The 129,510-nt window shown below is 45.7% G+C and overlaps 27 protein-coding genes, 1 long non-coding RNA gene, 1 other non-coding gene and 1 pseudogene across 39 annotated transcripts in view; 15 read left to right on the plus strand and 15 right to left on the minus strand.

Moving 5' to 3' along the window:
- Positions 1 to 6,574: 6,574 nt before the first annotated feature.
- Positions 6,575 to 10,532, minus strand: LOC9646055 (pentatricopeptide repeat-containing protein At2g13600). 2 transcript variants are annotated; one of them, XM_002969968.2, is made up of 8 exons: positions 10,205 to 10,532; positions 10,063 to 10,147; positions 9,888 to 10,004; positions 9,753 to 9,817; positions 9,613 to 9,701; positions 9,369 to 9,560; positions 9,197 to 9,316; positions 8,843 to 9,138 (listed from the first exon to the last, which is right to left on the minus strand). In XM_002969968.2, the coding sequence occupies exons 1-8, from the start codon at positions 10,503 to 10,505 to the stop codon at positions 8,953 to 8,955; spliced, it is 1,155 nt and encodes a 384-aa protein (XP_002970014.2). In that variant the 5' UTR covers positions 10,506 to 10,532; the 3' UTR covers positions 8,843 to 8,952. The 2 variants fall into 2 exon arrangements, with proteins under 2 accessions (XP_024530683.1, XP_002970014.2); XM_024674915.1 differs by lacking the exons at positions 9,888 to 10,004; positions 10,063 to 10,147; positions 10,205 to 10,532 and having other exon boundaries at positions 6,575 to 9,138; positions 9,753 to 9,811.
- Positions 10,533 to 10,622: 90 nt separating this feature from the next.
- Positions 10,623 to 12,224, minus strand: LOC9646056 (pentatricopeptide repeat-containing protein At2g35030, mitochondrial). Its single transcript, XM_002969969.2, has one exon. It carries the CDS (start codon positions 12,222 to 12,224, stop codon positions 10,623 to 10,625), a length of 1,602 nt encoding a protein of 533 aa, XP_002970015.2.
- A 1,461-nt stretch (positions 12,225 to 13,685) lies between these two features.
- Positions 13,686 to 15,242, plus strand: LOC9646057. The gene has a single exon (XM_024674960.1). The coding sequence runs from the start codon at positions 13,686 to 13,688 to the stop codon at positions 15,240 to 15,242; it is 1,557 nt and encodes a 518-aa protein (XP_024530728.1).
- A 29,048-nt stretch (positions 15,243 to 44,290) lies between these two features.
- Positions 44,291 to 44,835, minus strand: LOC112346318. Its single transcript, XR_002992378.1, has 2 exons — positions 44,590 to 44,835; positions 44,291 to 44,533 (listed from the first exon to the last, which is right to left on the minus strand). It is a non-coding gene; the product is annotated as an uncharacterized LOC112346318 (long non-coding RNA).
- A 1,289-nt stretch (positions 44,836 to 46,124) lies between these two features.
- Positions 46,125 to 51,039, minus strand: LOC112346314 (annotated as a pseudogene).
- On the plus strand, positions 51,036 to 51,863 carry LOC9645515 (60S ribosomal protein L18a-like protein). Its single transcript, XM_002969714.2, has 4 exons — positions 51,036 to 51,274; positions 51,397 to 51,469; positions 51,570 to 51,684; positions 51,734 to 51,863. Exons 1-4 carry the CDS (start codon positions 51,076 to 51,078, stop codon positions 51,782 to 51,784), a joined length of 438 nt encoding a protein of 145 aa, XP_002969760.1. The 5' UTR covers positions 51,036 to 51,075; the 3' UTR covers positions 51,785 to 51,863.
- An 88-nt stretch (positions 51,864 to 51,951) lies between these two features.
- On the minus strand, positions 51,952 to 52,499 carry LOC9645516 (17.4 kDa class I heat shock protein). The gene has a single exon (XM_002969970.2). It carries the CDS (start codon positions 52,474 to 52,476, stop codon positions 52,021 to 52,023), a length of 456 nt encoding a protein of 151 aa, XP_002970016.2. The 5' UTR covers positions 52,477 to 52,499; the 3' UTR covers positions 51,952 to 52,020.
- Positions 52,500 to 52,886: 387 nt separating this feature from the next.
- LOC9646058 lies at positions 52,887 to 53,806 on the minus strand. Its single transcript, XM_002969971.2, has 2 exons — positions 53,170 to 53,806; positions 52,887 to 53,063 (listed from the first exon to the last, which is right to left on the minus strand). The coding sequence occupies exons 1-2, from the start codon at positions 53,749 to 53,751 to the stop codon at positions 53,034 to 53,036; spliced, it is 612 nt and encodes a 203-aa protein (XP_002970017.2). The 5' UTR covers positions 53,752 to 53,806; the 3' UTR covers positions 52,887 to 53,033.
- On the plus strand, positions 53,740 to 57,802 carry LOC9646059. The gene is made up of 13 exons (XM_002969715.2): positions 53,740 to 53,812; positions 53,865 to 54,377; positions 54,897 to 55,279; positions 55,333 to 55,375; positions 55,431 to 55,503; positions 55,554 to 55,908; positions 55,975 to 56,449; positions 56,510 to 56,847; positions 56,913 to 56,946; positions 57,001 to 57,256; positions 57,336 to 57,368; positions 57,459 to 57,492; positions 57,557 to 57,802. Exons 3-10 carry the CDS (start codon positions 55,271 to 55,273, stop codon positions 57,072 to 57,074), a joined length of 1,401 nt encoding a protein of 466 aa, XP_002969761.2. The 5' UTR covers positions 53,740 to 53,812; positions 53,865 to 54,377; positions 54,897 to 55,270; the 3' UTR covers positions 57,075 to 57,256; positions 57,336 to 57,368; positions 57,459 to 57,492; positions 57,557 to 57,802.
- Positions 57,803 to 58,475: 673 nt separating this feature from the next.
- Positions 58,476 to 59,409, plus strand: LOC9645517 (remorin). The gene is made up of 4 exons (XM_002969716.2): positions 58,476 to 58,671; positions 58,907 to 58,994; positions 59,055 to 59,136; positions 59,212 to 59,409. The coding sequence occupies exons 1-4, from the start codon at positions 58,476 to 58,478 to the stop codon at positions 59,407 to 59,409; spliced, it is 564 nt and encodes a 187-aa protein (XP_002969762.2).
- A 45-nt stretch (positions 59,410 to 59,454) lies between these two features.
- Positions 59,455 to 62,416, minus strand: LOC9645518. Its single transcript, XM_024674998.1, has 7 exons — positions 62,271 to 62,416; positions 61,270 to 62,169; positions 60,932 to 61,218; positions 60,581 to 60,875; positions 59,899 to 60,520; positions 59,701 to 59,836; positions 59,455 to 59,650 (listed from the first exon to the last, which is right to left on the minus strand). Exons 2-6 carry the CDS (start codon positions 62,150 to 62,152, stop codon positions 59,824 to 59,826), a joined length of 2,100 nt encoding a protein of 699 aa, XP_024530766.1. The 5' UTR covers positions 62,153 to 62,169; positions 62,271 to 62,416; the 3' UTR covers positions 59,455 to 59,650; positions 59,701 to 59,823.
- Positions 62,417 to 63,533: 1,117 nt separating this feature from the next.
- Positions 63,534 to 64,312, plus strand: LOC112346280. Its single transcript, XM_024674885.1, has 3 exons — positions 63,534 to 63,878; positions 63,997 to 64,050; positions 64,118 to 64,312. The coding sequence occupies exons 1-3, from the start codon at positions 63,702 to 63,704 to the stop codon at positions 64,292 to 64,294; spliced, it is 408 nt and encodes a 135-aa protein (XP_024530653.1). The 5' UTR covers positions 63,534 to 63,701; the 3' UTR covers positions 64,295 to 64,312.
- On the minus strand, positions 63,564 to 63,637 carry TRNAM-CAU. Its single transcript has one exon. It is a non-coding gene; the product is annotated as a tRNA-Met (tRNA).
- A 181-nt stretch (positions 64,313 to 64,493) lies between the features above and the next one.
- On the plus strand, positions 64,494 to 65,916 carry LOC9646061 (autophagy protein 5). Its single transcript, XM_024674680.1, has 8 exons — positions 64,494 to 64,616; positions 64,716 to 64,864; positions 64,938 to 65,004; positions 65,053 to 65,142; positions 65,193 to 65,280; positions 65,333 to 65,401; positions 65,458 to 65,592; positions 65,646 to 65,916. The coding sequence occupies exons 1-8, from the start codon at positions 64,518 to 64,520 to the stop codon at positions 65,894 to 65,896; spliced, it is 948 nt and encodes a 315-aa protein (XP_024530448.1). The 5' UTR covers positions 64,494 to 64,517; the 3' UTR covers positions 65,897 to 65,916.
- Positions 65,917 to 65,948: 32 nt separating this feature from the next.
- Positions 65,949 to 67,838, plus strand: LOC9645519. Its single transcript, XM_024674682.1, has 12 exons — positions 65,949 to 66,028; positions 66,086 to 66,283; positions 66,364 to 66,464; positions 66,518 to 66,560; positions 66,612 to 66,673; positions 66,724 to 66,780; positions 66,831 to 66,866; positions 66,917 to 66,994; positions 67,060 to 67,126; positions 67,172 to 67,225; positions 67,276 to 67,379; positions 67,432 to 67,838. Exons 1-12 carry the CDS (start codon positions 65,980 to 65,982, stop codon positions 67,519 to 67,521), a joined length of 939 nt encoding a protein of 312 aa, XP_024530450.1. The 5' UTR covers positions 65,949 to 65,979; the 3' UTR covers positions 67,522 to 67,838.
- A 167-nt stretch (positions 67,839 to 68,005) lies between these two features.
- Positions 68,006 to 71,358, plus strand: LOC9645520 (5-methyltetrahydropteroyltriglutamate--homocysteine methyltransferase 2). Its single transcript, XM_002969719.2, has 14 exons — positions 68,006 to 68,129; positions 68,231 to 68,590; positions 68,656 to 68,743; positions 68,800 to 68,927; positions 68,974 to 69,165; positions 69,216 to 69,582; positions 69,635 to 69,715; positions 69,774 to 69,940; positions 70,000 to 70,105; positions 70,161 to 70,411; positions 70,478 to 70,550; positions 70,607 to 70,735; positions 70,799 to 71,020; positions 71,085 to 71,358. Exons 2-14 carry the CDS (start codon positions 68,241 to 68,243, stop codon positions 71,229 to 71,231), a joined length of 2,301 nt encoding a protein of 766 aa, XP_002969765.1. The 5' UTR covers positions 68,006 to 68,129; positions 68,231 to 68,240; the 3' UTR covers positions 71,232 to 71,358.
- Positions 71,359 to 71,442: 84 nt separating this feature from the next.
- Positions 71,443 to 73,193, plus strand: LOC9645521 (meiosis-specific protein ASY1). The gene is made up of 11 exons (XM_024674961.1): positions 71,443 to 71,514; positions 71,572 to 71,631; positions 71,684 to 71,780; positions 71,834 to 71,902; positions 71,971 to 72,063; positions 72,124 to 72,232; positions 72,281 to 72,350; positions 72,415 to 72,453; positions 72,495 to 72,620; positions 72,671 to 72,922; positions 73,146 to 73,193. Exons 1-11 carry the CDS (start codon positions 71,512 to 71,514, stop codon positions 73,191 to 73,193), a joined length of 966 nt encoding a protein of 321 aa, XP_024530729.1. The 5' UTR covers positions 71,443 to 71,511.
- On the plus strand, positions 72,800 to 74,976 carry LOC9645522 (protein S-acyltransferase 8). The gene is made up of 8 exons (XM_002969721.2): positions 72,800 to 72,922; positions 72,986 to 73,093; positions 73,146 to 73,339; positions 73,394 to 73,544; positions 73,598 to 73,780; positions 73,846 to 74,136; positions 74,194 to 74,427; positions 74,502 to 74,976. The coding sequence occupies exons 4-8, from the start codon at positions 73,506 to 73,508 to the stop codon at positions 74,883 to 74,885; spliced, it is 1,131 nt and encodes a 376-aa protein (XP_002969767.1). The 5' UTR covers positions 72,800 to 72,922; positions 72,986 to 73,093; positions 73,146 to 73,339; positions 73,394 to 73,505; the 3' UTR covers positions 74,886 to 74,976.
- Positions 74,977 to 75,340: 364 nt separating this feature from the next.
- LOC9645523 lies at positions 75,341 to 77,366 on the plus strand. Of its 2 annotated transcripts, XM_024674794.1 has the most exons (10): positions 75,341 to 75,735; positions 75,840 to 76,081; positions 76,136 to 76,251; positions 76,312 to 76,370; positions 76,426 to 76,463; positions 76,566 to 76,629; positions 76,688 to 76,741; positions 76,793 to 76,891; positions 76,958 to 77,044; positions 77,111 to 77,366. In XM_024674794.1, exons 1-9 carry the CDS (start codon positions 75,373 to 75,375, stop codon positions 77,003 to 77,005), a joined length of 1,083 nt encoding a protein of 360 aa, XP_024530562.1. In that variant the 5' UTR covers positions 75,341 to 75,372; the 3' UTR covers positions 77,006 to 77,044; positions 77,111 to 77,366. The 2 variants fall into 2 exon arrangements, with proteins under 2 accessions (XP_024530562.1, XP_002969768.2); XM_002969722.2 differs by having other exon boundaries at positions 76,958 to 77,152.
- Positions 77,367 to 78,730: 1,364 nt separating this feature from the next.
- LOC9645524 lies at positions 78,731 to 80,213 on the plus strand. 2 transcript variants are annotated; one of them, XM_002969723.2, is made up of 4 exons: positions 78,731 to 79,135; positions 79,226 to 79,313; positions 79,367 to 79,607; positions 79,674 to 80,213. In XM_002969723.2, exons 1-4 carry the CDS (start codon positions 78,737 to 78,739, stop codon positions 80,170 to 80,172), a joined length of 1,227 nt encoding a protein of 408 aa, XP_002969769.1. In that variant the 5' UTR covers positions 78,731 to 78,736; the 3' UTR covers positions 80,173 to 80,213. The 2 variants fall into 2 exon arrangements, with proteins under 2 accessions (XP_002969769.1, XP_024530561.1); XM_024674793.1 differs by having other exon boundaries at positions 79,229 to 79,313.
- A 1,283-nt stretch (positions 80,214 to 81,496) lies between these two features.
- On the plus strand, positions 81,497 to 83,708 carry LOC9645525 (glutamyl-tRNA reductase 2). Its single transcript, XM_002969724.2, has 3 exons — positions 81,497 to 82,003; positions 82,074 to 82,315; positions 82,372 to 83,708. The coding sequence occupies exons 1-3, from the start codon at positions 81,739 to 81,741 to the stop codon at positions 83,509 to 83,511; spliced, it is 1,647 nt and encodes a 548-aa protein (XP_002969770.1). The 5' UTR covers positions 81,497 to 81,738; the 3' UTR covers positions 83,512 to 83,708.
- Positions 83,709 to 85,048: 1,340 nt separating this feature from the next.
- Positions 85,049 to 86,755, minus strand: LOC9645526 (shikimate O-hydroxycinnamoyltransferase). Its single transcript, XM_002969974.2, has 2 exons — positions 86,318 to 86,755; positions 85,049 to 86,264 (listed from the first exon to the last, which is right to left on the minus strand). The coding sequence occupies exons 1-2, from the start codon at positions 86,753 to 86,755 to the stop codon at positions 85,302 to 85,304; spliced, it is 1,401 nt and encodes a 466-aa protein (XP_002970020.1). The 3' UTR covers positions 85,049 to 85,301.
- Positions 86,756 to 90,702: 3,947 nt separating this feature from the next.
- LOC9646062 (shikimate O-hydroxycinnamoyltransferase) lies at positions 90,703 to 92,404 on the minus strand. Its single transcript, XM_002969975.2, has 2 exons — positions 91,856 to 92,404; positions 90,703 to 91,800 (listed from the first exon to the last, which is right to left on the minus strand). The coding sequence occupies exons 1-2, from the start codon at positions 92,378 to 92,380 to the stop codon at positions 90,838 to 90,840; spliced, it is 1,488 nt and encodes a 495-aa protein (XP_002970021.2). The 5' UTR covers positions 92,381 to 92,404; the 3' UTR covers positions 90,703 to 90,837.
- LOC9646063 (protein ACCUMULATION AND REPLICATION OF CHLOROPLASTS 6, chloroplastic) lies at positions 92,387 to 95,068 on the minus strand. 2 transcript variants are annotated; one of them, XM_024674858.1, is made up of 8 exons: positions 94,913 to 95,068; positions 94,624 to 94,863; positions 94,325 to 94,555; positions 94,046 to 94,270; positions 93,733 to 93,990; positions 92,937 to 93,663; positions 92,758 to 92,882; positions 92,387 to 92,697 (listed from the first exon to the last, which is right to left on the minus strand). In XM_024674858.1, exons 1-8 carry the CDS (start codon positions 94,940 to 94,942, stop codon positions 92,407 to 92,409), a joined length of 2,127 nt encoding a protein of 708 aa, XP_024530626.1. In that variant the 5' UTR covers positions 94,943 to 95,068; the 3' UTR covers positions 92,387 to 92,406. The 2 variants fall into 2 exon arrangements, with proteins under 2 accessions (XP_024530626.1, XP_024530627.1); XM_024674859.1 differs by having other exon boundaries at positions 92,588 to 92,697; positions 92,758 to 92,868.
- A 172-nt stretch (positions 95,069 to 95,240) lies between these two features.
- On the plus strand, positions 95,241 to 97,576 carry LOC9646064. 2 transcript variants are annotated; one of them, XM_024674622.1, is made up of 12 exons: positions 95,241 to 95,502; positions 95,569 to 95,712; positions 95,778 to 95,876; positions 95,931 to 96,137; positions 96,200 to 96,211; positions 96,273 to 96,332; positions 96,403 to 96,516; positions 96,577 to 96,744; positions 96,822 to 96,890; positions 96,961 to 97,056; positions 97,110 to 97,226; positions 97,318 to 97,576. In XM_024674622.1, exons 1-12 carry the CDS (start codon positions 95,386 to 95,388, stop codon positions 97,438 to 97,440), a joined length of 1,326 nt encoding a protein of 441 aa, XP_024530390.1. In that variant the 5' UTR covers positions 95,241 to 95,385; the 3' UTR covers positions 97,441 to 97,576. The 2 variants fall into 2 exon arrangements, with proteins under 2 accessions (XP_024530390.1, XP_024530391.1); XM_024674623.1 differs by lacking the exon at positions 96,200 to 96,211.
- LOC9645527 (serine/threonine-protein kinase BLUS1) lies at positions 97,415 to 101,459 on the minus strand. Of its 3 annotated transcripts, XM_002969977.2 has the most exons (23): positions 101,315 to 101,459; positions 100,846 to 101,219; positions 100,507 to 100,761; positions 100,324 to 100,448; positions 100,226 to 100,270; positions 100,087 to 100,168; positions 99,969 to 100,037; positions 99,742 to 99,912; positions 99,621 to 99,689; positions 99,498 to 99,566; positions 99,294 to 99,443; positions 99,195 to 99,241; positions 98,903 to 99,142; positions 98,740 to 98,852; positions 98,591 to 98,685; positions 98,461 to 98,535; positions 98,363 to 98,407; positions 98,169 to 98,309; positions 98,059 to 98,116; positions 97,951 to 98,006; positions 97,833 to 97,897; positions 97,722 to 97,773; positions 97,415 to 97,667 (listed from the first exon to the last, which is right to left on the minus strand). In XM_002969977.2, exons 2-23 carry the CDS (start codon positions 101,014 to 101,016, stop codon positions 97,584 to 97,586), a joined length of 2,277 nt encoding a protein of 758 aa, XP_002970023.2. In that variant the 5' UTR covers positions 101,017 to 101,219; positions 101,315 to 101,459; the 3' UTR covers positions 97,415 to 97,583. The 3 variants fall into 3 exon arrangements, with proteins under 3 accessions (XP_002970023.2, XP_024530389.1, XP_024530388.1); XM_024674621.1 differs by having other exon boundaries at positions 98,169 to 98,300; positions 100,846 to 101,459; XM_024674620.1 differs by having other exon boundaries at positions 100,846 to 101,459.
- A 155-nt stretch (positions 101,460 to 101,614) lies between these two features.
- LOC9646065 (tetraspanin-8) lies at positions 101,615 to 102,741 on the minus strand. Of its 2 annotated transcripts, none has more exons than XM_002969978.2 (2): positions 102,025 to 102,740; positions 101,615 to 101,973 (listed from the first exon to the last, which is right to left on the minus strand). In XM_002969978.2, exons 1-2 carry the CDS (start codon positions 102,637 to 102,639, stop codon positions 101,692 to 101,694), a joined length of 897 nt encoding a protein of 298 aa, XP_002970024.2. In that variant the 5' UTR covers positions 102,640 to 102,740; the 3' UTR covers positions 101,615 to 101,691. The 2 variants fall into 2 exon arrangements, with proteins under 2 accessions (XP_002970024.2, XP_024530392.1); XM_024674624.1 differs by having other exon boundaries at positions 101,697 to 101,984; positions 102,025 to 102,741.
- Positions 102,671 to 112,415, minus strand: LOC9646066 (pentatricopeptide repeat-containing protein At2g33680). Its single transcript, XM_024674962.1, has 4 exons — positions 112,218 to 112,415; positions 110,496 to 110,556; positions 105,166 to 105,301; positions 102,671 to 104,978 (listed from the first exon to the last, which is right to left on the minus strand). The coding sequence occupies exons 1-4, from the start codon at positions 112,413 to 112,415 to the stop codon at positions 102,671 to 102,673; spliced, it is 2,703 nt and encodes a 900-aa protein (XP_024530730.1).
- A 14,253-nt stretch (positions 112,416 to 126,668) lies between these two features.
- Positions 126,669 to 128,125, minus strand: LOC9646067 (tetraspanin-8). The gene is made up of 2 exons (XM_002969980.2): positions 127,428 to 128,125; positions 126,669 to 127,181 (listed from the first exon to the last, which is right to left on the minus strand). The coding sequence occupies exons 1-2, from the start codon at positions 128,025 to 128,027 to the stop codon at positions 126,873 to 126,875; spliced, it is 909 nt and encodes a 302-aa protein (XP_002970026.2). The 5' UTR covers positions 128,028 to 128,125; the 3' UTR covers positions 126,669 to 126,872.
- Positions 128,126 to 128,241: 116 nt separating this feature from the next.
- The window catches only part of LOC9645528 (barley B recombinant-like protein A), a 2,308-nt gene continuing 1,039 nt past the window's right edge, over positions 128,242 to 129,510 (plus strand). For all 3 annotated transcript variants that reach the window (XM_024674626.1, XM_024674625.1, XM_024674627.1), the window contains exon 1: positions 128,242 to 129,510. This exon is cut by the window's right edge. In XM_024674626.1, the coding sequence (XP_024530394.1) occupies positions 128,489 to 129,304 (816 nt within the window). In that variant the 5' untranslated portion in view covers positions 128,242 to 128,488 and the 3' untranslated portion in view covers positions 129,305 to 129,510.

Genomic DNA, 129,510 nt, shown 5'->3' on the forward strand with positions numbered 1-129,510 from the left:
GTACCTTTGGGTGTCGGTCTTGGGATCGGACACGTGGAGCACTTGGACCAGGTGCAAGTGTTGAGTGGCATGGATGTCATTCTTGGGGCTAGCAAGTCCCAAGTCCTGAATTGGACTAATGGAGGTTGTGAATGAGACTCCTCCAAGTGGTCGGAGGTGTGGTTAAGTGACTAAAGTAGAATGGAAAAATTAGTCGCTTACAACTTGGTATCGGAGTTGTTCCTTAGTCCGACTTTTATTGGTGCTCAAGTATATCACCATTGATGTTGGCATCGAAAGGTCCTAGGATTGGGCCTATCTTTGAGGAGTAGCATGTCGAGAGGACATGGCTCTCCACTCAAGTTCATGCGTGAACTTGGGCATGATGTGGTGGATAGAAAAGGGCCAATAATGGAACGACTTTGGGATCTTGGGAACAGTATGTGGTTTTCCTCAGAGAGTTGAGGATGTGATCCAGATGAGCGTTTGACTTAGCAAACTGGCTAATGTAGTTGTGGTAAACAACTATAGTTGGGATCCAAAACAATAAAGGAGTCACAAGATTATCCTCACATAGTTGAGGTTGGTGCTCATGAATGTGAGACTAGAAGTAATGACCGTGGGAGGTCAAATACAGAAGAGGACCCAAGTCCTTGAAATGGTAGCCGGGGCTACCTTTAATAAATGCTGGAACAACCCAAGGAATTGGGGGATGTACTTAGAGATGAGTTGGTATTCTCGTCACATGGACATGTAGTCCTAAGGGGCAAAGGTTGCCCCAAAGAACAAAATCAAGTGTCAGAGTAACACTTGTGAAAATAGTCCTTGTGAGTGAGGACATGAATGCAAGAAGTGTATTCCAGCGAGCTAGCACCTCAAAGGTAGGACCTCATGGGTCGTCGGATGACAAAGTCCAAAAAGCTGGATGACTCCAATAGAGTCAAGGAATAATCCTAAAGGATTGATGGAAGCATTTGGACTGAGGTGTGTGGTACCCCACGAAGGATGGGGGGGATCATAGGATCCAAGGATGAGAACAGAGGGTATCTTATCGATGGCAAAACGTGCCATGCTAAAGTCGTGGGAAGGGTGTTCCCAAAAGAAAACAACTTTGAAACAAAGAAGAAGTGTCATAGAGGTAGGCTCGTGGAGCCAATGGTGTGGAGACACCAAATGTGCCAAGGTGTGATACCTTGAGGCTATGTTAGTGGGTTCATGAGAACCCCTTACCAAAGGAATCCCAATGGAAATGAGAATGGCATAGCTTAAGTTGCAGAGCATGCAGTTGGAGTGTGGTGACCCAGATAATGATGGAGGTGTGGAAGCACCAGCAATGAGTTGTAGGACTTGACAACTATGAGGCAACTAAGCGAGAGGTGCAAAATAATTGGTTAAACGGGTAGAAAGTAGCTACCCAAGCCTTCTTAATGGCATAAGGAAGTTGGATATACCCTTACGGGGGATAAGTTGCTTATGTTGCGATATAGTAAGTCAATGTCATGAAAGGAAATACTCATTGTCAAGGAAGCCGTCATTGGGACACCCGAACACTCTAGAACACCAGGAGGTGGTGTTTGATGTCGCGAGGGCAATAGATAAGGCCCAAGGGACTAAGTCCCTAGCGAATGATGGATAGAAGGTGCTATCCAAATGTCCAAGGTGGCGGAGACAAGAGAAGACTGTCTACTCGAATTGGATAAAGCCAAAAATGAAATTTTGGCAAGGCTAGCGATGGGCATGTAAAGGCCCATAAGCAACAATGTAATCTCGGTGTGTGGGATTATAGGGTGAGCATACCTGGATTGAGGAACCACTCCCTAGGCTATCGAGTAGGTTCATCCCTAAGAATACTTGCTAAGGCATGATAGAAAGTGCAAAGCTATCCTCCTGGTCTGGAGGAGAATGACCAAAGGAAAGGTGTGAAGCCAAAAGCAAGAAGTAAGGGGGTAGAACCGAACCATAGGAATCGAAGGGCATAACCAAGGTTGATTATGCTAGTTGGGAGTGGAGAATCAAGTGAGGGCTCGAGGGTGTTGCCGCTAGCAACCGTGATGCCATGGAGAGTCTAAAATATGGAATTGTCCATGTTAGACTATATGGTAATTGGAAAGCTTGCAAAAAGGGAAGCCTTAGCAAGCTAAAGGACAGAGTTCCTTCAAGGTTCCTAAAGATGATTCTAGGTAGCTTAGTACCTAGAAAGGCCAAGTGTAAATGGTTCAAGGAACGCGTGAAATCAGAGTGGCGCAGCAGAAGTGTGGTCTTGAAGCTTGCCATGAGGCAAGGCTATCAAGGTTAGGGAAGTAATTCCCGAGTGTTCAAAGAGAGGGCTTTCACGCTTGTGCAGGAGCATGTTACAGTGGTCGAAGGGCTTGCCAAAGCGAGATTGGCAAGTCAGGGGAACAAATACCCTAGTTGAAGGTGATTACTTCAAAAAGGGTGGGCTGGAGGAGTCCATGCATGATCACAGACTTGTCAAGTGAGAGGACTTGGCAGTGTGGAGGAACTAGGTTCCTAAGCTGTGATCTGTAGCGCGCTTTAAGTATAAGTTGGTGCACCGGCGTGGGGAGTCACGCCAGGCATCCTGGGTGATGCCGTCCGTAGATGCATATACGGAGGTTGGGTTCGAGTCCCGACCCTCTAGTGCTTGGGTTCGAGTCCCAACTCACTAGGGCGTGGTGATGGTTTGGAATATGAGGACATTCATTTTTCGGTGGTCATGGACTCTTAGTGTGGAGACTGGTTTGGGCACACCGCCAAGCGAGGGATGCCTCAGAGTCGTGATGCACGGTTAGATTGCTTAGAGTGAAAGCTCAGCATATCTAACTTGAACACTTTGGCGCGAAAGGCACCAAGGACGTGGTGAATGAGATGGGGACACCCAGTCTCAGTTGCTATGGATCCTTGGCCGGAAGGGCTAGCTTGGGCGCACCGCCAAGTGTGGGGGATGCCCCTGGGGTCATAGTCAACAACTTAGTAAGGTCTGGAAGACCTAATTCCTATTAGTAGACTTATTAAGGGGTCAAGATGAGATCACTAGATGACCTTATGGCTAAACAAGGACAAGGCCTTTGTTTGGATTAAGGAATGTGATTCCTAGTTCAAAGTGTTGATTTGAACTATTGATAAAGGTGTGGCTTGGTCAAGGTGACTAAGTGGGAAGGACACCTAAGGGAAATGAACTACTACAATACAATGGTATTATGAGTTCAAAAAAATAGTCTCCAGAGACAGGCCCATGGGTGAGTCACAAGGTTGGGCTATGAAGAGAGCCTAGAACAGTGGGGAGACTTACTAGGGGTGAACACCCTAGTCTGGGCAAAGTAGATCCTATCCTAAGGAACCAAAAGAATACCTCAAGGAGGGAGGTAATGATCATATGTTGCATGGTGCAACAATCCAAGGATAGGAGCAAAAGACGAGTGCCCAAGATAGGGCCGTGGAATCCATTGGAAAGAATCCAAGTGGCAAAATTAGCCAAGGAACACTAATGTGTTTGATGCTAATGGATTGTGAAAAAAGAAGTGGACTTCCAAGGATGAATTCCCAAGTGCTCCAATTTGGCAAAAGAAAGGCTCCAAGTGAGGGAGCAACTAAGTAGCCAAAAGATAGGGCCATGGACAGCCCTAGCACAAATAATGATAAATGGAACGTAATGCCAATGGTGGCACAAAAATAGAAAAGAGGATGAGGGTGCCCTCGAGTAGAGAACTTCCTAGGAGGGGAAGTGGAGTTAACTTCTTAGGAGGGGAAGTGGAGTTGCACAAAATGTGCAAGGCAAGGTGTCGGAGACACCTAGGAAATTGACTCCAAAAAGTCAAGAGTAAATGTTCCAAAGTGCAAAGGTAGATCAATGGAATCTGTGACTACTCAAGAATGAGTAGTGGAATTGAGTTAGAGAGGGTGTCTCTAACGGGTTTAGCGAGAACTGAACCAAGAAAAAGGAGCAAACCACCCTAGGTGGTCAAGTGAGTCTCTAAGTTGGAAAGACTATCCTCCTTAGAGGATGGGCAAGGCATGGTGAGCCTTTGGTGTCAAACCATTGACGAATATGGAGAAGGCATGGTGAGCCTTCAATGTCAAACCATTGACAAATATTGGCTAGGTGCCAAGGATGGAAATGGTAACACATGCGGATGTTACTTTATAAAATGGTTTACCGTTCGATGAGGACATCGAACTTCGTCTATGGGTGGTGGAGTTGTGAGACACAAAATCCCTAGGCCCCAAAGTGGAGTTGGAAAAGGTGCCACATGGTAGTGGCCGAAGCGAAAGCCCAAACGAGGGTAACATGTTTGGACTAAAAGCTCCGACTTGGAAGGTCGAGAGCGGGAGTGGAACTCCCAACAAAGTGCTCGAGGAACAAGCACGAAGCGAGCAATAAGCGAGGCTCCAAAAAGGGACCCAAAAAGGACCAACACATGACACGTGGAAGTGTCTGAGATGGAGTCCGAGACGGACCCTAGTTGGAGTCTGAGATGGACCCGAAGTGGAGTCCGATATGGAGTTCGAAGTGGAGTCCGAGACGGACCCTAGTTGGAGTCCGAGATGGACCCGAAGTGGAGTCCGATATGGAGTCCGAGATGGAGTCCGAGGTGGACCGAGATGGAGTCCGAGATGGACCCGAGATGGAGTCCGAGATGGAGTCCGAGATGGACCCGAGATGGAGTCCGAGGTGGACCGAGACGGAGTCCGAGATGGACCCGACATGGAGTCCAAGATGGACCGAGACGGAGTCCGAGATGGAGTCCGAGATGGACCGAGACGGAGCCCGAGATGGAGTCCGAGGTCGAGACCGAGACCGGGACCGAGACCGGGACCGAGACCGAGACCGAGACCGGGACCGAGACTGGGACCGAGACCGAGACCGAGACCGGGACCGAGACTGGGACCGAGACCGAGACCGAGGCCAAGGCTGAGACCGAGCCCGAGCCTGAGTCCGAGTCCGAGTCTGAGTCCAAGTCCGAGTCCGAGTCCGAGTCCGAGTCTGAGTCCGAGTTCAAGTCTGAGAGGGTGAAAGCCCAAAGCGTTCATCTCCCAGACCCTGGGGGGTTTGGTGAGCTCCAAAAGTATAGTAAGGGGGAGGACTGTAGTGGAGCCAGTTTGGCCAGGAAAGGCCAGTTTGGCCCAGGGAGGCCAGACCCAGTGTTGGGTGATGAACTGACCACTGGGAAGTCCAAGACTAGAGTGAATACGGACCGACAAGCGGGGTAGCTTGGTGAAGTGTTCAAGAGCCGGCTCTAGTTCCCCCAGGAGATCGACTGGCCGATGCTCCCAGTCCAAGTGTGGGTGGCACTACCTACTTGGATACCAGGTGTGGCTCAACGGAACCTCGCTCTAAGCCCACAGCTAGAGCACCTAAAGGCGAAAGGCGGGGAGAGTACCCAGGTGGCTCGTGTAAGGCCACAGTGTTCCGAAATGTTGTCCCAAAGGCCTAGATTGTGGAAAGGAAGAGGAGCAGTCCTCTGGGGTAGTGACCAAGGACACAATCGTGTGGTGAGGAAGTCCCAGAGGACCATGGGACTTAGTGGTCGGGCCTGTGGGCCTCGATCTAGTGGCAGTGTTGGCAAACACGGCCAGGGGCAGAAAGGGACTTGGTAGGAACTGACAAAGGGACTTTGGGGAAAGCGATTCCCCAGGTCTGTGGGCATCCTAAGGATGCTAAGGAGTGGATCTAGGATGACCACTCATGGACAGATGGCCCAGTCTTGGAGAGACGGGATGGTGATGCAAGTGGTATTGGACCACTAGTGCAGCAAAGGTGAATGGGCATGGCCTTAGTGTAACGGGCTGCGATGTCAGTGGTACCTTTGGGTGTCGGTCTTGGGACCGGACACGTGAAGCACTTGGACCAAGTGCAAGTGTTGAGTGGCATGGATGTCATTCTTGGGGCTAGCAAGTCCCAAGTCCTGAATTGGACTAATGAAGGTTGTGAATGAGACTCCTCCAAGTGGTCGGAGGTGTGGTTAAGTGACTAAAGTAGAATGGAAAAATTAATCGCTTACAGCATGGTCTTGGCCTTAGGACGCAATTAGGTTCTGGAGATCGAAGGAATGCAACCCTACAAAATGCACTTGCACCAGCATCCCAGCTCTGGGAAAGCTCCTCCATGGTGGAACTCTCACTGGAGGAGCTCAGTTTTCTCAGCACAGTGGAACATAAAGCATAAATTCATGCACCAAAACCAGTGGTAACAGTCACTACCATTTGTTTGCTCTTAACCCTGGCTACAAAGCTCGACCTGGAGCAGGTGATTGCAACTCTCCCATGGTTGAAGTGCAGGCTCTATTCCGTCTATGATACCCCCACAATCCTTAACAAGGAGGATGAGTTGTGTTCCCATGAATTTGTCCCAACCATCAAGCTTAGCTTTGCAGGAGGTGGGGAATGAGGTGGAGGTGGATTAGAGCCAAGCACCCCTCATTGTTGCTCTTTTCAAATATTGTTAAAATCTAGAAGAGATCTAGTAATGAGGTGGTGGTGGAGACTGGTCTTTCCTACTGGCCACATAGGGCACTCATCCCGCCACTTGCGGATCCAGCGCTCTACTTGCAAGCTCTCCTCCTCGTCTGTCAGTGGTCTTCTGGGCTAGTTCGGATTGGCCATTGGATTGTTTTCAACCCAAGAATTTTGCTCAGTTAACTTCATAGCGTGTCGGTTACATCGTTATATAGCTAGCTATGGATGTGGAGGATCGCTGATGTGGTGATCTGGTGTTTTCCCATACTCCACACCAACGTTGTCCTCACCACCGCCATGATCACCACGTACGGCAAAGCTGGCGGGCTATAGCTGACGAGGCAAGCGTTCGAGAGCTCCCCAGTCGCGAGAACCGACGTTGTCTCGTGGACCACCGCCTACGCCCGGAATGGATTCCCGGCAAGAGCCACGGAGCTCCTCTGCGAAATGCTGCTCCACGGCGTCTCTCCATCTCCAGCCACTCAGGGAAGCTCGGCGATGGATAAGACGGATCTGCTGGGACGCTCGGGCCAGATCAAGGAACCCGAGGATCTCATCGCCAACATCCTGTTCAAGCCTCAGTCGGTGCTGTGGATGTCGCTCCTCAGCTTGTGTAGACTCCATAGCGGCACTTCACGCCGGAGGAGAACCGCTAGCGAGCTCGTGAAGCTGTCCAGTCGAGACGACGCTGCTCCATTCGCGCTGGTCAACGCTACCACCTGATGATCGAAAAAGATCTTTCGCCTGTTCGCTCCTCCAAGGATCTTGGAAGGTCACACAGGCTCCTAGCAGCGTCGCCCAGGCCAGATCGTTCGGCTCAAACGGCATGCTCGTCACCAGCTCTTGAGCCTCGAAGAGTCTTCCTCCCCGAGCTAGAACGTCGACCATGCTGGAAAAGAGTTCCACGTTTGGCTGGATGGCATAATCCTCCATCATCGACACGAAGTAGTCCCGGCCTCTACTGACGAGGCCCGAGCGGCTGCAAGCGGCGAGAAGCATGCTGAAAGTGATGTCGTTCTTTGGGATCCCTTCCACGTCCATGAGCTCCGCCACCTCGAAAGCTTCCAGACCTCGGCCGTTTTGAGTGTAGCCGGCCACCATCGCGTTCCACGAGACTGCTGTTCGCTGCTCCATCCAGTCGAAGACTCTCCTGGCGTCGTCCATGCTGCCGCATCTCGCGTACATGGTGACGATGGCGGTCGAGACGATGACGTTGGATCGCTGCAGCTCACTCGGGATTCCCTCGTGGATGATCCTCCCGCTCGCTATGGATGGAATCAAGGAACAGGCGTCGAGGGCGCTGACGAAAGTTATGAAGTTTGGCTGCTCGCCGTGGAGGTCCATTGCTCGGTACAAGGCCACTCCTTCCTTGCCGTGGCCGTTTTGAGCGTAGCCGGCGATCATGGCTGTCCAAGTTATGACGTTCTTCTCGGGCATCTTGTCAAAGACGAGCCTTGCTTCTCTGGGACTCTTGCATTTTCCGTACATGTCGATGATGCAAGTTCCCAGCACCACCTCGGTCTGAGAGACGTCGTTTCTATCTTCGATGCTGCTATGGATCAATCTGCCTGTCTCGAGAGCCGCACCCGATCCACAAGCGTCGAGAGCAGCAACGAAAGTCACCTTGCCCAGCTCGACGCCTTCCAGATCCATCTTGCTGAAGAGAGTGATAGCTTGCGACCAGTGCCCGTTGCTCGAGTAAGCGGAGATCATCGCAGTCCAGGAAACTATGTTGCGCCTAGGCATTTTCCAGAAGATGAATTCCGCGGCCTTCGCTCGACCACACTTTCCATACATGTTGACAAGGGAGCTTCCCACCACTAAGCTTGAAACGTAACCAGTCTCCACAGCGCTCTCGTGGATCATTCGGCCTGTTTCCAGATCTACCAGGCTCGAGCAGGCATCCAGAACACTGATGAAAGTGAACTCGTCAGGAGCAACACCGTCCAAGTCCATCCTTCTGAACAAGCCCAAGGCCTCCTTGAAGTGACCACTTTGAGCATTGGCGGCGATTAGAGTGTTCCACGATACACGGTCCCGGGCTGGCATCTTCTCGAACAGGTAGCAAGCTTCGTCCATATACCCGGCCTGAGCATACGCTGTCACTATGGAGTTCCAGGAAACGCAGTCCCTCTCCGGCATTGTGTCAAACATCCTTCTGGCCTGGAAGAGATACCCATTCTGGGCATAAGCGTTGGTCATGATGTTCCAGGAGTAGACATTGGGGCGGTCGATGCTCTCGAACACTTTGCGTGCTTCGACTACGCTGCCACACTTCCCATACATCTCTACGAGGAGATTAAGTAGGAGCCTGTCCCTGTAGTGCTGGCTGCGAGAGATTTGATCGTGAACAACCCGGCCTTTTACTAAGTCTTTACTGTCCCTGTACGCCTTGAGAAGTCTCACGTAGTTGTGACTGTCCTCTCTTTTGGATTCATGGCGTTTGTCGAGAAGGAGCAATCCTTTTTCTTCAGACTGGCGGCAGTCCATCTAACCCATTGCGAACTTGATCTCAATCTAAGCTCGTCTATACTCATCACCGCAATCTCCAATGACGGCCATCAAGTCCTTTCCCCTGCTTATCACTGATCCAATTCTGTCCACGTCGTCCTCATCTAGCTTGAGTTGGAAGATGGCTTCCGAATCTTTTAGGTGCTCGGAAATGCCGAGTCGCACACCAACCATGGAGCCTGCAACGCAAGGCTAGCAGCACAAAAGTATCGTAAGAAAAAGGTACCGAACTTGCACAACCGTTACTTACTTGGTCGAGTATATAGCGCACAGCAACAGTGGAGATTGAAACTCCATGCTTCATAGCAACTTGTTGGCAAGTTTTTAAGAGTTCTTGGAACAGATCCCAGCCTCCCCAGGCATTCACCATCTAAGCATTAACGAAGTTAAGATACTCGAGAAAGTGATAAACATGTATATACCTGTTTGTACTTTTTTAGAGAAGGTGTATCGAGAGCGGGGCCTGCAAAAGGTATTGAAACGTTTGCGTCGACAAACTTTTCCGAGAGCAGCCCTCCCATGACAGTCCCGTATGTGATAAGCTTTACATCACTTTGCTCGCACACATCCTTCATGTGTTTTTGAGGTCTCATGTCCACCAGAGAATGCTGTACCTGGAAATATATTTGTTTTAGAGCATCAGCCCAAGTACCTGAGGTTGCTTACCTGATTTGAAACGATCGGGATGTCCTTGTTGACAATTATTTCCAATCGCTTCGTGTCAAAGTTCGTGAGAGCCAAAGTTTTGATCTTCCCTACAGCGCTCTATCAATATCTTAAAAAGAGCACCTGTCACAAGAGGGTACCTTCTTCTTTGAGATCCGTCAAGTGCTTGAGCGCATCCAGATAGCCAGGATTCGAGTATTCCCACCTAAGATACAAAACGAGAAGAATTTATAGATCGACAGAAGAGCTGACAAGGTCTACCAGAGAGAGTCTACCAATGAAACTGCAGCATGTCGAGGCATTTGACGTCCATTCGCTTTCGTGAGCGATCGATGCTCGACTCAACAAACTGTCTGGTAATCTTCACGGGAGAAGGCACCCATTTGGTCAAGCTGCATGAAAAGGATTCGTAAGCATGCAAGAAAATAGAGAATTCTACTTCAGAAATACCCTCTAGCTTGAATCGCTGCCTCCTCGCCTCGCTCACGCCTCAATCGGTTGATGAAGACGCCATACAGTTCCTCCGCTGGTCCATCTACAGCGACAAGAAATCGATCAAACCATTAAGAAAAAGAGTAGAAATCAAACTTACAAATATCAGCTAGATCGAAAGTGTTGAGCCCCGCGTCGAAATGTCGAAGCATGGCGTCGACAGCCGCATTGGACTCGATTCTTCCCCAGCCTCCGCTTGTCTGCCACATACCATTCACGACGCGGCAAATCTCCAGCTTGTCCCCTGCTCCACTGCTCACCACAGCTCGCCGTGGATCGGCCGCGACACTCGGCTGGGATGAAGACGCCGCCACGGTCACACACCTGCGGCAGTGGATGCCGTGACGAATCTCGCGCATCGCTCCTCGACAGGGCGACATTGGAAGGAGCGCCATCGCCATGGCCGCCGCGCGGAAGAATGCCCGAGATGGGTATATCCCAATGCCCTGTTTTTAGGGCAATATAGTTTAATCTAATTAAAATTGATAAGCAATCGAATCGAAACTCAAGATCTTCAATCACCTGGTAGCGTTCAGCAGCGCGTATGGAGCAGCGTCGTCCCGACTCGACAGCTTAACGAGCTCGCTAGCGGTTCTCTCTCGCAGCCTCCGGCGTGAAGTATCGCCATGGAGTCTACACGAGCTGAGGAGCGCCATCCACGGCACCGAGTGAGGCTCGAACGGCATGTTGGCGATGAGATCCTCGGCTTCCTTGATCCGGCCCGAGCGTCCCAGCAGATCCACCATACAGACGTAGTGCTCCAGAGCCGGGGTGATGCCGAAGTCGTGGAGCAGCAGCTGGAAGTAGTCGGATCCATCGCCGAGCTTCCCCGAGTGGCTGGAGATGGAGAGAAGGCTGACGAGCGTGATCTCGTTTGGTCTCACGCCGTGGAGCAGCATCTCTCGGAGGAGCTCCGTGGCTGTTGCGGGGAATCCGTTCCGGGCGTAGGCGGTGATCATGGAAGTCCACGAGACAACGTCGGTTCTCGCGACTGGGGAGCTCTCGAACGCTTGCCTCGCCAGCTCTAGCCCGCCAGCTTTGCCGTACATGGTGATCACGGCGGTGGCGAGGACAACGTTGGTGTGGAGCTCCTCCGGCGAGAGCTCCGCGTGGAGGAGCTTTCCCAGAGTGAGATCCGGGACGCTGGAGCAGGCGTCGAAGACGCTGGCGAGCGTGATCTCGTTGGGCTGCATGCCTTCGATCTCCATCACCCGGAAGAACTTGATCGCGTCCTCCCCTCGGTTATTCTGCGCCAAGGCCGAGATCATAGCCGACCACGAGACGACGCTCCTCTGGGCGATCCCAGCAAAGACTTCGAGCGCTCGCTCAACCATGGAGCACCGTCCGTACAAGGTGACCAGCGCCGTGCCCAGCACCACGTCCGAGGCCAGGCCCAGATGGGCCACATCGCCGTGGATTGCCGTACCTTCTCCCAGAGCTCCAATCTTGGCGCAAGCGTCGATCACCGTGACAAACGCCATATGATCCGCGCGGCATCCACTTTGATCCATCCTGGTGAATGTTCGTATCGCCTCTAGCTCCTGGTCAGCGTCGGCATAGCCGGCGATCAAACACGTCCATCCCACCAAATTCACGTCGGGCATTTTATCGAAGAAATCCTGTGCCTCCAGCATTTGCCCCGATCGGGCAAATGCCGCTAGCATCGCTGTCCAGGTCACAAGATCGCGCTCTGGAGCTCTATCAAAAAGATATTTTGCGCAAGCAAAGCTACTGGTACTGGAGTAGGCTGTGATTATCGCGTTCCAGGAGACTATGTCTCGCAGCGGCATCGAATCAAACATTTCCCTTGCTGATCGGAGATCTCCAGTTTCGGCATAGCCCGTGATCATCGCGTTCCAGGACGAAACTGTCTTCACGGGCATTGAATCGAACATAGCCTTGGCGTCGTGGATATGACCGGATTGGACATAGGCTGCCACCATCGCGGTCCAGGAAACATGGTTCTTGTGGGGGTTTTGATCAAATACCTCTCGCGCTTTGAGCAAGTGCCCGTTGGAGGTAAATGCGGCAGTCAAGACGTTCCATGAGTAGACGTTCTTGTGCTCGATTTTTTCAAATGCAGCCATGGCTTCCTTGGGACTGCCACACTTTCCATACATATCGACTAAAAGATTTCCAAGGAAAGTGCTGTGTGCTATGAGATTGTTATTACATATATATGCATGGATTTGTCTGCCCAATGCTAAATTCCTTTTTATCGCACATGTTCGCAGTTCTATTGCAAGATCTTCACTGCAAGAAATATGAAAAGGAAACTTAATATTCTCATCTAAGTACATAACATTTTTCACTTGCACATGCATATATACAAAAAAAATCTAGAAAAGATCAAAATATAAGACAGCAAAATTGCCGGATGAACAGAAGGTTAGAGTCTTTCTCTTCCTCTCTCTCTTGTTATTCCATATTTCTTCCTTGCAAACTCAAGCAATTGCCACCACAGTGAACTCCAGCTGCTGCCCAAGCTCCGCCGATTGGTCCACTCTCAACTCCACCGTAAATGGTCATCTCCTCCAAGTTTTGCCACCGGCAGCGGTTCCACACTAACCCTAGAAATAAAGTTACTATTAAACATATATTAATGACCTTAGAATTACTATTTTAGAAACATTTTTTGTCCTTTACAGTTATAAATAAATTCTAAATGATATATCAATTAAGGTTAAACACTACTCAATATTAAGTCATTGGATAGAGGATTAGGTGAGTCACTGTTTAAGAGTATGTATAGTAATTTGTTTTACTGATGCTAAGCAACAATGCTTGGTTTACTTTTTTTTTTTTTTTGTTTGTACTTGTTTATAATTTTGTTATCTGTTGTTGTTTTCTTATAATTATTTTTCATTTTAATTAATATTAAAGTTATTATAAGCTTTTAGTTTTTAAGATGTTTTATGCACTGTCTAATTAAGTATAGCTTGTATTCTTTCTAAATGAAATACTGGTTTATTTTTAAAGTTTTCTTCAAAGTAATTATTTTATATTTAATTTTTTGTTATTGGAAAAGAGTCCTAATAAGCTGAATTGCATGTTATATTTCTTAGCTGGGAATAATTCTAATGATTCTCTGTTCTCATATATTAGTTTAATTAATCACCTCCATGTCTCACACACTCTCTGTGTTGCAAGACCTCTATAACCCAGCTGCTTTAATCTAGCACTTTCTGATAACTCTGTCTGATATTACAAATGCTATTCTTATTGGTGATTATGGGCTAACATTGAAGCGTTAAAATGTGTAAACACTAATGAGAAATATAAATGCAAGATCCTTCAAAAAATACTAAAAATTATATTGAGCTCACTTCCTAAATATAAGAATACTATAATGGGCTTTTCCAATTTCCTATGCTTGAACAATTTGCAAACACATCTCGGTAAGATATATGGATGATCTAACGAGCCACAAGCGAGAAAACTCATCCTTGGGAATGTGGCCGATAGCTATCTCCAGGATCCCAACACAAGATGAGACTAATGAAGCTCTTTCCATGCATAAGTTGATTTACATTAAACACTAAGTAAATGACAACCGCTAGATTTCGCGCGAGGGTTTTGACATGGAGGTGTCGATGAATACGAAGGGCTTCCGGCGGTATGGCAAGCAGGTTCGTGAGGCAGAGGTGGCGGGGAATGTTCTGAGGCTGCCCAATGGTTTCCTGGGCAAGCAGCTGCTTCCACTGTGGCTCCATCCGAACTACATCCTTCTCGAGGATTTCCTGGTTCGGAACACCAAGGGAGATGCCATGGATGTGGATGAAGAGTTCAAAGTTCGGAAATCGCAGTTTCACTTGGTAGGAACACCCGGGATTGGGAAGAGCTACTTTGGGCACTATTGGTTCTTCAAGCAAGCCAAGGATGGCAAGCGGGTGATCTGGAGGAGCCAGGGCGGTGTTTTCGTCTACTTTGACTTCTCGCTCGAGGACCCCTTTGTGCACGCTTCCAGCGACTACGTTGTCCCCGGCCCTTGGTTGGAGGATATCGAAACAATCTGGCTGGTGGTGGATGGCGGCTGCAAGGGCCTCGACCACGATGGTTTTGTGCTCCAGTGCGTCTCTCCAGGTCGCAGTGGCTACCACGAGTTTGCAAAGGATGTGGGCGTGCCTTTTCACCTGGAAGCATGGACGCTCGAAGAGTTGATGCGGTGCAGGGATGCTCTGAACCTGGGATTCACGGATGAAGAGCTTGCAGAGCGTTTCTACTACTGCGGGGGCCTGCCTAGAGAAGTGTTGGATAAAAGGAAGACTAGCCAGAGCCTGAAAGACTTCATGACAACGGCGGTGTCTTGGGCCCCAAGCTGGGAGGCAGTGATAAGGGATGTAGCATCTGGTGCAGATGCCATATCCAATTACCTTCTCCATTATCGGCTGCAAAGGGAGCTCGGTGTGAATGCAGTTGCTTCGGACTGTGTGCTGCAGTTTACGTTGAAGTTCGCTTCCTTCTTTGTAGAGGATTTGGTAGTTGATAAGTTCCAGAGGCTGGGACATGGGAAAGTCAGGGAGTTTTTCGACTTCTGCCAGAGAGTTCCTGAGGCCCGCGCATTGTCACGGAAGTTTTTCGAGAAAAACGTCCACAGGAAGCTGCAGGATGGCGGAGGTGATTACACAATCAAGGATTTGGTAACACCGGACAAGCCTCACCCGGTTTTTGAGTTAAAGCCATCGAGCACCAAAAGGCTTCGTCGCTGGGAAGTCACTAAAGTGGCTGAGGGAAAACCATCGAAGGACGAGAAAATGCGTGGCTCTGCTGTAATCGGCAAGGGGGAATCCGTAGGATTGGCAAACCTTGATAGAGGCTGTTTCGTCAACTCGTATGCAGCCGTGTTCAAGTCGCTGGACTCGTTCGTCGTCCCAGATATCATGATCCAATGTACGTGCTCTCTGGATCACAAGATTTTCTGGGCTCCGGTCCTGGAGGTGGTGCAGGAATACGATCGTTGGTATTCACTCCAAGGTAGTACGCCGCCACCTTACTACCGCCTCATCTTCATTGTCCCAGAGTGTCGGTTTCGGGACTTCAAGTTTCAAGGGTATAAGAAGGAAGATGGCACTGACTATTTGGAGCTGCAGCCTGAAATGTCCAGAGTGAGGCAGTTGGCTTTATCTTTTCCATGGTAAGAGCTACTTCATGTTTTAAGTACTTCGGACAATCCTCGCATTTGACAGGCATTAAGAGGAATGATTTCTTCAGTCTTCTGCTTGACACTGTAAGTGTGGAGCCAATTATCTATAATATTTATAATCGGTCTTGCCACTTTGTTATGAGGTGACGAGACTTATGGCTTGGTTTGTCACAAAAAGCAGCCGCATTGCTGTTCCGAAAGCACGGCTTGAGAGCAGCGTCTATAGTACCTAAGAGCAATCGCAGGGTACCTTCACGGTAAACCTTCTCCAACTGGCCCCCTCCCGCTTAAACTCAACATCGCCTTAGAAGAGCTTTAGATTCTAGAGATTGGAGGCTTGAAAACGTTGAAATTGCTGAGAGATGTTGAGACGATTGTTCCAGTAGCTATGGATGCCAGTGAACTTCTTTTAAGTCACTTTGTCCCTGAAGAAAAAAGATAGATTTACTTCTCTTTGGAATATTAAAAAATTGATCTAAAAACTTTTACCAGGCTTTCATGCAAGCCTTGAGGAGATTGTTTCACTTGTGCTTTTTGATCTGGGAAAGCTTCCAAATCCCACACGCTGCTCATAACAACGATAGAATGTGAGCTAAACCGAGACTGTAAATAAAGCAGTACTGTAAATAAGACAATGAACCTGCAAACTTTAGGTATCGAGGAAGTATAGAATTTTAGTGCAAACTGGGAATTTGGGGAATTTGACAGTGAAGTGTTTGTTCTTGAGAACCACATGCCTGTTCCAAGCATCCATGTCGTGGACTTTCACCACCGTTTTGAAAGTACTAGTGGAAACTCCCACAAACTGACCGTTCCATCGGAGGAGCAAACTACAAGCTCAAAGGAATCCACCCTGATCATCACTGATCATCAAAGAAAGATGATTCAATTGCTTGGATGAAAGAATAGCTAAAAAAAACGTTCGATCGATCAGTTCAAAGCACGACATGACCTTTCAGTGGTGCGCTGAACTCGAATCCAGAGCAAATCCTTCCACCCCGTGAGAAACAACTTGGAGGGGTGCCTGGTTTGTAACCCGAGAAAAAGCACGGCTGCTTTCTGCGAAGTCCCAAACCCTGTGAAAGTATGAGATCCCTCATGCGCTATCATGCTGACCTAGCCGAAACAAAGACCTCAAGCTTGGGAGCTTTGTCGCTCATTTCTTCGTCATCATGAAGAAATCGACTCCTCAGATTTTCCCTTCGCCTGTGCGCCTGGCTCAATCCTGTGCTGCTGGATTGAAATCCATGGCACTCTTGTGGTCGATCCATCGCCACTGATCACGATTTCCATGCCTTGGATCAGCTCAGCACTTGGAGAGACGGAATTCATTGCTTGCACTGTACTGCAAGAGCTCCACTGTGATTGGCCACTGCTTACTGGTATGAAGAGAATCATTTAATTTTCATAGCCAAGATTTCTTACTGTCGCTCTGTGGTGGCGCTGGAGATTCTTGAGCTATGCTGTAGCTAAGGCGGCGACAAACCTCGACGCCTCGCGATTCCGTGGAAATCCTGATCGCCCAAAAGGGCCAGCATTGGTAAAAGTCTTAACCGTAGAACTTAATCTAACTTTACATTTCTGCCCGTCACCAATATAGAAAACCATTACTGGAAATTTTTTATCGTGAATGAAAAATGAAAATCATTACAGAGGTGTGTGCAATGCGGTGCGATGAGGATGATTACAGGGCATTATGCATTGAGTCTGAGATGGGTGTAACCTGTGAGGACGATGTCAAGATCAAGTCCAAAGGATGCTGGAGGTCCGCATAATATCATGTGTTGTGTACACCTGCCAGTGTTTGTGAATCTTGCAGAGCGTCAAGTTCAAGTAGACTTTGCCATGCGTGTCATGTTGGAATTTCCTGATGTATTCCACTGCCCGTTTCTATGTTAGGAGCTCAGAGTCACAGGGGATATCATTTCGAGGATTTGTGTTGCGTAGGAGATCGAAGGCCGGGCCGGAGGAGCTGACCATTTACGGTGGAGTTGAGAGTGGACCACTCAGTGGAGCTTGGCCAGCAGCTAGAATTCACTGTGGTGTGGCAGCAATGAACGGGGCTGGTTGAGTCTGGGAGGAAGAAATCGCCAAGAAGAACAAGAGAGAGAAGAGGACCATTCTTTCTCTCAAAAAACAAAAAACACTACAAAATTTAAGCAACGTATTTACAGTTAAATATAAATCTAACCATATCAAACTAGATAATTGTATCAATTCTCTCAATACTCTTAAACTCTTTGTGAATGAAGTGCCACCATGCAAGAAAGAGAACAAGTGCCTAGGAGGGGGAGTGAGAGGGATTGGGTTGATAAGGTATATATATTGTAGTTCAAAAGATTCCAGTAGCAATTGTAAACAATATTAAATATTTTTTTTAAAAAAAATAGTTAATCAATGGTTAAAAGAATATTTGATACACTTTTATTCATGGGCCTTATTTTTTATATTTGAACTTTTATGGATTATCTCTCGAATCGTTCCCTTTTATTGTTTATACTTAATCATAAATAATTAAGTTGAACATCACTATCATTAACCAAGGTATAGAGCCATGAAGACCAAATCTCTATTCACAAATCATTCAGCAACAATTAAATTTTAAAATTTACAAAAATTGGAAATGCAAGTGAAATTACTTTTCAACTCCTTTTGCTAAATTAAACCTCTATCTCATCATCTTAAAATCAATCTTGGATCTATAAAGCTCAATATCTTGTAAAATTTAAAATGACAAGTTTAGCATGCAATATCAAAACCAAGACATAAATTGAATACTCAGCTAAACTTATTTACAGTTAAAAAGTAAGTAGAATTGAATTAAGATTAGAAAATTTCATAAATTATAAACATGTTTAAAATTTATTAAAATTAATTAATTTAAATAATTATCAACTGTTAGATAGTAGAATATACCAAAATATCCAATTATATTCTGCAAGAACAAAAACAAAAATAAATTTATAAATTTATAAAAAAAATTGTTGTGCAATGTATGTAGCAATGCTTCATTTGCTTAATAGTAGTGTTATTCCTATTTATAAATTTAATTGTTCAAATAAAATTTTATAATTATAAACATGTTTATAATTTATAAACACAAAATTAAGTTTATTGATTATCAACCATTAGTTGGTACAAAAAAATTAGAATATACTAGGAAGTGTTTAACAAAGTTTATAAATTATAAATATATCTATAAATTATAAATATAAAATTAATCTAAATGAATAACAACAGTTAGATTGTAGAATATTGTAGAATATCCAAGCATATTATAGCTATGGTTAAGCAAACCAAAGTGGGCTATAAAAGGGATATAAATTTGACTCTAAGAAATAGAAAAAAATTTAAAGAAAAAAAATAGAGTGGGTATTAGAAACACTTAAAATTGAAAAAAGACATAAAAAATTAAGATTTTCTTATAGCATTCCATATAATAATTCAACAAGAGAACTACAAGATAACTTCAATCACTTCCCCAATAGAGACCTCCACAAACAAGTTACAATATTTTCACTTTTAAAGGTTTTCTCTAGAGAAACAACTTGGTCTATACTTACTGGATGCAGTGTAGTGTGTTTAACATTTACACCTCTACAAAAGATATTATTGGACATAAACAAACACAAAATTATGTTTATAATAAATTTATCATGCTTAGCATGAACTTAAGTGGGGATAAAACTATATGAGTGAAAGATCATGAATTCAATGTAAAGTGTTTGATTGATAAAAAAGACATGGTAGTACAGAAACTAAAATTTTAATTTCTTTGTGTAAAAAAATTATTACAATATATCTATACTTTAATAAATTAAGCTATAGTAAGTCTGTTTAATGCAAAGAAATTTATGGGTTAGAGGAAGTGATATTTTATGTTTCTTCAAGATATTTGGGCAAAGCACTACAAAATCCCAATTACAACTTTACAAGCTGATCAAACTTTAACTATTCATCTTTATAGTTTGTGAGAGCAATTTTGTGATCTGGGCACTCAAGTTTGCACTATAAGATGCGCCATGTGAAAGTTATGAAGAATTTCTGTGTTGGAGATGGTTGAGAGCATAGGGAAGAGCCAATTGGATCATTTGAATATCTCATATGAATCAAGAATAAGGAGCTCTTTTGCATACGAATGCTTGAAAACTTTGAAAATGGAGGTGCCTTTTGAAAAGTAGAATTGAAAACTTAAAGATATATAATTGAGATATCAAAAGGCTAGATGATCTTTGCCAATCACTACAGTTGAAAGTTGTGTTGAATTCTGGCTGCTCTAGAGAAATTCAGAATTTTATAGAAATACAATTTAAAAGAAAATAGCATAAATGTGAGGTTAGTAGAGTTAAGAACACTAATGTATAGCTTTTGAGCATATAATGTCAAGATTGATAGGCAAAGAGCTTATACCTTGAGCCTGAGTATTGCTCCACTCCAACAACCATTGCTCAATTAAAAGAGACTACTCAGTGCAAAGAAGAATGAAACTCAACACACTTTAGAGTGCGAAGACTAAACCTATGAATTATAATAAGGACCAAGAACCACAAGAATCTATCACAATAAGGCAGAGTTGCCAAACTTTCTGGGCTGCCGGATCCAACCAGTTGCAGCTGTCCGATGGGGGTAACTATAAAGGGGTTATTTATTTGACCATATACTAGCAAATAATTGTGCTGATGTTTGCTCTCAGCCAATGGGATGTAGCCAAATTGCATGGGGTGAGAGAAGAAGGCTTTGCAACATGTGTTGCATGCAAATGTGTTGACCATTGACTGCACCTATCATCTGTCCTGTCCAAACTTAGATCTGCTTTGCTAGTAAGGTTTCCATTTATTTAGTTCCTCCTCCTCAAAGACATCCTGGAGATCAAAGATGAAGAGAAGAAGCTTGTGGTTCACACTGCCTTGCACAAGTCTGAGGAAGTGATCGAGAAACAAGCACACTTTTGTCTTAGCGACACTGCCATCTCCCACAAGAACAATGCATGGGATGCAAACTCTGAGGACAGCCAAGACTACAACAGTGGTAGCGAGAGTGAGGACAACACCAAAAACTCAATAGTGTTCACCATCAACACTAAGGATGCTAGAGCTCAAACTCACGCTAGAGCCACACCTCACGAGCCACATGAAGGATTTAAGCTCCATCACCTTAGCATTTCTGCCGCTGGTGTTGCAGAAGGAAGTGATTGAGAAAAGGCCACCATCGCAGTGGAGAAAGCTATAGCTTCCACCACTACCAAACTCATAACATTGTACAATATGTAAAAATATGGAAGATACCATTTAAATTCTGTCAAAGTGATGTTCATATCTTTTTTCCCAAGGTTTAGGCAGCTTCTAAGTTAAGATAATTTGCTCCAATTGGGAATAGGTATCATGCTTCCATTTTGTGGAAGAAAAAAAAATCTCACCAAAAGTTTTTTCTTTGTTATCTAGCAGGAAAAGAAAAACAAATGCAAACTAAACATCACATAACACAATGATTAGTATGGTGCATTGCATCAGTTTTAGCATTATATTTACCCTTGCTAATCGTGCAGGTTTTGTTGGGCATCTTCTTCTCAAACGTTTCAACTCTTGGCATCTTTTCTTCCTGTTTTTGTTCTTTTCCTGATTTGATTTTTGGGATACTTTATGGTATCTTTACTCCTGAGAATCCCATTGAAAGTTTTCACTTTTTTATGCTTTAAATTTAATAGTTTTCTTTTCTTTTCTGGTTTTTCCTTATGTAATAGAAATACTAGCAACAAAACCATGATGCTCAAATCTCTAAGCTATTCCAATCATCTGGTACTCGCCTCACACACACAGGCAGTTGAGGCAAGATCTTTCTTTCACACTTTCTTCATACTAGAGCTTTCAACTTATCCAAGTCTCTGTGACATAAAACTCTTGGCCAATGTATTTGTCTTTTGGCTCAGATTTAAAGTTTTTTGAAAACTTCACCTTGCCAACCCACCAGCTTTTTGCTGGGCAATTTCTACTGCAATCCAGCCAATCACAGCCGTCCAATGGGTGGGGGGCGGGGGGAGGTTTCTTTAACCACGTCTTAGTGAATAATTGTGTTGATTTTTTCTCTCTTAGCCGTCCAATGGCGGCTAACTGCATAGGGCTGGGGTGGGAGAAAGGCACAGCAATGTGTGTCACATGCATGTGTTCTGTAGCAGATTTCACTGGAGTTCCAGCCCTCCTGCTGGAGCTCATGGAAGAGATCCGGCGCTGATCAATGCAATTTAGGATTGTGGGCAATGCTAGTGATCACTATTGTCCAGGAGACTAGATTTGGATCTGGCATGGTATGGAAGATTGTGATTGCTCTCTAGGATCTTTGCCTTGTGCAAATGCCCATTTGAGGCCAATGCTGTGATCATGGTGTTGTAGCTTGCAGCATTAGGATGGGCGATTTGGGAGAAGATCCGCCACACCTCCGTGACATCCATGATCCAAGCACATGCATCAATGATCACTCTGATTGCGCTGGAGTCCCAATTCTCTGGGCTCAAGCGATCAAACAGCACCCTAGCTTCCTTGATCCTCCCAAACTGGGCATAAGCCTCGCTCAGTCCTTGAGCATGGAGATCGCAAAGTTGTGCAATGTGAATCGATCAAAGAGGAGCTTAGCCTGCTCAATCCTGCCACCAAACACGAGTGCTGTAACCATGGCATTGATTGTCACGGCATTGCAATGGGGAATCCAACCAAAGAGGAGCTGCACCTCATCGAGATTGCCACTCCTTGCGTAGCCAAAGATGATCACGTTCCACGCTGCCATGATGCATCACAACATGAAATTGAACAGCATGCATCTGGCCCTGTGCGGTGTGGGTGGAGATCATCAACGTCCACGACACCATATCTCAATGAGGCATGGAATCAAACACTTTTCTAGCATTGCCCACTGGATTGCTCACGAGGTAGGCTGCCAGGAGTGAGTTCCATGTGACCGTGTTGTGAGACTCCATGGAATCAAACATGATCTTTGCATCCATGGCCAGTCCCTACTGTGCGTAAGCTCCGATCATTGTGCTCCAAAAGACAGTGTTTCTTTGCAGCATCACAAAAAAGAGAGCTTGCACCTCACAGATATGGCCATGAGAACCCATTGCCACAATCATCAGGTTCCATGAAACTGTGTCTCTGAAAGGGATTCTCTGAAACATCATGATTGCATTGTCAATCCTCCCAGACTCTACGATCGTGCCCAGGAGGCTATTCCATGAGCAGCAGTCCCATTTGAGCATCTCAAAGAAAACAATGGCCACCTTTTCAATTTGCCCATTTTCGGCATTTGCCATAATTAAAGAGTTCCAAGTGGCTACAGTTCGTAATGGCATAAAATAAAATAGATCCTTCACATTTTCTAAATCACTTCTTGATGCTAAAAGTGATATCATTATTGTATATAACAAAACACCTTGCTCTAGCGTCTCATTGAAGAGGGCAATGGCTTCCTCCAGATGCTAGTTTTGGCCAACATTATGTTCTAGCAGCTGACATCTCTGTGTGCTAGCGCAAAAAACAAACTTTTTGTTTCATCAACCATTTTGTGATCTGCATACACAATTATCCATGATATGAGTGTAAGCAACCAAAGGGAACGACTCGAGAGACGATCCATGGGGTTCAAATATAGAGGGAAAGGGCCCATGAACAAAAGTGCACCCCCTTTTCTAATCGGTTAAGGGTCTTGGGATATTTGGGGTTAAGTGTCCTTAGGTTTGAATAGTACTGGGCTGGGTGACCTCCCGGGAAGTCCAAATTCTCAGGAGCTTACATTTGGTATCGGAGCTTTTTCCTCAGTTCTAGCGAAGGATAGAGGCGGATTGCTGGGAGATGGCAAAGGCAGGGCGTAAGCGAACCCAGGTGGAGACAGAACCTCCGCCAGAGCTGGAGCCTCCGGTCGAACAAGAGGCTATGGATGAGGAATCCTTGCATGAGGAGGACTCCAGTGAGGAAACTTCCAAATAGGAGTCCGGATAGACGAGGTAAGCTGGCAAATTGGAAAGGAAAAATTTGTGGCTTACAATTTGTAAGGAACCGACTCCCCGAGATGTCGTAGGCTAAAGGATCCCCGAAAGCATGACCGAGTCGAAGATCAAGTCCAAGACCGACTGAGAGACCGAGTTCGAGACAGAGTCCGAGATCCAAATCGGGTCCAAGACCGAGTCCGAGACTAAATCCAAATACTAATACAGCTCAAGGGGTGAAAGCCCAAAGCGTGCGTCTCTCGGGGGGGGGGGGCTGCAGAGGGTTCTAAAAGTATAGTAGGGATAGTGAGGTCCAGGAACCAGTCTTGAAGGAACTCTCCAATGGTGCTTCCAAATTAACTTGAGGTTGAGACTGGGGCCGAGGGGCCTTGGGTGGGAGTGAGCATGGGCTTGGGTGGTGCTGGAGGGGCCACCCAGGGAAGTGCTCAAGAGCAGCTCCCACTCCCGAAAGGGAAACCGACTGTGGTGCTCCTGGCTCATGTGGAGTGGTGCCCCACTTGAGTACCTTGTGGCTCATTGGTCCTCGCCCTTCCTAGGGGCTTGGGCCTTCCCTTCGGGATGGAGGTGGGGGGGTAGAGGTACCCATACCGGGCCGTTAGGCCACGGTGTTTCGCCCATTGATGACTTCCCATGGACTCATCCCGATACTCGAATGTGGTGAGTTATAACACATTTCCGCAAGTCCCAAATGACTTACCCAATCGGTCTGGTCTCCCGAGACATAGTATCGCAAATAATCCTTCAGCTGCCTATTCACCCTTTCCGTTTGTCCGTCTGTCAAGAAGTGTTAGTGCCAACAAACTTGATTTAATACCCCATACCTGTCTGTGGGTGATAGGCTGTGCTGACTTTCAACTTGGTGCGATACTGTTCCAAGAGAGTCCTCCAGAACCTACTGATGAAGATCTTATCTCGATCTGAGATGATCTCTTCCGGTCTTCCCCGCACTCAAACCACCGCCTCAGCACCCTCGACCAGCTCAATCTTATGTTCTATTGGTCGTGCGGGGGGCAACCCTGCCGGTAACTCCTCCGGCATGGTATCCTGGAATTGGTCCAACACCCGTTGGATCACTAAAGGTACTTCTTCCGTTCCTGTCTTTTTGTCACTCTTCACTGAGAGTAAGCACAAAAATGCTGCCTTAGTTCCTTTAGTGAGTTGTCCTCTCGTGGACACCAGGTTTAAGTAGGATTCTTTGGCCTTGCTTTGCCCTACCTTTAGATCCTGGGCCTCCACCCTAGATCTTCTTCCTTGGGCATTCGCTAGTACCACAAGGTTTCTACCTTGTCCATGCAGGGCTACCACAAACTGATTGAACCAGTCCATTCCGAAGATCACGTCAAATCCTGCCATGTCCAACACGGTGAAATCCATGTCCACTTTCCATGTCCCTACTTCGACTCTCGCTTGTCGAAGTACCTCATCGGTGCTTTGGCTACCTTGAACAAACTCTATAGTCCTTGGTTCGCCTATCCGCTGCACCGTTAGTCCGGCTTGCCGGACTATGTCTGCAGCCACAAAATTATCCGAAGCACCCATGTCAATAAGGATCTTAACAAAGCTACCTTCGAGCTTTCCTCGGAGGGCTAGTAGATGTCGCGAACGACTCTCTACCAAAGTTGCTCGTGTAATGAGTAACTTTGAGTTAGGGGCTGGATCACATACCTCAGTTGTAGCATACGTTGTTTCCCACGCTGCTATACGACTTGACCTTCTTATTCATGTGTTTGTCTCTTTTCGCTTGACTCCCCCACGTACTCGCTCGCTGGCCACCGGATTTGCCTTTTCGAAACCCCGAGGACTCATTCTTAGAGAAACTCTTCTTGAATTTCCCTCTGCTAAACGTTCCCCTTGGTTTGGCCCCTTTGCTAAACGTGGATCCTGACCCTGTCGTGTTCCCCTTTTGCAGGTTATCGTTGAAATGCACCTTGATGGCCGCATCCAACGCTTCCTTGTAGTTGGTCGGGTTCCACCGCATCACTTGACCACGAGCCCAAGTTTGCAAACCTGATATAAAGGCATGGAACGCATCCACCTCCGTTGTGGTGGGTATGAAATGTGCCATTTTCGAAAATCAGTCCACCACCACGAATATCGCATCAAACCCCTCGCCTGGGGGAAGTCCCGTGATGAAGTCCATCGTAAGACACTTCCACGGACGATCTGGAATTGGGATGCTTTGCAACAAGCCCCCACTAGCCTTAGTCACGGCTTTAACCTGCTGACATGTTGGACATGTCTTTACATAGTCTTGGACGTCCTTAGCCATATCTGGCCAATGGTACTTCCTCTTGAGTAAGCCCATCGTCTTGGGCACTCCGCCGTGTCCCGCAAGAGGTCCGTCATGACACTCTTCTAAGGCTACCTTCCTTAGTTCCCTTTCTGGAACATACACCCTCGTTTGCTTGTAATAGATGAGTCCGTGGCGTTCCGCATAGCCCGTTTTCTCTTCCTTTGGCAGCTCACCTCTCTGGTGAGCTTCCCGTGCCTCTAGATTCCTCAGGAACACTTCTTGTGCTAGACCATCCTTCTCATATGCTGTCTGCACATCGTCCCAGAAAGTTGCTGTTGCGCTGGATATCGCCAACCTCAAGCTTGCTTTTCGACTTAGCGCATCCACCACGATGTTGCTCTTCCCAGGCTTGTACAGAATCTCGCAATCAAACTCGGCCAAGGCATTGGCCCACTGACCTTATTTCCCTCTCAGGTCGGGCTGTGACAAGAAGTGTTTCGTTGCCACATTGTTCGTATAAACCTTGAATGTCTCCCAAGGTAGTGTCGCCACTCCTTGAGCGCCTTGACCACCGCAAACAATTCTTTCTCGTGGGCAGGCCACTTCCTTTGAGCCTTGTCCAACTTCTTCAAGAAGAACGCTACTGGATGGTTGTCTTGCTTCAAAACTGCGCCTAATGCAAAGTCCGAAGCATCCGTTTCTACCTCAAAGTTCTTACCAAAGTCTGGTAATGCCAATACGGGAGCCTTCCTCAACTTCCCTTTGAGGTGGACAAATGCCGCCTCGCATTCCGTTGTCCATACCATCTTCCCTTTTCTTGTTTGGTCTATTAAGGGTAGGGCTACTCTCGAATAGTGTCTGATAAACTTTCGATAGTAGTTGCATAGCCCCAAAGACGCCCTCAACTCATGTACATTCGATGGTCGCTCCCATTCCTGGATCGCTTGGACCTTCTCCAGGTCCACCTTGAGCCCGTCCTGGCCCACCACATGCCCGAGAAACTTTACCTCTTGTTGAGCAAAGTCACATTTGCTCTCTTTAGCATACAGTTTGTGTTCCCTTAGTTTCTCAAACACCTTCGCCAAGTGTTCGGCATGCTCCTCTAGCGTCTCGCTATAGATCAGGATGTCGTTGATATAGACGACCACGAAGTGATCCAGATAGGGTACAAAGATGTGGTTCATCAGCGCTGAAAATGTTGCTGGTGCATTGCATAGCCCGAAGGGCATCACTAGAAACTCAAAGCCCCCATACCTCGTTCGACAGGTTGTCTTTTCGACATCCTTTTCGGCTACCTTGATCTGGTAGTATCCTAACCTTAGGTCAATCCTCGAGAAGTATTTTGCCTTTCCTAACCTATCAAACAGGTCCTCAATCCTAGGCAAAGGGTATTTGTTCTTCTTTGTATACTTGTTGAGCAACCGGTAGTCTATGCACATGCGCATAGATCCATCTTTCTTTTTCACAAATAACACTAGCACCCCATACAGCAATTTGCTCAACCTAACATACCCTTTGTCCACCAACTCCTCTAGTTGGCGCTTGAGCTCTTCGAGTTCTTTCTCGTTCAAACGATAGGGGGGGCATTAGCGAACCCAGGCGGAGACAGAACCTCCACCAGAGCTGGAGCCTCCGGTCGAACAAGAGGCTATGGATGAGGAATCCTTGCATGAGGAGGACTCCAGTGAGGAAACTTCCAAACAAGAGTCTGGTGGCGAGGTTCGGTCGTCCAAGGCTCGATTGGACATTTTAGAAGGACAATTGGCATAGACGCCTGGGTTTTTGTTCTTCTTTGTATACTCTATGTACTTATGCAAAGTTCAATTAAAAATATCAATTGAACCACTGGAGAGCTCCTTCAAGACTGGTTCCTGGACCTCACTATCCCTACTATACTTTTGGAACCCCCTGCAGCCCCCCCCCTGGGAGACGCACGCTTTGGGCTTTCACCCCTTGAGCTGTATTAGTATTTGGACTTAGTCTCAGAATCGATCTCGGACTCGATCTTGGACTCGACTTCAGACTCGGTCTCGGACTCGATTTCGGACTCGATCTCGGACCCGATCTCGGACTTGACTTCGGACTCGACCTCGGACTCAGTCTCGGACTTGATTTGGATCTCGGACTTTGTCTCGAACTCGGTCTCTGGAGCGGTCTTGGGTCCGACTCTGTTGATTGGCTTAGGGGAATCACACCACATGTTGATTGACATCTAGCTGGTTCAATTTGCTCCCGCTGGGCTCGACCTGAGGGGTAGGGTGTCAAGAGAGCGAGGCTCTCAGGAGAGCTGCGGCTCTTAGCTTCTGTTCACGAGGGTGTGAACTTGCAAGGAAGTGTGGTGGATTATAAGCAACCAAAGGGAACAACTCGAGAAACGATCCATGGGGTTCAAATATAGAGGGGAAGGGCCCATGAACAAAAGTGCACCCCCTTTTCTAATCGGTTAAGGGTCTTGGGATATTTGGGGTTAAACGTCCTTAGGTTTGAATAGTACTGGGCTGCCGGGAAGTCCAAATTCTCAGGAGCTTACAATGAGACTGTAAAAAGGCATCCCATCAAACAATCACCGTGCCTCCTCCAGATCCCCAACCTTTGCAATTGCTGCAATAGCAACATTCCAGCTGACAAGATTCTTCACTAGGTTTTTCTCAAACACCCACCTAGCCTTGAATAACCATGAATAATAATGCTAATGCTTGTTTTTAGCCAATGGGAGGTGGCCAATTGCTTGGAGCAAAAGAAGAAAGCACTATGACACATGTCACATGCAAAGTCTTAATCAACATTGACATTCAACCTTTTGTAGTGGAGATTTGCTATATTATTTACTTATAGCTACTTTTTCAATTCTTCTTTCAAAGTAGAAGATACTATTTCAATTTAATTTTCAATGTAATAGTGTGAGGCACAAAATCCCTAGGCCCCAAAGTGGAGCCGGATGTCAGGAATCCCCCAATTCTTGCCACATTCTTGACTCTCGCCGGATTCCTGACCTGCAAACCACATTCCTGACTCTCGAGACACTTCCTTATTCCTGACTCTCAAGACACTTCCCTATTCCTAACTCTCGAGACACTTCCCGATTCCTAAGTCTCGAGCCACATTCCTGATGATGATGTGGCGCCTCCTCGACCTCAGCTATATTTAGGCCATCCTCGATCCAAGAGTGGTGGAGCTTCATCAACCTATAGTATATATAGGTTAGCCTTGTTCCATTTTTCCACAATCTGAATCAACGCTAGTCTAAGGCCTCTTCTTTGTTTCCACTAGCTTTTCTCTTTGTCTTTTTGCATTTTCCAGTCTTGATCTTGTCAGGGGTCTTGACAGTTTGATTCAGATTGTGTTTTTTCATTTTTTGATTTAGCTCGTTATGATTGTTTGATTACCTTTGCCTTTTTTTTCCCCCTTTTTTTCTTTCTTCTTGCCAATGGAGTCTCCAAGCCATCCTGATTTCTTTGCTGAAGTCCTTGCAAAAATCCAGTTTGAGAATACCGAGCTGAAGGCGACCCTTCTTCGCATGCAGTAGGAGCTTGCTTCACTTTCGGCTCAAGGATCCAGCAAAGTTCCTGAACCGAAGGTGAGTTTCCCGGTGAAATTTTTAGGCAAGCGTTCAGAGCTTCGCGGATTCCTGAACCAGATGGAGTTGATCTTCGCACTTCAACATTGGCAGTACCCTACTCTCGAGTCTCAAATCGGCGCGATTGGGACGTTGCTCGAAGGTGCAGCTTTGTCATGGTTTTCTCCTCTTTTGGAGAAGAGCATGAAAGGGGTTGTGGTTCCAGAACTGATGGATCTTCAATTGTTCAAAGAGAAGCTCGAAGCATATTTTGGCGAGACGGATCGGGTTTGGGCTGCTACCACAAAGATGAGACGTCTCTCTCAAGGGTCTCGTCCTGCCTCGATCTACGCTGCAGAGTTCCAACTCCTGGCTTTGGACACTCAGTGGGATGAGCAGGCACTGATTGACCAATTTCGTTTCGGCCTCAACAACGGTGTCAAGGATTTGTTGCTCACCATGGAGGATCCCAAGGACCTGTCGGATGCCATCAACAAAGTTGTTCGATGTGACAATCGTCTCTTTGAACATCGTCAGGAAAGTCGCCGCGCCGCTGTTTTTCCGTCCCAGTCTTCGGGGCATACTGCTGAACCTACTGCTCCGGTTCCGATGGATATTTCTGGTACTCCCCGACTCATTAGAGGGAAGTTGAGTCCTGCTGAGAAGCAACGTTGAATATCTTATAATCTTTGCCTCTATTGTGCTGATCCTAATCACAAAGCAACTGTATGTCCCAAGAAGCCTCCTCGACTGCTCGAGTTCACTCTGCCTCAAAGTCTACCTCTATTGCAGTCGGGAAACGACCCTGTCCAAACAGAGTAGGAGCTGTCTGTTTGGACTCCCCGAATAAAAATCACTCTTCTTCTTTATCAAGCTCCTCACCACCTTTCATCAAAGCCACCACCAATTCCCGCAACTTCCGCGTCCCATGTCTCCTTTCTTTCACCAGACAATCAGGACTCAAGGCTCTGGCGTTACTGGACTCGGGTGCAACTTCCTGCTTCATGGATACGGACTTTGCTGCCCGACATCACGTTCCTCTTTCTCCTACCATATGGGATTTGAGGGTTGAAGGCATCGGCGGGCATTCTGTGTCTCCATCTTCTGGACTTAGGGAAACGTTGCCCGTTCGAGTACACATCGGGTCCACCGTCACCGATACCGCCTTCAACATCATCAACAGCAAGTCCTCCTCTGTGGTGCTCGGTCTTCCTTGGTTCCAACTACATCAGCCTCAAATCTGTTGGAAGGAATTACAGCTCATCTCTCCCATGGCTTCCCCTACTGTTCATCGAGTCCGAATCAGGAAAAGTTCCCTAAACTCAAATTGGGGTTCTATTCCTGACTCTATAAAGTTTTCACCCTCTTCTTTTTCCTCTCTTCCATCTTACACTGGACCGTATCCTCGTCTCATCATTCCATTTAGTCGTACGCCTCCTCCTATCTCCACAATCACTATGAAAGAACTCCTTCATGAAGAACCTCTTTTTCTTTTTGCTTTGCATGTTTTTCCTGTCAGTCTTTCTGAGAAGTATCATGATTTTGGGGATGTGTTTGACAAGAAAAAAGCTAGTGTACTACCTGTTCATCAGCCTTATGATTGTCCCATTGATTTACAGAAAGGAGCGTCACCTCCGTGGGGGCCTATTTACGGGTTATCCCCGTCCGAGCTTAAGGCCCTCAAAGAGTACGTGGATGAGAACCTTGCCTCGGGCTACATTCAGCATTCGCAGTCCCCGGCTGGAGTGCCTGTCTTCTTTGTCAAGAAGAAGGATGGGAGCTTGCGGCTAGTCATCGACTACCGAGGTTTGAACAAGGTGACTGTTCGGAACCGTTATCCGCTGCCCCTGATCTCGGACCTGTTGGAACGTCTCGGCGGTGCCCGCTTCTTCACCAAGATCGACCTCCGTGGAGCATACAACCTGATCCGGATCCGGCCTGGTGATGAATGGAAGACTGCGTTCCGAACCCGCTATGGCCACTTCGAGTACACTGTCATGCCATTTGGCTTGACAAATGCTCCAGCAGTTTTCCAACACATGGCGAATGACGTCTTTCGGGAGTTTCTTGATCAGATGGTGATCGTCTACCTCGATGACATCCTCATCTACTCAAAAACTCAGGAGGAGCATGACGAACATGTACGCAAGGTGCTAGCGAAGCTGCGAGAACACGGCCTATACGCGAAGCTTGAGAAATGTTCCTTTGATTAGCAGTCTGTGGAGTTCCTTGGGTACATTGTCACTCCTGAGGGTATCACGATGGATCCTGCCAAAGTCAAGACTATTCTCGAATGGGAGCCTCCACAATCAATGTCGGATGTTCAGGTTTTCCTTGGCTTCGCCAACTTCTACCGCAAATTCATTGATCACTACTCTGACATTGTCCTTCCTCTCACACATCTCACTCGCAAGGATGTTCCCTTCTCTTGGTCTGCTGCTGCCCAGCAGGCCTTCGACACACTCAAGGCGGCCTTCAGTTCTGCTCCTGTCTTGATCCATGCTGATTCCTCACAACCTTTCTTCATCGAGGCTGACGCCTCCGACTTTGCCATTGGTGCTGTGCTGTCTCAACTCGGAGCGGATCACGAACTTCATCCGGTCGCTTTCCATTCTCGGAAATTCCAGCCTGCGGAGATCAATTACGAAATCCACAACAAGGAGCTCCTTGCCATCGTGAATTCCTTTGGAGAGTGGTGCCGTTTCTTGGAGGGGGCGAGCCATCAAACAACAGTCTGGACCGATCACAAAAATCTCAAGTACTTTGCCACTTCCCGAGTTTTAAGCCGTCGTCAAGCAAGGTGGGCACAATTCCTAAGTTGGTTTGACTTTGTTATCAAGTACAGACCTGGAAAGTTTCAAGGCCTTTCTGATGCTCTTTCAAGGCGCTCCTATCTCAGTCTCAGGCTTGGTAATCCTGCCTTCGATCAACAGGATCAAGTTATCCTCGGTCCTGATCAGCTTCAAGTTATGGCAATTTCCCTGGCTCCTTAGGACTCCTCCTTGATGGATGCAATCAGAAACGATCTTCAATCCGATGATTTCGCTAGCGACATTTTCCCCCATCTTCAGGCTGGACACCCAGTGACTCCCGACTGCCGGCAATTTGACGAGTTTGAGTTCTTAGATGGTTTATTGTACCGTGGGGAGCAGCTTTACGTTCCTGAAGGTGATGCTCGAAGGTTGGTCCTGATGGCGTGCCACGATAGCCCGACTGCTGGTCACTTCGGCATTGCGAAAACCTATGAGCTAGTTGCACGGGACTTTTGGTGGCCTCACATGGACGACTACATCAAAGCTTTTGTTACCTCCTGTGACACTTGTGCCCAGAATAAGGTACCTCGCCACCTTCCTTCAGGTTTGCTTCGTTCCCTTCCGGTCCCTTCAGGTCCTTGGGAATCCATCTCCATGGATTTCTTGAGTGATCTTCCGAGTTCTGGAGGCTTCAACAGCACTTTAGTCATGGTGGATCGCTTCACAAAGATGGCGCACTTCTTGCCATGTACCAAGGAGTTTTCGGGCGATGACATGGCAAAACTGGTATTCAGGGAAATTTTCCGACTTCATGGGATTCCTACAGATGTGTTTTCGGATCGGGGGCCTCAGTTCATCTCTTATTTCTGGCAACGGTTTTTGCAGCTGCTTGGAGTGAAGGCCAACCTCTCTTCGGCATATCATCCTCAAACTGATGGGCAGTCCGAGCGAACGATTCAGACGTTGGAACAATTCTTGAGGTGCTTCATCAACTATCATCAGGATAACTGGTTCGATATCCTTCCTCTTGCTGAGTTCTCCTATAACAACTCTGTTCACTCCTCTCTTCGAGTTTCCCCCTTCTTTACAAACTCTGGCCGAAATCCCTGATTCAATCTCTCACTTCCTTCTCCATCTGAATCCTCTCGTTCAAATCCCCGCTCTGAGGCATTTATCTCCAACCTCCAGGAAATCCACAACTCCATCTCCTTCCACCTCCATCGTGCTCAGGAATCTCATAAAACATTTGCCAATGTCCATCGTCAGGATTGTCCCCCTTACAATATCGGGGATAAAGTCTGGTTCCTCAGGCGAAATATCTCCACCACCAGGCCCTGTCCAAAACTCGATTTCAAATGCCTTGGTCCTTTCCCTATCACTGCCATCATTAATCCTGTCACTTATCGCCTTGCACTTCCCTCCTCATATCAAATTCACCCCGTTTTTCACTCCTCTCTCCTTGAGCCTTATATTCCCAGTCCTATTCCAAATCGGGTCATTCCTCCGCCTCCACCAGTGCAGCTCGAGGATGGGTCTGAATAGGAGGTTCAGGACATCCTTGATTCCAAGATTTCACGGTCTAAACTCTACTATCTAGTGGACTGGAAGGGTTACGGACCTGAGGAACGCACTTGGGAACCTGCGGACAACCTGATTCATTCTCCTGACCTTGTTCAGGACTTCCACCGCCGCTATCCTTCTCATCCCAGTCCTCATTCTTTTTCTCCATCTCCCATCCCTCGCCGCTCATCTCATCCTCCTCTTCGTTCTCGTTCACATCCTCGTTCCACTCGTTCTTGAGGAGGGGGTGCTGTCAGGAATCCCCCAATTCTTGCCACATTCTTGACTCTCGCCAGATTCCTGACCTGCAAACCACATTCCTGACTCTTGAGACACTTCCCTATTCCTGACTCTCGAGACACTTCCCTATTCCTAACTCTCGAGACACTTCCCGATTCCTGAGTCTCGAGCCACATTCCTGATGATGATGTGGCGCCTCCTCGACCTCAGCTATATTTAGGCCGTCCTCGATCCAAGAGTGGTGGAGCTTCATCAACCTATAGTATATATAGGTTAGCCTTGTTGCATTTCTCCATAATCTGAATTAATGCCAGTCTAAGGCCTCTTCTTTGTTTCCACTAGCTTTTCTCTTTGTCTTTTTGCATTTTCCAGTCTTGATCTTGTCAGGGGTCTTGACACCGGAAAGGGTGCCACATGGTAGTGGCCGAAGCAAAAGCCAAACGAGCGTAACACGTTTGGACTAAAAGCTCTGACTTGAAAGGTCGAGAGTGGGAGTGGAACTCCCAACAAAGTGCTCCAGGAACAAGCACAAAGCGAGCAATAAGCGAGGCTCCAAAAAGGGACCGAGATGGAGTCCGAGATGGACCGAGATGGAGTCCGAGATGGAGTCCGAGATGGAGTCCGAGATGGACCGAGATGGAGTCCGAGATGGAGTCCAAAGTGGAGTCCGAGATGGACCGAGATGGAGTCCGAGATGGAGTCCAAAGTGGAGTCCGAGATGGAGTCCGAGATGGACCGAGACGGAGTCCGAGATGGACCGAGACGGAGTCCGAGATGGACCGAGACGGAGTCTGAGATGGAGTCCGAGATGGACCCGAGATGGAATCCGAGATGGAGTCCGAGAAGGACCCGAGATGGAGTCCGAGGTCAAGACTGAGACCGGGACCGAGACCGGGACCGAGACTGAGGCCGAGCCCGAGTCCGAGTCCGAGTCCGAGTCTGAGTCCGAGTCCGAGTCCGAGTCTGAGTCCGAGTCCGAGTCCGAGTCTAAGTCCGAGTCCGAGTCCGAGTCCAAGTCCAAGTTCGAGTCTGAGAGGGTGAAAGCCCAAAGCGTTCGTCTCTCAGACCCTGGGGGGTTTGGTGAGCTCCAAAAGTATAGTAAGGGGAAGGACTGCAATGGAGCCAGTTTGGCCAGGAAAGGCCAGTTTGGCCCAGGAAGGCCAGACCCAGTGTTGGGTGATGAACTGACCACTGGGAAGTCCAAGACAAGAGTGAACATGGACCGACAAGCGGGGTAGCTTGGTGAAGTGTTCAAGAGCCGGCTCTAGTTCCCCCGGGAGATCGACTGGCCGATGCTCCCAGTCCAAGTGTGGGTGGCACTACCTACTTGGATGCCAGGTGTGGCTCAATGGAACCTCGCTCTAAGCCCATGGCTAGAGCACCTAAAGGCAGAAGGTGGGGAGAGTACCCACGGGGCTCGCGTAGGCCCACGGTATTCCGAAATGTTGTCCTTGAATCCCAAATGGGGGAAAGGAGGAAGAGTAGTCCTCTAGCGTAGTGACTATGGATACAGTCACATGGTGAAGAAGTCCTAGAGGACCATGGGACTTAGTGGTCGGGCTTGTGGGCTTGGATCGAGTGGCAGTGTTGGCAAACATAGCCATGGACAGAAAAGGGACTTGGTAGGAATTGACAAAGGGACTTTGGGGAAGGCTATTCCCCATGTCTGTGGGCATCCTAAGGATGCTAAGGAGTGGATCTAGGATGACCACTCGTGGACGGATGGCCCAGTCTTGGAGAGACGGGATTGTGATGCAAGTGGTATTTGACCACTAGTGTGGCAAAGGTGAATGGGCATGGCCTTAGCGTAACGGGCCGATATGTTAGTGGTACCTTTGGGTGTCAGTCTTGGGACCGGACACGTGGAGCACTTGGACCAGGTGCAAGTGTTGAGTGGCATGGATGCCATTCTTGAGGATAGCAAGTCCCAAGTCCTGAATTGGACTTATGGAGGTTGTAAATGAGACTCCTCCAAGTGGTCAGAGGTGTGGTTAAGTGACTAAAGTAGAATGGAAAAATTAGTCACTTACAACTTGGTATCGGAGCTGTTCCTTGGTCTGACTTTTATTGGTGCTCAAGTATATCACCATTGATATTGGCATCGGAAGGTCTTAGGAGTGGGCCTATCCTTGAGGAGTAGCACGTCGAGAGGACATGGCTCTCCACTCGAGTTCATGCATGAACTTGGGCGCGATGTGGTGGATAGAAAAGGGGCCAGTAAGGGAACGACTTTGGGATCTTGGGAACAGTATATGGTTTTCCTTCGAGAGTTGAGGATGTGATCCAGATGAGCGTTTGACTTAGCGAACTAGCTAATGTAGTTGTGGTAAACAACTATAGTTGGGATCACAGGAAAGATAAAGACTCCAAAACAATAGAGGAGTCACAAGATTATCCTCATATAGTTGAGGTTGGTGCTCATGAATGTGAGACCAGGAGTAATGACCGTGGGAGGTCAAATACGGAAGAGGACTCAAGTCCTTGAAATGGTAGCCGGGGCTACCTTTAATAAATGCTGGAACAACCCAAGGAGTTGGGGGGTGTATTTAGAGATGAATTGGTATTCTCATCACATGGACAAGTCCAGAGAACAAAATCAAGTGTCAGAGTAACACTTTTGAAAATAATCCTTGTGAGTAGGACATGAATGCAAGAAGTGTATTCCAGTGAGCTAGTGCCCCACAAGTAGGACCTTACGGGTCTGTGGATTAACCAAGTCCAAAATTGCTGGATGACTCAAGTAGAGTCAAGGAATGGTTCTAAAGGACTGATGGAAGCATTTGTACTGAGATGTGTGGTACCCCATGAAGGATGGGGGGGATCATAGAATCCAAGGATGAGAACAGAGGGTATCTCATCGATGGCAAAATGTGCCATGCTAAAGTTGTGGGAAAGGTGTTCCCAAAAGAAAACAACTTTGACACAAAGTTGTGTGTGACCTCTATGGTGCAGTGCTAACGGATGGTTGGCATGAGAGAGAGCGGTATTGGTCCTGGCAAAGACTTAGACACAAAGAAGAAGTGTCCTAGAGGTAGGCTCGTGGAGCCGATGGTGTGGAGACACCAAATGTGCCAAAGTGTGATACCTTGAGGTTATGTTGGTGGGTTCATGAGAGCCCCTTGCCAAATGAATCCTAATGGAAATGGGAATGGCATAGCCTAAGCTGTAGAGCATGCAATTGAAGTGTGGTGACCCAGATAATGATGGAGGTGTGGAAGCACCAGCAATGAGTTGTAGGACTTGACAACTATGAGGCAACTAAGCGAGAGGTGCAAAATAATTGGTTAAACGGGTAGAAGGTAGGTACCCAAGCCTTCTTAATGGCATAAGGAAGTTGGATATACCCTTACGGGGGATAAGTTGCTTATGTTGCGATATAGTAAATCAATGTCATAAAAGGAAATACTCATTGTCAAGGGAGCCGTCATTGGGACACCCGAACACTCTAGAACGCTAGGAGGTGGTGTTTGATGTCACAAGGGCAATAGATAAGGCCCAAGGGACTAAATCCCTAGCGAATGATGGATAGAGGGTGCTATCCAAATGTCCAAGGTGGCGGAGACAGGAGAAGACTGTCTACTCGAATTGGACAAAGCCAAAAATGGAATTTTGGCAAGGCTAGTGATGGGCATGTAAAGGCCCATAAGCAACAATGTAATCCTGGTGTGTGGGGTTATAGGGTGAGCACACCTGGATTGAGGAACCACTCCCTAGGCTATCGGGTAAGTTCATCCCTAAGAATACTTGCTAAAGCATGATAGAAAGTGCAAAGCTATCCTCCTGGTCTGGAGGAGAATGACCGAAGGAAAGGTGTGAAGCCAAAAGCAAGAAGTAAGGGGATAGAACCGAACCATAGGAATCAAAGGGCATAACTAAGGTTGGTTATTCCACCTGGGAGTGGAGAATCTAGTGGGGGCTCGAGGGTGTTGTTGCTAGCAACTGTGATGCCATGGAAAGTCTAAAATATGGAATTGTCCATACTAGACTATATGGCAACTAGAAAGCTTGCAAAAAGGGGGGGCCTTAGCAAGCTAAGGGACAGAGTTCCTTCAAGGTTCCCAAAGACGATTCTAGGTAGTTTAGTGCCTAGAAAGGCCAAGTGTAAATGGTTCATGGAACACGAGAAACCAAAGTGGTGCAGCAGAAGCATGGTCTTGAAGCTTGCCATGAGGCAAGGCTATTAAGGTTAGGGAAGTAATTCCCAAGTGTTCAAAGAAAGGGCTTTGAACGAAAGTCAATGGTCAAGGACTTTCACGCTTATGCAGGAACCATGTTACGGTGGTCGGAGGACTTGCCAAGTGAGATTGGCAAGTTGGGGGAACAAATGCCCTAGTTGAAGGTGATAACTTCAAAAGGGTGGGCCATGGGGCCGAGCATGGAGTCCATGCATGATCACAGACTTGTCAAGTGAGAGGACTTGGCAGTGCAGAGGAACTAGGTTCCTAAGCTGTGATCTATAGCGCGCTTTGACTATAAGTTGGTGCACTGGCGTGGGGAGTCACACTAGGCATCATGGATGATGCCTTCCGTAGATGCATATACGGAGGTTGGGTTCGAGTCCCAACCCTCTAGTGCTTGGGTTCGAGTCCCAAATCACTAGGGTGTGGTGATGGTTTGGAATATGAGGACACTCATATTTCGGTGGTCATGGACTCTCAATGAAGAGATTGGCTTGGGTACACCGCCAAGTAGGGGATGCCCCAGAGTCGTGATGCACGGTTAGATTGCTTAGAGTGAAAGCTCGGCATATCTAACTTGAACACTTTGGTGCAAAGGGCACCAAGGACGTGGTGGATGAAATGGGGACATATAGTCTCAGTTGCTATGGATCCTTGGCCGGAAGGGTTGGCTTGGGCGCACCGCCAAGTGAGGGGGATGCCCCCGGGGTCATAGTCAACAACTTAGAAAGGTCTGGAAGACCTAGTTCCTATTAATAGACCTATTAAGGGGTCAAGATGAGATCACTAGGTGATCTTGTGGCTAAATAAGGACAAGGTCTTTATTTGGGTTAAGGAATATGGTTCCTAGTTCAAAGCGTTGATTTGAACTATTGATAATGGTGTGGCTTGGTCAAGGTGACTAAGTGGAAAGGACACATAAGGAAATGAACTACGACCATACAATGGTATTGTGAGTTCAAAGTAGTCTCTAGGAGAGACCTATGGGAGGGTCATAAAGTTGGGCCGTGGAAGGGGCCTATAGCAGAAAATGCTAAAGAGATCTACTAGGGGTGAGCACCCTTTGGACTTGGCAAAGTGGAGCTTTGCCATGGAACCAAAAGAATACCTTAAGGAGGGAGGTAGTGATCCTGTGTTGCTTGATGCAACAATCAATGGATAGGAACAAAAGACTAATGGCCAAGTTTGGGCCATGAAATTTAATGGGAGGAATCCAAATGGCAAAGTTAGCCAAAGAACACAAATGTGTTTGATGCTAACGGATTGCGGGAAAGGAAGTGGACTTCCAAGGATAGATTCCCAAGTGCTCCAATTTGGCGAAGTAAAAGCTCTAAGTGAGGAGCGGCAAAGTAGCCAAAAGATAAAGCCATGGACAGCCCTAGCACAAATGATGATTATTGGAACGTAGTGCCAAGGGTAGCACGAAATAGGAAAGAGGATGATGATGCTCTCAAGTAGAGAACTTCCTAGGATAGGGAAGTGGACTTGCACAATATGTGCAATGCAAGGTGTTGGAGACACCTAGGAAAATTGACTTCAAGAAGTCAAAAACAAACGTTCCAAAGTGCAAAGGTTATATCGATGAAAATTGAGACTACTCAAGATGGAGTAGTGGGATTGAGATAGAGACGGTGTCTCTAACAGGTTTAGCAAGAACTAAACCAATAAACAGAAAGGACCACTACAAGTGGTCCAATCAAGTCTCTAAGTTGGAGAGACTATCCTCCTTAGAGGATGACCAAGGCATGGTGAGCCTTCGGTATCAAACCATTGACGAATGTTGGCGAGGTGCCAAAAATGGAAAGGGTAATACATAGTGGTGTTACTTTATAAAATAATTTATCGTTCGATGAGGACATCAAACTTCGTCTATGGGTGGTGGAGTTGTGAGGCACAAAATCCCTAGGCCCCAAAGTGGAGCCAGAAAGGGTGCCACATGGTAGTGGCCGAAGCGAAAGCCAAACGAGCGTAACACATTTGGACTAAAAGCTCCGACTTGAAAGGTCGAGAGCGGGAGTGGAACTCCCAACAAAGTGCTCGAGGAACAAGCACGAAGCGAGCAATAAGCGAGGCTCCAAAAAGGGACCGAGACGGAGTCCGAGATGGAGTCCGAGATGGACCGAGACGGAGTCCGAGATGGAGTCCGAGATGGACCAAGACGGAGTCCGAGATGGACTGAGACGGAGTCTGAGATGGAGTCCGAGATGGACCGAGATGGAATCCGAGATGGAGTCCGAGAAGGACCCGAGATGGAGTCCGAGGTCAAGACCGAGACCGGGACCGAGACCGGGACCGAGACCGAGACCGAGACCGGGACCGAGACCGAGACTGAGGTGGAGGCCGAGACCAAGCCCGAGTCCGAGTCCGAGTCTGAGTCTGAGTCCGAGTCTGAGTCCGAGTTCGAGTCTGAGAGGGTGAAAGCCCAAAGCGTTCGTCTCTCAGACCTTGGGGGGTTTGGTGAGCTCCAAAAGTATAGTAAGGGGGAGGACTACAGTGGAGCCAGTTTGGCCAGGAAAGGCCAGTTTGGCCAGGAAAGGCCAGTTTGGCCCAGGAAGGCCAGACCCAGTGTTGGGTGATGAACTGACCACTAGGAAGTCCAAGACTAGAGTGAACATGGGCCGACAAGCGGGGTAGCTTGGTGAAGTGTTTAAGAGTCGGCTCTAGTTCCCCCGGGAGATCGACTGGCCGATGCTCCCAGTCCAAGTGTGGGTGGCACTACCTACTTGGATGCCAGGCGTGGCTCATTGGAACCTCACTCTAAGCCCATGGCTAGAGCACCTAAAGGCGGAAGGTGGGGAGAGTACCCACGGGGCTCGCATAGGCCCATGGTGTTCCGAAATGTTGTCCTTGAGTCCCAAATGGGGGAAAGGAGGAAGAGTAGTCCTCTAGCGTAGTGACTATGGATACAATCACATGGTGAAGAAGTCCTGGAGGACCATGGGACTTAGTGGTCGGGCCTGTGGGCCTGGATCGAGTGGCAATGTTGGCAAACATAGCCATGGACAGAAAAGGGACTTGGTAGGAATTGACAAAGGGACTTTGGGGAAGGTTATTCCCCAGGTCTGTGGGCATCCTAAGGATGCTAAGGAGTGGATCTAGGATGACCACTCGTGGACGGATGGCCCAGTCTTGGAGAGACGGGATTGTGATGCAAGTGGTATTTGACCACTAGTGCGGCAAAGGTGAATGGGCATGGCCTTAGCGTAACGGGCTGATATGTCAGTGGTACCTTTGGGTGTCAGTCTTGGGACCAGACACGTGGAGCACTTGGACCAAGTGCAAGTGTTGAGTGGCATGGATGCCATTCTTGAGGATAGCAAGTCCCAAGTCCTAAATTGGACTTATGAAGGTTGTAAATGAGACTCCTCCAAGTGGTCAGAGGTGTGGTTAAGTGACTAAAGTAGAATGGAAAAATTAGTCACTTACATAGTGTTTGCTAATTGGGCAGCATGATTTTGTTATCCAGCAGGAAAAGAAGAAGAAATGCAAATTAAACATCACATAGCACGATGATTAGTATGGGTCATTGAAATCAGTTTTGACACTAAATTTACTTTGCTAACCTTGTAGATTTTGCATCCCAAGTATGTCAAGCTACTCTCATAGAGACCCTCAAGTGTGTTTTTGAGATGGAAGTTGCACTTAAAGAGCACACAGTTAGTGGTATATCAAGTTCTCTTTTCTTTTCTTTGGTTATGCTAGTAAATTAAATATTTTCTATGCAGCTGAGCTATGATGACATGACAATACCCATTCCTTTCAATAGATGCATTTTCAAGTGGGCGAATGAGTCCTACCATCAATGGTTCTCTGCAAAACTTCCAAAAAAGATTTTTAAGTTCTACAACATTTATAGTACTTCATGCAAAACTCCATTCCACATCTGGTTCTTGATAGCCAACTTTCATTGGCAACTTTTTTCCATTATTTCTAGCAAAGAGTGAAAAATGCCCAATAGTTGAGCTCAAGGAAATTCTCCATAGTGAGGTAATGCATTCTTTCTTAATGCTTACTCAAAGAAACCTTGGACTTTGTAGGCCGATTTCAAGTACGTGGACAGAGAAGGCATGGTACCATCCAAGTCTTTCAAGGTAGCCCTTTGTTTCTATCACCTAGTTCTGAACTCTACTTTCTTCATAGGCTGATGGGTTCACTACAACTATGAGGCATGGGGTTCCAAACAATCATTGCAGTCTAATAAGATCAAACAAAGTGTTCCTCCTCCTTAAAGACATCTTGGACATCAAAGATGAAGAGAAGAAGCTTGCAGTTCACGCTGCCCAACATTAGCATTCCCAATCTCGCCACCCTCGGGCTTGTGGCACAAGTGGGCAAGCTAGGATCATGCGTCCAAGCAGAGAATGAGGCAGGATGTGGATTCCTCCTATAATAAGGAGGAGGGAGTGCTGATGTTTGCTCCCAGCCAATGGGAGGTAATATATTAATGTTCCTACATATTTATTGTTTTATGTTCTAAAATGCATAATTAATTAATTTCTTGCTAATAAATAATTAGTAATAATTATTCTTAGTAATTATTCTCTTTTATTTGATAAAATTTTAAGGCAAGTTTATTCCAAGTAAGAATATAATTTCCATATAACATATTTTAATAATAGAAATTTTAGTTTTACTATTTTTTGAGTCAGGTATTTTTCTAAATATATTTATATTTCAAAATAATAATTTGTATCTAATATTTTTATTAATGAATGTTTATTCTTACTTATGTCTATATATTATCAAGTTTACAAGAGCAAAAAATTTGTACAAAATCATTGATTGCTATATTCATCTAGCATTTGTTAACCATAATTCCCTTACATCTTCTTTCAAACTGGAATACAATATTTATTATTTTAATACTGTTCCAATTTAATTTTCAATATAACAAAATTAAGACAATCAAAATAGTGTTTTGCTAATTAGGTAGCATATGCCGGGTGGAGCTCGTGGAAAAGATCTAGCGCTGATCAATGCAATCCAGTGATCACCGCTGTCACTGATATGGCCACGAGAGTGGTTATCAAATTGTGTCTCTGAAAGGAATTCTCTAAAACATCACGATTGCATCATCAATCCTCTCTGATTGTGCCTAGGAGGCTGTTCCACAAGCAGCACTCCCACTTGGGCATCTCAAAGAAAACAATAGCCACCTTTTCAATTTGCCCATTCACAGCATTTGCAATAATCATAGAGTTCCAAGTGGCTACAATTTGTAATGGCATAGAATCAAATAGATCCTTTACGTTTTCTAAATCATTTCTTGATGCCAAAACTGATATCATCAAGACATCTTGCTTTGCATCTCATTGAAGAGGGCAATGGCTTCCTCCAGATGCCAGTTTTGGGCATAGCACAAAAGCATTACGTTCTAGAAGATGATGTCTCTATGTGCCAGCGCAAGAAACAAATTTTTAGTTTCATCAACCATTCCACAATCTGCATACACAGTGATAATCGTTGTCCATGACACAAGACTGTAGAAAGGCATCCCATCAAACAATTGCGATGCCTCCTCCAGATCCCCAATTGTGGCAATTGCTACAATAGCAACATTCCAGCTAACAAGATTTTTCACTGGGTTTTTCTCAAACACTTGCCCAGCCTTGAATAATTGCAAATAATGACACTAATATTTGCTCTTAGCTAATGGGAGGTGGCCAATTGCTTGGGCAAGAGAAGAAAGCATCGTGGCATTGATATTCAACCTTTTAAAATGGAGATTTGCTGTGTTACTTAGATCTTATAATTCCCTTTAAGGAATTTGATAATTTTCTATGAAAAAATATATGTGTATAGTTATTTTTGTAGTTTTTCTTTCAAAGTGGAAAATAATATATATTATTTTGATAATAATTTAATTTAATTTTTAATGTAATATAACTATGATAATCAAAATAGTATTTGCTAACTGGGCAACATATGCTGGGCAATGACTAGTATATATGTGAAACTGTGACACAAACTATTCACCCGCCGCACCAGAATATTCTCTCTAAAACGAATACGCTGTACGGATTAGAATATTCTGCTTTGACGGAAATTCGTACGCTCGGCAAACTGAACCTTGTTCAGTGTGCCAGTCAAGCGTTTGTGGTACGTCTGCTGTTTCTCCATCTCCAACGCCGGTCTTGTTTCTTACAGGGGGTTTTTGACATGAACATTTCTGCTCAGTTCACCCGTTTTGGGAGCTTCTTTTTGCTTGTGTGCGTCACATACTCGGTGATGTTTTTGGCTCGCTTCTTGGGGTCTGGGAAGTGGAAGCTCGTCCCTCCAAAGGAGGCTCCACTTTTTCCATTGATTGAAATGCAGATGCCAGAATTAGAGGGAGATTTGTCCAACTTTTCAAGAGTATTCTGTTGTCCTATAGACGACCTATCGTTGTGACAAAAGGAGCTCGCTCCATCACAAAATGCCATCAAAACTTTCCCGCTGTAGATTTCTCACAGGTGCGTGCTTCTTTTTAACAGAAACTTACTAAGCACTTGTCTCATTGAGCAGATTCCTGATTATGAAGACGCATTATGGAATTCCTCCGCAACAGAGGCAAAATCATCTTATCCTTATCCTTGCTGTCACAACTCATCACCAAATGATATTATTCATGACATTGCAAGCTATATATTTATGCCAGGAGTCAGTGAAACTGGCAAGTGCTCATCCGAGATATCAAGATGCTGGAAATGAGTCATCCGATATCACGACGCTGCCAATGCCTTCGAGACCCTGAACACATGTTCTGTCTGAGGCAAGAACCTCTCCACTTTCGCCTGCACAACCTGCATCTGAGAAAAATGTGGCCTTCCAATCCGGATTATAGTAAAACCTGTACGAAACAGCATCTTCGGGTATCTCAGCGCATTGGCGATCCCATACAACAGTAAAAGATCCTGTACACCACTTTCCCTTGTACAAGTTTAGTTGGCTCGCATTGGCTTGTATCAATGCACATGCGATCACAACCATGATGAGTGACATTTTGAGTACCTTCATGCCGCTTCTCTTGATTTCAGGCTGAGGCTGCCTCTTCTCAATTGTAGGGTTCTAGAAAGCGTTTTTCACTGCTTTCTATAGCAAATTCGAAAACCTTGCGTGCACCTCGTGGGAGAGTTTTCCATCTTATCATCTTACATCACCACTCATAATATTCTTTTTAAAACCTTGCGTGCACCTCGTGGGAGAGCTTTTTCAACGTTAGGTACACTATCTTTATCCTGCTGTTCATTACTTGTTAAATATTCTTTTTAAAACCTTGTCGTGGGACAACGTTAGGTACACTTTCTTTATCCTACTGTTCATTACTTGTTAATTACAAATCGATCCTCATCACAGCTTTTATAAAATAAATTTTATACTGTTTACGTTAGTTTAACCGTAAAACCTAATGATTAGAACCTCAATTTCTGCTCGCGATTTTTTTAATTGGTTGAATGTGAATTAATTGATTTTATTAGGGATGTTTTCAGTGATTTTAATGTTGTTCAAATTCAAACGCGACCTGCATGAGCTCAAGCCTCTAGCAAACCGTGGTCACAAGCCGTGTCTGGACTCAGCACGGACAAACTCCACCTCTAATGCCTGCAGTAGCTTTGAACTCAGCTTAAGAACTACTCGAAATTTTACATGCAGTTGATCTTCAACTTGGTTGCTTGGTGCACACTCATTTCATCTTAAATCCGTTTGATGCTTCAGTCCATTTACAAGCTGCATACTTCTTCCTTTCTCGCACTTAAGACTTGTGCCTCTTGCTTCACATCGTCAGCCATCTCCTTTCTGCGCTTTCACCGGCAAAATGTTGCTTCTCGTGAAAAACACTTCATTACATAAAAACCACTGTTTGTTTTGCCTTTTGTATAGCTTGACCGATAGCAGCAACCGGTTTCAGTTCACGACCCATGACTTTTTTGAAGTCGACTGGATCACATATTGCTGCTTTTGAGTCTGCACCACGGTCTTCGACTTTCAAAAACCCTCTTCCGTTGAAAACTTGAAAATGAACAGGCAGAATGCACAAACGCCAAAACCGGCTGCGTTGGAAGTCATCTGCAGTTGAAGGCGGACCAGGAAACTGGACGTTGCCAATCTTTACTGGATAGAGCTGGCCTGTCGCAGCATCCTCCTCTTCAACAATAGGACAATGAACAGGGTTGCCACAGCAGTCGACTGCATAGTGAGGAGCATTGTGATGCTGCTCTGTGGATGCAGAAATTGCCAATGCCTCACCTAACGATCAAAGATTTCGTTTGGCTGCCCTTGATCTGGCTTCGGATTTTTCCCACATCTGAGGCGTCCACATTGGAGAGGAAAGAAAAGATCGAACAAGCAAAAACAGGGCCGAAGTTTAGGCGACATTATCTCATATGCGTGTATGAATATAATAATCATTAAAGTGAGGTGGACAAATCAGCATGGCCTCATTTTCAATGCCATTTTCACGGCTGTGAAATGGAGATTTGGACCCTGATATATTAACCCTATGTTGCCTTATACGCCTCTGAATGCCTGGCCTTCCCGAGAGTGGGTCAAGTTTGAGCAGCAAAACAAACTCTTCATCCGCGAAGAGTTTAGTACTTCGTGATAAAAAACACCGGCCATGGGTTCAACACCGCGCCTGGTTCTTTCAGCACCTGGACGCAACAGATGAAGGATATAAGCTTCGGCAATGCTTTCGCTCCTGTAGCTTGACGGATGGAGAGCTTCTCGTCGCAAATCCTTGCACAAGCCGCGATCTCTTGTAGGCTCTTGGAGGGGGAGGCGGAGGAACTTACGGAGTTGTTGTCTAGGCAACGCATCGGCTCTTCCCAGCTGTCTCGAATTCGATCATCGGGCAGTACAGCTTCAGTGCCCAAGCTATCGAGAATTACTCGTGAAGTACTCGCGGCTCAGTCCCAGTCACCTCGACGCTGACTGGGGACACCTTCTCTCTAGAACACTGACAGTCTTCTATCTTGTTCCAAACAAATCGGTCGTGTTTGCCAACCATAGCTTGTCCCCGCTTGTGACTTACGCCCAGTAGCAGCCGGGGCTCAAAATCACTGCAAGCTTCCTTCGTACCATCTCCAGTTCCAGTGCCAAGGCCGGCCGAATTGCTACAGCCTCAGCACTGCCAACACCTCCATCGGCACGGTTGGAGTCCCTCTCGTCGCAGCCTCGCGCCTCATCCCCAGGAGCGTCGTTTAGGCTCTCCAGCAAAAGCCGCCTCTACACTCATGGAAATCCAAGACAGATATCCCCGAGTCGTGATCACCAGCATTATTGCGTTTGCTGCGCGACTAAAGCCTCGAATTCCTTGCCGACGTTCTCCAGCCGATTTCGACAAGCTCGCCGAGGCACCGTGGCACGTAATCCAGGTGGTGATCGGGAGCGATGGTTCCAGCCAATCCGTAAAGAGTGCTGCTGCTCAGAGCCTGACCAACGGTTCTTCACTCCATGCAAAGCATATTAATGGTGATAGAAGTGGATCTTGGATCTTGTTCTACACCGCCATCTTGAATCTTGGTACTCGCTCCTATCAAGTGTAAACATTTGACAATAGCACATAAGGTCCGGCATTGTCTGGATCACGATCAAGGATTGCTTGCCCGACTCTAGTTCCCAGATCCACATCCCTCTGCGTCTTGCAAGCGCTGAGCAGCGTCATCCAGGTCGCCTCTCGCGGCTCAAACGGCATGGTGCGTATGAGCTCCTCGGCATCCGCCAGCCTCCCAGCCTTCCCGAGGAGAAAGATGACACAAGCGTAGTTCTCCAGCGTGAGATGCAAGCCATACTCGTGGCTCAAGTGGAAGAAGCACCGCGCGTCCTCGAGCAACCCCGAGTGGCAGCACGCCGCCAGAGCGCTCGAGATGGTGGCGTCGTCAGGGACCACTCCATCGAGATGCAAGCGCGAGAAGATGTAGAGCGCCTCGTCGCCATGCCCGCTCTCGGCGTAGACCGCCACCATCGTGTTCCAGGAGATGATGTTCCGCTGCTCCATCGTCTCAAACACCTCCCGCGCGAGATCCAGGCTCCCGCACTTCCCATACATGTTGATGAGCGCGCTGGACAGGATCACGTCGAGCTTGAATCCATTGTCGTGGATCACCGAGTGGATGATCCTGGCCTCGGCCATGGACGGATCCGCGGAGCAAGCATCGATGAGGCTGCCGATCGTCTGCTGGTGTGGAAACTGCCCCTCGAGATCCATGAGCTTGAACAGCCGCATCGCCTCCTTGCCATGCCCGTGCTGGGCATTTGCTGCGATTATCGCGGACCAGCTCACAGCGTTCCGGATCGGCATCTCAGAGAAGAGCCGCCGCGCCTCCTCAAGATCACCACTCTGCGCAAGCGCAGTGACCATCCCAGTCCAGACCACAACGTCGCGGCTGGCGGATCGATCGAAAACTCTCCTCGCGCTGGTGATATCCCCGCTCTGGGCATAAGCTCCAATCATAGCGCTCAGCGCCACTACGTCACCCGGCGGCGCCGCGCGGTACACCGCCTCAGCGTCACTCGCCCTCCCGAGCTTGCCATACATGATGATCAGCGCGGTCTGGACGATCACGTCGCCATCGTCGCCGCGAGCGACAGCCCTGCTGTGCGTGAGCTCCCCTCTCGCGAGATCGCCCAAGTTTCCATAGGCATCGAGGATGCTCGCGATGGTGTAGTGATTGATCGCGACGCCCTCTTGATCCATGCGCTGGAAGAGCTCCGCGGCCTCGCGGTCGCGGGCGTTTAGAACGTAGGCGGCGATCATCGCGTTCCAGGAGACGAGGTTGCGGCCTGGCATCTTGGAGAAGAGCTCCAGCGCGAGTTCCAGATGCCCATTCTGGGAAAATGCAGCGATCATCGTTGTCCAGGAGACCACATCCCTTTGCGGGGCAAGCATGAAGAGATTGCCAGCGTCGCGGACGCGATCATTGTGGATGTAGGCGGCCATCATGATGTTCCAGGAGAAGACGTTCGGGTATGGGATGCCATCGAAGATCTTGCGCGCGTCGGCGATGGCGCCGCAGTTGCCATACATCTCGATGAGGAGATTGCGGAGGTATCGGCTGTGGCGCTGGGAGCTGGCGAGGATCTGCGAGTGCGTTTCCCTGCCACGGACCAAATCCCGGGTTTTCGAGCAAGAACGTAGCACTCTCGCGAATTCGTCTTGCTGGGCGAGATCGTCGTCGATCGGCGATGGCGGTGATCGTGGCGCTGGAGCTGCTGCTGCCACTGCTGGATTGAGAGAAAACTTCTCGAGCATCGCCGTCGCCATCCTCGAGGAACTTCTCATCCAGATTCATAGCAACACTTCCACTTCCTTGACGCTTGGAGTAGAAGAGTGATCATCCCCGTTAGAAGTTCTTCCAAGCTTCTTGGAAGAACAAATGCTAGAGAGGAGCACGTAAGGCGCTGGATTCCCTGGATCGAGCCTAAACACATTGTCCGCGGCAACCGTGCCCCTCTCTCGATCGCCATGGAGCTTGCAAGCTCCCAGCAGCGTCATCCAGCACAGAGAATCCGGCTCAAACGGCATGAGCCCGATCAGATCCTCCGCCTCTTGCAGCCACCCGGCCCGGCCGAGGATATCGATGACGCAAACGAAGTGATCCAGCTCCAGCAACCCGCGGTAGTCGATCAAGATCGAGACCAAGTACCCGGCAGCTCCTCCTCGCGCCAGCCCCGTGTGGCTAAACGCCGTGAGCGTGTTGATGAGCGTCACCCCGCTCGGCTCCTCGCCCTGGAGATGCATCATCTGGAAGAACCGCAGCGCCGCGGAGCCGAGGCCGAAGCTCGCGTGGATCGCGATGATCGAGTTCCAGGTGACTTCGCTCTTCACCGGCATGGCGTGGAAGATCTCGGCTGCTCGTCCCAGGCAGCCACAGTTTGCGTACAAGTTGACGAGCGCGGTGGCGAGCACGACGTCGTCCGCGTAGCCAGCGGTGGCGGCGAGGCCGTGGATGATCTTGCCCTGAGCGAGCGCCAGATTGCCAGCGCATGCATCCAGCGCGGCCACGAAGGTGATCAGGTTTGGAGCCGCGCCTTCTAAGTTCATGATCGCGTAGAGCATGAACGCCTCTCGAGTGTTGGAGTTGTGGACGTAGCCGGAGATGAGCGCGTTCCAAGTCACGGTGTTCCTCTCGTCCATCCCCGCGAAGACGATCCAGGCCTCCTCCATGCTGCTGCAGTTGCCATACATGTTGATCAAAGCGGTCGCCACCACGACGTGAGAGACGAGCCTGTTCTTGCTCGAGATGCTCGAGTGGACGATTCTGCCTTGAGTGACCTTGGCTGTGCTGCCGCAGACGGTGAGCAGCGCGATGATCGTCACGTCGTTCGGCTCCATCCCTTCCACATCCATCAGCCCCAGCATCGCCACTGCTCGATCGCACTCCCCCGCTTCGGAGTAGGCCGTGATCATCGCGTTCCAGGACACCAAGTTCCGCTTTGGCATCGTGTCAAACGCCACCTTTGCTTGCTGCAAATGCCCAGTCCTAGAAAACGCAGTGATCATCGCGTTCCAAGACACCACATCGCGCACCGGCATTGTCTGGAAGATCTTTCTCGCCTTTTCGATTTTTCCAGCGTCGGCGTACGATGCGATCATTGTGTTCCACGATGCCACATCCTTGTCTGGGATCTTGGCAAAGATCTCTTCCGCGTGATCAAAATCTCCAGCCTGGGCATATGCCACGAGCATGATGTTCCAGGACACTGCGTTTGGATCGATGATCTTATCAAACATCTCGCGCGCTTCGATCAAACGCCCGTAGTGAACGAGCGCCGCCGTGATCGTGTTCCAGCTCACCACTGTTCGCTGCGGCATCTTGTCGAACAAAACCTTCGCTTCGTCAAGCTGCCCATACGCGGCATATGCTGCGAGAATGGTGTTCCACGACACCACGTCTTTCAACGGCATCCGGTCGAACACGTCGCGGGCGTCCTCGATCCGACGGCTGTGTGCGTACGCGGCCATCATGATGTTCCACGAGAAGACGTTCTTGGAGGGGATCGAATCGAAGACGCGACGCGCCTCGTCCGGGCTGCCGCATTTGCCATACATCTCCATGGCGAGATTCTGGAGAAATTTGTTCTGGCGATGCTCGGTGGCGATTATCCTTCGATGGATCCGTCGTCCTGTCGAGAGATCCTGGGAGCGCGCGCACGATCGCAGGAGCGCTGCATAGAACGCCGGCGAATTCTTCTCGTCGGCGGTGGAAGTTCTCAACTCCATTCGAGAAATCCCTTCCCTCCATGCGAGAAATTCCAAGATGCCCCAAATCCATGCAAAGAAAAGACCTAATCCCCTGTTCTTTTGAATTAGGGTTCTAGGGAAGGAAGCGAGAGAATGACCGCGTCAGGGCCGAAGAACGAGGAAGGCGGCGAGCAGCGCCATCTGCAAGGAGGCACGCAGCTGGGAGTTCCAGCTTACTATGGCACATTTCAGGGAAATCCCAGCTTCCCGCAGCCAGTACACCCTAGTCAGTACGAGCAGCAGCAGCAGCAGCAGCAGCAGGAATATCACCCGGGCTACGTTTCTTCTCAAGGTACCTCTTGATCGATTCATCTCTTTGAGCTCAATCGCGCTCTAGATCTAGATATTTCGTCCTGGACAAAGGATCTCTAAAGAAATCTCTCTTTTTTTTTCGGTTCTTTGCTTGTGTAACAGGATACGAGAGAATCGATCACTATCAGCATCACGATAGGCTTCCGTGTTGCGGGCTTGGAATTGGATGGTGTCTGTAAGTCTTCGGCTCGCTCTGTTTTTTTTTTTTTCTCTTTCCTTGCTTGAAACTTCTTTCGATATGATGTTTGAATCGCTCACACTGTTTTGGCTTGTAGTTTCATCCTTGGCTTTTTGACGCTTTCGCTTCCCTGGTTCGTGGGGGCTTTCATTTTCTTTTGCATCAAGACGGACGCGAGAGAACACGTCGGGCTTGCAGCGTGTGCCATTGCAGTAAGTCTTTCTGGTGTTCACGCATTCACTGATTTACTCCGCAAAACAGGCACTCATGGCTCTCCTCGTCGGTGGCAGCAAAGGGATCCATATGTGGTAGACGTAAGAGGCACGCACGCACGCTACGCATGTAAATAAGCTAAGTCATTTGCGAATCTAAACATACTTTTCTTCGGAAACTCGAGCTCGTCGAGATTTTCAAACGTTAACAGTGGCGCGGAAAGTCCCCCGACGATAGACATGATCTACAGTGTGAGACGAAGCGACTGACGGGAAAACCAGACTTTATTCCAGATGAGATATGCTACAAGAGAAAACTCTACGGTGGCGACCATCTCAAGCAAGTCTGTCCAGACCCCCGGCTTCGATCTTTGGAACCGTGACAAGGAGAACTTCGTCCGAGTACTCCACCCGGGTCGCCTCTGGCGAGGTCGTGGGTGGGAGCCGAAACCTCCAGCAGTCGACCTGATTCTCGTCGGAAGAAGAAGATAGCAGCCCGACCACCACTTTGACAGCTCCAGGGACGATCTCGAGAACTTGGACCCGGACATCCTCCGCCGCCAGGCCCGAGTGCTGGATCGCAAACATGTAACACTCCGGAGTCTCGTGGACCTCGACGTCCTTGTCCGATCGAAAGGGGAGCTGGAGAACTTTGGCAAACAGGTGTGGCATCCGCTTGAGTGGCTTGCTGCTCGTCACGGTGGATGGAACGGCGCTGGCGGCGGCCTCGATATCATAGACGACGACCATCGTTTGCCTCCTGTTTAGCGGATGTACCTTAGCTACTGTCATAGCTCTGGAGAAATTTTTTTCTTTCCTTGATCACTGTGATCCTTTCTTCCTTTCTTTTGGTATGAGAATCGAGAGAGGGAGAAGCCTTTTTCTTCTAGGTACCTTTTAACGCTGGAAAGCTTTCTCTTGGCTTCCTCTGTCTTTCAAAGAGCCTGCTTATAAACATAACCAAGGAAGGAATGAAAGCTTGGAGGAATGGAGGAGAGGAATGGCGATGTGGGCGATTGCGAGGGGCGCGACCCACGTCTCCAAATGCCCGTGACTGACGACCCAAGAAAGCGCAAACTCGATCGGGACCCCCAAAGTAGCCCTAGTTGGCTGAGAATCTTTTTTAGGGAAGAATGAGAGGAGGGAATTCTCTACGGTGGTTGCAAGCGGTTAGGCTATGGCTGCCAGAAAGGACATATAAATCTTGTAACTAGCAGTAGATTTTAGCGGATGAAATGGATAGATGATAGAATTTCCAGAGATAAGAGTGGGCTATAAACAGCGATGGGATCGGCGGCTTTGGGATCATCAAGTCAAACGGCTAATCATCTGAAAGTTGGAAGAAATTTTCATTCCTTGCGAGCTGCTCCACCAACCTCCTGGAAAAAACCACCGGATCAAACAATCCCCACATGAAAGAATTCGCATTGTATTTAGCTACGCATCGCATCGATCAAAAGAAAAACGAGGAAGGAGCTAGAAAACCTGTGAGATTGGCCTCTTCCCCAAGCGCTTGATCTCCTTGTCCATGTTTCCAGTGAGCATCAATCCAAACATCTTGCAATCGCACATAAACGACCAGAGCGGGTGCCCAAATGTGGCCGGCGTGTTGCCCTCCACGAAGAAATGGCTGTACCACGCCATTCCATAGCCCACCACTGGCACCAGGAAGAAGAGCCACCACTTAATCAGCAGCGCGCCCACCAGCAGGATCGTCGCGCAGCTCGTGCCCAAGAAATGCAATCGCCGCGTCGTCGGCTTGGAGTGCTGATTCATGTAAAAGGGCCAGAACTCTTCGAAGCTCCGGAAGTGCATCATCGATTTCGCCAATCCTCGACGCAAATTCTCCACCTGGGCAGCTGATCCCCACCGATTCCCGACTTGGGCTGCGATCAATTCCTCGCCAGGAGCCCTACTTCGACAGCGAGAACGCGCGCCACCACCATCGCCATAGCTTCCCCATGAAACCAAAGGAGAGCCGTTGATTGCCTGCCACGTATGCGACAGCTCTGAGCCGTTGGATGGCGTAGCGGGAAGTGTCTCAGGTTCGATTCCGGCCGCGGGCATTCCATTTTGCGGGAAGGGGCTGCCATGGCGGCTGCGTTGTCGGCGTGAGAGGACCGACCAGGTATTGTTCTAGGCGAGAATTTCTCGAAATCGCGCTCACGATTTCTCTCCAGATCGCGCGCGTTGCATTCTCGCGGCGCCACGATGGCGATCGGTGGTGGAAAGATCCGGCATTAGGGTTTATCAAGCGCGACGCTGTTCTTGCTGGATGGCGAGTAGATTCCAGGCGCTGGCGATGCTGTCCAGGGTGTGCTGCCTGCCGCGGGCACGAATCGGTCGCAGGTTTACTCACAGCAGCGCAGCTGGGGCGTTCCAGATTATCAGCAGGAGGGGCAATCACTTTTGGTCGAGTTCTTCCGAGGATAGTGGGATAGATGTGGAGGCGGAGGCTAGCAGCACCAGCAGCGCTAGCACTAGCAGTCGCAAGTTGCCGCTGGTGGACGAGAAGAAGATCACACAGGCGGCCCCCGACTGGCTTCCACTTGTTCCTGGGAGTTCTTACTGGGTACCATCGGAGGAGGAGAAGGTGAAGCCCGTCACTGTGAAGCTGCTCAACTTGAGCGACGGGAAGATCACGGCGTGCATCTCGCCTTGCGGCTGGCCAGCCTTTTCGGAGGACGAAGATTGTAAGTTCTTTCTCTTTGCTTTGTTCTTCCTTTGTTCTTGATGTGTTCGTGGTTTTATATGGTTTCTATGCCTTGTTCTCGTACTCTACATTGTGGTCGCATCTTTCCCTTGCTAGTTTTTCTTCAAGTTTTGATCGTTTCCTTCGGTTCTAGTCTTTAATTCTTGGTTTTTTTCTGTGTTCTTGGTGGTGTTTGGTTTTGTATGCGCAGTTTTCGTGGTGTCTCATGCGTTCTTTCCTTGATTTTTTTAAATTTTTTTTTCAGTTTAAGTGTTGATCGTTATTCTTGGTTTGATGCTTGGTTTGGTTGTGTGTTCTTTTGTGGCATGAAACCATTGCCTCGTACTTCTTTTGTGTGACTCCGAGAGGGAATATTTGTCGTCGATTTTGTGTAAGATTGCTGCGAAGATTTTCTTCCTGTGACACGACCGGTGTTTTTGTGGTGTCGATTTTGTGTACGATTGCTGCGAAGATTTTCTTCCTGTACTGACACGGCCGATGTTTCTTTTTCTTCCTGCAGTCACGGATGTGTCTGAGGACGAAGATGACGATGATTAAATCATACGAGCTGCTTAGCTTGCTCAAGAGCTTGCGAGCTTGCGAGAAACAAAGCAAAGGGAAAAAGAACCACTGACTGGGGCCAAACGAGCTGGAAATGCTCACTCTGTGCGTAAACGCTGGGAATGTAAAATTTATTCTAGCAAAACGATAGAATAAGCCTTCGATCAACGGTTGGGATTTTCGATCCGTATTAACGGTGTCGATCCACGGGGAAGAGAATATTCGCATAGCGCCAACATTTTCCCTCTCTTTTCTTTTGTTTGAACCACCACTCATCAGAGGGCTTTGCAGAGCTAGGGTTTTGCGGGAAGGAGGCGTTGCTCGATCGATCGAATGGACGAGGTAAGCGCCGCACGGCGATCTAGAGTTGCGCACTCACGATGCTTTGATTCTAGAATGTGGCGCCTCTCGCAGTGAATCCTCGAGCTGCGCACCCTGGTATGCGTATTATTTGAACGGGTTTCTGATGATCACTTGTGTTTCATGGATGTAGTGCCAAAGAATGTGTTTAAGCGTCTATACAGTGGATTCAAGGGAGGGGATCCGAAGATCCGCAAGCATGGGAGGTAAAAATGCCATTTTTCTTCTTTTAGCTGATGATTAAGTTGTCATGCAGTACGAAAGAGGAGGAGATTGATAAAACCCCGTTGAAAGCCACCAGAGGACGCCAAGTTTCATCCAAGTTCTCTGGGGTTTTGTTGTCCAGATCCACCAAGAAGTACGACAGCCAGAGACAATGCTTGGCGAAGAAGTTCTCATTTAAGACGCCGTCTACGAACCAGCAGTTTGTGACGTCCGAGAGAGGGGCTGAGAGCAAACCGTCGGTGAAAACTCCCGCTTCCGTTAGACTTGCGAGATCCAAGCTCGAGTCCGCAAAGTACTGGTTGTCGCTGGTGAGTGTTGCGGAGAAAGCAGGAAAGCACGCCGTCTCGGTGGGGCTTTTCCGCCTTGCTACCGACTGTGGAGCAAAGGTATTGATTAATTTGTGTCAGATTTCTTTTCTCCTGGCATGATCCCTTTCTCTCATGTGTGTGCAGCCGATAGCTGACATCCAAAAAGGCCTTGCGTCCTATACTGCTCGATACAATCTCAACTCGACTCCCGCAGACAGCCACCTGGAAGTTTCAACTTCTCTTAAAGTCGAGGAACATGTCCCGGACGTGCAGTCGGATAGTCAGCATCCTGCAATCAATACTGACGCTGACGAAGGCAAAGCTGTTAAAGAAGTCAAGGCTATGGAGAATGTCGGTGACGAAGAGTGCTCACGGGTTTCTGTCATTGACAAGCTTAATCCAGAAGACGATGCTACCTCTGAGGTCATCAACGGCGTCATTCACACTACTGATGCCCATGAAACTGGTGCCACCAGTAAGTTGGACGCGCAGAAATCGCCACCAAAGCCTTCGGCTGAAGTTATTGCTCCTCGACGTACCCCTCGCCGTGCATGCGCTATACGCGCGATTCAGAGGATTGAAGAAAGCAACAAGAAGCAACCTCGACGAAAGCAGTCAGGTACCTGGATCTGGAAAGTTCTACCATAGTTCTTTCTAATTCTATGTGTGTTCCGTCCAGAGTCGAAGGCTGGCGAAACCTCGAACGAAGCTCCTGAGTTGGATGTCGAGAAAATGGACGTGGATGCCCTGATGGAGGAGGTAGTCTCGTGCATGATGACAGGTTCGGGCAACCAGGAAGTGCTGAGTACTTCCAAGCCCCGTCTGCGTTCGAGCTGTAAGAAGCAAGCGAAAGTACCTGCTCGATGCGCAATCTCGCCAAATCAAGCACAGGATAAGAAGGCTGGCAACGGGAACAAGGAGTTCCAGGTTGTGAACGAGAGCTCCAAAACCAGCGATCACAACGAAGTTGGAAAAGAAAATGCTCCAAAGGTGACAACGAGTCGAACACTTTTCGAGGTAATGACCTGTGGCATTCCAGTACCAAGACTTTTGAATTGATCTTATGATTTCCTTGTTTACAGACACCGACAAAGAAAAGCATAGCTGTTGAACCAGGTAAGTCTTTTCTTCTTGTTAGCTTTCTCTTCTCACCACTTTGCAACGTGCCAGTGCCAGGAAGTACCGAAACAAGGAAGTCGGCAAGAATCCGGTCAATCGGCAAGTCCGCCGGCAAGTGTGCTTGACAATGTGAGTTTTTCCTAGACTTTACAGTTTCAGCTTGCTATGATCTCTCAACTTTCGAAAGCAAGCTAGCACCAGTTGAAAGATTTGACAGAGAAAGCATATAGTAAATATTTCCTTTACTTGATCGATTTCAAGAGCTGAGAAAAAAGGTGCTTTTGGCGACACTGGAACTTCTTTAAAGGTAAATATCAAGTTTCCTTGTCCCTTTCATTATCTGTAGAAGATAACAGCCAGAGATATTCATACTTTCTGTGTTACAGGCATTTGGGGCGAGAAGCGTAGCTAGTACACAGGTAAGATGGCAAGATCTGTACTATATTCTTTTTCCTTTCGTCTGATAATTATCTGCGAGACTCCGACTGACTGTTCATTATTTTACCCAGATGCGCCACGGAGCTTTTACTTACTCGAAGAAAAGTAAGTGCTCGCTATCTCATCGATAAGCCAGGCTTGTGTGACTGACTAAATGGGACGTGTGTAGCTCGTCTGCTGGGGTCCCAGTTTTGAGGGGCATCGGATGCTTCCATTCCGATATGGATGCTATCTTCGAATCCAGGCTCGCTTTCCTTCTGGAGTCCATTTCGAGAGCTTTGTTTTTAAGTGTTTTCAATGGGCTAAAGCTGGTGCTTTGCTTGGTGTAGCTGTTTAAGTGGGGACGCTTGGAGCCTCCTTTTCTTTTATCAAGTGTTCTTTCTAGCGGTAAATGTGAGAATGAAAGATCTTTGTCACCAGTCTTTGTTTTGCAGCTCTGTTCTTCCTGACAACAACGACACACGCCTTGAATTCGATTTGCAAAACCGGACTCGTTGCGATATCATCCATCCATGCCAGTTTATTTTTTAAAAAAAAATTGCTAACGAAGAAAATTATGGCTCGAATAGAAAAAACCATGAGCAAAAGCCAGCTGGCAGGGGCCCTCCACGTGGCCCGCCGAGTGAATCCACCACGGCCACGTCTCGAGATTATAATAATAGCCTTGATCAAGCAAATCACCTGTACGACATCCCGTCAATCCAGCGGTGACGTGTACGGCGGAACCAAGAGAGAGATTAGCTTGCGTTCGTCTTTCTCTCTCTTTTCTTTCTTTTTTACGAGTTGGTGTTTGGCGAATGGCCCACTCTCGATCCTTTTGAGCGTAGATCTTTTATCACCCCCCTTCCTCTGCGCTTATACACAATCTTCTCCCCTTGGCAACACTCCTAGACGCGCTTCTTCTTTTTCTTCTTCTTCCCAAGGTCGGTATCCTCATCTCCTCATCGCAAATTCCTCGAGAATTCCATCGCAAAAGCCCCCATTTTTCTTGGCTGCTTCTTTGTCTCTATCTGTGTCGTCGAGAAATTAAGCTGTGGCTGTTCTTGGCTGTAGAGAGAGCGAGCGAGCGAGCTCCATCGTAGAAGAGAATGACGGAACAAGCGCCACCGGCTCCAGTCACTCACGCTCCAGTGGCTCCAGTCACTCACGCTCCAGTCGACAAGAATGTCACTGCCGAGACGGCCAGTCCCACGTCGGTGATTGGAACAAATGTGAAGAGCCCCCCTTCTCCAGGACACGCTCCTGCCGACGCCAACCACGCTCATGCGGCTACCACCCATCCTGGTAACGAGAATTCTCGCTGTGCCCCCTGTTTCTCTTCCTGACCCTGTGAGTTCTCCCCAATTTCTTCTCTGCAGAGGCTGCTCATGTGAAGGCTGCTCCAGGAAGTCCCCCTTCCAGCAAGAATTCCCTCTCGTCTTCGTTGAGGACTGATGGAGGCGGATCAATGGATCGAGGTACGAAGTTTTGGTTGCCGGGTTCACGAGTCTCCAGCGGACCGTTTACTCTCTCGCTGTAGATTCCGCTCTTGCCAAGGTCCAACACGAGAGGACAATGTCGAACATCAAGGCCTGGGAAGAGAGTCGCAAAGCGAAAGCCACCAACAGGTAAGTAACGTTTTGAGAGGTTCTTGCTGGTTCTTACCTTTGTTCTTTGTTGGCAAACAGGTGCGCCGCGGTGATTGCAAAGATCGGTGCCTGGGAGGCCTCGCAGAAGGCTGGAGCTGAAGCAAAGTTGAAGCAGGCTGAGGTGAGCAGAAACAATTTTAATTAGCAAACTTTTAGCTTGAAAAATTAAATATTAACATGTCTCAAACCTGTGCAGGAGAAACTCGAGAAGAAGAGAGCCGCACTCGTCGAAAAAATGCGTAATCAAATTGCAGCCGCTCACAAGATGGCCGAAGAGAGACGAGCTCTCGCGCACGCGCAGGAAGGCGAGGAGATGTTCAAAATCGAAGAAACTTCAGCAAAGTACAGAGCTCAAAACAAGAAGCCTGGAGGATTCCTGTGCTTCAAGGCCTGAAAGTATATGTGATCCCATACATATGCTACGACGAACGACAGATGGTTTGCTGTGATCCTGTTTGGCTTGAGGATCTTTGCTTTGGTTGCTGTAAATTATTCGATTAATATGAAAACCAAAACAATTGTACCTGGGTGGAGAATCATTTTACAATAACTGTTACAAAGCTTTGTCTCTCGCAAGCAAAAGACACAGACTTTACTGTGTTCACAGACCCCGCAAGTGCATTGAAAGTAAAACACTGCACAAAGACGATAAGCGGTTCAACGATAAATCCCACAGTTTTCTCACCTGCAGGAAATGCGGAAAAAGTTCCGCTTGAACTGTCTGTCTCGCATTACGTTTTAGATGCACACATGTACAAACTGCCCCACACCTGTCACTTCGCTGTTTCCCGTTTTGCTGAAATGCCACTTAACTGAACCACCTGCAACACACACACAAACTCTTTCAAGGCTCGTAGATCAAAAAAAGATTTGAGTTTTTTACCTCCTTCGGGGTCTTTGACTGCGATACCGAGACGATATCAGATTTCCCGTTGAGTGCCGCGACTTCCCTCTCTTAGCAAGCCACTTCTCTTCTCTCTCGAGGCTGGCTTGACAACGAGTTCTTTGGTACCGCCGCTCTTCAATGGTTTCCACTGTCCGGATCACCTGAGACTGCTGGTAGTCATACGGGAGCTTCGTCGAGTTCCATTGCACTAGCTTTTCATGGATCTGTGTATCGGTTTGTCTTGCTTCTGGGTCGGCTGGAAGAAGCACGCCGTTGCCGCTGGCTGAAAACTTGCCAGCATAGAAAGGATCGAAGGCACCAGTCCTCCCATTTTTCTCGTTGAGCCTCCCAGTAATGTCAGAAACTGTCACGGACGATCTGTAAGTCGGCCGATCCATCATAAAGCTACTCCTCATGTTACGTTTACGCTCCAAAGGATCCGCTTCGTCATCCTCGTCGTTTATGTGACAGCTTGACATAGCCGAAACAAGCGACGGTAGAGAATGGACGATCCTGCCAGATCTGGACGAGCTATCTTCAAGTGGAGGACCTCCAAGTTCTTCAGCAAACCATCTCCTCCGACTGCTAGCTGGGCGTGCAGTCGGACTTTCGTCGACATCTGTATAGATCAAAAAAATATTAATTATCATCTCAAGCAACTGTAAGCAAGAATGTTTACCAGTTGGAGAAATGAGCGAAGATTCTGACATGCGGTAAACACGGTCTTTCCATGACCGAATTTCCACATCTTTCATGTGGAGCTTTTTCTCTGCTTCTTTCAGTTCAGCTTCGAGCTCTTTTATTTGCTTTGCCTGCCTTTCCTCGAGAACAATATGCAGCCTTCTGTCGAGTTCCCGAGGGGATATAGCCCAATGTTGATTTTGAGGAGGCGACGAGCCATCGTCAAAAATTTCTATGAAGTCATCCTGCAGGCTTACTGAACTGGAACTGCTAGACACATTTGATGGTTCCCTCTGCACAACACCGCGTTCTTGGTAAATTCACGTCAACAGAAACTAAAAGAACTTACTTCGGCCCCATTTGCCTTCCCAGTACTCAGGTTGAGCTGCATGATCTCCAACTCTGCCGCGAGTTCCGCTTCAAGCACGGCCATGGGATCCGTCTTTGTTTCTACTGTCACCACACTTGTCATGGACTCATCATCGTCATCGTGACAATCATCAGGAATTTCTATCCCAAGTTTCGTGTTTTGCGTGTCTGTTGGTTGCTGTGGAAGCTCCATCTCTCTTTTCTTATACAGAACCATAAAAGTCATAGCAGCGTGTACGCCCATCGCAAACAAGAGCACCTCCTTAGCTGAAAAACCGTCAAGGTGAGCGAGTACAAAGACAAACAAGATCCACAAACCTGAGCTCTCGTAAATGTTTGAACTTCCGTTGAGAGCCTTCCTTTTCCTTGCAGTCGGTAGCATAGCCAGAGAAGCCGGAACCGTATGTATATTTGGAGTCGCAGGCACAGAAGAGTCCCTGCTCTTGCTCCTCCCTCTCGACTTGCGGTCGTATAACTTCTTCGTTCTCGAAGTTGCCAAACTCCCATCCATTGGACCAAACATGTTATGCTTCTGCGCTGCTGCCATGGTAGTCCAGTCCAGGATATTGGGAAGATCATCCAGGCACAGATTTTCTACGTCTTGCTTCGATGTAGTCCAGGAAACATCCCCCAAAGAAGTTCTCACGGTTACGTCCATGTCCACTGTTGAGACATCACCACCATTGGCACCACTTCCCGAGTTCCCTTCCAAAGAAAATCCATTCCTCGCCTGTGCCTCGTTGATCTCGACAGTAGTTCCTTCGAAGTCGTCCGAGTTGAGGCATTTGTCTTGGCATCTGCTCTGAGCTCTTGGCCAAGATGGCCAACCTTTCGTCTTGCTCTTCGACTTCAATCTCGACTCGTGAATCCCCTTTTGGAAGGAAGTAACAAGACTGGCCTCCAGCACGTCCCTCGGGCTGTTTCCACAGCATGATCTCTTCCATCGCTTGTCATCAACGCTCTGTGATCCAACAGCACCGTGCTCTTGAGTGACACTCTTCTCCTCTTCTCCGAGTCTTTCAAAACGGTCCTTCACCCGTAGAGCTTCTTCGCTTAACAAACAGTCGACTTGATCAGGTGGAGACCTGGAAATGTTTTCATCGTCGCTCAGCCGGAGCCTCTTACTCTGATTCGAGAAGGAGGCATTCTGGAGGCACCGTGCAAGATATCCCGATCCTGCCGCCACAACCCAGAGCCACATCTCCACTCCTCGATCATCTGTCACAACGCAATGCAGCTTAGATCCCGCGTTTCACCTCGAAATCTCGAGCGATCAAGCACGCTAGCAGGATCACGCAAAAGGGACCGATCTCACTCACCAGAAAAGGGAATCTCTCGCCTCCGCAGCTCGCATTCCTCATCGACCAGCCGGATCCATGGAAACCCTATTGCCTCCTCGGCGATTCTCCTCCAACCCTAGCGCCCTCCATGGCATTGAAGAACGAAGAAGTCTGCGAAGGAGAGTTTGAAAATATATAGAGTAAAACGTACAAACATACGCTACCGTCCCATCATTCGTCCGGCGGGTTTTGGAGGGAGAAAGCCCGGCCGTCAGAAGCAACCATCCGACGCCTGGGAGCTGGCCACGCGTTTGCAGTATTAAATGTTGACCGTTGGATGTTTCTCTTCGTCATTATTGGAGGGGGTGGCGCATCCAACGGTCATGGTTGCGTTGCAGGCCACCAAACGTACGATATTGGTCACTTTTTGGAACCATGAGATAGTGCTCACAGATGGAAAGGCCAATGATATTTCCACATAAGATAGGAGATCACATCATGGTAGGAGGTTTTCACTAGATAATAATAAATAATCCACCTCTATCCATTCACAATAACTTTGGTAAGTGGGTTATCGTTGATCTAAATTCGACACTGGTCATGAACTTTCTAGCAAGCTCCTCTTTAAGGTTCTATGTTGCTGTTGTGATTGAGATTGCTAAAGGTTGTAAGTTTATCTTGGTCTTTCTTTTCAATCCATCAATGGTCCCTTAAGCATCCATTGATCTTGTTCGTGCTTGTATTTTCTTTTCTTTTGTAAGATGTATCATGTGAACTCCATGGGTTTGATCTTTGTGTAAACTTCTATCAAGTTCCCAGTGTCAAGTTCACCCTTCTCCTAAAAAGTAAACTATGCCACACCTTGAGCTGACAAAGAAAAAAAAATTGGTGAAGAATATATTCTTAATCCCTTGTATCAATTATTTGCTCAATCATCTTTGTAGTGTTTGGTATTTTACAAAGATTGATTTGAAGTCAAGGTATTATTAAATTTGTGTCAAGTTGAAAGATGTTCCAAAAATGCCATTCCAAACAAAGATGGGTTATTACGAGTTTTTAGTGATGCTATTTTTTGTTTAATTTTGCATTGCTAATGAACTTCTAATGGTTACAATGATGAAATCCAAGTGAGGAACCATGTGAACGGTTCTTACTTGCCCATTACTTCTACAACATTATGATTCAAGCTTTCTATAATTCCTCCCAAAGCCCTTTAAGGCTTAATCACCTCAAAAGTTAATTGAAGTGTTGAGTTAGCGTGTAGAATTAGGATCAAACTTGTTATGGGGAGAATTACCCAAATACTTAAATTCTGCAAAAGAATACATGTGTTGGCCCATGCAGGTCTCGAACCTGCGACCCTTGCGTTATGAGCGCGACGCTCTAACCGACTGAGCTAATAGGCCAATCTGCTCAATAGGGTTTGCTCACGAATTCGTTGGACCAAGGAGACCTAGATTGCCATGGCGTATGCCGTGGCAATGGCGTACATTGTCTTGTTCTCCCAACGCATCGTACGGCTACCTAGAAGAAAAGCTTACTGGTGATTGGTATGTAGTTAGTTCAGATTTACCGTCGGCTAGTGGATCCCAAAAGCAAGAGCTTGCCGTGACAAGCCCAGCGCCGTTCTTTTGCATGATCATACAGGTAACTATGGAGGAAGATTTAATAGAAATTTCAATAGGGCAAAGAGGGGACGGAATTTTTACCAATATACTTGAAGGGCTTGTTTAGATTTACGAGCTTGGCCATGCATTTCTCGCAGACTGTGGATGTCCATTGGCCGATCTATAAGAAGATCGCCACTGATCGCATAGAGGTAAGACACACACAAATTTTTTGATGAATTTAATCCAAAGCTTGCCTTGTGATGCATGAATTGGGAGCTTGCGAGCGATTCATCGAGGCATTCCTTGAGGATGTTGTTCACGTCATCGCCATTGAATTTGGGCTGCGACAAGAGCAGATTGATCGATGGATTTGCGGGAGAATTTCTTCACTCACATCGATTGCCGGCTCGCTTGCTTCTGCCGCCGCAGCCGCCATTCTTCCGATCAGCTTGAAATCGCGAAAAAAATTCCAGGAAGAATCGATCAAAGCGCCCTCGATCCTTCTTCCTTCTTCGTCAGATCAACAGAGGCGCTCCAAGGTTTAGGGTATTTAGCGCCACCTGGGAAACTACCTTTTGTGACGTGGAGAATGTTTTGTGAATAAATGCCACGTTGCAAACTACTTTTCTGACGTGTGGAATATACTTTATGAGTCTAGGGCTAACACTTACAAGCTATGGATGCCAGGCGCCATGTCTGGGAGGGCGCGATCCCCATTTCTTTTCAGCTGGATCCTTCCGAGATTGCTACGGCGCCAGCTCCTCTTCCGCTTCTGGTAAGATTTCGATTGTCCTGGTGCAAATGCAAATCTTGCTCTTTCATCGAAAGAATTTCCATTCCAAACATCTAAAATCTCGTGCTTGATGCGTTGTAGCTAATGGCTGCTCGGAATGGATACCTCCCCCTCCTCGCTAATCGAATCCGGCAGTATTTCCAGAACGCTGTCTTGTCTTCTCCTTCGTCTTCTACCCCTTCCAGCGATCAGATTCTGTGGTTCGATTTCAAAGGTTTGCCTCTCAAATGGTATAATCTAGCTAGAACTTCCTTGTCACTTAAGATTTCTTTGGTCTTTTTAATTGTTTCTTTGGATGGATAGGCACATTCCTACTGGTGTTCTGTTTGACTTGCTGTGTCTTGAGCCACAAAGGCCGTGGGATCTCACAGTAAGAATCTTTTCTACAGAGCCTTGTGTTTAGCGGCTGATATGACAGGTCCATTTTCGGGGCTATCCTTCCGAGATGATGGCTCCTTACGAGGGCGATGAAGCTGTGAAATGGAGCTTCATGAACACTCTGAAAGAGGTAACGCAATTGTTGTTTGTATGGCCTGTAAGTTCGAATACTTTGTCCAGGCGTCGTACATCATTCGTGGAAACACGAAGAACGTCATGGACTTGACACAGAACGACCAGAACAACCTGTGGAGCAGCATTGTGAAAGGTTTGCGACCTGTGTTTGATGTGGAAACTATATCTGTAGTTTGCTACTTCAGGGGATATGGAAGAACACGATCGCATCGCAGCTCAGTTTGTTGGTCCTGGGAGAATCGAAGGCAAGCCAGGTAGCTAGAAATGGTGATATGGTTTAGCTGTTTCACTCTATCAACTTGGACTCCAGGGAAGGTACCTCTACGCCTTTACGTTCGTGCTGTGAACGGCGGTCTGGATGATCCTTTCTCTTTAGCCCCAGTCAAAAGCTGGAACGAAGTGATGATTCTGACGAGACCCGTAGAAATTCTTCGCCAAGAAGAAGGTGAGCTTGTAATCTTTCTTTTGCCTAGTTTCACTTACCTTCTGTTTGAGCAGGCCTAGCGTTCACCTTAGGAGACGCACTGGTGAAAGTTCTGCCTCAATATTTTGGTAGCAGCTCCGAAGATCCCGAGCATAGCAGTAGCGATTCTAGAGTTGACGAATACGGACCGGGTGTACAGTTCGATGGCACGGTCAAAATTCAGGGAATTCAGCCCAACCTCGACTTGCCTTTCGACTGGGTGGCCAGAAATTTGGCTGGACAAGAGCATTTCACCCACGTCTGCCTGTGGGTGCCCGGGAAATAAAGCTGACAACGTTTCTGTAAGTCAATTGTATCATTCTTTAGCTTAGCTCCTCGACACTAGGGTTTTGTTTCGCTTCCATTTCAATGGAGAGCTCCTCGAGAAAGCACCATGTCCGCTGCATTGTGAAACTTGGTAAGTTTTCTCTTGTGAGTTTTATTTGGTGCTCACTATTTCCTGTGTGCCTTCCAGGAGGCGCAGCTATTACTTTCAAGGACAAACTCGAAGCTTTGAACCGCGAGAGTTTGTCTAGGACTAGCTTGCAGCTCCACGAAGCCATGGGAGGTGGCGTGTCTTTCAACATGGATTGGAGCAAAAATCTAGAAGTGCCAGATCCCATTGACATGGAGCTCCATCAGAAGCATGCCTTCGTTGTGGTCCATGGTGCAGGTATGATTTCAACACATTTTGTTCTAAGATTGTTGTTACTGTAGTCCTGGACTAAAGCTTGTAGCTGTTTGCTTAAACAGGTTCTTTCGGGCACTTCCAAGCCAGCATTTCTGGTGTCAATAAGGGAGGCTTGGACAACTCGCTGCTCGTAAATGCAGGTTTTGTCGCAACAAGATTATCAGTTAAGTTGATCCATTTCTCCTCTAGTGACACATAATTTTCTGTAACAATCAGGTCACTAAACTCAATCACAAAGTGATCCGAGCGCTTGCATCACGTGAGTACTTTGTTGATCATTTGTGAGAAAACGTAACTATCTCAAATTCAGAGGGTATTCCTGCTGTTGGCATGCCCCCATTTGCTGCTGGGTGGTCAACTCATAAGCGCATCGTAGGTAGTAGCTTTCTTGACGTCGTGTTACGCATATGTTTTTTCTGCAGCTAGATTGCGACAATGTTTCTGGAGTAAGGGAAGTTGTCGATGCTGGCTTTGTGCCCGTAAGTTTTGTTTTCTTTTATCCCTTGGACTCTTACGAAAGAACTTGCAGGTCTTGCACGGTGATGCTGTGCGCGATAGCCATCAGGTAAGTTTTCCGTAGCCTGACTTCCAGGTAACTTTTTACTTTTTTACCAGGGCTGCTGCATTCTGAGTGGAGATGTTATCGTCCGCCGCCTTGCGGAGGAACTACAGCCTAGCTATGTCGTCTTTCTTGTATACTGATTTTTCTCTTTTTCTCTTTTGCTTCGTTTTGAAGTATTTCCCTGACTGAATCGCAGACAAACGTTCCTGGGGTTTTTGATCGTCCACCGTCAGAAGAAAATGCAGTTTTACTGCAAGAGATTGGTACGTTTTGAGCTTTTGGCGATGGCACTTAATTTTATTTCCTAGTTGTCTACGAGGATGGGACTTGGAGCATTGCAAGACCACGACTTGAGGCCCCAGGTAATCTTCTCACTTTAACTTCTCAATCTACTAGACTCGTTCGCTTGCAGTGAAAACCGAGATGGCCTCTCATGATACCACTGGAGGAATGGCTACAAAGATCGCTGAGGCAGCTTCCATCTCTCGGCTGGGAATGGATGTCTACATTGTGGAGGTACAAAGCTCTTTTCTTCCTTTTTCTTCTGATCTATCATTTCGTAACATAGGCTGGAACCGAGCACGCTCTCCAAGCTTTGAAAGGAAACATCGAACAAAACTGGATTGGAACAATCGTGAGGAAAGCGAACTCTACTTAATCTTCACTGTGAGACAAATTCGAAACTTACACTGGATTTTTAGCTCGAAGTAAGTTCTCTAGCCTGGCGCTTACCAAAGTGGAAGGAAAAAACTTCGCTTGGACTCGTAAGTTTCGTGGTAGATAAGAAATTTTCAATGCCAAGCCAACAACAAACTATCAAAGCATTGGAATGTGGTCAATTTGAGGATACGCTACATGGCTGGGACGACGTAAATGGGAGAAATATTCCTATCGTAAGTCCACGATGTTTCGTGCGGCACACGAAGATCCCATGGAATTTTTAACGCCTCCAAAACAATGTGTGGAGAGGCATTACCTACCAGCCCATATGCTTTGACCCCCAATCTCTGCCGTACGTGCCGTGGCGGTGTCAACGGTCACGATGCGCGGTAGGGCTCTTCGCATTGTGGAGAAGAGTAGCTTGGCCAAAAGCTAACCCACTGTGGACGTTTGTGTTTGCCCTACTGTAGTGGTCGCAATCAGCTACAGTGACGCTCGCCCAGGGCCTTTATCTTCGGTGCGCGCGCCAGGGTTTCTCGCACTGCCGTCTCGACTAGCAGCGGCCTCCAGATCCAGATCCACGACAATCTCGGCGCTGCTCGCGAGGTGAGGCACCGCTCGCGATTCCAGCTCGATTCTTCGCGAAATCTCTTCCGCATTTTGATCTAGATCTAGATCTTGATCCAAATTTCGTTGCTTTGTGCCAGATCCTGTGCCATGGCGTCTCACATTGCTGGCTACCCTCGCATGGGCCCGAAGAGAGAGCTCAAGTTCGCTCTCGAGTCATTCTGGGATGGGAAGTCGAGCGCTGCGGATTTGGAGAAGACTGCCAAGGATCTGCGCGCCTCGATCTGGAAGCAGATGTCCGACGCCGGGGTTTCATTCATCCCCAGCAATACATTCTCCTACTATGATCAGGTCCTCGATACCACGGCCATGGTGGGAGCTGTTCCTCCCAGATATGGCTGGACTGGTGGAGATGTGGCCTTCGACACCTATTTCTCCATGGCGAGAGGGAATGCCAAGCAACCGGCTATGGAGATGACGAAATGGTTCGACACTAACTAGTAAGTATCTGGCTAGTTCATGTGATTTGTGGTGGAATTGCTAACGTTGTGGAAATTTTGGGCAGCCACTACATCGTCCCTGAGCTCGGTCCCGAGGTTAAGTTCACGCTATCCTCGCGCAAGGTTTTGGAGGAATACACTGAAGCGAAAGAGGTTGGTTTTATGGTTTCTTTGATTCTTGCTGGATGTAATTCTTGGATGGTTTGCAGCTCGGCATTGAGACTGTTCCAGTTCTGGTCGGACCATTCACTTACCTGTCGCTGGCAAAGCCTGCTAAAGGAGTTGCCAAGGACTTCGATCTTCTTGGGCTTTTGGAGGATCTCTTACCCGTCTACAAGTACTTTAAAATGTCCATTGTCATTTTTACTGAAGTGAGGTTCCAGGGAAGTGATTGGCGAGCTGAAAAGTGCCGGTGCCAAATGGATTCAGTTCGACGAACCAGCTCTTGTTCTGGATTTGGAGTCCCACAAGTATGATGTCTTTAAGAAGGCGTACTCCGACCTGGCACCGAGCTTTGGCGATCTTAAGCTTTTGGTGGTGACGTACTTTGCGGATCTTCCAGCTCCGGCCTACGAGTAAGCGGATAATTTCCTGCCGTTTATCCATCTCATGTTTGTATATGCAGGCTGCTCACTGGACTTGAATGTGTGGATGGTGTGGGACTTGACTTGGTTCGCGGCACCAAGACTGTTGAATTGATCAAGGTAGCAGGGTTTCCTTCCTCGAAGAAGCTGTTCGCCGGTGTCGTTGATGGTCGTAACATTTGGGCCAATGACCTCGCTTCATCGCTCACGTTGCTCGGGGAACTGGAGAGCAAGCTGGGGAAAGGAAACGTTGTGGTATCGACGTCGTCTTCACTTCTCCACACAGCAGTTGATCTCAAGAACGAGACTAAACTCGACGCTGAGCTCAAGTCTTGGCTAGCATTTGCTGCTCAGAAGATCGTCGAAGTCGTTAGTCTTGCTGGGGCTCTCGGTGGAAAGAAGGATGAGGTGCGTTCATAGATTTCATGTTTTGCATTTCTAAGTATTTGTTCGTCTCCAGGAGTTCTTTGCGGCCAATGCATCTGCTCAGGCCTCTAGGAAGACGTCTCCTAGAGTCCACAACGACGAAGTGAAGAAGGCGGTAAGCCCGTCCTAGAATCCCCCCTTCATGGCATTAATCCATGTACTTGGTGTCTCAGGCTGCTGCCCTTCAAGGATCGGAGCACAGGCGTGCAACTCCTGTGGCAGATCGTCTTGATGAACAACAAAAGCACTTAAAGCTTCCTATTCTGCCAACAACTACAATTGGATCTTTCCCTCAGACAGCTGACCTGCGCCGAGTGCGACGTGATGTGAAGAGCAAGAAGTAAGTGAAGACTTTTAGACAGGATTCTATCTTATGCATCCGTGCATCCGTGTGATCAGGATAAGCGAGGAAGAGTACGTGACGGCCATCAAATCTGAAATCGCCAGCGTTGTGAAGCTCCAGGAGGAGCTTGATATTGACGTCCTCGTCCACGGAGAACCCGAGGTAGGATTTGGCAGATTCCATAACTGATCTAATCTACATTGTCCTTTTTCGCCAGAGAAACGACATGGTTGAGTACTTCGGTGAGCAGCTGCAAGGTTTTGCTTTCACCGTCAACGGATGGGTACAGTCCTACGGATCCCGGTGTGTAAAGCCACCCATCATCTACGGAGATGTGAGCAGGCCCAAGGCAATGACTGTCGAGTGGTCTTCCTACTCGCAGAGCCTCACTAAGAGGCCCATGAAGGGAATGCTCACGGGACCCGTGACAATTTTGAACTGGTCCTTCGTCAGAAATGACCAGCCGAGGTGAGCTTTTGTCTTTCTCATCGACATCTTTGCTAACTGGTCTTACGTTTCATTCATTCACCACAGAGAGAAAACCACGTACCAGATTGCCTTGTCCATCAAAGAGGAGGTCGAAGACCTTGAGAAAGCTGGCATCCATGTACGTTGTTCTATGGGTTTGTTTTGGCCGCGTGCTAACAAAAGCTATTCTGCCAGGTGATTCAAATCGACGAAGCTGCTCTACGAGAGGGTCTTCCTCTCCGCAAGTCCGAGCAGGCCGCCTACTTGAACTGGGCCGTCCATGGTTTCCGCATCACGTCGTGCGGAGTGAAAGACACGACTCAGGTAAAAGACGCGACGAGTTTCTATAGCTTCGTGACTGACACTGGCGTTGTTTGAAATCCACAGATCCACACCCATATGTGCTACTCCCACTTTAACGACATCATCACAGCCATCATCGACATGGACGCCGATGTGATCACGATCGAAAACTCTCGCTCGGATGAGAAGCTACTGTCCGTGTTCCGGGAGGGAGTCACGTATGGAGCCGGCATTGGACCCGGCGTGTACGACATCCACTCTCCGCGAATTCCAGACACCGAGGAGATGGCCGAGCGCATTCGCAAGGTACAAATCTTTCGCTTGGTTTCGCTCTGGAAGATCCTGATCGATCTTCTTTTTTTTTTACTAGATGCTTGCCGTCCTGGAATCCAAGGTTTTGTGGGTGAACCCCGACTGTGGTCTCAAGACGCGAAAGTATGGCGAGGTTCTCCCGGCGCTCACTAACATGGTAAAGGCCGCCAAGATCCTTCGCGCGGAGCTAGCCAGCACTCACTGATCGATCCCCTCACCTGGAAAGCGAGAATTTTTTCCTCTATGGCAAAATAATTTCTAAAGTGAAATGCTATTTTGGCGAGTTTTATCTTAATTGTTTAAGCAAGAAAATGCGAATTGGTAAAGTGTAAGAAAATGCGCATAAATTGAATTAAGAAAGGGGTAGATTGTGCGTGGAATCGATCCGGTGCCACATTTTTCCCGCTCCGATTCAAAATTTTCTATCGGATATATAAGCAAGGCCGGCTGGCTTTAACGCATAGGGTTTTGCGAGCGCTTTGGAGATGGTATGGCTCGTGTTCTTCCTTGTTCGAGATGGTAATTCTTTGTTCTTGCTCTTCCAGGCGCAATCTCTTGCTGTGAAGCCGAAGACGGAGATTACCGAGAAGGAATCGCTTCAGCTGGTAAGCGCGCCGATCCGGAAGATCGCGGCATTGCTCAGTCGTTCTTTTCCAGACTAGAAACCTCCTCCGGATCGCCGTCTTCAACATCAGCTACATCCGGGGATTGTTTGACGAGAAGTACTTCGCCGACACTCCCATTCCAGGCATTGGTAATGCGATTGCTAACGTTCTTTGGCCGGAAACTGACAGAGATTTCGAGCAGATATGAAGGTCAAGAGGCTTCTTCCCTACGACAATGAGTCCCGGAGATTGATCGACTGGATTGAAAAAGGTTTTTGTTCTTTTTTTCTTGTCGAGAGATTTTCACTTCCCTGATATTTTTTTCATATCGTTCCTCAGGAGTGTATGATGCGCTGCAAAAGAAATACCTGAGATCGATGATGTTTTCCATTTGTAGCGGAGACGATGGGCCTCTGATTGAGGAGTATGAGTGTAAGTACCAAACGTCTCATTCCTATTTCAGCTCTTTGATTTTTTCCAATGGCAATGCAGTCTCCTTCACCTACCCGGAAAATTCATGCGAAATGACGATTGCTCGGGCTGGAGATGAGAAATCCGGCAGAAACGTCAGCTCGGGCGATAAGACGATGAAGTCAATGAAGTAAGTAGTATTCTCGTAAAACTGACATAACGAGTTTTGGCTGGGCAGAAAATCCGTTTGCAGGATCGTGAGAACTCTCATTCAGCTTATGCGCACCCTTGACAACGTTCCAACCGAGGTAGATTTTCTTTGCTTGCTTGCCTCCAGCGAAACGATGTGATTGAATTACCCCTTGATCTCAGAGAACCATCATCATGAAGCTTCTATACTACGATCTAACGGTATGCCTTAATGTATGACGATGCTATCAACATTTTTGCAGCCGGAGGATTACGAGCCTCCGTTTTTCAGGTGCTGCACTGAGGACGACCAGATGAAATGGGTGAAAACTCCTATCAGAGTGAAAGTAGGGGATCTAAACAGCAAGCACTACGCTGTGGCTTTGAAGGTGCGTAGCATGTCTCGGTTTCCTTCTTCCTTTGACTTCTTCTCGTGCAGGTGAGAAGCACACTTGACCCTTGTGAGGACGAGAACGAGAGGAGAGACGAGAACGAGTGTGACGACTGCGAAGGTGATCAAACCGAGAAGGAACGCGTGGAGGTGGAAGCAAAGCTGCAGCAGCTCAAATGCAGCAGCAACGTCTCCACGATCGGTCTGTTTCGTACAGTCGGCTCCGAGGTGACCAGGCACGGAGACTCGGCTTCTGGCTTTTCAAAGAGGCCGCTATCTCCAACAACATCCATTTGCCAGGTACTCGATTGGTTAATGTTGCAAATTTTTTTTTTTTGTTCGTTGACGGATATGCTCTTTCAGCCGGCCATGTCCAAGGAAAGCACGATCCCGGCTAGAGGAGCGGCTGCTTTGGACTGTCATAGACTGAGCCAAGACTGCATGGACATGGACCGTATGAAAGCCAGCAAGGTAATTTGAAGATACTCGTCTTTCTTGAACTCGATTTTGATTTGTTGCGCAGGTGCAAGAGCCGATCTACCAGCCGGCAAAGAAAATGCGAAGCAGCTAGACAGGAAGGCATTCGGTTTGTATATAAACTTAGTTGTCGGACACGTGGACTCGCGGTTGTGCATCAGAGTAGCCCTAATTGTTCTGTCTTTCTTTCGTTGTTTTTTTCTCCTTCCTTCTCTCTGGTAAAGCGCTGCGAAAGCAGAGGTCAGTGGTTTTTCATTCTCGAGGATGCGCAGCTGACGATTTAATCCAATGCAGGGTGCTGGGAAACAAAAATGCGGCCAGTTTTTCGATTGACAGCGCCTTGAAACTACATGAGAGTGACGGATTTGAATGGCGTATATGCTGGAAACGCGTTCTGAGGCATGCTATGGGCAAGCGTCTTTATCAACACTGGAAGGGACGAAATGTGAGCTCCCGGCTTTCGATTTATCTAGTTTTCCTCACTCCTTGTTGTGGCAGAAGTTTCTTTTTGGCGGAAGGCTTGTGCTTGGCCCGGATGCAAAGGCTGTAGCTATTACCGTCGTTTTGATTGTTGTCCCATCCATCGTTTTCTTCTCCTGCGTTGCAAGGTACCTTTTTGACGACTTTCCACACCGCAGTGGAGTGGCAATTCTGGTTATAGCAGTCTTATACCTTGCATGTGTAAGTTTTGTCTCGCTTTTCCCATTCACTGATACGAGGACTGATTGATCGCTTCTCCATTCCAGGTGTTGACGTTCTTACTGCTCACCTCTAGTACAGACCCGGGCATTATACCTCGTAATCGCCATCCACCCGAAGTTGAGGACAGACCTCTGGATTTTGTATCTGGACAAAGCGGGAGAGTGCGGCTCCCACGAACCAAAGATGTCGTTGTAAACGGCATTGCGGTCCGGACCAAGTACTGTGACACTTGTATGCTCTACAGGCCTCCTCGCTGCTCTCACTGCTCGGTGTGCAACAATTGCGTGGAGCGTTTTGATCACCACTGTCCATGGGTTGGACAATGCATTGGCCAAGTAAGCTCTACTTCTTCCTGTTATCACTTACAGACCAGCTTTCCCCTTCTCTTGCAGAGGAACTACCGTTTCTTCTTTATGTTCGTGTCGTCGGCAACGCTCTTGTGCGTCTATGTGTTTGCGATGTGCACCGTCTACATCAAGTCCGTGATGGACGACCGCCAGTGCAGCGTGTGGACAGCCATGGCAAAGTCACCGGCGTCCATCCTCTTGATGGTCTACTCCTTCATATGCGTATGGTTTGTTGGAGGGCTTACTTTCTTCCATCTCTACCTCATCAGCACGAACCAGGTGCCTCGTCCTTCGAGCACGCTGCTAGAAACCCACTCCATCTCTTACAGATTCTTTGCGTTTCTTTCGTGCAGACCACCTACGAGAACTTCCGCTACCGCTACGAGAACAAGCTGAATCCGTACAACCTGGGCATGGCGAGCAACCTGCGCGACGTCTTCTGCGCGGCGATCCCGCCCTCCAAGAACAACTTCCGAGCATATGTTGACGACGAGGAGGACTCCCGGGACGAGGAAGCGCGCAGCCGGCACAGCGACTCCGGGGGCACCAAGACCACCACACTCCCCAGCGAGGAGGAGGATCAAGAGCTCCACACTTGCGGGAACAGCAACGCGGACGAGATCCTGGAGGACGGAACCGAGTACGACTATGGCGGCGAGCAGTCCAGCCCCGTCAACTCCTCGTCCAGGCGCTCCAGTTGGGACCACAAGAGCGTCGGCGATCATAGCATCTGGTAGAGCTCATTGCTCGCTCGAGAAGAGTTAATTTTCTTCTGCGAATATTCTCTAACCGTATCCCAGTTAGCCATAAAAGTAAGAGCTCTAACAAGAAAAACATCGGAAGGCGGGAAGATCTTTTGGCTGTTTGGTCTCCAACTTGAGAATGCAAAATTTGCGAAATGGAAGAGCTTTGCTGATGCACACTCGAAGCTCCAATCATGCGATCAGATGCTAAGCATACGAATCACAAGATTGTTTAAGGAATCACACCTACATCCCATGAAATTTCCAAAAACTATCAATGTCAAATGAAGAATCCTAATGATCGCATCATTGCTTAGTTAAACAGATTGTAATCCATAGGAAAAAAGAAAGTAATAGAATTGATTTGGCATCCAATTAGAATATTCATTAACGGTGAGAAATTTTTTGTTCCAGACCGAGCATATTCTCCCAAACCAAGCAAAGCGCACTTACATTTCTAGGGCTCTTCGTCTCCTCCAAGATGACGAGCGCGTGGGATCCGGCCTACCTGTGGAGGCAAACCAGCAAGCTACTGCGGCGATCCGAGCCGGAGGTCCACGTCCACGAGGTAAATCACGCCGAAATTCCAGCGCCGAGCAGCGGCGGGGGAGGAATCGAGAGGATATTTCCCGCGTTGAGCTCCAGGGATGTGCTGCTCGTCACCGGCGCCGCGGCGGTCGGCGGAGCTCTCGTCGTGGCGGCCGTGTACGCCGCGCCAGGGATTCTGTCCAGGTATCAGATCGAATGCCCGGCGTGTGGATGCCACTGCTGCGTTTGCTATGTCGCCCACCAGCGCCCGGCGGAGCTCGTTGCCAAGATGATCAAGGGAATTTCATCGTCGCTGGTAAGCTCGCGAATTTCTTTTGGAGAGCCTCGTTCTTTCTTCGTTCTCCTTTTTCTCGTTTCTCACTACATTCTTTTTTTCCCTTTGGAAATTTTCTTTGGTAGGCTGCTGGAAAAGAGAAGATCCAGAAGGCTGTAGGATTCACCTCGGCTACCAGCGACGAGCATTCTCACGCAGACAACAACAATGGAAGCTGGACGTGCATCCAAGTCTCGCGGGACAAAAACTCTGCCACTACTGTGGATATCGAAGAGACACCGGCGGCGGCTGTGACAGGCGACGAAGAGATCGACATTGACAACAGGCCTGGCTTGCCAGATCCTTTCTCCGCGACGAAGCGCAAAGGGTAGGCACTTCTAAAGTCTGGCATTCTACAACACTTCATTCTTTGTCCGTGCAGCTATCTCTCGTGGGACGATTACTTCATGTCCATTGCGTTTCTCTCGGCTCAGAGGTCCAAAGATCCCATCCGACAAGTCGGAGCTTGTCTCGTTAGCCAAGACTACGTCATCTTGGGTATGAAACATTTCTCTTCCAGTTTTCTCGAGTTTTTCCCGCTAATGCTGGACTCTCCAGGCATTGGCTACAACGGCTTTCCTCGAGGTTGCTCTGACGATAAGCTTCCCTGGGCCAAAGTAAGCTCCATTCCATGTATTTTACTCTTGAGATTCACTTGGAACCTCTTTGCAGAAATCACGGGATGGTGACTTGCTCAAGACCAAATATCCGTAAGTCGTTTTCTCATTTGTTTGTTCTCTCCACTCGATTTCCTTCGTCTTTCTTCGTGTTTTTCCTGATTTGACAACGTCGTTGTTGTTATCTCTTTGCAGATACGTATGCCATGCGGAAGTGAACGCCATCCTCAACAGGAATCACGCCTCAGCATCCGGTCAGGTACTCGTCAAATTCATGCCACGTTGAAAGCTCTCCCTTCACTTGGATCTCCGTTTAGAGGCTCTATGTGACCATGTTCCCGTGCAACGAGTGTGCCAAAGTCATAATCCAGGTACTGAAATCTTACCACCCTCGCGACTAAACTTCTCGTTTGTCTTTTCAGGCAGGAATTGCCGAAGTGATCTTCTACACCGACAAGCAATCGCACCCCGACTTCCAATTCACGGCCTCACGCAAGCTGCTGTCCATGGCCAACGTTAAGGTAAGAAAGATCCTCCAAGTCTCTGGGAACTGGAGAAATCACAGAAGAACTGTTGTGTCTTTGCAGCTCCGACAGCACCAACCCAAAGCAAAGTCCATCATTCTCGAGTTCTAAGCAAGAGTGAGCTTCCGTACATATATATACACTAGACAAGTAAGAACAAGGAGATCACTCTCCGTACGTAATAGCTATTGACACTAAGAAGTTTTGTCCGTGTAGACGAGGACTAAGAACTTGGTGATCTCTTGCGAGACGATCTTCCATTGCGTGTTCTTGCCGCTCTGGTTGTGATCCGGGTGGTAGAGCCGCAGCGCCTTCTTGAGCGCCGATCGTGGCGACTGGACGCTCTCGTCGACGATCCGAACGCGATCCGCGGGATCCAGCCCCGGCGGCGGATGCTCCGCGAGGAGAAACTCGAGGAACTTGGGCAGATTGTGCTTGTTCTTGGCGAAATTGGCCTCGAGGCGCATGAAAACTTTGGTCTTGAGCTCCTCGTGATCCCTGTTCTTGCTCTTCTTCCTCATTGCCAGGGCCTGGTACGCGCTCTTCATCCTCTCCACGAGCTTGGAGAAATTCTTCCTCCTCTTGTGCTGGAGCAGCGAATCGCCGATGGCGATGGCGCTCGTGTAGGCGCTCTCGCCCTGTTCTTCCAGCCCCAGCGTGACAAGGAGCTGCCCCACGCCTCCCAGCGCGAGAACCCGCGCCTCCTCGTCGCAATCCCTCGCCAGGCGCTCCGATTCGCGGAACTGATCCAGCGCGCTCACCAGGATCTCCAGCCGCTGCTCCGAATCCCGCGATCTCCCGGCCAGCTCGCGGAAATCCTCGCCCTTCTTCCTCGCCTGGATGGATTCGCACAGCCGGCGCTTGAGCTCCACGCGGCGCTGGAGCTCCCGCAGCTCGCGCCGGAAGTCGCGGAAGTCGCGGCCCTCGCATTGCGCGGCGGCGATCTCCAGCGGCGCCGCGCAGTCGCTGAGGATGCCCAGCGCAGCGAGGAAGAATCTCACGCCCTCGCCCCTGTCCGCGTCCTGGATCATCTCCTCGGCCTTGCGGAGGAGAGCCTCGCAGTACGCCCTGTGAAGAACAGCGCTAGCGTGGATTGAGCCTTGGGGGTGGCGCTGGAAGATCTTGCAAGCCTTGGCGAGGCTGGATTCCGAGCCGAGAACTGGATCGCTGGCCGCGATGGCGGCAAAATCCAGCAGCGCCGCCTTGATCCCCGCGATCCAATCTTTGGACTGGATCCCCGATCCGTGGGAGATGGCGTCGAGGGAATCCCTCACGGAGCTGGATAGATGGAAGCTTGCGACGTCCTCACCGCAGCAATCGTGGCGGAGGAGCGCCACCATCGCCAGCCGCCTGTGCGCCGACGCCAGGTTCTTGTGGCACCTGGATTTCTCGGCGCGGTGCTCATCGCCATCGCCAGCGCCATGGGAAGATCGATCGAGGTGGGCGAGAGCGGAGGAGTAGGCCGCCACTGCCTTGGTCAATCGATCATACCTCACCAGTGGCGAGAGATTCTCCGAGTCGCTCCAGAAATGCCTGTTGCCTCTCTCGCGCAGCGAAGAAGCCGCCATCTCCGCGAAGAAACCTCTCTCTCTCTCTCTCTCGCCCGCGACGTAAAGTTGACCACGAATATTCCAATATTGTACGGAACTAGGGCATTTTTCGGGAATTTTACCAATCATATTTGTAACACTGCATTTAATTCGTAAAAGTACTTTATAACCCTTGGAATACGCGAGATCTCTTTAAGTTTAAGATAAAAATAACGTTTTTACCCCTTATAATTTTAAGAATATACCACCTTCAAAAAAGGATTAGGGCTTTAGAACCCTAGTTTCTTGAGCTATGAGGCTCAGAGCGTCCTATCGCTCGGTCGTGGTGGGCGCCGGTCCAGCGGGGCTGGCAGCCATCGCCAATCTCCTCGACGCGGGCATCCATCCAATCCTGTGGGTGGATCCAGCCTTCGCGGCCGGCCGCCTCGCCAGGTACCAGCGAGTTCCAAGCAACACGAAGGTCCAGCTCTTCGTGGATTTCGCCATGGCGTCGCCCACGCTTGCTCGCCTCGCTGCCACCATGTCTCCGCCTCCTCTAGGTGAGTTTGAGAGCATGGATCCGCAAGGCACTTGCTTGCTCAAGCACACGGCTCGGATGGTTTCGCAGCTCACCCGAGGAATCCAGCAGCACCTCGCTGACAAAGTCGATTGCTACCAAGGATGGGTGACTCGAGTTCATGGCTCATCTAAGGTTCGTCACGGTTCTCTCTCTTCCTTCGTGTTCGTGGAGTCGTGAGTGATCTTCCTTGAGAATGAATGACTTGTTATAGTTCTCGTGCAGCAGCCATCTTGGTCTGTTGCTCTCGGCGTCGAAGCTCAAGATCAAGAAGCTACTGTGGTCGACACGGACAGTGTGATCTTCGCCACAGGTTTGTCTCCCACTCCAGACTTGATCGTAAACAGCTCTCCTTGTTTTATCAAGGTTCTCATCCCATCCCCTCGCATTCCTCCTGGGCTCCCCATAAACTCTATGCCCGTCCCGAGCATGCCAAGATGGTCGAGGAGCTGAGCTTGGAGACCGCTCTCGACCCAGGCGCGCTACAATCGGGAGTAACTCCCTCCGACGTTGTAGCTGTCGTCGGTGGAAGCCACTCGGGCGTTCTCTGCCTCAAGAATCTAGCCGAGCTTCCAAATAGACCACGCAAGATCCTTCACTACTATCGGTACTCTTTTCGTTTTCCTTTTTTTTCTTTGCTCGATTGATATGAGTTCTTGGAGTTCTTGTACAGGCAAGAGCTCAAGTATGCCGTCTACATGGACGGCTGGATTCTATATGATAATACGGGACTGAAAGGTGACGCCGCCGTTTGGGCGCAGCAAGTCCTCGAGCCTGGCCTCGTTCCACGCCTCGACTCACACCACCTCGAGAGCCCCGAGAGCGAAGCCGAGATTTACAAGGCAACCATGCCTGAGGTGACCAAGATCATCTACGCGATTGGCTTCCAGCGGAACAAGCTCCCGGAGATGGTGCTGGAGGAGTTTCACGGTGGAGGCTCCAAGGATCATGGAGAACGTGTCAAGCATTCTCCACAGAGTGGGAAGCTCGTCCTGGGCGACAAGCCCATTCCTGGGCTGTGGGGATATGGGATTGCGTTCCCGGAGGAGACTGTGGATCCTCTCGGGAACAAGGAGTGGGCCGTGGGACTGTGGAAGTTTATGCGTTACATGAAGAAGGTGATCCCTGAGAATGTAGCGCCAGAGATTATGAGTAATAGCAGCAAACTATAATAATTAATAATCGAATCAATAAAAGAATTATTGTCAATAAATCAAATATATAAGAACTATAAATTATAAAGATAAAGGCAAATAATTATAATGTAAATTTTATATTTCATACAATTAAAATAAATTTTTTTTTTAATACACTTTCATAAAATTTTTATAAGGATATTTATTAGTAATTTCTTATTAAATATAAACTAGCAAAAATGTTTAAAATTGTTTTGACAAACAATAAACATGACCTCTGTACGATTTGAAATCATAACCTTCAGATTTTTTTGTTTATTCTTGGGGTTAGAGTTTGTTTAGTGATGCATGATGGCATCTTTTCTAGTAAAAATTAATTATAAATTTAGATTTTTTCAAATCAAATATTTTTATTTTTATTTCTTATTTCTGATATTTATCATTTGCAGGTTTTAGTATGTTTTTATGGGAAAATTGTAAAATCATAAATGATCCAAAAGTTATAAAATAAGCTAGTTTTTAATTTATTTTCATATGATTGTTTTAAAACTTTAATTATTCAATTGGATTATTTATTTCTCTCTATCCCACTTTCAAAAGATATATATAATATTATTATTTATTATTTAAAAACAATTTGTAATTATTAGCTATATTCATTAAAGCTTAATTAGGAAAAATTTATGCTGTATAATCACTAATAAATTACTACATCAAGTATCAATAAATTCATTGCATTAGATACCAATATCATCAAAAATAAATAATTAATTAAATATTTTTTATTATAAAAATATTATAGTATATTTTGTTTTTTATATAAGAAACTTGTGAAAATTATTATTAAAATTGTAATTGACTAATTTATTATAAATTATTTTTCAATTTTTATATATTTAAAACTTTGATTAAATAAAACTATATAAAAGAAAAATTTTGAAAATAAATATATAACATTGAAAATAACTTTCAAATGTTAAATATAAGAAGTTTTTTATTAGATATTGTTATTTTATAATTATAACTATAAAGTCGGTAAATACTAAGAACTTTATTAGCGTTTTTCATTTGAAACTCTACAATGTTACAAGATAATTTCAAAAATATAAATTTCAAAATAACATATATTTTTCTTGTAATTTAAATTCAGGGAAATTAAATTGATAAAATTAAAATTCTGAAGATGATGTTCTCGTCTATAATAAAAGGATAAGGTGAAAATAAAGGTGGCAAATCAGTGAGTGCCACGTCACCACAATCTGCGTGCTTTGAGCCTCAAATAGCCGCGCTCATGTGGCTCCCACGTGGCCGCAAACCGGCGGAATCGGTAGCGAACACTATCTTCCGTCTCGGGCCGGCGGGAGCCGCCAGTGGTCCGGTCACCCACCACTATAGAATGGAGCTGGTAAGCAACGCTAGACTTTGAATGGGCAGTGCGTGTTCCAGCCACGCGCACCAGATGGGCGCTTTTGACCTAGAAAGAGGGCTCAAATTGGCGATTCATGAGAAGAAGTCCAGTAGCTCGCACTCTCTCCTAAAGCCCTAGGATCGAATGCGCGCGCCAGACAGATCTGGCTAGGTCTTGGGCAATCTGGACGAGAAATGGCTGCCACAGCCGCAATTGGCCTGTGCTCTTCGATTGGCTCGATAACGGAGGTTTGCAGCAGCTCCAGCAGCTCCAGAATTGTGGAGGTCGCAAGGATTGGCTGCATCCATCGAGATTTTGGTAGATTTCCCAGGAAGGCTGTGCTCGTGAGAGCTTGCTCCATTGGTGGAGGAGGAGGAGACGCTCGTCTTCCTCCCAGTCACAGGGCCAAGGCTGCGAGTTTGGCAGCTCTAGAACAGCTCCGAAATGCCGGCGCCGACAGTAAGTTTAGCTTTCCTGTTTTTTTTTTCTCGTGAGCTGATAAGATTGGATTGGATTGTGTTCTTGGCAGGATACACTAGCGAGAAGAGCAGCATTCTAGTGATAGGATTGAGCGTCCACACAGCTTCGGTGGAGCTACGTGAGAAGTTGGCCGTGCCAGAGGCGGAATGGCCACGCGCTATCGGCGAGCTCGTCTCTCACAACCATATAGAGGAGGCGGCGGTTTTAAGTACGTGTAATCGCATGGAGATTTACGTGGTGGCTCTCTCGTGGCACCGTGGTGTCAAGGAGGTGACCGAGTGGATGTCCAAGGTGAGCTCTCAAGTTCTTGGTGCTAGAGTCTTAAAAACTTCCTTTTGTATTGGTAGACTAGTGGAGTTCCTCTGGAAGAACTCCGGCAGCATTTGTTCATACTACGCGACCGGGACGCGACGCAGCATTTGTTCAAGGTGTCGTCCGGATTGGACTCGCTGGTGCTGGGCGAGGGGCAGATTCTCGCGCAAGTCAAGCAGGTGTTCAAGGTCGGGCAGGGTGCCAACGGATTCGGCAGGAACTTGAATGGGCTCTTCAAGCAGGCGATCACGGCTGGCAAGAGAGTCCGGACGGAGACGAGCATTGCGGCCGGGGCGGTGTCGGTGAGCTCCGCGGCGGTGGAGCTAGCAGCGATGAAAGTTGCGAGCTATGGAGGGCTCTCCGCGGCTCAAGTCGTGATCGTCGGTGCCGGGAAGATGTCCAAGCTGCTCGTCAAGCACCTCATCTCCAAAGGCTGCACCAAGATGGTGGTCGTCAACAGGACGCAGCAGCGCGTGAGCGAGCTCCAGGCCGAGTTTCCAGACTCCACGCTCGAGTACCAGCCTCTGGACGAGATGATGAGATGTGCCGGGGAGGCCGACGTTGTCTTCACGAGCACAGCGTCAGACCAGCCACTCTTCTACAAAGATGACGCTGAGAAGATCCCGGCTGCTCCTTTGGGAACCAGGTTCTTCATCGATATCTCGGTCCCTCGAAACGTTGCGGCCTGTGTTGCCGAGGTCCCCTCCGTCAGGCTCTACAATGTGGACGACTTGAAAGAGGTGGTGGCCGCCAACCAGGAAGAGAGGAGGAGGAAGGCCATGGAAGCCCAGACCATCATCGAGGAGGAGCTGCGGAGCTTCGAGGCGTGGAGGGACTCGCTGGAGACGGTGCCGACGATAAAGAAGCTGCGAGCTTACGCGGAGAGGATCCGGACGAGCGAGCTGGAGAAGTGCCTGGCGAAGATGGGAGGCGACGAGTTGTCCAAGAAGAACAGGAAGCTCATCGAGGACCTCAGCCGGGGAATCGTCAACAAGCTGCTCCACGGGCCCATGCAAAACTTGAGAAGCGATGGCAGTGACGCCAGGACGGTGAACGAGACGCTGGAAAACATGCACGCTCTAGAGAGGATGTTTGATCTCAAAGCCGAGCTTGGTGGTCCCCTGGAGCTCAGATCCGCCAAGCAGCCCCCACCAGCAGCACCACCTTCCAGCTGACCACCACAGAAAATCCGTTCGCTACGGACGATCGAACGATATCGGAAAGGTTTGTCTCTTCTTCTTTATGTTTTTGAGAGCTGAGCTGACGGAATAACACGGCACTGATACCAGTGCCTTGGATTACTCCTGGAAATTGTAAGAAAACATTCATATGAAATCAAACGCGGCACATTGTCGGTGTCCAAATGCAATCATACATACTTCTCACGTTCTGGGAGACGGCCAACGCCTATTTGTTCCCAGCTCCAGAAGTTGTGACCCTAAACCGGCTCTGAAGTCCACCTGGAAGATCGGGAAGTTGACCGTGCTCGTGCTCTGCACGTCGGCTCCAGGGTGTGGGTTTTTCGTCACCGATTATATTATAACCTGAATTTTTATCTTTATTATTGGATACATAAAGTCTGTCAAAATAGTATACGTTTAATTGATATTTATGATATATTTTATAGATCTTATTTTTCTCTGACACATCGATATACAAACTCAAAAAGAGGGGAAGTGAGCATAGCTTTTAAAACTTTTTTGATCAATTTCTGGATTCTTAGTATCAAGAAATTTACAGAAATCTATAAATACCACAAAATTTCTTCATGTGTCTACTGCAACAATATTGTTGCCAGACACACTTGACTGATAAATTGTTTTATATGGAGACTTTGAGAAATACAATTAACCATCATATTAATAAATTTCAAAGGGTATGGCTCATTGTGCATTTGTCAAGTGATTGTAGTATTTATGCAATTAATAATAATTTTTTTTTAGGGTCATGCAGTGCCTAATTGGAAATATGAAACCACAATGCAATTGATGCAAATGAATTGCCAATCCTTCAACTTTTAAAGCATGAAAATATTATATTAGTTAAAAGTATTATGAGATGCAAATGAATTGTCAGTCCTTCAACTTTTAAAGCATGAAAATATCATATTAATTAAAAGTATCATGAGAATCAAACAGAATAATAATTTGCTATGTGTTGCATATTCAATTGATCAATTAGAATCATGTTTATAATTTATAAGTAAAAAATTAATTTTATTATAAGTATTTAGGACAGTTTATAAAATATAAATACAAAATTAATTTAACTGTTAGATGGTGGTAGAATATCCTAAAATATCCAAATATATTCTAAGTATATCCACTCCCATCCCTTAGCCAAACCAAAAATATATGATTGACAAATGAAGGGATGCATTTACTATTTGAAGCAATTAACATATTATTGCATTAGCAGCAGGTTGCTGCTTTCGCTCCACAATGTCCGACTGATGCTTGGAGCCACACCGTAAACGAAGACTTAGGTCTTATGCCCTCATGGCAAAAGAAAAATGTTTATATTATCGGCTGAGATGTTTGTTTAAGGCTCTAGCAAGAGTCCAAGGTCCGCCCACAGTGGAACTTGAATGGCCTCTTGGTTAGCTCCATCACTCCAATCTCCATTCAGATTCTCTTGGGCGAGATCTTGATTGTTGGCGCCAGAAAAATGTCCAAGCTGCTCGTAAAGACCTCCTGCACAAAGATGGTGGTCATCACACGCTGGACGCCCCCAGCCTGCCAGATATTTCAATCCCTGCGACCTAAGCTTGTGAGTACCTAAACAAGGAGCCAGTTGATGCAATTGATTCTAGGGAGCAAAGAACAAACGAGAAAGTCCAAGCTCTTCGCATTGTTTGTCTCATCACTTCCACCTAGCTCCAGCTTCGACCACCCCATGTACAAAGTTATAAACATGGCACCTCGTCAGTGTCCAATCCAAACACGTACCTCTTATATATTTGCTCTCAATTGCTGTAGTAGCTATAGTCTTTAAGATCGGGCTGGAACCTTCGAAAGAGCTCGTTTCGGAACAAGTTCTTCATCGCAAGTCTCTTCATGTAGATGGGAACAAGTCGGTTTCGTCCACCTTCTGGAGCTGGGAACAAGTACGCGTGGCCGTCTCCCAAGAGTGGTTGGAACGTGAAGGAGTTGTGAATAAGCGTTCCCCATCCGAAGTTCACCTCGAAGATCGGGAAGTTGACCATGCTCGTGCTCTGCACGTCGGCTCCAGAGTAGAAGTCGCAGGCAAAACCGATGTCTCTGTCGTTCTTCTGAAGCTCAATCTCCATCCAGTCTATCACCGACTTGAGGTACTCCGTCGTTGTGGCTGAGAGGTCGTCGTAGATGAGCTTTGCAGCGTAGGAGACGTGCTTATCCTTGATGTCCCCGGCTTTAGCTGCTAATGACGAAATATGAGCCGTGTTTCCAAAGAAGCCGCGAGGAAGAGGTGGCTGCCAGCGCTGTCTGCAGCTTATCGGGTAGACATATCGAGTTGTGGTGTCGTCCGGGAGCTCTCTGGCTTCGGTCATCACCTTCCAGGTGAATGCCGCCATTGCAACGAAGCTGGAGGCTTCGACCTTCCAAGGACCGTTTCTGACCTCCTGGATGATTTCGTCCACCTGTTGAGCTGTGAACCTGAAGGTGATAGCTTGGTATGGCGATGGAGCTCCTTCCTCAAAGATCTGATAGTTGCTGCTGAGAGAGCCTTCAGCCTTGGGAACTGAAATGTAGTCCTTAATGGGAACACTCACCACTGGTGGATCTCTGGCTTTCATCAGGTGATTTGCAAACACTGGCGGAGTTGACACTGGAAGATGCGTATGAAGTTCCGACCATGATTTTACAAACTCCATCGCAGCCCAGCCATCGTGAATTGCATGGGCCATACTAAATCCCAGAGCGATCCCTCCACACTTGAAGAGGGTCGCCTGGAAATAAAATCAGCGAGCTTTAAAAGAAGTTTCGAGTCTGTTAATTTTACCTGAGTTCGTATGAGTGGAGCGGTGTTGTAGTCCGCTATGATTGTATCTTCAAATGTCAGCTTGGCTTCTATGGTGCAATCCTTGATGTCTTCCCAGTCATCGAATCTTGCCTCGGTAACTGCCTCGCGAAAAATAACTCCCTCGTCATTCAGCTCGACTTCGAATCTGTTATTCTCGTTCTTCACCAGCCTCCCTGCGAGAGCTGGATAGTAAATCAATAACCTCGACAATGAGTCCTTTAATCCTTTGAAAAAAGCATCCTGGTCTTGAATCAAATGATCCGAAGCTGGCTTGAAGTACCACACGGTGTTCATGTACCACTGGCCTGTAAACACCTGATCTAAATTCGAAAGGAAACGTCGTTCCTGAATTGGTGTTGGAGATGCCGGGACGATAACAGAGGTGCACTTCAGATCGACTCCCCATAGAGCTCCCATTCTCTCTTGAATTCGCGGAAGGGTTGAACCACGCTTTATCGAAGGCTATATGATGGCTGTTGCAAGTTTATTTTTTTTTGGAGCATCGTTTTCCAGGCACATAGGTCAAAGGATCTTCGCTTGAAGAGTGGGTGTTGTCGCTTCTAGCATGTAAATTAAGATTCGCAACCATGACAAATCAAGCTCATCTATCTTGATCAGGACAACTCTACCATGCTAATTTAACGCGTTCTCCGTTTATCGGCACTCGCTCTTGGCCCCATTGACCAACTGCGTGAGCGTTCCCACTAAGGAGATCAAGGCGCTTTTCCTTCCTAGCAAGCTTTCAAAAATTTGCTTATGCTATGTTTCTTAAGATTAAGCTTTATGCCTTATCTTTTTTCCACTAACTGTTTTGCCTATATGTACAATATGACAGTGCAAATAGTTGTCAACCATAGATACAAGTGACCTGCTCAAAATTCATATTATTTAATGCATTATTAATTTGAACAAGTTTAAGCACACGTAAGTGACGAGAAGTGCCTGTCACTTTTTACTTCATCAACCCATTTTTAATATCAGCAGCACCTCCATCATGCTCATCCTTCCTCTGGCCAGACCCGAAATTTTTTAAAATCATGTCAATGTTGAAATTCTTGAAGTGCTGTCCAATTTGCTGAAAAGAAACTCTTGATTTGAATTGTCCAGCACAACCATCACTTCAAATGTAGTGCCTCTTGTAAATAACTCCTTGTTTTAGCAACCAAAAGTGATAGTATTTGAGGTAATGTCGAACAAATACATTCCTTGTTATTGTCATTATGACAAGTAAAAATGAAAGTACTTTTTCACTTAGTCACTTCTTGGAATACATAAGTGTTTCCTTGCTCATTCTCCCAGTGCCTAGATTGCACTTTCCATGAAGCTATAGTTTTTGGTGAAGTCAAGAATAAAAACTATAATTTCAATTCGAAAGTTAGTAAGATATATCAAAAGCTATTGCTTGCCACTTAGTTCAAAAGTTGTGTCAAAAACTTAATAGTATTAACTTTTAACTCATATATCAAGTTTTCTAAAATGGTTTCGACTTCTGAAAACATTAGTTTTCTCAAAAATTTCATCTTGCCTCTTGCTTTCAATTGCTCCATTTGCTTTAGTAAGAACTTCTTTTTAATTTTGATAAATTGTCTCTATTTGATCTTGTAGTTGCTTTCTGTTTCAAACTACTTTGGACAGAGACACCACAAATGTTATATTGTTAGTAGATGCAATTTGGATTGTGCTATTCAATCAAACCTCCAGCATCACAAATGCTAAAATTCTAAAAGGTTGTTTGGTGTTTTCACCTTTGCTTCACATTCTTTTCCTGGTCCATATAGCTCGCATTTGCAATTGCAATCATTATGAGGACCTCACTTGTCAAGCCTTAGTTTCTGCAAACCTTGAATGATGTACTTCATCTTCATGTGATCAATACAACAACATATGTTGCATTCAATTATTAGCTTCATAAATTGGAACTACAAAAGAGAGAAACTATAAGTGAAGCTCAAAGTTGAATTCACTTTACAAACTAATAACACAGTAAAAGTGTAATGAACTAAACACAATTAAGTGGTGGGAGGTGAGTGAGTTTCAAGTGAAAGTAATGCAACAGTCAATGAGTCCTAAAAATTAAGTGAGTCTAAGTGAAAATCAAAGGTGCCAGTAAAATCAAGTGAATATAAGTTAAAATAGAGTATAACTTTAGAAATCTAATAGTGAGAAGCAAGAGGATATATGTGAATCAAACTGAATAGGTAAGTGATTATAATTGCAATTTATTTCCAACCAGTGCATCAAATGTTCCTTGTAAACTCCATGGGACACTCTATGTTGACAAATGTCCTTCCTATTTGGTAACATGCAAGTGTTACAAATTCAGAAATCATGTATCACTTCCTTGATCTCATCTAGTATCTCATTTAAATACTTCCTCTATCTAGCTATCGTTTACAGCAAGTGAAGAAATCAAAACTCATAAATTTGAGTTAATCCATGAAGTTTGCTCTTTTATTCAGGTTGAAAGTGGCTGAGGACTATCTCCTTATAGAGATTAAGATCACTCTTAGTGAGCCCTGTGTACAAAGAAAAATTAGAAATTAGAAATTTTACTGATGGATGAAAGCTAGATATAACATGGCAAAAGTTCTCTATGTGTAGAACCAAGCCAAGAATCTTACATTGAGTGGTGAGAGAGAATGTAAAGGTGAAGTTCTTGAATATACAAGCTATATGGTTGGCAATTCTTTGCTTTGCACAAAATGATGGTTATGACCTTGAAATTGTCACAACTACAACACTTCTTGAGTTGTCACTCACACTTCCAATTAGTGCTGCTGCTCACTATACTGGGAGGCAATCACTTGGCAGCACAACAAGTCTTGGAGAAGTGCAAGAGAACTTTAGCCAAAACTATGAGATTCTTTGGGCCAATAGCTAAGATTCTAACTTATAAGGCCCAAATTAAAAAAAAAGTGATATGTATACCCATCTGATCAAATACAAACTTCAATTCACCAAATCAACAAATCAATTAACTTATCTACCACTAAACACTTTTCTTGGTACCTGTTTCATGCTTTTACCCTAAACATCTCTTCTCTTTTACAATATTAAATATAATAATAACAATAGTATTTTTTATGATGTTGAACATCAATTTATATCCTTTTTATTTAGCTAATAATGAATTACATTTATCGTCATTTCTTATTTACATTTAGATTGATATTTTCCTAGCCCTTAAAAAAAATATTTATCACCTTTTGATAAATATTTTATAGCTTCTACACATGTGCCATCTTCTCATATCCTCTAATGAACCATGCCACGGTCTGGATTTTGGGGGAGCTAAGTAGTGCCACCTGATCCCGATCCGTGGGCAGTCAAAGAATTTGAGCCCCGTGAGCATGGACTGGGAAATGATGCTGGCAGAAAATTCAAAAGACTGATATGCGACCCACATCAACTGGAAGTTGAACGGGGAGATATTGCCGACCACGAATTCCGCAGGAGGACTAACTGTGCCAACGCTGTAACCAACAATAAGTTGAGGATGATATATAAATAAAATTAAAGTCTACATGTTTATAATATAAATGTGTTCTATCGAGCAGTCCTCTTGTATACAGGCTTGACTGGCTGGTTGACTTTTGTCACTCTACTTGCCAATCTTACAAAAACACAAAGCAAAATCCTTAAGCTAAATCAGTTACAGGCAGGGAAAACAGGTTTTCACAAGCTGGTCCTTGGTTACTCTGGAAAAAAGTGGAGCAGCTTGTTTGAAAACAATAATGCTCGTCTGGACGCTCTTGCCAGACGTGGTCGCCTGCTTGAAGAGTGACGACCTGCAGCAATTGGGACGGAACAAATGTCGCGTCACGTAAAACAAGCTTTTTTCGGTCATGAAGGTTTACCCAAGGCATCAGATATCTAAGTCTTCGTTTGATAGCAAGGAGTTCGCTGGCTCGGTGCTGCTTGTATTTCAGCGTGCGCTTGGTGGCAGCGATGAAAGTTGCGGAGCTATGGAGGGGCTCAAGTCGTGATCGTCGGTGCTGGAAAAGATGTACAAGCTGCTCGTCAAAGGCTGCACTCGGCTGAGCGACGTTGTCTTCACGAGCACAGCCTCGGACCAGCCACTCTTCTACAAAGGTGACGCTGGGAAGATCCCCACTGCTCCTTTGGGAACCAGGTTCTTCATCGACATCTCGGTTCCTCGGCGTCAAGCTCTACAATGTAGACGACTTGAAAGAGGTGGTGGCCGCCAGCCAGGACGAGAGGAGGAGGAAAGCCATGGAGGCCCAGACCATCATCGAGGAGGAGCTGGGGAGAATTATAAAGAAGCTGGGAGCTTACGCGGAGAGAATCCGGATGAGCGAGCTGACGACCCATCTTCGTCCCCCCACCTACAGAAACGGCAGATCGAACGTACACGGCACTGATACCCGTGCCTTGGATTACTCGTAGAAAAACTTCATATGAAATCAAAGTTGTAAACGAGCACATCGTCAGTGTCCAATCCAAACACGTACCTCTTATACAATGGACGGTTGTTCCTCTCAATCGCTGTAGTAGCTGTAGTCTTTAAGACCGGGCTGGAACCTTCGAAAGAGCTCGTTTCGGAACAAGTTCTTCATCGCAAGTCTCTTCATGTAGATGGGAACGAGTCGGCTTCTTCCACCTTCTGGAGATGGGAACAAGTAGGCGTGGCCGTCTCCCAAGAGTGGCTGGAACGTGAAGGAGTTGTGAATAGGCGTTCCCCATCCAAAATCCACCTCGAAGATCGGGAAGTTGACCATACTCGTGCTCTGCACGTCGGTTCCAGAGTAGAAGTTGCAGGCAAAACCGATGTCTCTGTCGTTCTTCTGAAGCTCAATCTCCATCCAGTCTATCACCGACTTGAGGTACTCCGCCGTTGTGCACGAGAGGTCGTCGTAGATGAGCTTTGCAGCGTAGGAGACGTGCTTATTCTTGATGTCCCCGGCTTTCGCTGCTAACGACGAAAGATGAGCCGTGTTTCCAGCAAAGCCGCGAGGAAGAGGTGGCTGCCAGCGCTGTCTGCAGCTTATCGGGTAGACATATCGAGTTGTGGTGTCGTCCGGGAGCTCTCTGGCTTCGGTCATCACCTTCCAGGTGAATGCGGCCATTGCAACGAAGCTGGAGGCTTCGACCTGCCAAGGACCGTTTCTGACCTCCTGGATGATTTCGTCCACCTGTTGAGCTGTGAACCTGAAGGTGATAGCTTGGTATGGCGATGGAGCTCCTTCCTCAAAGACCTCATAGTTGCTGCTGAGAGAGCCTTCAACCTTGGGAACTGATATGTAGTCCTTAATGGGAACACTCACCACTGGTGGATCTCTGGCTTTCATCAGGTGACTTGCATACACCGGAGGAGTTGACAGTTGAAGATGCGTATGAAGTTCCGACCATGACTTTACAAACTCCACCGCAGCCCAGCCATCGTGAATTGCATGCGCCATACTAAATCCCAGAGCGATCCCTCCACACTTGAAGAGGGTAGCCTGAAAAGAAAATCAGCGAGCTATACAAGCAGAAGGTTCGAGTCTATTCATTTACCTGAATTCGTACGAGTGGAGCACTGCTGTAGTCCGCTATCACTGTATCTTCAAATGTCAGCTTGGCTTCTACTGTGCAGTCCTTGATGTCTTTCCAGTCATCGAATCTTGCCTCGGTAACTGCCTCGCGAAAAATAACTCCCTTGTCATTCAGCTCGACTTCGAATCTGTTATTCTCGTTCTTCACCAGCCTCCCCGCGAGAGATGGATAGTAAATCAATAACCTCGACAATGAGTCCTTCAATCCTTTGAAAAAAGCATCCTGGTCTTGAATCAAATGATCCGAAGCTGGCTTGAAGTACCACACGGTGTTCATGTACCACTGGCCTGTAAACACCTGATCTAAATTCGAAAGGAAACGTCGTTCCTGAATTGGTGTTGGAGATGCCGGGACGATAACAGAGGTGGACTTCAGATCGACTCCCCACAGAGCTCCCATTTTCTTGGCTACCTCTTCAGATTCAGCCCGAAGAAAGCAGGTTGAATGCGTTCTCCTTATCAAGGCTGCATATGGTGGTTGTCCCATGTTCAGTATTCCGGTAAAGGTCCATGTCATGTACGAAGTACAGCACCATCAGTAATTCTCCAGCCAGCATCTCCGTAATGAAGTTCATATCTTGTAGTGTAAGAGCTTTTGTATGAATCGTTGCGTTGGGGATTGTTGCTATCATAGAGCCGAGCAGTTTCTTCAAGAGTGGCCTCCACCATAGCTCGTCTACCGTCCTCGCTAATAGTCACACTGTCTATATTTATCTCCAGAAGCTTGTATTCCCAATACCATCCATGTTTTGCTACTTCGACAGCCCGATCAGTCCAGCTCTTCAGCATCTGGCCGTCGAGTATCTGCTCACAGAAAGTACCAATGTTATTAGTACGCAAGCAAGAGCATATATCCACATGTACCTCGTTAAGTTGAGTGATGCCACGGGTCACTCCAAGCGCCTTGGCTTTTGCAGCCTGCCATTTTCGTATCAACTGCTCTGCTAGCCTTGCATCCATTCTTAAGACCTCCTTCTGTTCGGTTGTACCTACAGGTAAGAAAACAATCGAAAAAAGCTCCACCCAATCTGCACACAACATACCTTTCCTTAAAGTCATCGCAGACGTAAGTGCTGGCACGAGAGGTGCCACTCTCCAGCTTTTGAGGACCTTCTGGAAGGGTGGATAACTGACGCTTGCGATTGCCAGCCCTCCAAACACAGCAGCAATGCAGGCGATCTGCAGAGGAAGTAAACGGTTGCTTGAATGCTTAGTAACACCTTCTCCGAGACGTGCAATAGCAGCAGCAGCCTCTTGTGGAAAGCTTCCTTTCTCAAGCTTTTCCAGGTATCCAAGCACCTCTGCGTCGTCGTAGTAGTCACTTAGAGAGACGTGAAAGTCTGCCGTTTCTCGAAAGTTTGTAAAAACCTCCTCGGCCAACCAGCTTTCCAACAATTTGCAAAGCCCTGGAAGCAGGTCACTGTCCCCGTTGCCATCTGTGCCTGATAACACAAAATCTGCGACTTCGGGACACCTATCTGGAGAGTTGACATCGTTCAGCCCGAGGAAATTTTTGCAGTTCTCCACTTCCCCAAGCAAAAGAGCGGATAGAGCCCGTCCAAGCATCACATCTCTTTGCTCGTCCGTAATAAGATGATTGTCATTTCTGTCACCCAAGCTCTGGTGCAGCTGAGTGAACAAGCTTCCACCCTCTTGAATCAGCCGAGGCTTCTTCGTCTTAAATCCTTCAGCAACATGCGCTAAAGCGGCCGAGTAGATCTCAAGCTTCTCTGCTGGTATATTCGTAGGAGTCTCTGTGAACAGCGCCACCTTGATGAATAAAGCTGTCAATTAGAAATAAATCACACTGAAGAATAAGTTTGGGTAAAAATGAAGTACCTGCTCGCATGCAGTCATGCGAGATAGTGCCTCTTTCATGAATTGCTCACGCGTGTATCCTCCCACTGGTGCCATTAGACCTCCTTCGCCAGCGGTCCAGAGAATGTTACGGACTTCTTGAAGCCCTTCCGAACGTTGCGACTTGTGTTCTTCGTCAAGAGGCAGCGCAAGGAGCTCCAAAACACAGCGAGGTGTGATCTCTTCTAGAGTCTCGTATACTTCTTCCTGTAAAGACGGTGCTAGCATATTTCCTCCAGCCTGCCAAAATCAGTATTTAGAAAGCGGAAAGATAAATAAAAAAGACTAAGCATACCTGTAGAAGCCTCAAAGCCCCGTTCAGCATGTCACAACTTCGAATGACGGCAGGAGGATTTTCAGTCATTGCCTCCCTTGATAACTCAACATAAGCCAAAGCCGTCACGAGCACAACATCTTGCTTAAATGGCTTCTTCAAATTCTCATCGAGTAGAGCTTCACCGACTTGCAAAACCACTTCGGCCTCGCCCGCTTCTTGAAGAAGGCACAATGCTGCTGGTATCTGCAAAATTGCGTCAGTCGAGGACGAGAACAAACACTAGATTGTTTTACTTACTTTGCTCCAAGGAACTTCCACAACCAGAGTTCCAGCCTCGTCTTCTTTCAAGCCATGGTCATACTCGTCACGAAGATCTCTGTCAGCCAGTGTATCACACGCGACTTTTAAGATTTGCTGTCGCGCTTTCAGAAGCTCCACGCTGAATCCCTCGGTGGGAGGGTTGCTTACGCGAGCTTCGTATGCTCTCATCACAGCATCGGTGGAGAAATGTGGCTCTGCTCCAAGAATCTTTATCAGACAAAAAAACGTCATCACCACAAAGACTACTTTGGAAGAAAATAAAGAGTTTGTCTCACTTGGTAGTAGTCGATGGGAAGCTGCATGGATTTCTCTGCATTTCGCAGCGCCACGGAAGGCTGAGCCTGTGCTAGAGCACAAATCACCGATACTTTACTTCGCTTTTGCAAGCGCAGAGGATTGCTCGTCGCAATGCCCGCTTCTAGACTCTGGCCAGCAATCCTGAACGGCAATGCGCGCACCGGAGCCCGAGGCTTGCTCCCGGGGCGGCTTCCAAATGCTGGAGCAGCGATCGACACCTGCGCCGCGAGGAATGTAAACCCTACCTCGGAGAATCACAAGAAATACCTGGACGCGAGCCGCCTGGCAGGGCGCCATGGAAATTCCACCCCTGTGATTCCAATGAGCTCCACCGCTACCGCACCAATCGATCGATCATGAGCCGCTATCTAGCTCACACTGGTCTTCTCTCTTTCAAACGCATCCGTTGGATGGCCAGCTCGACATTCCGCCGCGTAATTTCCGCCTCGCTGGCAAAATCGAAACCGTTGAACTGGCGGTTAACCAACGGCTGTGACGTGGAGGGTAAAGTAAATAGCCATGTCATAGCGAAGTTGGTTGCCGCCAAGCGAAGAGCGAGAGACGTGACTGTACCCGCTAGGGTTTATCGGGATGATTGCGCGAGGAGGAGGTTTGTGGTCCAGAGAGAAAATGCGAGCTATCGGTGTGATCTATGGAGAAATCTCGAGAGGTTTCCATGCTGAAATGCCGGCAGCTGCGATGCGAGCTTGTAAGGCGAGGATTCTGAGAATTCCAAGAGAATGAGGATAGAGGGAAGATCAAGCTTTGTAGAATCAGCCGACGTTACGAAGAAGAATGCTAGATTAAAACAGGACAAGGGGCCAAATGAGCAGAAAGTTCTCGATTGGCAGACACTGGTAATGACTTCTACATTTATATTTAGCTTCTTATGCTTGATTGTGTTTTTTTTTTTTTTTGGCCAGTGCAAGGCAGGACGTGTTGACGAGCCATCGAAGCTTAAACACGCAAGATTCAAGGGCCATGGCATAAAAAAAATCGATCCACAAAAGTTTGGAGAGTTTACTTCCCTGCGTTACATCAATCTCACCAGCAACTTTGTGCCTCTTGTAAGTATTTCTTGTAAAAGCTTGCAGCTCTGAAACATGAGCTTCTTTTGTCATGGTTTTTTCAGGAGTCCCTTGCACCGTTTCCTTTCCTCCAAAACGTTTGCCTCCAACGGAATCGACTACTATCGGTGAATCCCCCTGCACAGAAGTTTACGGCCCTTCAGGTACAACGATTTGTTCGCTCGTGGAGCACCTTCGTGACAAACTTTTGTTTGCAGGAATTGGATGTGTCGTACAACAAGTTGAAGGCATCGGCTATGCTTGCGTTGTCGACGTTGCCAGACTTACGCAGGCTCAACATAGACTACAACTATTTGGGCAAGATACCGGACGAGATAGGAGACTTGGGGGCATTTCCTAGTTTGCAAAAACTTTCTGCAGCAGGAAATGGTCTTCACTCATCGTCCCTCATACCCTTAAGCAAGGTTTATAAAAAAAGTACTGCATTCCTTTGTGATTATTCTTGAATTTTCTTCGCCGTCACTAGACAGCTATACTGGTAAAGGAATGCTCACTACAGTAAGTCTTTGTTTCTGACACTTTCCGCTCGTTGTAAACAGATACGAAGGCTGGAGCTGCTTTGCTTGTCGAGAAACTCGATCAGTAGCTTGCCAGAGGAGGTAACCAGCTCATTTCTCTCTTCTTTTTTTCAAAATACTGACTTGAATACTTTGGTGTCAAGCTGTACAGGTGTTTTCGTGGCCTAAGCCATTCCGGCGGCTCACGGAGCTGGATTTGTCTTTTAACTGCCTCAAAGAGCCTCACACGCTAGTGTCCCTGAGGTTTCTGGAGCATTTGAACAAGGTACGCTCGAACCTTTGTCGAGCTTTGTACTGAACTTTGCATATCATCTTGTTTCCTCAGGTGATATTGTGGGGGAATCCCATCGCCAAAAACGTTGGGCAACCGGTTATCAAAGCGTATCTTCAAGCACGGCAAAGTGGTCAGTCGTGGGCTTTGGAACCGCCACCTCCGTCACGGCATCCATACCAAAGATTCATCCCAGTTCTTCGCCCACAATCCTGTTTACTCGTAAGTTCTTCTACGTGCACTTTTTCACTAAAAAAAAACCTCTTCATTCATCCAAACTGACTCGACTGGCCAAGTAGAATGACGCTGAGCTTCAGGCAGCTGAATGCAAGCCAGACCCCAAACCCGAGAAGAAGGAAAAGAAAGAGGTGATTTTTGCTGTAGTTGTGAAGCTACTGTCGTTTCGTAAACTCCAGTGTGTCTGTGCATGGTTTGCAGGATCCTCCAGAAACCCCAGCGGCGGATAGATCCGCATTTGGAGCGTCAATGGCATTTCTAACTCTCAAACGAGAGCTAGCATTTCCGCCCGCTCCGGTAAGCTATATCGTTCTTATCTAGTTTCATGAACGTGTTTGTGTTTGATCCAGTCGGAGCTTAAACCTCCTCACTACTGGGCTCCTCCAAAGAGGCAGGACAGTAGCTTGTTGGAAGCCACGAGACGACACCATCGCCCCACGCTTTTGCAAAGAGTCCGGAAAATGCAGGCAAGCTTTTCCAGAAAAATTCTTCCATTTTGATGTTCCAATTTTTTTTATTTTTTTATTTTTTTCTGTTTCCATTTTTTACTTGGGACAGGCCGAGCAGGAGAAGCAAAGAACTGATGTTATTCTCAAGGGAATGCAAGAGCGCTTGAAACGTGTAGAGAGTGGGCTGAGCTTCTTGCAAAACAAGCTAACACCCCTTTGTAAGGCGGCTTAGTTTTCTTTTCCAATTTCTAGCTCTAGAAGTTCACTGGTTTTCCATTCTCAGTGAGCTTAGGCTTGCAAAACATGTAAACAGAAAAAAATGTCGAAAGAACGAAGCGAAAAAATAAAGAGACCAGAAGAGGGAGGCATTTCCTTTTAACCGTCTTCTTTCGCGGCTTCCTCTTTGCGTATTCTTTCCTCCTCTTCTTTGTTGAAGATCGCGTTCAGCTGTCTCTCCAGCTGCGAAACAGGATTCCATTCGTGAGCGAAAAAGAAAACAAGAACACCAAGTACCTGGACATTGCGAAGCTTCATCATTTGCAGCTCGTCACCAAGCACTCCCACTCTAAACAAGCAAAGTGTTAAATTCGACAGAGTGTCTTACATAGAGACTTGATTTCTCACCTCACTTGCAGTTCAAGGACTTGTTGGCGAAGGTCACGTTCACGGTCCGAGCAGTTGTGATCGCTCTGTTTGAAGCAACAAGTTTGTCACTTTTCGGATGAAAACAACATACACATACCCCGTGGTCTACTGCACTCGCACTCGCACTCCGACTCAAGCGCTGGTTGGACGCGCCTGCGCAAAAAAAGTCATGTAAGAACAATAACGTGGAATTGCAGCCACTTACCAGCGGATAAGTCAGTCCCATGGTTGCATACAATGGTCATCAGATTCACAATCATGTCCTGTTGGAATTAGCAGCTTCACGGTTCTGTAACATTCAACATCGTTGCATACCTGCTGCATCGCCGTTTGGTTTAAAAGATTCTGGAGCAGTGGCAGTAATGCCGCAGTCGACACGGGAGTGTAGCCAGTAGTAGATGGTGTGGCTGGAGATGGAGATGTACCGGATGACTGTGGAAAAACTTGCTGGTACATCTAAGCCACCAAAGCGTTAAGATTTACTGACACAAACTAATAGAAAGTTCAACCTGGGCACTCGAAGTTCTTCGGAGACTTGAGGGAGAGAGAAGTTCCTGCAGCAGCAGATGTTAAGTACTTATCAACGCAAAAGAAGAGTCAACTGTACCGAATGCTCAATAGAGTTTACACTGCTTTTTACTTTCACATTTGGAAGAGCGGCAAGCCTTTCCACATCCTTGTTCTGCAACGAGCTTATTACATAGAATCTTACTAGCATTTAGACAGCAAACTAATACCTCCTTAAGGTCCTTGAGATTGACATCTGCCGAGGTTACGGAGAACCGTCCTTTCTTCTGGACGACGGGCCCTTTGACCTTCTCATCCTCTTTTCCTGTTTCATTCAGACAATTGAGACGACTCAAATAATAAATCAAAGAGGCTATACCAGGTGGGGGCTTGGCTGATCCATTTGCAGGTCGATGGTCAACGACTCCATTGCTAGATGGCACAGTAGAGGGGTTCTCCTCTCCTGAGGGGCGCATCGTTAGCTTGTGATCTCTGAAGTCAAATGCCGTCAGGATCAAGGAAGAAAAATTGCAATATGTTACCTGGTTCTCTCGTCATCCAAAGGCTTGTCTGTAAGTGCATCATCAAAATCTAACTGTCGGTTGTGATCCATTGAAATATCTTTTGCGTTTATGATTTTCGAGTCATCAAGCTCTTTATCTTCGAACTTTTCCTCCTTGTGGTGCGCAAGCGCACTTTCTTCGCCGTTGAGTTGTTCTGCGTTCTCACACCAGTTTGATGAATCTATCTCCACGTTATCGACGAAGACATTGAACCGGCCTCTGTAAAGAAACGATTTGATTAACTTAAAATAGTCGAGAGAATAATACTTACCTTATCTTGGCTCCATTTGGCGGCTTGCGAACTATGCACTCTTCTCCCTACATTTGAAACGAACAAAATAGTTTACGTATAGGAAGACAAACTACTTACATCGAGAGGTATCTCGGCCTTGATAGTCTCAGAGATAAGATTATCGTCGGCGGATATTGTCGTATGAGGCGAGGCTACTCTAGAAACAGTTTTAGAGGGAACTCCTTCCTCCTCTTTCTTGATGACAGGAGCATAATCATCGTCTTGCAACTGCATTGCATCAAACTGGTCAAAATGAAATAACCATACTGTCATTCAAGTTACCATTGCTGCCTGTGCTTTGAGATCCTCAACGTCAAAATTCCAGCCACTTACTCCGCGTTTATAAGCGTTCTGCATGGTTTATTCCCGTGTTACATTTATAACAATACATTTTTCTAGCCTGACCTGGGATTTTTCTTCCTGCTCCTCGAAAGTAGACGTTTTCTTTTCCGCAAGTCGTGCAGCATCCTTCAGCTGGTGTCACAAAATGTTACCTCATGGCACCATACAGATCCAATTCTCATACCTTCACATCCCTCACACGTTCCCAGAGAGGTGGAAGGCCGTCCAGAACGTGACGGACTATATAGTCGCTTGACTTTGCCGATTTGAAAAAAGAATGCTTCAAAAGCTTTTCGGCTGTTGGCCTTTTTGTCGGGTCCTTAACCAAACACATGGCAATCATCTCCTTGAAAGACTAAATTAGCAAAAGGCAGCTGTTAAAAAGCGCAAAAGAAACTAGATTAAAGTGACCTTAGAAAAGCGCTTGTCCCTCTCGTAAGTCAATCCAGGAGCTGCATTTTGTAAAGTCATCAGTAGAACCTGTCAAGCGCATTCAGCACTCGAAGGAACATAAAAATCACGGATTTACCTTCAGAGGTGGATATTTCGAGAACGGAGCATGGCCGTGTGCAAGCTCTAGAGCAGTTATACCGAAAGACCATACGTCAGCCCTGTGGGCACACACTGGGAGATAAGAAAAATCGAAAGAAAGTAATTTAGAATTGTACTTAAAATCGTAACCATTGATCTGCTCCATGACCTCCGGCGCCATCCTGCAGAGATTCGTTAAGAATGAATCTCGAACAGAATCATATTGATTGCGTACCAGCAAGGTGTCCCCACAAAAGTTTTTCTCGACCATTGCCTATCGCCATTGTCAAACATGAAAGCCGCGACGCCAAAATCACCGAGCTTCACGGCACCGTTCTCGTGTATGAGGATATTCCCAGCCTTGATAGAACACCCAAATTAGATAGATCCAAGGACAGTTGACTTGAGAGGAACATACCTTCACATCTCGATGAATGTGTCCCTGTCGGTGAAGATACTCCAAAGCTTTCAACGTATCGCGAAGAATTGTCGCAATAACCGGCTCGTCGAATCCATCGGGAGATGTTGCCTTCATGATGTGAAGACACGAGCCACCTCCCATATACGGCATGACTACCCAAAGATGCTGAGACACCACAAACGAGCAGTGTGCCTTCACGACATTGGAATGGTTGATCAAGCTCATTGTCTGAGCTTCCTTTCGGATGGTATCCTGGGAAGCACGGACATCTAAGTCAGCTACCAGCAAGGAAGAAATAAAACTTTAAGATGAGCTCGAAAGTATCGGTATACTTACCAAAGTCCCACTGCATTTCTCCAAATCCAGCTGCTTCACCGCGACATATTCTCCAAGAGGCACGCAAAATGCCCGAAACACCAATCCGCTCACGCCCTGCCCGATCTCTTCGAGCAACTTGTAGTCGGCTGGTACCACTGGATACTTCCCCTTGTCCTTTCGCTCCTCCATATCTTCCACAGGAATATTTTCACTTGGACTATGGCTGTCCGATTCGCGTACTGTTCATCGCACACGAGCGTCGAAATATTTCGGCACCGCGAGCTCACGGGAGCACGGATTTCTCGATCTTGGACGCGGCGCCGCGGATATTCTCGCGATCAAACCGCCACCGCCTACTCGCATTCCCCGATCCCTCCCCGCGGCCTCAATTCCTGAAATTGGATCCCAAATATCGGTAGCGTAGGAGCAAAGATCCACGCAAACAAGGAAAAGCGCCGCAACAAGGGAGAAATTCCACCGAGCTTACACTGGCGATCGTCCAGCGCCACAGCAGCGTCGCAGCGCCATCGCCGCGCATTAAATTCGGGATCGAAATCCCGTTGCTCGGTCTTCTTTCAAGCTCCCGCAACGCAAGCTTGCTCGCTCATGCACAGCCTCGGCCCGGACCTACGAGCCCCAAACCTAGAATGGCCTATAAAACGGCCGTCAAACCCCCCGTGACGGCCACGCCTCAGCTCGTCATGGACCCGTCACCGCACGCCACGGCCTCTCCCGTGCGCTTCTGTGCACGAAAACAGTGGCATTACTGATAACAAGAAGCCAATCATAGTCTCAACCCCCTCTCTCGTTTAGAAAAAAAAATTAAACAATTCAAACGGCTGACCGTTGACAATTTTTGACCCTCTAGAACCCTAAAACTTCTTTCTTGCGAGCGTTTCGAAACGCGCAGCAGCCCACAGAATAGACGATCACCAGGAAGAAGAACATCACCGCGCTCACGAACGCGACCTTGCGCCAGTCGCGCTTGATGTTCTCGAGCACTCCCGCCTTGCAGGAATCGCAATCCAGGCACAGATCCTCCTGGTTCCACCGCGAGCAATCCGGGTCGGAATTAGGGTTCTGGGGATCCGCCCAGCTTGTGGCGTTGGCGAAGCCACACGCCGCTGGAGGCCGGCAGCATCCAGACTGCAAAGGGACTAGACACAATCAATCCAATTCGAGGAGATTGGGCCACACCTGCAATGGGGAGTAATTGGTGAATGTAGCTTCTTCCAGGCCGACGCAAACCCTCGCAGCGATCAAGCAGCTCTTGATCTTTGCCCAATTCCCCGGATTCTTGACGCGATCTTGGAGCCAGGGCGAGTAATCCGTGAGCCTATACTCCTCGTAGCCCAATCCAGCCAGAGAATGCCTGGCACCGCCCCTGCTCGTCACCACAAACGCAAATGCCGTGAATGCCAGCAGCGCTAGGATGAGCAGCAGCATAACCAGGAGATAGATCCACAGCAGCCACGCGATCCGGAAGCAGCTGCCGATAAATCCCGCCAGGGACACGAGCAGGATGAAGAGCCCTAGCGCGATCACGGGAAACTGGAGGAATTTCACGCACACCGTCTCGTGCCGGTGCGCAAGCCAAATTCCCGCACCAATCACCGCCAGCGAGAGGATCATCGCCGCAAAATTCAGGATCCCCGTGAGGTAGTTGCTCGTCAGACCCATCAGATCGATCGATCGATCGGGCTGGAATCGCCTAGAACACTCGCGTACGGAAGCGCGACAAAAATGCCCGGCCTTGGCATCTGCTGCTCCAGGCCAGCGCGCGTACGGACGGGGATAAGAATGGGCCACCATTTTAATGAGCGTGACAAGGACCTGCCCGGCGTCATCTGACCGTACAGAGGTTGGACATCACGACGTACGCCGAGGAGTGGCCATGGTCCAAGCTCCGGGCCTTTTGGGCTGTCCGTACACCCCGGTGTACGTCACCGTGGATGTGGCAAGCGCCCAAGAGGCTCATCCATTGGGCGGGAGATGGCCAAATGGGCATGGTTTGAATGAGCTCCTCAACCCTATCGAGGCGCCCAGCGCGGCCGAGAAGATCGACGAGGCAGCCATAGTTGTCCTCCAGTGGCTCGATAGAGTAGTCCCCGATCATGAGATGGAACTGGCGGCGGGCCTCTCGGATCGATCCGGCATGCGCGCATGCGAAGAGCACACAGGTGAAGCTTATCACATTCGGCGCCACGCCCTCTTGATCCATTCTTTGCAGTAGGTCCATCGATTCGCGCAGGTCACCCTGGTGAGCGTAGGCCCCGATGATCGCGTTCCAGGAGATGGAGTTCTTGCCCCGGATCTCCTCGAACGCCGCCCTCACGCTGGCGGGGGCGCCGCAGCGATCATACATGTTGACTAGCGCGGTGCCCGGGATCACGCTGCTTGAGAGCCCCTTGGCGGCGATGGCGGCATGGATCTTCCGCCCTTCTCGCAGGTCCTCGCACGCATCCAGCGCGCTCACCAGCGTCAGCTGGTTGGGATGGATCCCTTGGAGCTCCATTCTACTCAGTAGCAGCAGGGCTTGATCACCGTGACCCTGGTGAGCGCAAGCTGTGATCATCGACGTCCACGGGATCACATCGTCCCTCCGCTCGTCGCCCATTCGATCGAATACTCTCCAGGCGCTCTCGATGCTACCGCAGTTGCCATACATGTCAATGAGCGCCGTCTCCACGCTTTGGGACTCGTGGATTCTATTGCTCTGATCGTATTCTTCGTGGATCCTCCTCCCTTCCTCGATCAATTCCGGCGTGTTTGACACCGCCTCCAGCACGCTCAAGAACGCGATCTCGTCGGGCTTCGTCCCTTCCGCGTCCATTTGCTTGAAGATCTGGAGAGCTCTCCGGGGGAATCCATGCTGGGCATACGCGGCGATCAGCGACGTCCACGACACGATCGTCCTGCACTGCAACGAATTGAAGACGCTCTCGGCATCGATCAAGCTCCCGCATTTGCCATACATCGTCACCAGCGCATTGCTCAACCGGGTGGAGCTCTCGTCGATCACTCCACTGCCCGCGGCGGCGATCCTCTCGTGAATTCTCCTCCCATCCTCCAGGAACTCCGCGCTGGAGCAAGCGCTCAGCGCAGTCAAGAATGTGTTCTCCATCGCCCTCACGCCTTCGCAATCCATGAGCTTGAGCAAACGCAGCGCTTCCTTGGCCTTCCCATGCTGAGCATGAGCTCCAATCAGAATGCCCCACGTCACCCCGTTCCTGTACGGCATGCCCACGAATACCGCCATGGCCTCGTCCAGGCTGCCGCACCGCCCGTACGTGCTCACCAGCGTGTTCCCGATTAGGGCTTCACGCTCGAGGCCGCGAGCGGCGAGGTCGCCATGGAGTCTCTTCACCGAATCGATCGATTCGCAGGTTACAAGACTGCTCAAGAACGTCGATCGATCGGGCGCCAGCCCCGCGGGTTCGATCCGGTAATACAGCTCCAGCGCTAGATCTCCACGGCCGTGAAGAGAATACGCTGCGATCATCGCGTTCCAGGCGATAATATCCCGCTTTCTCATCCGGTCGAAGAGATCCCGAGCTCGATCGAGGCCGCCGCACCTGGCATACATGCTCACCAGCGCCGTGCCGAGATTTCCACTCAGATCGAACCCGCTTGCCTCGATCCGGGCGTGGAGGCGCTCACCCCGGGCGAGATCCATTGCCAGGGTGCAGGCGCCCAGGAGATTGATAAACGTGACATGGCTGGCCTTGACGCCGTGGAGATCCATGCTTCCGAGAAGATCCAGCGCCTCTCGCAAATGCCCATTCTCGGCATACGCAGTGACGAGAATGCTCCAGGAGAAGACGTTTGGATGCTCGATGGACTCAAATGCGGCGATGGCGTCGTCCAGAGCTTCGCATTTCCCGTACATTCTCACGAGGAGATTCCCGAGAATGGTGTCGCCGCCGGCGCCCGCGCTGTTGATCTGGGCGTGGAGGCGCTTGCCCTGCGGGAGATCTCTGGAGCTTGCGCAGGCGCGAAGGAGATCCATGTAGGTGGAGAAATCCGCAGCAACTCCTCGCTTCTCGAGGCGATCCAGCCTCTCGCTAACATCACTGTGGCTCGGTCTCGCGGCTCTATCTCCATATCCAGCGCAAGAGCAGAAAAACCTTCTTGCTCTTCCCGAGACACGTCTTTGCAACATCAATCCATTGAGATCCTATGACCTTATCAGATTGAAAGAGAGAATCCCGCACTTCAATCCCTCTTGTTGTGGCCACAGATATTGGAACCATTCAATGTTGTTGCAGTTGCCCATGCGGGAACAAATGATATTTCTTAGGACATAAAGCAGCTACCTTTGGGATTGCAAGTCAGCACCTCAGGTTGATTGAAAGTGAGAATCCCACACCTATCCCCGCAGAACTTGGAGGCGGGGTTTGATGAAAGTGTGGAAGTGCTTGATCTGGAGATCGCAGCTCCGGCAGCAAAGCTTTGTACGATTCGCGCTGCCCGGCTAGAAATTCATAGGCATTCTAGGCTCATTTAGCCGCTGAAAATGTTAAATAATATTTAATATCAGACCTATTGGCTCAGCTGGACAATTGTAAACCTCGTGTTATTCCTCTATGTTTCAAGCAGTTTTGTTTCCTGCTGGCTATATGATTCTTGATGAGGTGTTGTGTGGTTTTTCTTGGTGATCATGCAGGAAATTATTGAGTTCGATTATAATTATTTGACGTAAAATAGAAAAATAATGATTAAAAATGACCAATAAATTCTTAATTATCAAAATAAAATCCAAAATAAGCATCTTTCAATAATGACACAATAATACAAAATAATAATAATGAACATATACTTTATATAAAGCATGTAGCTTCCAATAATTTACTTATACACTTTCAGAAATGACTAATTTTTTTATTTATGTTTTTTTATTTACTAGTATTTTTCCCTTCACTAATTCTCAAGTTGATCCATGTCAACATGACTCAGATTGTATTTCAGGTTATCACTGCGATAATGCTAATTGTGTCAAAAACAAATCATGTTTTCCAGGTATAGTTCACTTTATCATATTCGTAGCCCTAATTTTATTACTAGGTGATGCTATTTTAAAGCTTTCTAATGGTAAACGAAAACAAATAAAGGATATTTCAATTGGTGATAAGGTTTGTAAGATTAATCACTTAATTTTACTCTTAACTGTTGTAATTAGGTTGCAATCCGAAATAAAGATGGAAAAATAGATTATTCTGATATATATGCTTTTGGACATAAAGATATTGAGCCTTATGAAGAATTTATTCATATTAATACTGAAAATAATAAGAGCATTGAGTTATCTAGTTTACATTTTATACCAACTAAAAGTAAGAATTTTTATTTACTATTTCATGCATCATATTCCTAATAATCCATTTTAGATTCAAAATCAATACTATATAAGTATGCAAAGGATATTACTTTTGCAGATACTTTATTAGTTTTGGATGAGCAATCAGGAGAACTATTACCTAATAATATATCAGGTAAGTATTAATTTTCAGTTTTTTATTTTTAATTAATTCATCTTTAGATATTTATATATCAAAAAAATATGGCCTTTACAATCCATTTACATTGTCTGGAGATTTAATTGTAAATGATATTGTAGTATCAACTCACAGTGATTGGTTTTTAGATGAGATATTTGAATATTTAAAACTAAGCTATTTATTACCTGATATATATCATAATTTTTTATTTCCAATTCAATTACTATATAGATATTTAAATATTGATATTTATTTAAAATTATACAACTTAGTGGACACCATGGTTAATAATATTAGCTCTATTATGGTAGTTGCTGCTTTATCAATGTTTATTAAGAAACAAAAGTAAAGATAATAAAATAGTTAATAAAAAATAAAGCAGAAATAATAAGATAATTCTAATTAATAATTAATTTTTAAATGTGTGTGTGTATGTGTGTGTGTGTATATATATATGTATGTATGTATACATATATATATATATGTATGTATATATATATATGTATGTATATATATATATGTATGTATATATATATATATATGTATATATATATATATGAATATGTCTCTCTCTCTCTCTCTCTATATATATATATATAAAAAAAAAATTCTTTGTGAGTTTTGAATGGATTAATTAATTACATAAATTTTATATTTTATTTCAGTAGTAATGTTTAGAAAATAAAGGAAAACAATAGTTATGGCAAGCAAAATATGATGGGAGTATTAATATGAGAATATTTATTTTTTATTTTGTATACAAGGATGTTTTGATTGTTATAATAGCAATCTAAACGTGATTGTATCCATGACACACAAGACTGCCACATAAGCCAATTAAGAAAAAAAGGCTTTCTCTCTCTTAAGTGATTCTAGTGATCACATGTGGATCTAGTGTAAGTTGTGTTTCCAATGCTACTGTCAGAACAAGATTTTTTAGTTAGTTCTTCCTTCTGCAAGACATCTTGCTCCACATGGAGTTGTCATATGAAGAATTTATACAAGGCACTAATATGTATGCTTGTGTTCACGTTGAATTTCTTGGGTCAAGTCCACTAGTGACTGATAATCAAGCTTGGTGGGCATGATCTTCTTCCAAACACTCATCCTCTTGGCCAGGGCCTTGCTCTGGCCTTGCTGCAGTGGATGGAATCACAATCGCTCTATACAAATAGAATTTAGTATCATGAGATCACTTTGATGGAATGGTTCTTTCCATCCATATGTTATTGTGGCAGAACTCCCACAATCTTGATCAGCTCTCCTCTTGGAATAGCAAAATCTTGCACCTTACTTTCAATCTTATTGTTACATATTCCTTGAGATTTAGCATCATCAAAAGGCCATGATTTCAATATGCAGCATTTGATTCCAGGAAAAAAGAAAACAAAACCATTCAAACATAATGTTCATACTAATGTATACCCATGTCTACAAAAATGATGTATCCAAAGATTATTTGGTGAGTCATACAGTGTGTTTAAACAATTCAAACATGTGTGTTTTAAATTGATTTTATCTTGCAATATAATTGATTTGCAGTGTGTTATTTGTAAAATAGGTGTCTATATATCTGAATGAAACCCTGCAACTTCAAACATACAAACTTTATACAGTGGTCACTTGCCACAAGTACTGGACACCCCAATATATTCCACCAATCCTTTGGTAGGAATATGCTGAGGATCCAATAGCCATTCCATAGTCATCCAATAAGATGGGATGGTTAGAATCATAGCCCATACATGCCATTGATATTCATGCCTTTGATTTAGGTTATTTAGTCAATCATGGTCATAGACTTCTTTAGCAGTTGCAATCCCTTTCATAAATGCATTGATATAAGTGTCAAAAGACATGAAAATGTTGTTTGGATTATCATTGGTTTGCAGTGCCAAATCTCACCTTTACCTATAGTTTTTGTGATATAAATAGTTTTTTTCATTATATTCTTAAAAACTTTTAGTAGTACTCTCTCTCTATTCATGAAGTAGATATTGAAGAACTTTAAAGTCTTTATCTATTGTTTGCATGGAAAGATTAATTTTGCAATGTTGTAAATTATATCATTTGGAGTTTTATTCACTACCAAAGTAACATATGTGTAATTGAGAAAAATGAAATACAATTTTTGTTATAGTCTCTAACCACTCTTTTGTACTGCAATTATCTATAATACATACTGTGATTGCTTGGAATATGGAAAGGGAATATAAAAAATGTGTATATTAATTAGCCCAAAAACCCTAATTTATATACAGGAGCAAGTGGTCCAAATTGAAACCAATCCGATGGCTACCAAAATCCCATTATGGTAATATTAGTATACGGCATTATAACCGTACGCTTGGACCTCACATCATCCCCTCCTCTCGGAATAATGGAAGACTATTAGGGTTCTCTTGTATATGGCCCAAGATTTGGAGGAACATCAGGAGGAAGCATTGGCGGATTTGTAGGTGGTCTCAGTTGTTCTTAATCCCTTTGTATAAAGCGTTTCAATTGTTACACATGCACAATTTCTGGAGGATTAACCTGCTAGATGTCATGCTAAACCTCATAAACTTGTAATCCAACTTGCCACAACACCCAATACTGTCCTTTCCACTGAGCAAACAACCCCTTAGATAAACCACGTACCATAAGATGGGGAAAATGGACTAACACCAAGTCATTCACTTTGTACTTTACAGATGGATGATGATGGGAGTTGTAGTGCCATTGTTGTCCCACTTATATACGGCTTAAGTGTTTCACAAACTTTGTTCGGACAAATAGAAGAACGCTTGTCAAATACTAATCTCACGACCTAGCATTAGCAACTCATGACAATCGCAAAGGTAAACTCAGCTCTATTGGTAAAATTGGATCATGACCATATAAAATTTTATATGGTGAAGCACTAATAGAACTTTGCACCCCTATAACATATATATACTGAAGAAACGGCAAATAACTATCCCAATCTAAATCTTGAAAGTTCACGTACTTTGCGATCATTCCTTTGAATGTCCAAATGAGCTGTTCCACCAAACCGTATGACTGTGGATGATAAACACTCATGAAAGTGTAGTATATCCCAACTGAGACGTCAAAACAGGAAATGCCTCAGCCATAAATGTGGGACCATTATTAAGAATGCTGAAACACCACTCGATTGAAGAGGAAGTATTCAATAGTAGTTGCAAAGGCACTAGCAAGAGCACCAACTTCCACCCAACAAGTCAAATAGTCAAAAGCAATAATAATATACTTATTGCCAATAGTTAATTGTGGAAAAGATCCTATAAGATTAAATGCCACCAACTCAAATGGATGGGAAATTGCAATTGACCCCAACCATCCTTTTCCAGCACGAAAGGGAATATTACGAGCTTGGCACCAAACACAGTTATGCACATACTGGATAACATCACATCGCATCTCTAGCCAATAAAAATATCTATGCAGTTTCTCGGTCACACGACGATGTCCCATATGCCCACCTAGAATAGGAGAATCATGATAGGCATGGAGAAACCGTGGAATAAAGACAGAAGGCACTACCAGCCGTAAAGGATCATCAAGATCCATCCTACAAAATATAAAAGGCCTTCTTCAAGGCAATACTAAGAATGTAAATGTTAGAATGGCAAGTCATAAACAAATGATATAAGATTCTCAAACCCATCACGAAGCCTTTGAATCCATAGCTTAAGTTTTTGAGGCTCATGAACCTCATCAAGATTAGGTAGATCTTGCTTTGCACATTGTGGACACTGAATATTAAATATAAAATTGCCGATGGCACAAAATCCTTGTTTAGAAAATTCACAAATGCCAGAACAACAAGCTTGTCAAAAATATGAAAAGAGAGTGGAGAAGAAAGAGGAGCTCAAAAAAGGGCATCAACATCAGCCATAGAACTCCCTGGCCGATAAACAATATCAAAATCATATATCTGAAGCTTCAAAGCCCACCAAGTAGTACGACCAACCAGGTTCTTTCACTTCAATAATAAAGTAACTGCAGCATAATCACCTTCAAGTAACTAATGTCCGGAACCATGTACATATACATAAAATTTCTCAAAACCCCAAACTATTGCTAAACACTCCTTCTCTATCGTGGAGTAATTCACCTCCACTAGTTGTAATGCATGGCTTATATATACAATAGGATAGAGCTGACCAGGCACATTTGGGCTCTCTCGCATCAACACACTTCCAACACCAATATCAAAAGCATCCACCTGCAAAATAAAAGGTCGAGTGTAATTAGGATATGCCAAAACCGGAGGAGTCATTAAGAGCTCATTAAAATCCATGAACACCCACTCACAATCCAAAGACCAGATGAAAGATGACGTTGATGACTTAAGCAATGCTCGCAATGGTGCGTGCAATAAGAAAGATGATCCACAAAATAAATGAGATATTGCGTCTTGCCTAGGAAGCACTGCACATCATTTACACACTTCAGAGTAGGGAACTTTAGAACAGCCACATGTTTGTTAGGATCAACTTGCAAACCCTCACGAGAAACAGTACCCAAGATAAGTCATGTTCTTAGACCCAAACATGCATTTCGACCGCTTCAGCGTTAAATCAACATCCTATAGCCAATCTAACACTTTATAAACATCATGAATATGCTCCTCCAACATCCCTTCTGAGTGAATCAAGATATCATCAATGAAGTCAACAATCACCTCCAGTATATTGCAAAGAATCTCGTCCATCATCCATTGGAAAGTTATTGGAGCATTGTTCAAACCAAATGGCATTACCAAGAATTTGTACAAACCAAATAGTGTACTTAAAGCAGTCTTAAGAATATCTTTTTCAGCCATTGGTATTTGCTAGTACCCAAAAGCAAGATCTAGCTTGGTGAACCAACAACTTCGCCCTAGACAATCCAAGAGATCAACAGTGTGAGGAAGAGGGTATATATCCAGGATCGTCACTTTATTTAACGGACAATAGTCGATGCAGAAACAAATTCTCCCATTAAGCTTTGTCACAAGATGAGGTTCATATGCCCAAGGATTTTGCAACTTTCGATTAACACCCTTCTCTAACATCTTCTTGACGTTTACATGTAAAATCTTGATCTCTTTGGGTGACTAATGACGAACAGGAACCTTGATTGGACGAGCATCCCCAGTTGGAATCGAATGACATGTGGCAATCTTGGCCCCAGACGATAAGTCAAATTCAAAGAGATTAGAATACTCCTTCATGAGCCGGTCAACCGCTGCAACACAAAGATTGTCGGAGGGATAAAAAAAGGGAAGAGCAGAACAAAATGGAAATATACAAAGAAATAGTGTGGGGACAAAAGTAATAGAAGCAGAAGTAGAAGTAAACAAAGAGGTATAGAAGTGAGAGGAATGGATAAAATATAAGGAAGTATGAGACAAAGGGGAGAAGGCTCAAAATCACACTTGGCATAATTGTGCTGCAACCAATCCATATCAAAGATGAGGTCAAAAGCTTGACTCAGCACCACCCGCAATGACTACAATCCAAGCTCGAGATCGCCCACATGCACAACCAAATCTACCTCATCCCGTGCACATACATGTGTACGGCCATTGCCATAAAGAATAAAAATTGGCTCCGTCGCATGACGCAAGTGTAGACAACAACGTGTGGCAACATGTCGAGCAATAAAGATAAACTCGAACTTGTATTAACCAACATGGAGAGAATAACAGAAGACCTCTCATTATAAAAATGAGTTTAGAAAGTAAACACTATATAAATTGGTGCCAAGTGAACTCCTTGATGATACTCCCGAAAGAAAGATGAAGGGGTCACTAACTTATTCATGCAAGGTTCCTCTATTACTCGCGTGACTCCTTGTTTCCTAGATGCATCTCGGTATCCAAACCTTCCACTACAGCAGCACCAATAGGACATTGTTAACGCCAAGGTCTCCACCTAGGAAATGGAGGTTGCTAATCCAGAAAATGCTAACAAAACCGATAAGTATGGCCAACTTCATCACATACCCAAAAGCAAACATCATGGCCACAAACACATCTTCACCCTTGTCCTTGGACTTGAGCAGCAGCAACATTAACCTCCATTGAAACAAGACCATCATCGCCCATAAGAAGTGGAGCGAAAGGACATGCAATGAGAAGTGGAAGAAGTGATGTTTCATAACATTGTGCCAAGATAAGAGCATTATCAAGGGTGGTTAGAGCAAGTGCATGTACAAGTCCGACAAGATCTTGACAAAGTGCTAGCCACAAAATTCCTAGCTTGATCTGCTCTAACATATTTGGCTTTGCACGGAGCAAGAGGCTTCAGAAATGAACACCAAATTGCATCATTGACTCAGATGGCCCTTGACAAAGACAATGCAATTGCTGGAAGGCACAATCACAATCGTTGGCATATCCGAATGTGCATTTGAAGACGTTCAGGAGAACATTCCAACTGCACTCAAACCATTGTACCACTACAGTGCCATCCTTTCGAAACACGTGGGAAACTCACTCAAATGTCAAACATCATCCCAAGAATGAGAGGTGGCAATCACCATGAAATGTGATCAAACCAATAATACACATCATCCTTAGGATTCCCACAAAAGAACTCTGGCTGAATGCAAGGATGGCACCAAGAGAAAGAGGAGTTGTACCATGTGACATGAATGCCACTATCAACTGAGTTTGATTGTTCAATTGCAATTGCATGGGATCAAGCAATTGCACCAACTATTGCTCTAGAGTCAGAAGAGGATATTGCTGCTCTGCCATGAAGATGAATAAAAAAGAAAAAGCAAAAGAAGGGAAATGAGGAAAAACTAGAAGGAAAGAAAGATTTAGACAATGGAAAAGCTAAATTTAAACCAAAATCTTGAAAGAAAAGAATAAAAGAAAGGAAATGGAAAAAACTAGATCTAGACGATGCAAAAGTTAAATCTAAACCAAAATCCCAAATTCAAGCACTCCTCAGGGACAATGAAATATGCCCTTCAACTCCATCAATATGAGTTTAGAATATGGAAAGGGAATATAGAAAATGTGCATATTAATTAACCCAAAAACCCTAGCTTATATACAGGAGTGAATGGTTTGGATTGAAATTAATCTGACGGCTACCAAAATCCCACTACATTAATATTAATATATGGCATCGTAGTTGTACACTTGGACCTCACAATACTAATTTTTTCAATTTTGAAGACTTTTCATGCCAAAATTTATGTTCAATTTGTACAAAGTTAGCCAAGAACCCTTCTTGACTCTTCTCTAGATGCACCAACTTCATATGCATCTTGCTTGAACTTCAATAAAAGCTATAAACAAAAACAATAAAAAATGACATTATATCTAAATTTTATCCTATAATCATGTGTTATCCAAATCTCATTTTATGATCACTAAATCTACCAATCTTTCCATTATAAAATCTCATCCTATCATTATATGCATTATCCAAATTTCATTCTATGATCACTAAATTTACTAATTCTTCCATTGTGTAAATCAATTATTTGATGTGAAGTAACTAGTTCTACAAGGGATATTTTTGTTTGTGGATGGATGTTCAATATATAATTTTAAATTTAGGGGTAGAAATATACATACTCAAGGCTATATTATATTTTAATGGCTACCTTTTTCCATGGATGGATGCTTAATATATAATTTAAGATTTAGGGGTAGAAATATGCCTACTCAAGGTTATATTATATTTTAATGGCTATATTTGTAGATGAATGCTCAATATATAATTTCAAATTTAGGGGTAGAAATATGCCTAATCAAGGGCATATTATATTTTAATTAGCCATTAATCAATTTGGATGCTCAATACATATGATTTCAAATTTAGGGGTGGGAATGGATGTTCAATACATATGATTTAAAACTTAAAGGTAGAAATTTACCTTACTCAAAATAACCATTAATCATTGGGAATCAAACTCATGCCATTGCTCTTGTAACACACTATATTTCTCTCCCCTTAACCCAACTAAAAAAGGATTAATTAATTGATGAAAAAGCTTTTAATGGTTATTTTATCCTTATTTATCCCTCAAGGTTTTAAGGATCCATGACAATATATCCAAATCTTATCCCATGACTATATGCACTACAATTTTGTTTAAATAGGTTGCATATGTTTAGATTAACATATTTAAATGCCATATATATAAGATTTGTCTACTATAAATGGCAAAGGGGAATTTCTTGAATCAAGTCATTAGGGGTGCCCATTTGAGTGCTTTTAGTTTAATAAATTGTTTTTTTCTTTTTTATATAATAATTTCTTGGAAGCAATTTTCCACCACATTGTCAAGAAAATCTATAGCTCTTTTGGCTTCAAATTATTCATCAAATTCTCCATTATGCTAAATTGCCCACTTTCGAGGTTATGTTGGTGGTGGATTTGTGAGGAGTAAATTTAGTAGTAGTGGTGGTGGTGGCAATAATACTGGTGGTGGTGGTGGTGAAGGATATGCATTATAATTTGGTTCTAACACATTTTGGTCTTGTGTAGTATTAATTTGGTGGTAAGGGTAGTATGTACTGATTTGGTGGTATTAGATCCTCATCTAGTGGTGAGAGTGGTATATCCTGATTTGGTGATGGCAGCAATACATTCAAGTGTGTAAAAGATTGTTGTGGCAACATGCAAATATGATCTCCAAGAAGTAGTGTCTTTATTGATTTACCAATGGACATGTCAATGATAAAATCCTTATTAGTGTTAAATTCATCTTCTTGTGCTCTTTTGGGTTTGATATCTTTTTTCGATGGTACTATTTACCTTTTGTATTAAAAAAATAGTTAGTCAAACTAAACAAAGAAAATAAAAAATTCACAAAAGCAGAAAAAATAAACACTCACTTTATGGGGTTACCCAAGGTGGCAAACTGGTTGTAACTTGATCATTGCAATAGAAGAGTTTCAAGTATAAGATCAGATAGTCTAGAAAGTCCCTTTATAACATTATACTAAAGTGGACTAGTAAGCTTATGAATTTCAGTATTTAATGGCAAATAGGGTTAAGACAAACTGAAATGGCATTTAAGCAATATTGGGATGATGAACCTTTAGAAGGTCATGAGAGGACTTATGAATTTTACTAGGCTTAGAGCCTAAACTAACATTGCCACTTGATCAAGCTAGAATTCTAATCAACATTAAAGAGTTGTACAAGTAAATGTAAGTTGCATCTTTTGAAGAAGAATATAAGGTAAAGGCAACAAAATTTAAATGTGGCATGATATAAACACAAATTGCATAACTCAACTTAAATCACAAATGAGTTGGTGGGAAATTAAGATGTTCTAATAGAGATATCACTCTTTTTAAGTTGGTTTCCTTATTTCTTCAAAGAGGCTGGGATGCTCACTAGTGAAGCAAGTTGCCTAGGGAAGAGAAAATTAGTTATGTCAAATGCAATAGACTCATTTATTATAAGTAGACGAAAATGTATTTTCCACAAGGGGAATTAAGAAAGGTAGCTTTAGAAGATTGTTATGTTAGACCTTTTGCAAGACACGGTGAAATACCCAAGATAATAAGCTTATTTATGAGAAAATATTACTAGCCAAATATAACTAAAGATGTTTAATACTATGTAAAAACATACTTAACATGTTAGTAGATGAAAGGTGTAACTAAAACCAATGGGGGCTTATTGCAAAGCTTTTCAATCCCAAATTGTCTATGGAAATATCTTTCGATAGATTTTATCACAGAACTCCCTTCAACTAAAGGGTGTAGGCAACCAAAGAAAATAATTTGAGAAACAATCCATGGGATTTAAAAATAAAGGGAAAGAGCCTATGAACAAAAGTGCACCTCTTTTTTCTAATTAGTTAAAGGTTTTAAGATGTTTGAGGTTAAATACCCTTAAGTTTGAGTAATATTAAGCTAGGTAATCTCCTAGGAAATCCAAACTTATAAGCTATAAGAGAGGTCTCAAATTTGACTTTATTGGTTAGCTAGGAAAATCATATTATATGTTGAAATTAACATTGTTTTCAATTGGGCTTGAAGCTCTTAGCTTTCATACACCCCCTTTTCCAATCAATTAATGATCTTGGAATATTTGGGGCTTTTAGGACAGCTATAACTTTTAGCTTTCATGCACCCCTTTTTCCAATTAATTAAGGGTCTTGGGATATTTAAATTTAAGTGTATTTGAGTTTGAGTAGTATTAAGTTAGGTTATAATACTTATTATGGTGGATCAGTTTTCTAAAATGGCACATTTCATACCACCACAACAAAAGAGAGTGAGGCTTTTAGGTTAGCTGTGGCTCTCAACTTCTATACACCTCTTTTCTAATTGATTAATGTCTTAGGATATTTGAAGTTACACATCCTTGAGTTTGACTAGTATTAGGTTGGGTGACCTTTCGGGAAGTCCAAACTCAAGAGTTTATAAGGTGTTTAGTAAGATATTTCTGGTGGTGGATTAGTTTTCTAAAATAACATATTTCATACTTACTATAATGAAAGTGAATGTGGAAGTTGTGGCAAAGTTGTTTTTTGATTAAAATTAGTGTATCACCCACAAATGTATTAAGTTAAGTATTATAATAATAACACTTTTTGATAGATGAACAAATGGACAAATGGAAAAGGTAAATAAGTAACTAAAAAATTATTTATGATGTTATATCTCTAGAGACAAAATAGATTGGATAAATCATTTGGGACTTAAAGAAATATACTATAATAATTCATCACATTTGAGTATCAAGGTGACTCTATGGGAAGTCATTAATGGGTGAGCCATTAAAAGTCTCATAAAATTTGGTATGGCTGAGTATTATAGAGAACTATCTATAGTGGAGGTATTTATGGTAAAAAGAATTAACATTTAGAATTTGGTGAGGGATTCTTTGGCACAAGTTCAACAAAGGCAAATTAAAACCACAAAGACATAAAGTTTCAACTTAGGGAAAAAGTGTGGCTAAACACTAAGAAACTAATATTACCAAGTGGGATTAGCCAAAAATTGACCCAAAGCTAAAGTGTATGTATTTATGGAATGAAGTGCTTAAATTGGTAAGATGGCTTATTGTTTTTAACTTCCTTAAGAAATAGAGAAGATACATACTATGTTCCACATGAACTTACTCAAATTATATTTTGAAGACTTCACTTCATAAAGACCAAATGGGACCCTTACTTGAGATTATATAAAGGGAGGAGGAATATAAAGTTAAAGTCATCTTCAATACACACAAGAGTGAGCAACAAAAATGTGAGATGAAGAACTTCTATATGAAGTGGAAAAGATTTTCACTCTACAAGGCAACATGTGAGCTAAAGAAGAATCTAACAAATGCATAAAAACTAGTGGAGGAATTTTTGCAAGATAGTGTTTTATGTAGTCATATAAAGTTTAATTAAAGCATCAATTTGATAAATTAATAAATGTCCCAAATTTGAAGGTAAGCTAAATTAATTAAATCCACCAAGCACCAACTCCCTAGGTGAGGTGAGGTGAGAGGTGTAGGAATAACTATATCTCATTGTTATGGGCTTCTAGCCAGGGAGGCTAACTTAAGATTGCTAAGTGGGGGGATGCCCTTGGGGCTATGGTAACAAGTCATAAGATTGAATAAGTACATTTGATATGGGCATTAAACTTCTTCTATAGGTGGTGGAGTTGTAAAGAACCAAGATGTCATAGCTTAACTTTCTATAATACCATGTTTTCAAATAGTAAACCCTTAAACTCATACTTCATCCTTCACTCTCAACCTACATAAATATCCTCAAGTATATCCCTTTATTCTTATGATTTAATTTTATCCTTTTGTTATTTGCTCATAACTCCATACATTCTTTTCACTTATTTTTCTTTATGCTAAAAGGTTAATTTTGCACTATTACTTATGCTTTAGCAAGTATATTTAGAGATATACCTACTCAATGACTTAAGGAGTACTTCTTTAATCTAGATATACTTAACTTATAATCCCACACACTAGGATTAATATTGCTATTCATAAACCCATGTATACCCATTATTAGTTGTGCCAAAACCCTTTTGCATTATCCACTTTAGATATATAAATCATCTCTATCTTTTCAAAATATTGAACCCTAGATAACATTTTTTATCCATTATTCTCTAAGGATGTAATCCTTTAGGCCTTATTTCATACTTTCACAATACTAAACACCACTTTTTATATATTTCAATGATGGACTTTTAAGGCAATAAATATTTCATTTTACAACAATAATTTATTATATTCTTAATTAATATATCAAACCTTCTTCTTATCCCAATGGAAGTTTTAGCTTCCTCAACTTATATTTAGTTATGTTATAATTATTATGTTATATAACTCATTGTTAGTGCTTTATTCATATTTGGTCAAAACATTTTATTTTCATACCTTCGAACTTAAGTTATAACAATCTTGTTTCTCTTGAGATTCTTTTAGCAAGGATTTTATGAACTAACTACCTTAACTTACTCAAGACATCTTAATAACTAATATTGGCTATAGCTCTTCACCATCATATTTAAACATAAGTTTGCAAAAGTTGTTTTCCTCCATAAACATTCTTTCATAACTTTGGCATAGCATTCTTAGCCACTAATGAGATACTCACTATTCTCATATTTGAATCTTAATATCATTCTAGTCCTTGATTAAGCCCAATATATTTTAGTCCAAAACCTACTTCATCCACATCTTTAAAACTATATAACATATTATAAACTCTTAAATTTGGATTTTGAAAAAAGTTATATAACACAATACTGTTTAAACCTAAGGATGTTTAACCCTAAATATCCCAAACCCTTGACTAATTAGAAAAAAAGGTACATTTTTTGTATGGGCTCTTTTCTTATATATTTGAGTCATTTGTCAAATTGTTCTTTTTAGTTGCTTACAATCCACTACACTTATTTGCAAGTTCATAATTTTATGAACAAAAGCTAAGAGCTATAGCTCTCTTAACACCCTACTTCTATGTTATGTTTAGATAAACTAAATTAGACAGTGAAATGTCAATTCCCTTAACTAACCAATAGAGATCTAACTTAATACCTCTCATACCCAAGGACAATTAATTCCAAATATTCTAACACCCTTAATCAATTAGAAAAGTTATTTATAGTATACTGCCACTTATATTTTTTTATGTTTATATCAAGTAGTGATATACTTGACTGTTAATAAAAGTTCAATTAAGAAATAATTCTAATACAAAATTGTAAATGATTAGATTTTATATTCTACTTTAATCACTTAACCACACTTTTGACCATTTGAAAGAACAGCCTCTATAGGTCATCAACCCAACTTGGGGTACTTGTTCCCCCTAAAGGTGATCTCAAAGCCACACTAATTTCACATTTGATCCAAAATGTTCCATATGTTCAAGTTCTATTTTGGACACGTAAAAGCTACCACCAATATATTAGCCTCTTATGCTAAGATAATATCTATTTTCACTATTTTATTGGTAATCCAAAATCATATATGCCATAATCCCATTATGAGACACAAATCCCTAAGGCCTAAAGTGGAGCCTAAAGTGCGCTATATGGTAGTGGCCTGATAAACTTACCTATTTTGGCACGTTGATAAGAAATCTCTAAAAAATATTTTTATTTATAAGCAGAAGCCTAACGAATATAACACATTTGGACTAAAAGCTCTAACTCAAAAAGTGGAACTCCCAAAGAAGTGCTTAAAGAACAAATATGAAACAATTAGGGAGTGAGTCTTGAAAAGGTGACAAAAGAATCACCAACACATGGCAAATATTGTGACATTTAAAAGTGTTGAAACTAAGCCCATTATTGAGTCTAAGATGAAATTCAAGATGATGTCTGAAATGGAATACAAAATGGAGTCTGAGAAGGAGTCCGAGACTAAGACCGAGACTGAGACCAAGACCAATTCCGAAATCAAATCCCATTTTTAGTCCCAATCCCAATTTGTGTCGAAGTCTAAATTTGAGTTTGTAGCGCACCTAAATTTGGAGTTGAACTCCAAATCTATTGCACTACAAAATGAGGGTTTAGTACAATTTCACGAGCACCAACTCCCTGTATCCAACACTTGCACACAAAATGGTGTCAGACAGTGTCTAACACAATTTTGACATATTGGTGGCCTAACGCAAGGAGGAGAGTACCCCATTGACTAGAGCAGCATGGAGTTTAGGCTTAGACCCTAGTCGAATGTAGAACAAGAAGTGATGCAACCCAATAAAAGCCAAACTAATATCTTATATGGTTGAACATGCATTCTAACCACTATCCCTACTATACATTTGGAACCCCTATATCCCCTCCCCTTCCTTGAGGAACACACGTTTTGGGCTTTCACCCCAAGCCTCCCTTAGTATCAGGAGTTAATCTCTGAGATAAGCTCAAAACTTATTAAATATGGAATGTCCTTAGATTGTGAATTTGGATACAGGTGAAACACTATTGTGTTTAGGACAATTTCTACATTCCATAGATACATCATATGAGCAAATCTAGACACTTTCCATAGATAGCATTTGGGACTGAAATGAGACTAACACAAAGGATGTGATAGCAAGGGTGTTTGGCAAACATTGTAACAATATTGAAGGACTAGACTCAATATCGAAAGGGTTCCTAATATTAGCAAGTGCAAGTCAACAAATGAGTTTCTTTAATTAGGTCTGACAAATAACAGTTAGGAATTCCGTCCTTATGCTCATTTGGTTAAGTGCACATGCGATGACCAATTTCTTAACTAGCTTGGATGGAGACCATAAAGGAACTAGTAGTATCGACCTCCTGCAATCGTGATAGTAAGGAAAGAGTATTTGTAAAGACTGGCTGATAAGTATCTTTCGATATTCAAAGTCACATTCGCAATAAAGTTTGAGTTTAAGTTCGAATATAAATCCAAAGGTAGAAGCCCAAAGCAATCATTTCCCAAACCCCTTAGGGTTTGGTAAGTCCCTATGGGATTATAGAGGTAAAACTCTAGAATCAATTTGTCTAGGAAGGCTAGTGTGATCAAGGAAGGTTACACTCAGTAATGATATAACCACTAAGGAGTCCAAAGTTATAGTGAATATAAATGAACAAATGGGGTAACTTAATGAAGTGTTCTAGAGCTATTTATTTGGATACCTTACATAGCTCATTAGAATGTTACTTTAGCCATATGGCTGGGGCACCTTAGTTGTAAGAGGTGGGGGGAGTACCCACAAGGCCCACATTGGGCTATAATGTTTCAAAATATCATCCCAAAATCCTAAACTATGGAAAGAAAGAAAAGTGGTCCTCTTACTTATTGACCAAGGTTATGATGAAGAAATCCTAGAGGTTAGTGAGGCTTAATGGATGGGCCTTCGGGCCTAGATTGATGGTGGTGTTAATGAGTACTACCATGGATAGAGAGGGATTTAATGGAGACCAAATGAGGGATATCAAAGGATGGTATTTCCCATATCTTAGGGCATCCTAAAGATGCTAAGATGTAATCATAGAATGACCACTTATGGATGGATGGCTTAGTCTTGGAAAGACGAGATTGTATTGCAAGTGGTCTTGAACTACCAATGAAACAAGGGTAAATGGATATAACCTTATTGTAATAGACTGAGATATTAATGGTACTTTTGGATGTCGAAAATGATATTAAACGTGTAGAGCACTTAGACTAAATGTGAAGCTAATATAGTGTTGAGATCACATCTAGGGGTAAGTAAGTACCTTAAAGCAAATAAAGACTTACAGAGGTTATAAGTAAGACTCCTCCAAGAGGTCAAAGGTATAATTAAATGACTAAAGTAGAATGGAAAATTTAATTACTTACACCCATCTCTCCATCTCTCCATAAGTGGTCATCCTATGACTAATCCCTCTTTGATCATAACAATATTCATCAACATTGCCACTGAGATAGGGCCTAAAATTCTCTCCACTAAGTCCTATTAACATTTATAACTTCTTCATTATATAATAATACTCTTAATTACTAAACAAGAGGATTACTCGTCTTCCATTCCCCCAATAAGAACTTTGGGATGATATTTCAAAACATTATAGCCAACATAAACTTTATGAGTACTTTCTCCACTTTTTGCCATTAGGGTGCTTCAGCCATATAGCAAGAGTAAAGTTTCAATGAGCCATACAGTGTACCAAGTAAGTAGTGCCACCCAACCATTTGATCTCTTGATTTGAGGTGAATATTCAATAAGTCTTAGACTTGTCTAGTTTTGTACTCAATGTTTATATCATCACCCACCATATAAATATAGCATCCTTTAGTCACATTAGTTCCCGTAAAGTCTTCCCCCTTACTATCTTGCAAGGACTTATTAAAACTCTTATAGTCTCGGAGATGATTGCTTTGGGCTTTCACCCCATGACCTCAGCCTTAGACTTGATCTAAGACTTGATCTTAGACTCAACCTTGGACTCGATCTTAGTTTTAGACTTAGCCTCAACACTTTTATGTGTTATGATACTTACCATGTGTTAGTCATTTTTTTGTCCCACTTTATGAAATATATATATACATTCCCCAATGTTCTTATAGAGATTAATACAAAAATGGGGCCACCTACCCCTAAACCACACATTTATTTACCTTTGAGGTGTCCATGAGAAGCAATATTCAAGATTGTTGTTGTCTCATTGCATCTAAATCAATATTATCACCATATACTGTTGCTAGGATTATATTTAGAGGTCTCTATTTCCATGCAAATTGATCTCCATACCATAGTATAGAAGCCACTTGGTTAGCACATTTGATTTAGCCTGAGTTTGATCATTGCCAGCAATGGTCTCCACCAAGATGCCATTATTGCCAAAACCTAAGTTAGAGTTTGATCAAAATGGTTTTGATTTCTTGCCTCCTAGATTTCTTGGACTTTAATGGCTCTCTATACCACCCATCAATCTTATTTGACCATTTCTCATAGACTTCTACTTCAGCTGTTGCCACATGATATATATTTGACTCCATTGTGGGATTTAAAGATTTATGTCATACTATTTAGTTAAAGTGCTCCACATGTTTAAGTCCCACTTCAAACATCCAAAAGTACCACTAATTCACTTGCCTCTTATGCTAAGTCCATGTCCATTCTTACTATCTCATTAGTAATCTAATACCACATATACCATAGATTTGTCTCTCCAAAACCAAACCATCAAATCCATAAGTGGTCTTCTTATGACCACTCCCTAACATCCTTAGAATGTTCAAATATATTATCCTTTAATTCCTATTAAGTCTTTCATTGATCATGGTAGTGTTTGCCAACACCACCATTGGGTTAGGATCCAAAAGCCCATCAATTAAGTCCCACTAATCTTTGGGACTTCAGAGGAGTTAGAGTTAATTCTTAAGCACTTCACTAAGTCACCCCATTTATCCATCCATAGTTAGTGTTCATATCATTACCCGCAACATAAGTATAGACTTCTTTTGTTATATTGGTTTCCATAAAGTCCTCCCTCACTATGCCATAAAAACTTATTAAAATCTAGGAAATGATCACTTTAGGCTTTCACTTAACCCCCTAGCCTTAAATATATCCGTCTTGGATATATCAGGACTCAAGCATATATAGCTTTTGATATGTTTGACTTTAGACATTTGATTTTTCAGTGGGGTGAGATAGTTTTGATATTAGTCCACTTTAAGTCTTTAAGTTTTACAATTTTCATATGTCACAACACCTATCATATATTAGTTGTTCTTTTATCCCTTTTATAGACTTGTTTATCAATTACTTCATGCTTATCCTTTTAGTGTTTTTTTAGCTCTCAACTTTTCAAGTTAGAGCTTTTAGTCCATATATATTACACTTCTTAGATTTTCTTTCAGCCACTACTATATAGCATGCCTTTGGCTCCATTTTGAGACATAGGGATCTGTGATTTAGAATTGGATGAAGAAGTAGAGTAAGCTGGTGGTAAAGATTATAAATATTGAAATCATTAAAGAGGTAATATAAGCATATTAATATACATGAATTATTGGACATCTTGAGGTGGATGTTGATGATGCAAGTCATACAACAAGTCCTCAACCTAATTATTATTTAGGTGTAAAGATAATATATAGAAACCAATAAGATCAAAGAATAGAAAGCATTTCATGCATTTAAAGATGTTATTTAAGTGTAAAAAGTGCAATGTAGAATCCTTTATTGCATCATTTATAAATTATATAAAAATTGTGATGGCATATAGGTAAATCTAAAGAGACATTATGTTTAATCAATTTGACATTTAGTAAAGTCATTATAGACACTATAATATTAAGCTTCACATCTACTAATAGAATTTTAATATATGCTCCCTTGGTTCTTTGAATAAAAACTTTACATTCGTTTTGGACTTCTTCGATTGCCTAGTCAAACCAGTTGCATATTGGAAGCATCAATTCAGTATGAGCAAGAAGTTTTATAGTTATATCAAAGTAGGGATATTTCTAATGATAAATATCACTAAGTGTTCATATCCACAATGACTCTATGAGTGATTGTTTGTGGCAATGGCAACAATCGCTCAAAGTTATAGCATATTTTACTAGAGGAATGATGGAAAATTACTGAAATAAAAATAATATAATTAGTTTAGATCAAGTTATTTTAGAAGTTTATGTACCTCATAATGTATGAGAGTTGTTTGTGTGTTCAAGATAAATGCTATTTCCAAAACTTTGACAGTGCAATTCTATGATTGAGTCTCCTTACCCTCTAAGTCATTTGTTATAACAATAGTCAAAAAGGAATTCTCTTGGAAAAAACATACAATTAGGCATAATAGTTTACATTCTTTATATCAAGGAACTGTAAGCCTCAACAATTCTATCCTTGCTTGAGTGAATTTAATTTCTTCCTCACAGATAAAACAATTATAAGTAAATATAAATTTAATTTGTACTAAATGTCTTAACTATGTCAACTTAATGTATAACTAAATGTCCACCTAGCTTAGGTCTTTCATACTATGAGTCTAAAGTCTTTTGATCTAGAAAAACAAATGAAAAATAAACTTTATATTCCAACTCAATATTTGGATGGAGAAAAACTTAATATTCACCATTTGCTATGACTACAGTTTTGGATCCATCCATTACAAACACACATTTAACAAGCATACCAAAAGAGCATGAGTGGGATCCTACTAAAAAAGAAACCCTAAGCATTGATGAGTGACTAAGAAAATGAAACTACACTATATAAATTAGCTTAAAAACATCTAGAGTTAATCACCCTGTGTGCCTTATTTTGGGCAGGAAAAATGAAAAATGAAAAACCCAGGAATGAGCACAATAAAGATTGAAGCCATGAGGGGCATCAATTAAAAAGAATAGGATATTTAGTTAATATCTAAACTGTCGTGGATTCAGTGGAAACCCATTCCTCTGCAGCATGGAATGGAAGAGAGTTCTGGCACTGGCCTCTCAAAAGCCATGATGATTGCGTTGAAAGCAGATATCTACAGGATTTAGTGAGTTGGACTCTATCATTAAGGCGAGATAGCTCTGTTACTGTTTGCTGAGATAGAAGAGAATGGTGTCCAGCCAGACAAGCTGATCTTCGTTGCAGTTGCGGTGTTTATGGCTTGCGGCAGCATAGCAGTTGGGGAAGCAAAGTTGATGGAAGGATGGTTAAGGTGGCATGCTTGGAGAAATGAAAGGCTGTTCACTTCCGGCTTGCAAAGTTGAGTCCAGCGTGTTCGTGTGAAGCTCGCTGGCGGATCTGAATTATAGCAGCGTGGCAGATTCTCGAGACAGAATGAATTTCCTGGACCTTAATTATCTCCTGGAATTGAGCCGGGAAGTTAAGCTTGCCACGAGAAAATGCCGCACAGCGGTATGCGGTTTCCTGGAATTCACTAGCATGCGGTTTCCTGGAATTCAATAGCAGGATTCGTGCAGGGTGGAAGATCGAGACAGCTTTAGACACATATCGACATATGCTGGACAAAGGCTTTGTCCCAGACTCTCGGACGTACGTCTCGGCTCTCGGCTCTCTTGGTGGCGAGCAAGCCAGACACTGAACGGACATCTCCCTCCTGGACAAGGCTATAGCAATTTAAAGCAGACAGGCTTCCATCTCGACACTTGCGTGGCCAGCACTCTCGAAGCTTACGTCCAGTGTGGAAGCATAGCCGAAGCACAGGACGTGTTCGACGGGACTGCACAGCGGTGACGTTGTCTCATGGAATGCCATGGTTTGTGAGCGAGGAGCTATTCCAGCAAATGGAGGACCAAGTTTCGTCCCAGACGCTTGAACTTATGCCGCTGCACTGAACGTCTGCAGCAGTCTCGAGGCAGGAGGGAAGTTTTCCAGGGGAGTTTTGGTTCGAGAGATCCACGCGAGCTCGACGCCTTCGCAGCAAATACTTTGCTCGAAATGTTTGAGAGGATGCAAAGTCACGCCCACCAAAAGATCATATAGGATCTCGAGGTAGTCCTTTAGGTGGTGAAAAGCAAATCTACGTAATCATCCTTTACACAAACGATTCGATCAATGTAGGTTGATCGATGGTTAGATTCACGAAACACTGCAAGAAAAGACGTACGGCGGCATCCATCAGCGGTACGGCGCCTTGTTGCTGAAGTACTCGTCGCGGCGGGCGTTGCGGAAGGCGCAGCATCCGACGGAGTAGGCGACGACAAGGAAGACGAAGACGATGATGTTGATGATGGCCACCTTGCGCCAGTCCTTGCGGATGTTCTCCAGCACGCCCGCGCGGCACGAGTTGCAATCGAAGCACAGCCGGTCGGCGGCGTTGTTCCACGCGAAGCAATCCGTGTCGGCGGCTGGCGAGGCGCTGTTGATCCAGGACGTAGCGTTCTGGTAGACGAACCCACACGCGGTGGGGGGCTTGCAGCACCCGGACTGGATCGATCCAACACTAAAACATCAGCGGAAGAGGAAGCATCGCCAAGCAGGAAAAATCACCATCATCTCACAGAACAAGGAAGAATCCATCAAGCGCAAGAAGACGAAACATCGCAATCCAAGAAGAGATTATTTCGCGGGAGAAGGGAGAGAGAGCGACGAGGACGAAATATCGCGATCAAGCTCAAGAATACCACAAGAGTCGCAAGCGATAGGGTGAGCGAGAGGGAGAGAGATTCTTGCCTCGAGAGGAGTGAGCCGCGCGGCGGAGAATGCAGCCTCGGTGGGATACTCGTTGTCGAGATCGCGGCAGACCTTGGCGTCGGCGAGGCAGCTCTTGATCTTGTTCCAGTTGCCCGTGTTCTTGACGCGGCGCTCCAGCCAGGTGGAGTAATCCCCGAGCCGGTACTCCTTGTAGCCCTTGCCCGACAGCGCGTGGCCGGCGCCCCTGTTGGTGACCGCGAACGCGAAGATCGTGAAGGCGAGCAGCAGCATGATGAGCAAGAACATGACGAAGAGATAGATCCACAGCAGCCATGACACCCTGAAGCAGCTGCCGATGAATCCCGCCAGCGACACCACGAGGATGAAGACGCCAATGGCGATCACCGGGCCCTGGAGGAATCGCATACAAACCGTGTCGTGGCGCTGCGATAGCCAGATCCCAGCGCCGATGACCGGGATTGCCAGCGCCAGCGTCAAGAAATTCAGGATTCCTGTGAGGTAATTGCTAAGCCCCATTTTCTCCCCTCTTGCTCTTTCCTCCCTGTTCTTCGTCTTCCCTTCTTCTCTACACGATTGACCTAAGGGTAAGGGCGAATATCCCTCGGGTAGACCTGGCATATTCGTTCCTTAGGCTTGACGAGCCAGGTGTCAGTAATTCAAACTGGCCCCTCGGATTAGCCACGTCACATCTCCGTCCTTAAATATCGGGCGTGTCCACGTGTCCTGAAAATATCTGAGACATACGGTCGTACAGATATACATTCACAATCAATACAGAAGAGGTTTTGGTACATGGCCGCCATAGCTAGGGTTTAGGGTTTAGGGCAGGAGAGAGAGAGAAAGAGAGAGAGAGAGAGGAGAGGGAAAGCAAAGAGTGCAACGGTCACGGCATTGGTAGCGGCAGTGGCAGCGGCGGCGGCGCAAGCGCCAGCGCCCAGCGCCAGCGACGGCGGCATTCCTTGCAAGGCAGAGATCTCTCGATTTCTCGGACGATTGGAGGTGAGCTCGCGATTCAGTCGGCCACAATAGCTAGATTCCTCCAGGTAGTCACCATAGGGCAAGAGGGCAATGGGGCGTACATGCCCGCGTTGCCGCCCATGGGCTGCAACGAGCTAGCGGAGCTGGAGCTCGAGTCAGTGGCGCTGTCGGCGGCGCACCACCACCACCACCACCACCAACACCACCAACACCACCAGCCGGGGCTGCCCACGGCGGCGGCGGCGGTAGCAGCAGCAGCGGCGGTGAAGCAGCCCAAGCCCAGGAGCGCGGCGCGCAAGCAGCCCAAGATCGAAGCCCTGGATTCCTCGTCGCCGCCGGGGCAGCACGACCACACCAAGCTGGGCGTGAGGAGCAATGCAAAGTTTAAGAAGCCGATGCTCAACCCCGGCCACGCCTCGGGCTGGCTGGCGATGATGGAGACGGACGCGGCGGGGTTTCTCCTCGGCCACCACCAGCAACAGCAGCAGCAATGCGAGCAGGAGCAAATCGCGGGTGGCGTCGCGAGCAACAACGCCGCGGCCTCCCCCGCCGCCGCCACCGCCACGAAGGCCGAGAAGTCGGGCAAGAACAGTGGTGGTGCCAAGGCCGAGAGCTCCACCACCCGGAAGTACTACCCGGCTCCGTTCTGCTCGTGCACCGGGACGAACCAGCAGTGCTACAGATGGGGGAATGGAGGGTGGCAGTCCGCTTGCTGCACGACCAAGATCTCCATGTATCCGCTGCCCATGAATCCCAAGAAGAAAGGCTCGCGAGTGGCGGGGCGGAAGATGAGCGCCGGGGCGTTCATGAAGCTCCTGGACAGGCTCACGGCGGAGGGCGTGGACGTGAACTCGTCGGTGGATCTTCGCCCGCACTGGGCCAAGCACGGCACCAATCGGTACGTGACGATTAAGTGATGGACAAGGCTCTTTCTCGGCTCGATCATCTCTTTGGTTCTTCTCTCGTTTCTTTCTTTCTTTCTTTCTGCGTCTAATATCACAGGAGAGAGCTTTGATCGTCGATCGAGACCACAACTCCACAAACGCACATCAACCATGGTATACAGCGAGAAATTACAAGGTGTAATTCTACCGATGATGATGAAGTCTAGAAAACAAAAAAT

The sequence above is a fragment of the Selaginella moellendorffii genome, unplaced genomic scaffold, assembly GCF_000143415.4.
Source record: "Selaginella moellendorffii unplaced genomic scaffold, v1.0 SELMOscaffold_13, whole genome shotgun sequence".
NCBI classification, from domain to species: domain Eukaryota; kingdom Viridiplantae; phylum Streptophyta; class Lycopodiopsida; order Selaginellales; family Selaginellaceae; genus Selaginella; species Selaginella moellendorffii.

Coding starts and splice junctions, on each gene's coding strand:
- LOC9646055 (XM_024674915.1), bottom strand. CDS start 8,925: ATGGACTGCCGCCAGTCTGAAGAAAAAGGATTGCTCCTTCTCGACAAA.
- LOC9646056 (XM_002969969.2), bottom strand. CDS start 12,224: ATGTATGGAAAGTGTGGCAGTCCCAAGGAAGCCATGGCTGCATTTGAA.
- LOC9646057 (XM_024674960.1), top strand. CDS start 13,686: ATGGAGGTGTCGATGAATACGAAGGGCTTCCGGCGGTATGGCAAGCAG.
- LOC9645515 (XM_002969714.2), top strand. CDS start 51,076: ATGACCGCGTCAGGGCCGAAGAACGAGGAAGGCGGCGAGCAGCGCCAT. Junction 51,275..51,396: donor GGGCTACGTTTCTTCTCAAG/GTACCTCTTGAT, acceptor CTTGTGTAACAG/GATACGAGAGAATCGATCAC. Junction 51,470..51,569: donor CTTGGAATTGGATGGTGTCT/GTAAGTCTTCGG, acceptor TTTGGCTTGTAG/TTTCATCCTTGGCTTTTTGA.
- LOC9645516 (XM_002969970.2), bottom strand. CDS start 52,476: ATGACAGTAGCTAAGGTACATCCGCTAAACAGGAGGCAAACGATGGTC.
- LOC9646058 (XM_002969971.2), bottom strand. CDS start 53,751: ATGCCCGCGGCCGGAATCGAACCTGAGACACTTCCCGCTACGCCATCC. Junction 53,064..53,169: donor GGAAGAGGCCAATCTCACAG/GTTTTCTAGCTC, acceptor GGTTTTTTCCAG/GAGGTTGGTGGAGCAGCTCG.
- LOC9646059 (XM_002969715.2), top strand. Junction 55,909..55,974: donor CTACCGACTGTGGAGCAAAG/GTATTGATTAAT, acceptor ATGTGTGTGCAG/CCGATAGCTGACATCCAAAA. Junction 56,848..56,912: donor CGAGTCGAACACTTTTCGAG/GTAATGACCTGT, acceptor CCTTGTTTACAG/ACACCGACAAAGAAAAGCAT.
- LOC9645517 (XM_002969716.2), top strand. CDS start 58,476: ATGACGGAACAAGCGCCACCGGCTCCAGTCACTCACGCTCCAGTGGCT. Junction 58,672..58,906: donor TGCGGCTACCACCCATCCTG/GTAACGAGAATT, acceptor CTCTCGCTGTAG/ATTCCGCTCTTGCCAAGGTC. Junction 59,137..59,211: donor CAAAGTTGAAGCAGGCTGAG/GTGAGCAGAAAC, acceptor AAACCTGTGCAG/GAGAAACTCGAGAAGAAGAG.
- LOC9645518 (XM_024674998.1), bottom strand. CDS start 62,152: ATGTGGCTCTGGGTTGTGGCGGCAGGATCGGGATATCTTGCACGGTGC. Junction 61,219..61,269: donor AAACATTTACGAGAGCTCAG/GTTTGTGGATCT, acceptor ACGGTTTTTCAG/CTAAGGAGGTGCTCTTGTTT. Junction 60,876..60,931: donor GGAAGGCAAATGGGGCCGAA/GTAAGTTCTTTT, acceptor GGTGTTGTGCAG/AGGGAACCATCAAATGTGTC.
- LOC112346280 (XM_024674885.1), top strand. CDS start 63,702: ATGCCGTGGCAATGGCGTACATTGTCTTGTTCTCCCAACGCATCGTAC. Junction 63,879..63,996: donor TCTTTTGCATGATCATACAG/GTAACTATGGAG, acceptor CATTTCTCGCAG/ACTGTGGATGTCCATTGGCC. Junction 64,051..64,117: donor TCGCCACTGATCGCATAGAG/GTAAGACACACA, acceptor ATGAATTGGGAG/CTTGCGAGCGATTCATCGAG.
- LOC9646061 (XM_024674680.1), top strand. CDS start 64,518: ATGGATGCCAGGCGCCATGTCTGGGAGGGCGCGATCCCCATTTCTTTT. Junction 65,143..65,192: donor TCATGAACACTCTGAAAGAG/GTAACGCAATTG, acceptor TACTTTGTCCAG/GCGTCGTACATCATTCGTGG. Junction 65,402..65,457: donor GAGAATCGAAGGCAAGCCAG/GTAGCTAGAAAT, acceptor CTTGGACTCCAG/GGAAGGTACCTCTACGCCTT.
- LOC9645519 (XM_024674682.1), top strand. CDS start 65,980: ATGGAGAGCTCCTCGAGAAAGCACCATGTCCGCTGCATTGTGAAACTT. Junction 66,465..66,517: donor TTGTCGCAACAAGATTATCA/GTTAAGTTGATC, acceptor TGTAACAATCAG/GTCACTAAACTCAATCACAA. Junction 67,127..67,171: donor AGTTTTACTGCAAGAGATTG/GTACGTTTTGAG, acceptor TTTATTTCCTAG/TTGTCTACGAGGATGGGACT.
- LOC9645520 (XM_002969719.2), top strand. CDS start 68,241: ATGGCGTCTCACATTGCTGGCTACCCTCGCATGGGCCCGAAGAGAGAG. Junction 69,716..69,773: donor ACGACGAAGTGAAGAAGGCG/GTAAGCCCGTCC, acceptor TTGGTGTCTCAG/GCTGCTGCCCTTCAAGGATC. Junction 70,412..70,477: donor GTCAGAAATGACCAGCCGAG/GTGAGCTTTTGT, acceptor CATTCACCACAG/AGAGAAAACCACGTACCAGA.
- LOC9645521 (XM_024674961.1), top strand. Junction 71,903..71,970: donor GATCGACTGGATTGAAAAAG/GTTTTTGTTCTT, acceptor ATCGTTCCTCAG/GAGTGTATGATGCGCTGCAA. Junction 72,233..72,280: donor AAGACGATGAAGTCAATGAA/GTAAGTAGTATT, acceptor TTGGCTGGGCAG/AAAATCCGTTTGCAGGATCG.
- LOC9645522 (XM_002969721.2), top strand. CDS start 73,506: ATGGGCAAGCGTCTTTATCAACACTGGAAGGGACGAAAT. Junction 73,545..73,597: donor AACACTGGAAGGGACGAAAT/GTGAGCTCCCGG, acceptor TTGTTGTGGCAG/AAGTTTCTTTTTGGCGGAAG. Junction 74,428..74,501: donor ACCTCATCAGCACGAACCAG/GTGCCTCGTCCT, acceptor TCTTTCGTGCAG/ACCACCTACGAGAACTTCCG.
- LOC9645523 (XM_024674794.1), top strand. CDS start 75,373: ATGACGAGCGCGTGGGATCCGGCCTACCTGTGGAGGCAAACCAGCAAG. Junction 76,082..76,135: donor TCCGCGACGAAGCGCAAAGG/GTAGGCACTTCT, acceptor TTGTCCGTGCAG/CTATCTCTCGTGGGACGATT. Junction 76,371..76,425: donor ATAAGCTTCCCTGGGCCAAA/GTAAGCTCCATT, acceptor ACCTCTTTGCAG/AAATCACGGGATGGTGACTT.
- LOC9645524 (XM_002969723.2), top strand. CDS start 78,737: ATGAGGCTCAGAGCGTCCTATCGCTCGGTCGTGGTGGGCGCCGGTCCA. Junction 79,136..79,225: donor GAGTTCATGGCTCATCTAAG/GTTCGTCACGGT, acceptor GTTCTCGTGCAG/CAGCCATCTTGGTCTGTTGC. Junction 79,608..79,673: donor AAGATCCTTCACTACTATCG/GTACTCTTTTCG, acceptor GTTCTTGTACAG/GCAAGAGCTCAAGTATGCCG.
- LOC9645525 (XM_002969724.2), top strand. CDS start 81,739: ATGGCTGCCACAGCCGCAATTGGCCTGTGCTCTTCGATTGGCTCGATA. Junction 82,004..82,073: donor CCGAAATGCCGGCGCCGACA/GTAAGTTTAGCT, acceptor TGTTCTTGGCAG/GATACACTAGCGAGAAGAGC. Junction 82,316..82,371: donor TGACCGAGTGGATGTCCAAG/GTGAGCTCTCAA, acceptor TTGTATTGGTAG/ACTAGTGGAGTTCCTCTGGA.
- LOC9645526 (XM_002969974.2), bottom strand. CDS start 86,755: ATGGGAGCTCTATGGGGAGTCGATCTGAAGTGCACCTCTGTTATCGTC. Junction 86,265..86,317: donor CTCCACTCATACGAACTCAG/GTAAAATTAACA, acceptor TTTTATTTCCAG/GCGACCCTCTTCAAGTGTGG.
- LOC9646062 (XM_002969975.2), bottom strand. CDS start 92,380: ATGGGACAACCACCATATGCAGCCTTGATAAGGAGAACGCATTCAACC. Junction 91,801..91,855: donor CTCCACTCGTACGAATTCAG/GTAAATGAATAG, acceptor TTTTCTTTTCAG/GCTACCCTCTTCAAGTGTGG.
- LOC9646063 (XM_024674858.1), bottom strand. CDS start 94,942: ATGGCGCCCTGCCAGGCGGCTCGCGTCCAG. Junction 93,991..94,045: donor GGGCTTTGAGGCTTCTACAG/GTATGCTTAGTC, acceptor TGATTTTGGCAG/GCTGGAGGAAATATGCTAGC. Junction 93,664..93,732: donor GCATGACTGCATGCGAGCAG/GTACTTCATTTT, acceptor TTATTCATCAAG/GTGGCGCTGTTCACAGAGAC.
- LOC9646064 (XM_024674622.1), top strand. CDS start 95,386: ATGAGGATAGAGGGAAGATCAAGCTTTGTAGAATCAGCCGACGTTACG. Junction 95,503..95,568: donor TTCTCGATTGGCAGACACTG/GTAATGACTTCT, acceptor TTTTTTGGCCAG/TGCAAGGCAGGACGTGTTGA. Junction 96,745..96,821: donor GCCCACAATCCTGTTTACTC/GTAAGTTCTTCT, acceptor CTGGCCAAGTAG/AATGACGCTGAGCTTCAGGC.
- LOC9645527 (XM_002969977.2), bottom strand. CDS start 101,016: ATGGAGGAGCGAAAGGACAAGGGGAAGTATCCAGTGGTACCAGCCGAC. Junction 100,762..100,845: donor AGAAATGCAGTGGGACTTTG/GTAAGTATACCG, acceptor CGTGCTTCCCAG/GATACCATCCGAAAGGAAGC. Junction 98,007..98,058: donor TGGGACTGACTTATCCGCTG/GTAAGTGGCTGC, acceptor TTTTTTGCGCAG/GCGCGTCCAACCAGCGCTTG.
- LOC9646065 (XM_002969978.2), bottom strand. CDS start 102,639: ATGGTGGCCCATTCTTATCCCCGTCCGTACGCGCGCTGGCCTGGAGCA. Junction 101,974..102,024: donor CCAATTACTCCCCATTGCAG/GTGTGGCCCAAT, acceptor GTCCCTTTGCAG/TCTGGATGCTGCCGGCCTCC.
- LOC9646066 (XM_024674962.1), bottom strand. CDS start 112,415: ATGATGGTCTTGTTTCAATGGAGGTTAATGTTGCTGCTGCTCAAGTCC. Junction 105,302..110,495: donor AGAGAGCCCAAATGTGCCTG/GTCAGCTCTATC, acceptor ATGAATTTCTAG/CCGGGCAGCGCGAATCGTAC. Junction 104,979..105,165: donor TCACTTTCAATCAACCTGAG/GTGCTGACTTGC, acceptor GATGTTGCAAAG/ACGTGTCTCGGGAAGAGCAA.
- LOC9646067 (XM_002969980.2), bottom strand. CDS start 128,027: ATGCCAGGTCTACCCGAGGGATATTCGCCCTTACCCTTAGGTCAATCG. Junction 127,182..127,427: donor CGCGGCTCACTCCTCTCGAG/GCAAGAATCTCT, acceptor GGATCGATCCAG/TCCGGGTGCTGCAAGCCCCC.